Source organism: Erythrolamprus reginae, chromosome 1 (assembly GCF_031021105.1).
Source record: "Erythrolamprus reginae isolate rEryReg1 chromosome 1, rEryReg1.hap1, whole genome shotgun sequence".
In the NCBI taxonomy this organism is placed as follows: Eukaryota; Metazoa; Chordata; class Lepidosauria; order Squamata; family Dipsadidae; genus Erythrolamprus; species Erythrolamprus reginae.
The window spans coordinates 233,477,447-233,593,409 of NC_091950.1; the positions used below are offsets into that span (position 1 = coordinate 233,477,447).

A 115,963-nucleotide genomic window follows, 5' to 3' on the forward strand; every position below is an offset into this window, starting at 1 on the left:
ATAGAATATAATAATTGAATCAGTAATTAATCAGTACATTGTAGCTAAATAAGTTTACAATAACAGGATACGCTTGCCCAAACTGCTTGCATCTGGGAAAATGTTATTGACTTCAAGTTTTAAAATTAAAGTGCATATAAAATGCCTAGCTATAAATGGAAAGTGTCAAATATAAAGCCAAACATTATTCAGTCACGAGTGCTCTTCTGAAGATCACTCACATGCTATTTTTTTTAATCTCTAATAAATCCTAAAGGATTCACATTGGTTTTTGTAGCCTCAGCTGTCACTGACTTTCAAAAACCAGTCTTGCAGGAAGTGCGTACAAATCCAGCTATCAAGTTAACAAAAGAATCTCTGCTTTAATTCTCTGGCTTCAAGTTTCGTATTGCAATTTTTTCCAAACATGTCTTTAAACTCTTTTCCTTCTAGATCTACTAACCTCAACTAAAGTAAGCGGTGCTCTGTGTTAAAAGTTAAAGCTCCCACTTCTATCCCTTGGAATTCTTTAAGTTGATTTTTATGCATTAGATTAATGCTTGTTTAAATCCAAATTACTATCAGATGATTGACAGACATGTTCTTCAAAGGCTATCTGAGGTGACCTAAGATCACATTGTGAAGATGAGTGCTTTAAGATTCCAAAACTAAGTTTAGGCACTTGGCTTTAACTATGAACTGGAGCCAACCCAAGTTTCTCAGCTTTCAGTTTGAAAGACAAATGCACAAGGAGATAAAAATCTTATTAAACAGAGTACAAAAGTGACAGACACTTAGTCAGAAATTTTGTGAGTTAATTGCAAGATAGCAGCAAGCGATTGGTAGAAATGAAACTGGACTAATGGGTGAAAATTGTCAAAACAAAGCAATCGTAATGAACATTGTGAATGAGTCAAGTGTAAAATGTATGTAGACTACCCCCACCTTATTGGCCTTCCGAAAAGCTGTGTAAAAAGACTTGGTTTTTCCGGCAGGCCTAGGATCGTTGATCAGATGGCACACCATCGGGATCTGGCCACTAGAGATATGCATGATTTTTTCTCAACTATTTTAATTGTTGATTTTAAATTTATTTATTCATTCATTCATTCATTCAATTTTTATGCCGCCCTTCTCCTTAGACTCAGAGTGGCTTACAACATGTTAGCAATAGCACTTTTTCACAGAGCCAGCTTATTGCCCCCACAATCCGGATCCTCATTTTACCCACCGCGTAAGGATGGAAGGCTGAGTCAACCTTGAGCCGGTGATGAGATTTGAACCGCTGACCTACAGATCTACAGTCAGCTTCAGTGGCCTGCAGTACAGCACTCTACCTGCTGCGCCACTCTTTGTTCTGAATTGTTTTTAGTGGTTTTATACTGCATTTTATTTGTATTTGGCAAAGAGTCCTTTGGGAGTTGGGCAACATATAAGTCCAAATAAGTAGGTAGGTAGGTAGGTAGGTAGGTAGGTAGGTAGGTAGGTAGGTAAGTGAGTAAGTGAATAAAAAAATGAATGAATGAACGAACAAATGAATAAATGAATGAATGAGAGGAAAAATTGAGTAAGAAAACAGCCTATTAATAGGAGTAATGATCTTTAAGCATTTGAGTCTACTTAACTGGAGTCCCTCTTTTGGTGCTTGTTAGACTATTTCATATATTGAGCTACTTTTTAATGATGTATGATTACTTTTTTTGTTGATTTCTTTATTATTGTTTTATGCTGTTCATTGTTTCAGTTGAATGGCCTTATAAATGCTACAAACATATAAACAAACAAACAAACAAACAATCAAACAAACAAACAAACAAACAGGGGTTGCATTGTATATTGTTGATTTTGCACTTATATTCCATCTAAAAGCTAAACTACTTCAAGGTAATTTTAACAATAAGTCTTACAAATAGAGAAAAAGAGATTTAATCAGAAACAGACACTGGATGTAGCTACAAATTGATATTTCTTCATCTAACATAGTTTGAAATAACTTCTCAATTGATTAGTGGAAGGCACGAGGTAAAACATTTATCATTAGAAATTGATGCAAAGTTTGGATAGCATTTAAAAGCTCTCACAGTGGATGGAACGTGGGAACAATATATTTCAATGGTGTAAATAATTATATTGTAGAAACTTGCATTGTTCTACATGATTTTATGTTTTTAAGATAACTGTTGGATTTCTTTCATAGAAAAAGTCCCTGTTGAATTAGGCCAAATAGAGGCCTCAGGAATGGTATATAATCTCCACAATGGCCAATGAAAGGCCCTTAGGAAGCAGGTCATGAAATTAAAACGTCGCCCTTCACACATTTAGTACCTATAAGCTATTTATTTTAATTCTTGTAATCATAAATATTTATGGAGCATTGTTATTCTACAATCAGAATTAATTCAGTGAATAAGCAATAATAATTTCTAGCACAACATAAAAGCCAGATAAAGATTTTAAAATATAAACAAATGAATGGAAAATTTTAGAAGAGGCAGACAAATGGGCAGAAGTGAGAGGTCAAAAAGAATAGAGAAATTGATTCTCTATTTTATTTTCAACCGGAAAATTAAAGAACAACACTAACAGAAAGCATCTGCTGAAAAAGAGATAACCACACTAAAATTCTAAAGAGAATTTGTGGTTTGTAAATTAAATAAATTGTGGAAAATTACAAATGATTTATGATATTAAAATAACTGAACGATAACTTTGCAGATTCTCTGTATAAACAATATGAATACGGAAATGTAATCTTTGAAATGGTTTTTCTATTGTAAGTAAATGTACCTGTTGTAATGCTAACTACATAATATAACATGTTGAAAATTTATTGTGTCATTATTTAAATTTTGCTTATGTTTCTTCTCTCTTAAAATGAGAATGCATTTATGTATATAACCTCAAGTGCAGGAATAAAAGAATGGAATCAGTAAGTCTGTTTAGCTTTTCCAGAGGAAAAACATGTTTTGTTTTATCAATGCAGGTATTGTACCAGGTTACCCTTATTTCCTGAAAAATATCTCCTGGTTGTTTCCTGTGCAGAGTTGACTTTTCAACAGCATTTATTAAATTGCTGAGCTAAAGTTGTTATGCAGTAAAATATCAACATGAAAACAATGAATTTCTCCAGCTGCAGACAGGACAAAGTAATTCAAAACAAGGGCAGTGAAGGAGCATAAATGCTAATTCACTTGTAAATGCACATGTCATTGAATGAACTTGAAAACTGTAATTGAATATGGATCCTGAAAAACAATCCTTGATGAATTTGTTGATAATTTTGGAAGTAATGAGATCTCTTTTTTTTTTTTTAAAGATATGTTCATAAGACTTAATTATAATAACTTCATGGGTGCATGTTGTTGGATCGTGTTACTTCCAACCAATCTAACTTGTCCTAGAAAAAGTGACAAGTCACAAGTATTTAACAGAATAACAGAGTTGGAAAGCACCTTAGTGTTCTTCTAGTCATCCTTCTGCACAAGCAGGAGATAACATTATACCCAGTGAAGGGCTGAATTATTTTTACTACAACACTGTGGCTTATTTTGTGGGTGTGGCTTACTGGCCATATGACCAGGTGGGAGTGGCTTGGCGATCATGTGACTGGGGCATGGCTTAAAGGTCATGTGACTGGCTTAAACTTGACGTCACTCAGGTCAAGGGTTTGGGATAGGGTTAGGGTGCCTGGCCTCTCCTTGCCTCAAAGAGACACAATTTCCCTATCTATTTACTATTACTGAACATCCAAAATATACTACTTAATGTTGTAAGCCGCCCTGAGTCTAAGGAGAAGGGCAGCATTAAAAAAATAAAATAAATAGAATAAAATAAATAATAATTCTATGTATATATGCCATATGTGTACATACATATTACACACAGGCACACAAAAATATACGTTATCTACTATATAAACTGTATGTATATAAACACACACACACGCACATCTCTTCTAACATTCAACCTAATTTACTGTAATAGGAAAAACCTACCTAGAGCCCAGAAGGGAAAAAAAGAAAAACAAAATCAAAATTTTTCTACCGGTTCTGCGTACCTGACCATACCTGTAGGAGCCCATCACTGATTATACCATTTCAGACAAATGGCTGTCCAATCTTTTCTTAAAAGCCTCCAGTGTTGGAGCACCCACAACTTCTGAAAGCAAGCTGATCCACTGATTAATTGCTCTCAACTGTTAGGAAATTTCTCAGTTCTCAAAGTTGCTTCTCTCCTTGATTATTCCTTCTGCTATCCTCCAGCAAACTATGCATTCTGCACAAAAATGATTCCAAGACTCATGGTTTTTGCTAGGTTCAATACATTAATCTGCTTGGGTTAGGGGAGGGGGGGTTGGATAGATGACCTACAAGTTCCTTTCCAACTCTGTTAGTCTGAGATAATCAGTAGCAGAATTGTTACTAAGTGAAATAAAACTGAAACAGTGATTATGAATTTTGTTGCTCGCCTTCTTTAATTTCTTGTTCTTTACAGTTTCATTTTGTTCCCAAAGTGCTTAAACTTCACAATGAAGAAAAAGCTTAACCAAACATTATTTTTTTTATTTTTAAAAAAGCATTTAAATGTTATTTAAATTAGCAAAGTAAAAACAGAGAAAGGAATCACTAGGGTTTAAAAAAGAACTCTTTTCGTTCAAGAGATGAATGAGTAGTCTGATAAAGTAGTCAAATTTAACTTTTTGTAGTTTAGAAGCTTGATAAAGATAAAAAGGGACCACTTTATTACATGGACTGTTATAAAAGATCAACAAAGTGTCGCACGTGCTTTAATTATTTCCTTCCATAAATAAATAACATGTCTCCATGTTTTATTATGTAGAATAATGAATCAAATCCATCTCTCTCACACACAATAGAATTTCAATAGGTATGTGAAGCAATGACAAGGGGGAATATTATTATTTGTTTATCTATTTAAATTTATGATAGTTCAACTCCAAGTTTTATACACTCTGAAAACTACCACAAAAGTGCGAGAAAAACCAGGTAGAATTACATTATAAAAATACAAAGGGACTTTATAGGATATTCAATATAAGTTCACTACTAGTTACTAATTAACATATTATTTGCCAATGATGTCCCAGAAGAGGTACTTTTTACCTTACTTGTGCCTAAGATCACACACACACACACACACACACACACACAACCACACATAAATCTGTTTAGGAGAATAATTATATACTAACCTTTCCCATGGCTTTTTTCCTTCATAATTTATATTCAACAAGGAAAGGATTGGTATTTGTACCTATTATATTACCATTTCTGCTGTTGACTGTAATTTATTCTCAATATTTTTCAGATTCATGAGATACACTGCCTTATTCAGTACAGTTTAAGTACAAGCAGGAATTACAAGCTAGTAAAAAACATTTCCCTGAAATGTGTATTAAATTTCATGTGTACTGCAGTTTCATTAAGAGGACTTCCTCCTGTCATTTCTGCTATATGGGTTTCCAAAGAAAAACATCACTTTTGTGGTGAAGTTTCTACCTCATTTTATTTGCATTACAAAAAGAAAAAGAAAAAAGAAGCACTTACCAGTGGCAAGTAGCCTTGACATCAGGTTAATTTCCTCTCCTGCATTTATAAAGGGCCCAATGATTATCATGTTGATAATAAGCATTCCATTGGGGGTCTCTGGCATTCTCATTTTGAGAAATCCAATCATGACACATCTGGAAAATATCAAGTTGCAGAAAGCTGATGAGCAGAATGCTTTCAGATTGGTTTTTGATGTGCCTGAGGCCATTTTAGCTGGATGGAATTTTAAATATCTCTGTAGTTAGGAGTTCCCTCAACAGTGCTTAGTCCTAAATGATGAGTGCAGTTTTTGTTCTGTTTTGCATATTGTGACCCACAACCTATTGCAGTTTGTAAATCAAAGATTACAGGTAATCCTCCACTTACAGCCAAAGTTACACCGTACCTGCATAAGAGTTCTTACAACCGGAATTGAAACTTACAATGGTCAACCTTCCCTCTTCTTTGGTGGCATCACTGCACTCCAAGGCCTCGGCATTTGGGCCACATTTATCACCATTTTCAGCATGTGTTTTACAAATTTTTTACTGAAAGCATTTATTTCTAGTTTTGGGCAAAAAACAGCCTATACCAAACCGTTAGTTTGATTAACAACTGTGATATTCGCTTAATGATCACTTAAAGTCATAATATTGAATCGGACCTAATTTACGACAGTGATGGGCAGGCTCCATTGTGGTTGTAACTTGAGGACTACCTGTATTCATTTATAAATATTAACAACTGATATGTCAAATGTTTCAGAATGGGCCTGCCCTAATTTCTTGAACTGATCAGGTATGGGGAAGAGAAGTATTTTCATGCTAACTGCAAGACAGATATAATGTAAGCCAACAGTAAAGTTAGAAGGAGCATTTCTGGGGTATATATTTCTTGTCTGGATTATCTCTCAAGACTGCCAGTAGGAGGAGAATTGCAGCTACATGGACAATTTCTATACAGCCATTGTGACACAGTATAGCTGTACATTTCTGCAAGAAAGGGTGAGGAGTGGGGGTGGGGGAACAGATTACAAGATCAGACGAGATAAATTACAAGGTGTAATATTCATCTCAGTTTGGAGGCAAAAATAAAGCATCAATGAGGTTTCTATTCACATTTTTGCTCATATTGACTTTTCTCAAAAATTGCAAACATATAAATAAAATCTGCAAATGAAACTTTGACTACAGACTTGCAGGACAACAGAGGACTTTTCATGGAATATTGGCTATGTTTCCAAGGCAAACAAGCAAAAGACAGCAATTTCTCCTGTCTATATGGCACAAAAATATTTGCCAGCCGAGTCATAATTTATTACTATTTCTTAAAAATAGTTTCCTGAACATAAGGTCCAAATTTGAATACACACACACACTGTATATTACTGTATATTACTGAAGAAGCCAAATGCAAGATTCAAGTTACAAAGATGGGCATCTGGCACTAATCAACTGTTAAACAGGGTGGGTTCTACTCAGTGAAGGGCTACCAAACGTTTTACTACCAGACTGTGGCCGTGGCTGATACAGGACGCCCTCCATTTTCTTTGCACATCTTACAGTGCAAATTGGGTGCTCTGGGTGGAGCTCCATTTTCGCTACCCCACTCGTTCCACCTCTTCCAGGCAGTAGCCCACCCCAGATTCTACTTATCTTCCCTACCGGTTCGCATCCAAACAAACAGAGATTAATAGCACATGTGACCCTTGTAGTATTTTGAGAACTATGTATAGTTCACTTAAAAGCAAGATAAAAAACATCACCTTCATTGATACATTTTCTACAAATCATTCATTTAGGAGCCTATACACCAGGGCTCCATGAAGTCTTAGCAAGTTCACAAATCTCTTCACTCTTCCCAGCAGTTCCCTGATAATTAAATGAATACAGGTAGTCCTCGCTTAATGGTTCACAGTTACATTGTATCACTCAAAGCTACCTATAACCCAGTTCTGGAGTTCCGACGATTATATCACCACCATCCCTGCAAATTCCATGAACCCATCTTGGGTGCCTGGCAACCAGTTCACCTTTATGGCCAGTTGCAGCATTCTACAGTCATGCTGTGACCACAATTTAGAAGGATTTCTGTCAGTCTCCAGTCTTTTCAGCTGGTTTCCCACAAAAAAAACCCCCACCCATGGGAATAGACCAATATTGATTCACTTAATGATTGTGATGTTTGTATAAGGATTGCCACAAAAACCTGTTAAATCAGGTCTGGTCATGACTTAGCATCATCATGACTTACGATGGAAATTCTGGACTCTGTGATGGTTATAAGAATTACCTGTAGCTAAACGGGCACAAAGCTATTTATTTATTATTGATTGATTGATTGATTGATTGATTTTGTCCAATACACAATGAGGGTTTTAGTGGGTATACACATAGTAAAATACATGATGAAGGTTATAGAGGAGATACTCATAGTAAAATATATCTAAGAAAGAATAGAAGTTATAGGAATAGAACATATCAATGAAAGAATAGAAGAAGAGATATAGGAATAGAAGAAAGGTATAGGAGATATAGGAGAGCAATAGGACAGGGGACGGAAGGCACTCTAGTACACTTGTACTCGCCCCTTACTGACCTCTTAGGAATCTGGAGAGGTCAACCGTGGATAATCTAAGGCTAAAGTGTTGGGGGTTTGGGAATGACACTATGGAGTCCGGTAATGAGTTCCACCCTTCGACAACTCGGTTACTGAAGTCATAAATTCTTTTTAGTCATGTTAATTGGATTTTTAGATATGTATATGTTATATTGTTTCTGATATGTTGTGAGCCGCCCCGAGTCCTTGGAGAGGGGAAGCATACAAATCCAATAAATAAATAAATAAACTATATTGAAATTTATACAATTATTATTATATAGTAGATAGTGTTGAAAGTACTACAGTAAAACAAATAGACATTAACGGTGATGAAGGATCTACCATCTTTATGGCTATGTGTTTTGCACAGGCGTGTGTGTGTGTGTTGCCGCTTCTGTTACTACTGGTGCACTGCGCATGCAGCTCCATGTCTCCAGCCTGCATGCGTGTGCGTCCGAGCAAGATTTCACTTCAGCACATGCGCAGGAAGCAATAACTGGGTACGAGAAGGGTTTTCAGCAATTTTTTTGCTTCCTGCACACCGGAGACGCGGAGCTGCGCACGCAGCTCAATTTTCACTACTGGTACAATGGTGTCGACTGTATCAGTAGGAACCTGCTACTAGTTTTACATAAATACCATATTTTTGCACTATTTTTTTTAATTTTTTTTATTTTCCCTTTTTTTAATTATTTATTGGATTTCTAGGCCGCCCTTCTCCAAGCGGACTCATGGCGGCTTACAAATACAATATAACATTGAAAATCCAACCATAAAACTAATTCTAAAAACTCAACCTCTAAAACAAATCAATCACTTTCATCTAAACCACCGTCGTACTATCGCCCAGAGCAGAATGTCATGCTCAACCATAAGACGCACCTGACCATAAGACACACTTAGGTTTAGAGGAGGAAAACAAGAAAAAAAATCAGGCAGAGTTTAATATAGATGTCCTCTCCTATGACTTACCATCATCATGACTTAGGATGAAAATTCTGGACTCTATGATGGTTGCAAGCTCTGCCTATTGAACTCCTGCACTGGGGAAAAGAGACAGAAGAGGTGGGCAATGTCAAAGACAGAGAGGCAGGGTTCAGCACTGTAAAAAGATTGCACCGGCGCAGCTTGGCTGCTATTCACCAAAGGACTGGCACCATTTCCACCCACTTTGGGGGAGAAAAAAGTGTGTCTTATGGAGCAAAAAATACAGTATATATTTAAAAAGCCACAATTAGCTGGCATCAGACATTATGTTAACCCATAGAACATACTAGGCAAACAAATGGTATAATCATAAAAAGTAAAATGCCTATTTTAACTTCTACTACAGTATAATCCCAAACAATTATCCAGCTCCTGGACAATTTTTATCAATCAATTTTTATTATGGTGATAGACCAGAATAAGGAGGATAGAATACAAACAATTTTAAAAGCTAAAAAGTATAGAATACGTAATTTAAAAAACTTTCCCACTGGTCTCCTGGGAATCTGACTACCAGCAGAAACAGTTTCCCTTACCCCCATTTACACCAGAGAAGCTAAAGGATGCTTCCATGTTAACAGTTGGAATCTCTGCTCAACAATAATCCACATTTTGCCACCTATGCTGCACTGATTCTTCAGATGACGACACAGAGGGAAGAAAAGGATGAGCAGATATCACATCTCCCCTCCCCCAGGAGATACAACTCCAACTGCCCGAACCATCAATGAATATGAACCTAGCACCACCCTTGCAAAAATCACCCACCCAGTCCCAGGTATGTATTGCAGATAGTTTAAACCCACCAGGGATCTCTGCTTTACTAACTTCCTCTCCCATCATGACATTATACTGCTCTAGAAAACAGGTACAACAGATATTAATCATATTTTATTCAGTTTCAACCAAGGTGAAACCAGGAATAAAGCATGGAACAGCCAGTTTGGAAATCTTAGTCATCGGAGTGAGTCTACTGTATTCTAAGCAGACTGTTCTGCATATTAACAACTCTTACTATCAAGCAAATTCTTGCCAGATGCCCAATTCAGCCTGAATTTCCTTATTTTAGTTTCACCCAGTGGAACCTTCTTCTGCTCTTGGCTTCAACAGAGGACAGATCAGATCCCTCTTGCCTCCGAACAACATTTTGGATATTTATAGCTGCTATCTTTGTAAACCATTTCTCAAAGGGCTTGGTTGCCTTTTTAAAAGTATATTTTATTAAAGGTTTTTAAAAGAAGATTAAAAACTAACAAAGATCAATACTATACAAAGTTCAATGGGCTTGGTTTCTCAGGCCCCTTATCATTCTAGTTCTCCAGCTCACCTGCTCCAACTTTTTCATATCTGCTTTACAAACAGAACTGAACACACTTTGAAGCAGCACAAAGTACAATTAAATTACTATCTCCTGGGAGTTGAACACAGAAATGCACAAGAAATCTAGATTGGTGCTCCAATCTTGTTACTTGCTCAAATTGTATTGATGGTCAGTTAGTATTCCTATGTTCTTCTTACATGTACTTCTGCTAAGCCAGGAATAATGAGTAATATCGCATACATTAGCTGCCCCGAGTCTGCGGAGAGGGGCAGCATACAAATCTAATAAATAAATAATAAATAAATTACTTTTTCCTATATGTATGCAGGAATTTATATTTTTCACATTCAGACACTATCTTCTTGGATTTGGCTCAGTGTTGACTCTTTTGGAAGCTATTTTGAATCATGATTTTCTTTTGTTCTTTTGTGGCATTAGCTAATCCTCCAACCGTGAGGTTATTTGCAAATAAGTATCCTTCCCATTCCAACATTTGTGTCATTTAAAAAGATGTTGAAGAGTACTAGACAAGGTTGGAGCCCTGAAAAATGCTACTCAATATTTTACTCCAGAATAATGCTGAACTAGTTATCAACATTGTTTGATTGTACTTTTTCAAACTGTTGCAAATCTCCTAGGTTTCCATACTATTTATCCCTATTTCTCACAAAACACATCTTACCATGTTGTTCAAGTGGTAAGTATGTAGCACCCACAACATTTGCCCGATTTGCTAATGCAATCTAATCCAATCCAATTCAGTCCAACCAAATCACATTATAATGCATGAATCTAGCACACAGTAACAATGTTTTCTTGAAAATTTCATTTGTAGCCATATTATAAAAATACTAGTAAAATTTTATCTAGAAATGCAAACATTAAAAAAATCTTTGTAGATGTTATACCGTCTTCTAGGTCCGTGTTTTTCAACCAGTGTGCCGCGGCACACTAGTGTGCCGTGAGACATGGTCAGGTGTGCCGTGAAGCTCAAAGAGAGAAAGAAAATAAGAGAGAGAGAAAGAGAGAGAGAGAAAGCAAGCAAGAAAGCAAGAGAGAGAGAAAGAAAGAGGGAGAGAGAGAAAGAAAGCAAGAGAGAGAAAGAGAGAGAGAGAAAAAAAGAAAGCAAGAGAGAAAAAGAAAACAAGAGAGAGAGAAAGAAAGAGAGAGAGAGAAAGAAAGAGAGAAAGAAAGCAAGAGAGAGAGGGAGGGAGGGATGGTGGGAGAGAGAAAGACATAGAGGGAGGGAGGGAGAAAGAGAGCAAAAAAGAGAGGAAGGAAGGAAGAAAGAAAGAGGGATGGAGAGAGAGAAAAAAAGAAGAAGGGAGAGAAAAAAAGAAGAAGGGAGAGAAAGAAGGAGGGAGGGAGGGAGAGAGAAATAGAGCAAAAGGAAGGGAGAAAAAAAAATTGTCCAAACTTTTTTTAGCGCCCCCCCCCACACACTCAATGTGCCCTAGGGTTTTGTAAATGTAAAAAATGTGCCATGGCTCAAAAAAGGTTGAAAATCACTGTTCTAGGTTACACTTTTTATATCTAAACACAAAAATTAATTCAACTGACTTCGAGGAAGTTGGATCATATTCCACATAGAGAACATTAGACAACTTCTTTTTAAAAGGTTTGTTTTTTTCCATCTTACATATTTAAATATACAATCCTCAATATCTTAGACCTGCATTCAATTATTCATTATTGTACTTTATATTAATGGTAATAGACCCCGAATCACTCATATAATCTGTATATAAGTATATGCCCCTTTGCTGCTGAAAGATCCTGCTATTTTTAGTTTCCAAGAACATCATGTAAGAAATGTCTTAAGTAACATAAGAAATATAAAATATAGTTTACATACTGAGCAGGGTTCAAGGACACTAAATGTCACAGCATTGATACAATTTCTTAATGCAAGTAGCATCATATCCCTGGCAACTTCAGTGCATTAGATTAAGGAAGACAGTTCTCAAATTTCTTTCTTCCCTTTTGAGATTTCCACTTAAATGTTACACTACATTCATATATTACACTGAATCATAGTCTGGTTTGAGGGTTTTACTTTCGTGTGTTGCACAAATCATGTTATTTTTTCAATAAACCACAGTTAAGCAGTGTGTCCAAGCATGGTAGGCTAACCCAATCTCTTTCTCTCTCCCCCCCCCTCTCTCTCTTCAAATAGACTTAATTAACAGAGGTCCCATGTAGCATGGTCTAAATAATATAGCTCTTGTTAATAAATGATTTTTGGGGCAAAAAAATAATAATTATAGTCCTAGCATTATTTCTTCAAAGCTCGTAAATATGTCAGAACCTAATACACTAGAACTGTGAGGAATGATGCATCAAATGTATTTATTTTTTAAAAAAATGTTTCACATACACGTTAAAATATAAATAACTACAAAGTTTTTATTTAGCTTTGTATGTATCACTGCAGTCTCCTGACTACTGAAATGGGTGGAAATTATATTTTTAAAAACAAAGCGTTTACTCATTCTCAGCTAGTTTTAGGAGATAATTTATATCGTAACTAATAGTGCTTTGTATTTGTTAATACCCAATTTGTGTGCATGAAAGCTTTCTCTCTCTCTACCAATCAATTTAATAATTAATAATAATAATAATTATTATTATTATTTATTAGATTTGTATGCTGCCCCTCTCCAAGCACTCGGGGTGGCTCACAACAACATAAACAGTGTACAAATCCAATTTTTAAAAAATACAATTTAAAACCCTTATAATAAAATAATCACACAATCCAATCAAAGCACACACCAATCTTGACAATAGGGGCATGTGTTAATTTCCCCATGCCTGGCGGCAAAGATGAGTATAGATACAATTCTAAAATCAGCCATTTTTCTATTCCCCATTTTTTTCCTAATCAATTTGCCTGAATTTAGAAAAGATCTGGCTACATTAACAGTACCGGTAATTATAATAAAAAACAGTCACGGGCATTACCAATTTTGAAACAAATCCTTTTAAGGCAGTGATAATGAACCTCTGTTGGCTCAGGTGCCAAAAGGGTAGGCACCCACAGGTGCCCACACCCATAATGCAATGCCCTCCCCCCATGCATGTTTATAACCCCTGTGCTGCCCCCGCCCAGTGCATGTGCATAGGCCACACTGAAACTATGGAGCTGCCCTACATCTTACCTTCAATGGAGCTGCTCTACCACTTCCCTTCAGATAATTGCAGCCAGGCCTCGCACACCTTGGCCCATTCCTTCTGCAGCCTGCAAGGCTTTCCTGAAGGCCTCTCTAGTTGATAACAGAGCTCCAGATCAATCTGGAGCTCTGTTATCAGCTGCAAAGGCCTTTGGGAAAGCCTTGCAGGCTGCGGAAGGAAAGGGCCAAGGTGTGCGAGGCCTGGCTGCAATTGTCCAAAGCTGAACAAGTTCCTGAAGACCTGTGACAGCGAAAAGGAGGCTGGGGGTGATGCACACAAGTGAACTTCCAGTTGGGCTATTTTTCGCTGTCCCCAGGATTCGGGAGGCTTTCCTGAAGCCTGGGAAGTGTGAAAATGGCCAAAAAGAGGGTTGAAAATCAGCTGGCCATTGCACACATGCGTGATGAAGCTGACATAGGGAAATAGGCCGCCCCGAGTCTTCGGAGATACAAATCTAATAAAAATAAATAAAATAAAAAATAAAATACAAATATGAGTCCACGTGCCACAGGCGGCATAAGTGCCGTAGGTTTCCCATCACTGTTCCAAGGATTCATCCTCAAAACATTGCATTACATAACTCACTGAAGATAGCCTTCCTAAACCAGGGATTCTCCAGATCTTTGACCTCCCAGTCAGTATGGTTTATGGTTTGTTAAGGATGATAGTTGTATAGTCCCTCTATATTTCTTTAATGGGTAGAAACCCATAGTAATCATATATAACAGGTTGGAAATGAAAGAACTCCCTACCTTAGTGAAGGCAGAGAAACTTTTACCAACTTTTACCAACTTTTTCAATGAGGCAGACAAGAATAGATGTATCAGTAATAAGTTCTATTTTTTATTTTTACTATTGATAGGAATATTGCTTTTATTTTGTTCTTTGATCTGGAGAACAAAAAGGAAGGCAATTAAAATTAAGTCTTACTTTTCCTGATAAGGAATACCTTTGGCTATATTTTAACAGACATTTGTCATAAATGTAATTTATTGCTCTTCAGTAACAAAAATAAAATATATGAGATTACAGCAAAAAGTTAAACCAGTGTATACACAGCGGGCAGGTCTTTGTGAAGCATTATACATACAGCATTAATGGCTAAGTAAACATTATAATATTCCACTCTTCTCTAAATGGAACTTCCTCCCCCCCATCAGATTTGGATACCGCAATTTTATTGCTGAATCAAATGGACAAAATAATTGACATTTTCCCCTCATCCATCAATCCTCTGGGCAGCTGCAATGTTTTCTCCGACAGAATAAGAACCTATTTTCACAACTCCAATTTAGAATATCAGTATAATGGTGCATATACTGTTGGCACTGATCCATATGCCTATGAGGGCGATATGGGTTTCCAAATAAAGCAGAGCTTAAAGCTTAAAGAAATGGACTAATGATCATAGTGCTACCATAAGTGAAATGGACACTTATACATTTTAAAGTAGTGCAACTTCAGGAATAGCAGCTTTAAGAATAGATAAAACGTTTGGATTAAACATCTACCATTCTCTTTGACCTCCCTCTGTCTTTTCCGACTACTTATTTTTAATCTATAAATAAAATATGATCAGGAAAATTACCGTATCTTTATCAAAGATGGCTAAAGACACCGGCGCATCTATTTTGCTGAAATGAATAATGAATTTCATGAGAAACAATTAAGGAATTGCCAAGCTTAAATGCAGGTGACCTATTAGCTAACTTACCATTATTGATTAAATTTCCCCGAGTCTTTGGGGGTGGCTATGTATGTCTATAATTGATACTTATTTTTTTCTATGGTAATTTTATTGATGCTACTGTTGAATCCAATGCCTTTGATTTTTTTAAAAAAAAAAATATTTTTATTGATTTTTTAACAAAGTTAATATACACACAACATAAAACAGTGCATAGTGGGGGGGAAATTGCCCACCACTCCGACACACACACATACCCACCACCATATTGTGGGTGTTTCTTATATAAACCACTATAAGCCAATGCCTTTAATGTTTTTAATAATAGGGAAAGGTTTCACAGAAAAAAGGGAAAAGGGAAAATGCTCAGAAGATCTCAAGAGTGCCCACTGACCAGATTAAGGCCCTATACACAGTCCAACAATGATGCCTCTCCGCTCTTCTGGTACTTAACTCAGGGGTCTCCACAGATTGGTGGCAGTCCGTGGCCTGTTAGGAACTGGTCTGCACAGTTGGTGGTGTATAGACAAGCTGGGCACAGCTGACATGACAGGTGGGCAAATGAAACCAAAACAATCTCCCCCCCCTCCCCCGTGAACAAATTGTCTTCTACAAAACCAGTCCCTGGTGCCAAACAAAGTTGGGGATCGTTGGCTTAACTGACCAGACGTTATGCTTAATAGATACTGAGAACTAATATTGTGAGTGGCAGTGAAAGAGTCAAGGGTAGGACACCCGGGGGGGGGGAACTCTACTGCTCCCCTCTCCTTGGTGCTCTAAGCACATGGTCATTTTGTTTAATGGTTAATCCAGAGCTGAGTAAAGAAAAAGAAAATAAAACCAGTGTGGGTAGAACATAATGCTGCGCCTGTGCTCCTGTATGATGATTTGGGGCCTGTATTTACTTTTCCCAAGCCAGGCACAGGAAGACTTCATTTTGAAAACAAGGAATTGGCCTTCCTATCACCCCACAAATATGGTATTACTAACTGTTAATGCAAAGTCTATTGAGATACAGCCCCAAATAGGGGTGGATAAATGAACCATGGTGATTGGATTGTCTAGGCCTAGGACAGCGATGGCGAACCTTTTTCCACTCGGGTGCTGAAAGAGCATGGGCGTGTGCTATCGCGTATGTGCGAGTGCACACACCCATAATTCAATGTCTGAGGAGGGAGAAAACAGTTTCCCCCACCCCTCTGGAGGCTGGAAATGGCCTGTTTCTCAACTTCTGGTGGGGCCAGTAGACTTGTGTTTCACCCTCCTCAGGCTCCAAACACTTCCCTGGAGCCGGGGAAAGGTAAAAACTCCCTCCCTCATGCCCCCTGGAGGCTCTCTGGAAGCCAAAAACGCCCTCCCAGAGCCTCTGTGCAAGCCAAAAACCATCTGGCTGGTGCACACATGCACATTGGAGCTGAGCTAGGGCAACAGCTTGCGTGCCAGCAGATATGGCTCTGTGTGCCACCTGTGGCACCTGTGCCATAGGTTCGCCATCACTGGCCTAGGGCATTCCTTGTTATAATTAAGCACTATGCACCTGTGTTGTAAGTGGGAGCTTAATCTATGAGGTCATTCATGATGTTCACCTATATCTTATTTAATAAACTGCATGTATCAGAGAGCACCAGAAATAAAGTTCTCTTTTAAGGAGCAGTATCAGTATTGGCCCCGATCCTTTGGAACCAGTTCCTGCCGGAGATTATGATTGCCCCCGCCCTCCTTGCCTTTCGTAAACTTCTTAAAACCCACCTCTGCCGCCAGGCATGGGGGAACTGAGACATCTCCCCCGGGCCTATACAGTTTATGCATGGTATGCTTGTGTTATGTTTTCTTTTTAATAAGGGTTTTTTAAAGTGACTTTTAATTATTAGATTTGTTTTATATTGTGTTATTATTGTTGTGAGCCGCCCCGAGTTTACGGAGAGGGGCGGCATACAAATCTAATAAATTGAATTGAATTGAATCAGAAAACGATAAAATTTTAGAATCTTTATATTGCCATTGCTGAGTGGTGCAGCAGGTAGAGTGCATTACTGCAGGCCACTGAAGGTGATTGTGGATCTGCAGGTCAGCGGTTCAAATCTCATCACCGTCTCAAGGTTGACTCAGCCTTCCATCCTTCCGAGGTGGGTAAAATGAGGACCCGGATTGGGGGGCAATAGGCTGGCTCTGTTAAAAAGTGCTGTTGCTAACATATTGTAAGCCGCCCTGAGTCTAAGGAGAAGGGCGGCATAAAAATTGAATAAATAAATAAATAAATAAATAAATAAATAGTCTCAAAATACTGTGTTTCTTACTGTCTATAATAAAAGTGGCTGTTGCTGTTACTGCAATTATATAAATGCTATTTGAGAGCATGAATTGTTTTTATACTTATTTATTTATAATTCCACTAAATAAATAAAAATATTGTGGAGAACAATGTAGGATATAGTGCCAAAGACAAAATGCAGGGAAATAATTATTGATGCATAAATAGGTGGAATCTAAAGTCCCTAGGAGTTGGGTGGCATAAACATTGAATAAATAAATAAATTCTCCCTCCCTTTTTCATATTGTTGCTGTTGCTTTTATCACACTTTTTTAAAATAAAAAAACACATGGGCTAGGTTATAAAGTTCAGGTGGTTTATGAAGATGGACTTCATAGTGGGAGCAAGGGGAACACTGTGATTTGGACTGCATTAATTTGTTCTCCAAACAAGCTCATTTTGTTGCCTGTTCCAGATTGCCATCTGCTATGCACCTAACCAAGTTGTTTGTTAAACACATTTACAGACTACATGGAGTCCCAAGGAGAGTTGTCTCTGATTGAGGAGTACAGCTCACAGCAAAGTTCTGGAGGGAGTTCCTTTGTGCCACACAAGGACTTAGCTCAGCTTACCATCCTTCCACTAATGGAGCATTAGAGAAAGCCAACACTATAGTGGAACAGTACCTCAGATGCTATGTGGACTACCAACAGGACAACTGGGTGGACTTGCTGCCTTTTGCAGAAGTAGCATATAATAACTCTATCCATAGAGGTATGGGACTCACCCCTTTTCAGGTCACCAATGGCCAAGATTTCGTTGCTATGCCTGAATTACCTACAGAACCTCTCTCTTCGACTTCCCTAACAGAGTGGATGGAGAAGCTAAAAAAGGGGTGGGAAGATACCAAGAAAGCACTTGATGAAGCAGTGGAAGCCTACAAGAAACAAGGCGAGAAACATTGGTTGCTCCAACCTCCTTTTATAGTGGGGGACAAAGTCTTTTTGACGACCGAATACATTTGATTGAGAATGCCTATCAAAAAGCTAGGACCCAAGTTTTTAGGCCCTTTCCCAATAGTGAAAGTGAAAAACCCAGAATTTCCCTAGAAATTCTAGAATTCTAGGGAAAACTTACCCTGTATTTGATTGCAGTTTGCTGAAACCAGTGATTGGGTCAAATATAAGACCTCATACCCAACCACCACGTCCCCCAATAATAATACAGGAGGAGACCACACTATTTCAGGCAAAAAATCTTAGACTCCTATATATTTAGAAAATTACAGTATTTAATTCATTGGAAAGGGTACCCTTTGTCTAAAGCCACTTGGGTAAAAAGTTGGCATGTAAAAGTGGACAAACTAATTAAACAGTTCCATGAAAAATACCCAACAAAACCAGAGTCGAGGGGGGGGGGGCGAGGGGGTTGAAGATAGTGTTAACCCCTTCTGTTCTTTTGTTCTCTCCTTTTGCAGGACACACTTTTGTCTTGAGAAGGTGGGGGGGGGGGTGTCAGACTGAAGTCTTCATTTTGAGTTAGAGACTTTGGCCTGTCACAAGTAGATAGAAAAGTATTCTGGGAATTGGGGAGGGGTGGTTGCATGAGAGGGATAGATACTAGCCACAACAAATTCTTTCCAGAGATTCAAGATCATTCTTTGTTCAGCACCAGCTGGAAGTACAGGGGAATGTTGTGGACGCTGAGAGAACTGGAGTAGTCCACGTGATGGACTTGTGGGTGTGGGGACGATGGATGAACCTTAACCTGGGTGGAGAACTGTAGGAAAAGTTAGTATCAGGTTGAATACAGTTTGTAATTAACATGGCTCTGCTAATAAATTGGAACTTGGAAGATGACCAAGATTTGGACTACGATTTATTTCTCAGATGCTAATTGGAACGCTGACAGAAGTATTTTACTTTTAAACTTTAATATTTGTTTCATTAGTCATTCTGGAAAAGCTTTTTTTAATATTAACTATTTCCTTTTCAGATTCACAATTCATACTTTTCAAATTCTGTTTGGTACCTTAAATATTTCTTGTATACTTTGAATATTTGATGTATAGACATTTTAAATTTCTGTTGATTCTGGAAGACATATAGATAAAATTATTGTTAGGTACTTTATATTGTTTTGGTTATTACATTTGAAAATCAGCACCTAGTTTCTTTTAAAGCACAGATAAATATTAGGCAATTACAATTCTCAAAATACTGCTGGGGGAAAACACTTACTGATCTTTAAAAGAGAAGGTCAACTTTCCACATCAGAAAAGATGAGTGTACTGATAACTCTTGGATCCTGTTCAAAATCTTGACTTTTAAACAGTCATGATTTGTAGAGGCTCTTGACTTTCAAAGTCCTTTATCAGTTTGTCACAAAGCCAACCAGTTACTGTACCTTGTAGTGGAGATGGGTAGTATAGAAAGTTAATAAACAAATAAAATACCCTATTGACTGCAAACCTTGACACATAGATCCTTAACCAAAAGCTTTCATATCTCTATTGGCGCCTGAGATTATGCTAATTATTAGAGAAGGGTGTTGTTCTTTTTAAAGTAAGGAACTTTTTAAAGTAAGGAACTTACTTTACATGTTCTATGCTGTATTCACATGTTTTTCATGTAAGGAAGAAAGCTTTTTCTTAAAACAAAAAATCCTAAACTTTTCAAGTTTTAACTCAGCTTTCTCTTACCACTGTCCTCAGACAGAACGGCAGAAGGTTATTTAGCTCACATCTGAAAGTAATTTTCAACATTTTATTATAAATGATCTCATGGCTGCATTCCACTTCTATGATGTATATTGGACAAGGCCCAGAAATATCCCAGATTTAGTCTACCTTCAACCACTGCAAATACAGTGAGTTTGGGTCAGCTACTCTCTCTGCTACCTTATTTCATGGAGTTGTGAAAAAAAAGGGTGAGTGCCATGAATTCCTGAACAAGAGATTGAATTTAAATCAATCACATATTTTATATTTTACTCATTATTTTACAGCCACAATAAACTATATTATAGATATAGAGACAATTCCTTGTGTCTCATCACACTTGGACAATAAATTCTATTCTATTCTATTCTAAAGCTTGCCAAACCCCACTATAATTTAGTATTTCTCTCAGTCATATTTATTTATGTACAGTGTTCCCTCGATTTCCACGGGGGATGCGTTCTGAGACCGCCCGCAAAAGTCGAATTTCCGCGAAGTAGAGATGCGGAAGTAAATACACCATTTTTGGATATGGACAGTATCACAAGCCATCCCTTAACACTTTAAACACCAAAACTACCATTTCCCATTCCCTTAACAACCATTTACTCACCATTATTACTGGTACTCACCATTGAATAAGACACTTAATGATCCTGATATTTATAAACATAATTATTTATTAACAATAATTATTTTTTTTGTTATTTATTTACAAAAATTATTAGTTTGGCGATGACGTATGACGGCATCGGGCGGGAAAAACCGTGGTATAGAAAAAAACCCATGAAGTATTTTTTAATTAATATTTTTTGAAAAACCGTGGTATAGGCTATTCGCGAAGTTCGAACCCGCGAAAATCGAGGGAACACTGTATTTATTTCATCAAGTATGTATTAGATAACAGATAGAAGTACAAGCATGATTTTGAATAGATGAAACAGATACTGTACAAATAAAGGATTAGGGCAGGGATGGTCGGCATGCTGGTGCGCTTATGCCATCCCCCTCCAAGACCTAATAGGAATGGATGGTTAAGAAATCATAGTTTAAAACAGGGCTTAAGTTCTAAACCATGATTATGTTACAGTTTAGCATGTTGGGTGAACACAGCCAATGTAACATAAATAAAACCCGATGTTCACAAGGGGACACGTGAACCTTTATTGCATTCATTGCGTACATATCAGTGTCTCCGGTTCAGAGTTAAAAGATCAAAGTGATCCAAAACCATAATGAGACATCCCGTCCCCCCCACACTCACAGAGTTATTGTCGCTTTTCGGGTTGTATATAAATATTATATCTTTGTATACATATATATAATATATAGTGGTACCTCTACCTAAGAACATCTCTTACTTACAAACGTTTCTAGATAAGAACCGGGTGTTCAAGATTTTTTTGCCTCTTCTCAAGAACCATTTTCCACTTACAAACCTGCACCTCTGAAACTGTAACCTGAAAAGGCAGGGAGAAGCCTCCATGGGGCCTCTGTAGGAATCTCCTGGGAGGAAACAGGGATGGAAAAGGCAGGGAGAAGCCTCAATGGGGCCTCTCTAGGAATCTCCTGGGAGGAAAGAGGACGGAAAAAGGCGGGGAGAAGCCTCCGTGGGGCCTCTGTAGGAATCTCCTGGGAGGAAACAGGGCTGGAAAAGGCGAGAAGCTTCCATGGGGCCTCTAGGAATCTCCTGGGAGGAAACAGGGCTGGAAAAGGCAGGGAGAAGCCTCTATGGGGCCTCTCTAAGAAAATCCTGGGAGGAAACAGGGCTGGAAAAGACAGGGAGAAGCCTCTGTGGGGCCTCTCTAGGAATCTCCTGGGAGGAAAGAGGGCTGAAAAAGGCAGGGAGAAGCCTCCGTGGGGCCTCTCTAGGAATCTCCTGGGATGAAATAGGTTCTCATTGAATACTTTGTTCTGAACAAAGTTGAACTGCGCAACAGCATGTGAAATTGATGACCAATCAGTGTTGCTGCACAGTTTCATTTCACAGAAGTTTGATTGACTTGGAGTTATATTGTGTTAAGTGTTCCCTTTATTTTTTTGAACAGTATATAGCTCTATCCTAGTCTCCCTTAATTTTCAAATTCAGCAAAAACATGTGACATATATGTGTCTGTGTAAATATATATATTCATGTATATAAAATTATATCTTTGTATACCACCAATACGTACGCGACAAAATAAAAATAAAAAAAATTCTCGTCCTGGAGTCACTTCAGCGGGAGATCCCAGAAACGAATGCGCAGCCCACACTTCGGAGCCTGAAACACAATCGAGTCCCCAGTTCTTTTTGCCGAACTCGCGGCTGCAAGCACCAAGATCGCCGTTTTTGGTAAACCAAAATCCTGGGCCCCAAAACGCAGCCAATTACCAAGCGGCCCTCCTCCGGCATCTTCCGTGCGATTGGCGGCTGCGCTGTTAAGGGCAAACAACGACGGCCTGTGTGTTTCATGCGGCACTTCCGTGCGAGTTCCCTCCGCCCTGAAGCTGGCAGGTTAAAAAGAGTGGTTTTAAGTTGCTGCTGCAGCCGCTGACGCCGATCCTCCTCCTCCTCCCGGAGGCCCTGCTGGAGCCCTGACGTGAGTGGGAGGAGAGGCCCGAGCATAAGACTCTTGTGCAATGTACACCATTTTTTTTAAATCTAAAAAACAACAACAACCCACCACTTTTTAACTGCCAGAATTGAGCTCCCCAACCCTTCCCCACTCCTCGGCCCAACCCCACCGCCCGAGGAAATAGGTGGGTAATCTCTGCTGGCTTGGAAAAGGGGGGGAGGGTGCTCTACACGCCGCCCTCTCGCCTGGCTTTGTCTCCTAAAATAGGAGGCCTCTGCTGCCTCCCCCCCCCCTTTTGCCGGGGAACTGGGGAATGGGGCGCGCGAAGGCGGCGGCCACGCGCGCGCGCCCCCCTGTGTTTCCGAGGCAGCTGGTGTGCTGGGTGGTGAGGGTGTCGAAAGCGGCCTGAGGCGAACGTGGTGTCAGTCACGTCCTTCTCTGAAATGCTATTCTTGGTTTTCCCCCCTTCCATTCCTCGTGTTTTTTCATGTAGTGCTTTTGCTTGGATGGAGGCCGTGTTTTAGGCCTCGGCTTCCAGTTGCTTTTGTCAACTTTTCCTCCCGGCGCCGCACCCCAGCCTCCTTCCCGTTTCCTTCCCCATTCGGGCCTTGCTAATGCTTCCTTGGGCGAGGTAAATGGAAAAATCGGGAACTCTACTGATAGAGGCGTTGGATATGCAAACGCGCTAAAAAAAATAAAGAGGAAAGCGTATACCCACCCCGCCCCGATTCATTCCAGCTTATGGAAAGAGTAGCTGTAGCACTACGTACCACTGGACTTGTATTCCTTTCCCCCCCTTGCCATTCTGAAAGCATTGCAACGCCAAAGAAATAAACAGGCCAGTTCTGATTGGTACTTGAACTGGAGACCTTCAGGAAATACTAAGCCTTAGACCACTGTTTCCCAACCTTGGCAACTTGAAGATATATGGACTTCAACTCTCAGAATTCCCCAGCCAGCGAATGCTGGCTGGGGAATTCTGGCTGTTGAAGTCCAGATATCTTCAAGTAGTCAAGGTTTGGAAACACTGCCTTAGACTAAGCCAGTGGTTCTCAACCTTTCTAATGCCGCGATTCCTTAATACGGTTCCTCATGTTGTGGTGACCCCCAACCATAAGTCAAGTGCCAATTCTCCCAACAGAGCTTTACGCTGATTGGCAGGAAGGTCAGAAGGACACCCCCACTGTAAATGCCTGGTTAGTCGGATTGTAAAAATATGTTCCAAGGTGCCAGAATAGAAACTTTAATTCCTAACACCATGGGAAATTTGTCTTTTCCCATGATCTTGGGCGACCTCTGTGAAATGGTCTTTTGATCCCCAAAGGGGTCCCAACCCCCAGGTTGAGAACCACTGGACTAAACTGAGTTGAAGGTACATAGATCTAGGAGAAGCATTGGAAAACTCCTGTTTTTTATGACATTGGATGTGGAATTTCATTGGAAGAGCCCCTTCTGCTCACTGTCATTGCTTTAGGAAGGTCCCTTTTTGTTCTGGGAGCTGAAGAATGCATAATAGCGTGCTTGCAGGGTAGATTGATCTATATTTTATAAAGTTGCAAAATGCATTTTAGCTTAGCGTGGTGTGTAAATGGAGCCAACGTAGTTTGTTCATGGGGCTATCTATCTCACAAAGCCCAAGAACAGGGTTGACTTTGCAGGGGGTAAGTAGATCCTGCAAAATTAGTGTTACGTGGACATCTTTTTGTTATAACAGAGAAAACAAAGTGTTTATTATGCACTCATAAAAAATTGTGAAAGAACAGTTATGGGAACATTAGACTTGCTATTTCTGTGGGGTGAATCACATACAGTCTGGAGTCTGGTGGTACCTACATTGAAAAAACAAAACTATACTTTTATACTGTGGAAGCTAATAGGTTTACTTTTATCCCAGCAATCCACTTGTGTGTTGATTTCATGAGTCTGTTTTATAGATCCCACAGCAACTGTAGGCCATGGAGAAAATCAATATGCAGCTCCACAGATTGATCACAGAAGTGATCCCTTATGATTTGTTCTCATTCCATTCCTGTAGAATTATCTTTCAAAATGCATCTTCTGTCTCTCTAATTTTTACCTATTTACTTATACAGTATTTCAAGAGCCCTTGATTAAAAAAAATAAAGGCTAAAAAATGAAAACTGTTATGCTGCAAAGCACTAATTATAATCCCAGACAAAACCCATTAATTTGATTGGTGGCTACAGTTCATTGTTTATAAGTATGTTATCTGCCCCCCAAAACTGAGTGGGGATAAAAAAAAAAAATCCAGTAAACCATCTTCAGTGGCTATTTTGTAATGCTCTGTCATTTTGCAAGATCATCTATAAACATGTTCCCGCAGTTCCAGTTATTGGCCATCAGATTGAAAACATTTTTTCTGATGTTACTTCTTGAAATAAAATTATGGATTTGATATACTTTTTAGACTAATATACAATACTGTGCATTTTGTGGATCAATCAAATGAAAATACATTTGAGCCATAAAAGCTTATAATAAAAGTGAGTGTTCTGTAGAGTGCCCCAGATCTGTCCTCTACAGTAACTCTCTGTTTCAAAACTTTGAAAGAAATCCTTAAGCACTACAACAAAATTAACGTTTAAATGTTTTTTATAAATTCATATGATCTTACCTGGCTTTTGCACAGCACATTGTTAAGCTTATCTAGCAGAAATTACACCCACTAAATCCAAGGAAGCAATGATGAGGAATAGCATTGCAGCCCTAACATGCAAAAACAGCCGAAGCATGGCAGAAAAAAGAACAAAACACAAAAACGAGCCAGTTTCTCATTGATTTATAGTTCAAATGTAGAAATTGCCAGTATAGCTCACAGAGCCAATCCCAACCTTTATTTAAAGCCAAGAGCAAGAAAGAAGAAAAAGGGGGTCCAAGTCTGACCCCTCCCTCCCACCCAGAGGGGGATGGGAACTGAAGTTGTAAAATCAAAGGAGCCTCTTCTTCACATAGAAAGAGGAAATGGCTTGAGCAAAGTAGCCAGCAGCTCTGGGAGAGGGAGAGAAAGCAGGAGCAGTATTTATTGTAGGTGATCCTAAGGAATCCTGCTTTTTAAAAGGAAACCAGTCAATTCTCAGAAAAGGAGGAGCTGGGGATGGAGAGGGGTGGGGGAGATGGTGTGAGCCATTCTTATCTCTGCAGCAGCCAGACGTTTCTGAGGTGGAGAAGGGGGAGGAGAAAAGGGTGGTGGCGAGGCACAGTTTTTGACCCTCCTCTTTCATTGATGAAATTTAAATCTTTAGGTTTTTACCTTGAAGACAGTTTCTCGGAGTCATTTATTTCTGAAGATAGGTATAGGAAGAGAGCAGGGAACAATCGGTGATAAAATCCCGATGCAGATCATTTTTTGACGGGGTGGATGGCTGAGACGATTATGATTAGGGCTTCTATATTTTTTTTTTGCAAGAGTATTCTGTTGACGGTATATAAATGTTGAATAACTGAGCAAAATATTTGCTACATCAGGAGAGAAGTCACTTAAAGCTCTTTTTTTTCTGAGCTTTTGCGGCATATTCTGAAGGAGTCAGTGTCTTAATTTTTCTATATTTATACAAGAAGAGTATTTATTTTCATAAAGATACAAAATGTCATCGTTTGCAAAAGGTAAGTGTAAGCCTGTTAAGTTTTGTAGTGCCAGAAGCTGCATGATGCGTTGTGTGTATGTGTGCGTTTTTAAAGAGCTGTGCTGTGGCTCACAGGCAGCTACTGGGATCGGGTGGTAATGATCAGAGGCTGTTCAAAAGTGGTATCAGTTGGATTAAGTCAGCAATTCCCTTGTTTTGAGGGTTGCTTAGGTGATAGCAAAGAACTGCCAGTCTCCACCAGTGTGTCTGTCTGTCTGTGTATGAGAGAGAGAAAGAGAGAATGTGTGTGTGTGGGGGGGAAGGGGGAATATGTGGGCAGGATTCCTTTTCTTTCTCCAAATGTTAAAAAAAGAAACACCTAAAGCTAGATTGAGGCAGTTGAAGCAGCTTGCCCTCAGTCTGGTAAATTAAAGAAGGGTCTGTACTGAGTAGCTTATCAGCTGGCCTTCCATTAGCATACTGGTGACCTAAGTGGTTAATAAAGCTCCATTTCTTCTGGGTATTTTATGACCGGGCATATCAGTAGAAAGTGGCTTGGGAACACTGTATTGTGAAATTGCCCACAAGCAAACATTTTTGCTTGATGACTGATGCACTTCTGTGACAGGGAAATAATTATTCAGGGTACTTGTTTCACCAAAATCTTTGTCACGACTGAGCAAAAAGCTGAGCACTACTGACATGACTGACTCTTAAAATAGACTTCTTGAAAGTGATCTTATGAACTCTCTACACAGCAAAACAAAAACATCCCCCCCCCAACCAATAAATGTTATTTTAACATTTGGTGTTGCTATTTTTCAAGTCCAATACTGGAGGAGGCCATTTTGTATAAAAATGGATTTCATTATGTTTCCTAAATGTGTCTGTTTTATAATACAACATGCCTCACTTAAAAGGTAGTCTTGGATGTAGATGGTCTTTTTGATATTTCTCCTACATTCATTAGATTATGTTGTTGTAAACAGAGATTTAGTATTAGTAATTACTAATATAATCTTAAACTTTTGTGGCCAGAATATAACAAGGCACTTTTCTGTACTATCCAGCATTTTTAGTGGAAGGTCAGTAGATCTTACCTTTCTTTTTAATGCATTTAAATGTATGCAATATCTTAAATGCTCCCCCCCATTTTGTTACTGTGAAATAAAATGGTGCTTTTTTTTTGCCCCCAAATCTTGGCATACAATTTTAGGAAGAATTGGGGTCATGGAAAGGGATTTAGCAGAGTACAGCTTTCTATCTTTCACTAAGCTTTTCACACTATGAAAGATAAGCTTTGCCATAAAATCATATTACAGTATTACTTAGCAAATCTAGGCCACTCTAATTAAAACTAAAAAGTGTTGTCTATGTGAAATAATTTTATTATATACACTGCATAAAATGATAAATCTAAAATACTTAAAGCCAGTACAATCAGGCTGGATTTCCCCCCAGATGAATTCATTCAGGTTTGATGTTTAAATGTTTAGGTAGTGGGTCTGAAAGTACATGGTCCATGTATTTCTATTATTAGCAGGAAAGTGGCAGAATTGAAGAGGTCGTGCTGCACAGAAATAATATTGAACATCTTTCAGCAATACATAATCCAGTCATAATTTCTTATAAATTTCTAAAGCAAATTATGTAGATACATGTAGAATTTCTAAATCCATATACTGTAGATTATAACTATATATTTAAAACGGATTAAATAAAACTGTTTAAAATGGAATTAAATTAAAATGGAATGGAGTATATTGTTGACACTACCCACCTGTCCAAGAGAACTTGGACTCTGTCCTAGAGCAATTGTCCACATGCTGTTTATTAAGTAAAACCAAAAAGGGAAAAGGATAGTACTACCCACTACCCAGTAAAGTAGCTTACTGGATTCCAGTTTCAGATTCTATACCATTAGATATACTGTACTGTAAATACAGCTATGGTCCTTGTTATCCTTTTCTAGATACTTTTCTACCTACTTTTCTTTTCTCATCCTTAGATATCCTTCAGTACCAGAAAGATTCTGTACTTTTAATATGGCAAGATATGATCTACTTACTTAATTTTGATACATTTGAATAAAATTTACAGCAGTGATACAGAACTTTGTGTGACCAAATTTCAGGTACCATCTGTACCAATTAGAATGCATCATGGCAAAAAAAATTGATAATTGAAGCCCAGCATACATATTTAATCCTGTTTTGGGTTATCTGTCCCTAGTCTGATCAAACAATTCTAGAGTGTAACTAGGTGTATGCTTTCCTTTCTCTAGCCCTCACCATTGTTTTCCTTCACCCTCCCATCCACCCCCATGTCATGTAATTCAATATCCTTCCTTTGAGGTCCACTTAAAATCACCATAGAGTCAGAAATATCACCCTGTGGCTGTGGTTTTTTGAACAAGCTAGGACTATAAACCAGGCTGATTAGCATAGTACTGCAGTACTTTTAGTTCTTTCATACCTGTTTCATTTCCTTCTCTTACATGTGTGAATGTAAAAAAAAAAATACCTTGTCTCATGCAACATTTATCAAAGTGCAGTTTTGTTTAGTGGGAAAACAATGTTTAAAATGGACTTTGATATAGGCAGAGTTTATAATAAATAGTTTCTTTGTTCACAATTTAGTTGCATTTGAAAGCAGTAGAAAGGAGTCATATTACTTTCCTTTAACTAAAAAGTCAAGGGAGTGTAATTCACTCTTGTCCAATTTTGTACTGGTATTCTAATGCCTCCTTTCACTAAGGTAATGGCACTAAAAGTATGAAAATATCTTGAACGTTTGATTAGACCTATACTGCTTGGCTATCCAGGTGACTCCATTAGAAATACCTTCAGAATCTCAGCTGCAGTGTGATCTGGAAATAGATAAAGCAGTTTCAGTGTGGGATCTTTAAAAGTGACAGAAATCTTTATCTTTCTGTGTTTCCCAATTTATTTAGTTCTTCAAGATGGTCCTTTTCCTTTTGTTTTATTCTCAAGACCTTGTAGGATGGTTGGAGAGTTCTTACTTTGTTTGCACCTGAGCTCCACTGTCTGGGTGTAATATTTTTTTAAATGTGTATTTTCTTAAGTACAATGTTAACTTTTGCAATAGCTGTGATGAAGCAAGTCTTTCTTTCCAGATTTGTTCAAACATTTTTACTTGCCTACGTCACTACATTTGCTAATCCTACTGGGCAACGAGGGCGTCATCGTTTTATTGCCACTTTGGAAATGAGACATGCAGTTGGCAAAAGCAGTAGGAAAGGCAAACAGTTGGAATAAATCTTGTTCAGGGGGGTTGTAACTTTCAGCGTTATTTTTGTGAGACAGGGACATACATCTGTTGTGTAGCTACTAAGAAAGAAAGCTGGTTCTACTTAGAATGAAATTAAAATGCATTTCGTTATCCAAAACAGAACTAAATATATGCACTGTGACATCTGCAGTTGAATTTAAATGTTTCTTCTCTAAATTGGGGTAGATTTACATAATAATCTTTATAGGTGTTACCCCTAACAATTTTCAAGTATGACTATAGCAAACCTGCTTCCAAACCTAACAAATGTACTCTTTTAAACCTAAGAGATCAGCCTTTTGCAGCCCGGAAGCAGGAAAAGGTATTCAGCTCCCATCATGTCTCGCTATCTTGAGAGCCAACAAATCTTGAAGGCATTATCTTGAGGAAGAAATCTTTATAATGAGGAACATGATTCATTAGTTCGTGACACATGAACTCAGTGCAGTAAAAAATATTAAGTAATTATATTTTTGCAATCTGAAAACAATCATCATTCCAGCTCTGATGTTTATTATTAAGTTTCAATAGTTGCAGCTATGATTAGTTTTAATATCTGCTTTAAGTGGCAAAATATTGTAAGTAGAGGTCTTGCATAGCATTTATTATTCCTAGCTGATGCACTTGCAGTGTTAATTGGCACACAAAGAGTTACATACAGAGAACTAATAGAATGCCTTTTGTTTGTGAAGATGTTGAATGAAAGTGCTGCTTTGATAACAAGGTGCTCTACCTCTGTTGTTACATGAGTGGAGCTTTTGTGAAAGGTACTTCTTGATCCCCTCTTTCTGTATTTTTTATAACTTTTCATCTACTCTTGATGGTTCATCAAACCTCTGGAGCAGATTTTAAAGACTGGAAAATATGACTTTAGTCCATTAGTGAAAGTACTGCTCGTATTAGTTAGTGTAAGAACTGAAGAAGCTGCTTGGATGAGAAGCGAAACCTTTTGAAGGAAAATAAAAGTCCAGTTGCCTTTTGAAAAGGCCCTTTTGGGACAACCGTGACTTGGATGACTGAGAATCTCCATAGAAATGAGTGTAATTTCTTTCTCAGCAGAATCATTGACTGTAAGCCATGGTGTTTATATTATCACTATCAACCAATTTCCAAAAAATGTTTAACTTGGATATCTGTTAGTTGAAGAAACATAAGAAATTATATTTGTGTGAAGGAACAGGATTTTTAATATAGACCTTTAGGTGAAGAACTTTTTAGATACTACCATTCTTTAGTCTTTAACAAAACCACAACAGGTTGATGTTAGTATTGTATTGTAGAAGTCTGATCACTCCTTTTTAGGCTAATAAATTTTATTGTCTTCAAATGCATTGGAGTATAATGAAATAAGTCGCAGCAGGTCATGAAAGCTAATGTATTTTGATTAAATTTATTGAACTGAAAAGGTGTCATCAGATTCCTAAATTTTGGATACTTTTCTTAACAGTGTTTAAATATCAAGTATTTAGCTATAATATAACAGCCACTTCTTGCAACAAATTATTCTCACTTTAATCAGATATAGTGGAAAACCAGATCTATACAAAATCCATAGATTTGTGTCTAGTTTTCTGTTTCCCTCATCCCAAACTTGAAGTTTCTTTATAAATGGCAGTCCACTCATGTTACTTTGATTTTTTTTTAATGTCCCTTCTCTTCTTTCCTAGTGCAAGTAGGAGGTTCATCTTAAAACTACATAACTACAAAGTTATAATACTGATTGTGTCAGGTATATGCTTGGGTCTAAAACATAGCAAAAGAAAAACAACACAATTAGACAATATGCAAACAAACTGGGAATTGATTATTGCAGGAAAAACCTCTTCAATAGGAATATAATCTCTCACCCCCTACACACACACACACACACACACACACACACACACACAAACAAACAAATACAAATGCATGTATAGTATCCTGAATTCATTATTCCTGCTTGCTTTCAAGACGTAAAATTCAGTACTGTAGCTTTCTGTTTTGTTATAATCAATGTATTATGGTATCTTGCAAGAGAGAATTTAATTTTTTAGTAGAAAAATAGCTAGTACAAGCTGTATGACAGAATTGAAATAGAAAAATATAATATGTGTTCTAACATAGGGAACCTTGTTAAGCAAGTTAAAACTACTTACAAATAAATTTAAAATGCTTTAGGTCACTATCACCAAACCTGGAAATGCTTTTAAGACTGGGATAGTCTTAAAATTAAGAAAAGCAGACTTGTATGTAGAAAATGAATCAGTTCTCTGTGAATAATAATGTACTGTACTTCCTTGTGAGTTTCCTTTTTTTATTACAGATAATGTTGGGTAGTTGAAATAACATATCCAACTCTCTAGTTTTTATAGAGTTTTAATGCAAAAATAACCATGTTTTTTTTAAATTTATTTATTTATGTATTATTTATTTATTTATGCCACCCAATAGGGCTCAGGATGTTATCATTTTCTGATACTATCAATGATTTAAGTGATTTTAAAGTATTCTGCTGATTCAGTCTGACTCAGTCTGTTATAAAAAAACTAGAAAAGTAAAATATAGTGCTTCATTAAAAGGAATAGCATAGGAAGAAATAAAAAGTAATGTGTACATTGGGAACTTTTCAGATTTTGAAAAATAAGTATGTTATTATACAATCCTGAAAAATGTATATTCTCGAACCAACAGTAATAGTGTGGGGCCTGACAAATATCAGTTAATTTAATATTGTACTGTAAGTAGCATAATTTTGAATTATAATATGTGCATTTTTCAACAGTCTGACGTGAATAGGTAAAATAATAACCTAAAATACATAACTACTGTACCGTTATTTTATATAGTTACTTTAGGGTTGATACCTGCTCTTGTCCTGTTAGCTAAGAGATACTGTTTCTTAATTCCCACAGTGACTGGCCATGTTTTTAGAGTCATCTTAGAATTTGATTGGGATATTTATTGTGGATTGTACAGTTCTTTTTATATAACCATTTAACCAGGCAGAACCAACTGCATTTGAAAATAATTTTTCCATGTAGATTGGATGGAGGTGAGCAGGGAGACAGATAATTTCAACTGAATGGGTTGAAAGTGAATAGTTCTGGAAGGTTTATTTATTTATTTTATTTTCACTATGAAGAGTTAGTTACAGTGGTGGATTGCTTCTGGTTTGGATCAGTTCTTAGAACTTGTCGCAGCGGCAGAAAGGTTCCTCCCACCCACCTGGGATGCTCCCCCCACCTGCCCAGGACACTTCTGTGCATGCAGAAGCGTCACACACACATGCGAGCCAGTAGCAAACTAATTCAGAACCCACTGCTGGTTAGTTACCTAAAAGTTTGTAGTGTAGTTCTGAGTTGATGTGTTACAGTTTAGGGAAAAGCAAATCACTGTGTTTTGTTTTTTTAACATACATTTTTTTTAAAAAAATGAAGAAAATGCTTCTGCTGATTTAGGATGATTTATGTTTTGGATTGTTTCTGACTGTACTGTACTGTTTTGACTAATTTTCTGTTTAATGGTGAAGGATTATCAGAGTGTCCCCCCCCCCCCCAAAAAAATCTGGAATCTTGTACTTAAAAGTATAACCTCCTAATAATGGATACTTCTGTTATTTTTGCATGTGTAAAATAAGTGCCTTAAAACCAAAGTTCTGCAAATGCAGATAAGAAATATGTAGCAATTCACTTCATGTTACTTAGTAGTAACTGAACCCTTGAATCAGAAAATACAAAGGGAGAGAGCTGAGGAATACAAAAAAAATTACTAGAGTTTATCACCAAGTTTCTACATTTTTTGTACTACTGTACATAATTTTGTGAAAGAAAGATTGTATTGCTTGGCAAATCAGTAATGCTCAGCTATTCAACTGCAGAACACCCTGACAATTTAGAAAAAGAATAGCTATTATTTGGGGATATCCCCCCCCCCCCATGACTAGCTAACTAATAGCAAACACAAAAATGGAATGCATCCTTATTTGGCCCATTGGTTGACTAGCAAAATGCAAGAAAACAAGTTTGCCTCCAGAAGTTGTGAATGCTCCAACACTGGAAGTTTTTAAGATGTTGAGTAACCATTTGTCTGAAGTAGTGTAGTCTTTCCTCCCGAAGCAGGGGGATGGACTAGAAGACCTCCAAGGTCCTTTCCAAGTCATTGTTATTATTATAAGAATATGTTGCATCTGTAAAAATATTGTACAAAATAAATTTATATAATACATGCTGCTTTTAAGTACAGTACATCTTAACATTATATTTGATCGTTAAGCATTCTGTTTTCTCTAAGATGCCTATGAAAATTGTCTCTCTTTCTTTTTTAAGACTTTAGCAAAGCGATGTCTCAGGCTGGTACCTCCCCATTCCAGGAAGCTATTAAGCAAGAATTGGAATATACAATGAAAACAGAACTAGATAAAATTCTTGGAACTGCACCACAGAATGAGCTACAGGTTAGGACTAAAACAAAATTACAATATGTTCTTGAGAAGATCCTATTTTTGTGGTGATCAGAAGTTTGGGATCTATCTATCTATCTATGGGATAAATAGAGTATGTAGGCAAACGTTCTAGAATTGTCAGAGAAACAAAGGAATTTTAAGTACAGCCACTTCAAGAGCTTTGTTCTTAAACATGATGTCCCCTTTAGGACTACCTGTAATAATATTAAACAATATAATGTTAGAAAGCAGTTTTCTTTCCATTCTTTCCATTTTGGGATAGTTTCACTTAGTGATTGGTTCGCTTAATATCAAGTTGACAGTTCCACTTGTGGTTGCTAAAGAAGAAATTTATAATTATTGCCTAAATAAACTACACTTTTCAGCTTTATTCACTCCAGATAGTGAGATAGGTGTAGATAAATTTAATAAATATAAATTTATTTATTTAATAAACAATACATTAATAAATAATAAATGTATTTCTCTGAACCAATCAAGTAAGTTATGGTATATGTTGCACTGTGCTAAAATGTGCGTTACATGTGCGCTAAAATAAATATTGATATATTTTAATTTTATGCAACATTTCCAATTTTTCCTTTCAAAAATGAAAGAGAAATGGCTCTGTTTCTGTTGCCTCACATTTTACAATAATTATATATCTCAGTTTTGCATAAGGTTTAGCAGAACTTAAAAACAACATGCTTCAATTGCCTTTTTCAGCACACTGAAAAGGACCTGGAAGGATTTCGAAAGCTCTTTCACAGATTCTTACAAGAAAAAGGACCATCAGTAGACTGGGGAAAGATTCAAAGACCTCCAGAAGATTCTGTAAGTTGCAGCCTGATGTGAATTACCAATTTATTATGATTCTCATTGCTTTTTAAATATCATATTCTGATTTACCCAGGGATTTTGAAGAAGTTCACATTAAGCAATACGATAGAATTGTGTTTTGATTTGAAGGAATAAATAGCCGTGATGTATCAGGATAGTATTTTGCCTAAAGATAAAATGTCACTATCATCAACAATATCTGTCACTTAGCTTTGAGCCATTAAAGGACTTTCTAAAAAAATAAATGCAAGATTTGGAGTAACAAATATGCATTATCTTTTCTGGCATTCAATGTATATTTGCAATAAGGTTTATTGAATCAGTTTTGGTTACCCAGTTTTACTTCTGCAACCACACAGTACTTACCGTATTTTTTGGACTATAAGACACACCAGTATATAAGACATCAAGATTTCAAAGAGGTAAGAAAAAAAAAGTTTTTATCCATCTCAGCTCCCAAGCAGGCCTCCCAAAACTTCTGCATGCCCTGTTTTTCACAAAAATGGGCCCATTTTTCACCAGTTTTTGGAAAAAAATGGTGTGCACAGTGGGTTTGGGAGGCCTGCTTCTCGGGGCTGGGAGGAGGTAAAAATGCCCTTGTTTTGTGCATTTTGCCTTCCCCCAGTCCCCAGGAGCACTCTGCAGGCCTCCCAAACCCTCTGTGTACCCCGTTTTTGCAAAGAATTGCCAATTTTCACAAAAATGGGATGGGAGGTGGGGTTTCGGGAGGCCAAAGTGGCTGTATTCTCTGTATAAGATGCACCAACATTTCCACCCTCTTTTAAGGGGGAATGGCTTGTCTTACACGCTGAAAAATACGGTAATTTAAATGGGGAGAGAATATTTCAAGACAGTAACCAAACCCAGAAGTTGGGAAGAACAAAAATCAGTCTTTGGATTGCTTTCATCAATATAGACTATTTATTTATTTAATTTGACTTCTATGCCGCCCAATCCCGAAGGACTCAGGGCGACAATTCTGCAATGCTGTCCGGATGAAATGTTTGTCTTGTGTAAGCAAACACAAAATTTAAATCTTTACTCCATGTTTTATTTTTCAATTCTTTTTTTACAATAAAATACTATAAACAGTATAGAGTTATTCTGATATGCTTATCGCCATTGCTTTCCTTTCAGATACAACCTTACGAGAAGATAAAAGCAAGAGGCATACCTGATAGCATTGCTTCAGTTTTGAACAAGTTAGTTGTGGTGAAACTTAATGGTGGCTTGGGCACCAGTATGGGATGTAAAGGCCCCAAAAGTCTCATTAGTGTACGGAATGAGAATACATTCCTGGATTTAACAGTTCAACAGATTGAGGTGGGTAGCATATATATGAGTTCTCCTTGTTAAATAATTATCATAAAGTCTGTGGATGTCATTCACAGAGAGCCCATGCAAAGCACTAAAAACCCAATGGGAAAGTCAATTTGCATTATGCTGAAATGTTTTGTGTCTGTTTCAAGAATCTTACAATCACTCCAGATATCTCACATTGACCCATCATTAATTTTTTACTACCTGTAAAAGATCACCTGAGAGCAAATTGGAATAAAACATTAAAGAATACTGTTAAAAAAGTTTGCCATTACCATTCCAAAATATTTTCTATGAACATAAGAACATAAGCAATGTTCTGCTGAATTGGACCCCTGGCTCATCTGAAGCAGCTGTCTGTTCTCACAAATTGCCAACCAGCTGCACAAGGAAGTCCACTAATCTCCCAGAAGATAGCTTTCAGAGGCAATCGCTCTGCTATCAATACCAATAGCCATTGGTCCTCACAGGTCCCCATGAAATATTAATTGGTGTTTGAGGCAGGTAATAAAGTTTTACACTAGTGCTTATTAATTCATTTGGTAGAAGGTCATTAAAACATCCATACCATATGCTTCCTTCAAGAAGTTTATGGTAGACACTAGATGACTTTTCATGCCAGAATGAACTTGAGGTGGTTGTTGCTTATGTCAAAGATAGCATTGATCCAAGAGTTTTTGGAAAAGATGTATGTTCTGGCTGTTGTTTCTCAGGTTGTATTAAAAAAAATAGAACTTGAAAATATTGTTGCTCCTGCTATCCATTCCATGCCGTGTCCAATTTGATTGTATGAAATTTTCTGTTTTGTTTATTTATTTATTTATTTATTACTTAGATTTGTATGCCGCCCCTCTCCGGAGACTCGGGGCGGCTCACAACATGTAGAAACAAATCGTAGGTAATCAACAAGTTTAAAATGTTTAAATATTTAAAAAAAACCCATATGCTAACAGACACACACACAGACATACCATGCATAAATTAAACGTGCCCAGGGGGAGATGTTTCAGTTCCCCCATGCCTGACGGCAAAGGTGGGTTTTAAGGAGTTTACGGAAGGCAGGAAGAGCAGGGGCAGTCCTAATCTCCGGGGGGAGTTGGTTCCAGAGGGCCGGTGCCGCCACAGAGAAGGCTCTTCCCCTGGGGCCCGCCAACCGACATTGTTTAGTTGACGGGACCCAGAGAAGGCCCACTCTGTGGGACCTAATCGGTCGCTGGGATTCGTGCGGCAGGAGGCGGTCTCGGAGATATTCTGGTCCAATGCCATGAAGGGCTTTAAAGGTCATAACCAACACTTTGAATTGTGACCGGAAATTGATCGGCAGCCAATGCAGACTGCGGAGTGATGGTGAAACATGGGCATACCTAGGTAGGCCCATGACTGCTCTCGCAGCTGCATTTTGCACGATCTGAAGTTTCCGAACACTTTTCAAAGGTAGCCCCATGTAGAGAGCATTACAGTAGTCGAATCTCGAGGTGATGAGGGCATGAGTGACTGTGAGCAATGAGTCCCGGTCCAGATAGGGCCGCAACTGGTGCACCAGGCGAACCTGGGCAAACGCCCCCCTCGCCACAGCTGAAAGATGTTGTTCTAATGTGAGCTGTGGATCGAGGAGGACGCCCAAGTTGCGGACCCTCTCTGAGGGGGTCAATGATTCCCCCCCCAGGGTAATGGACGGACAGATGGAGTTGTCCTTGGGAGGCAAAACCCACAGCCACTCCGTCTTATCCGGGTTGAGCTTGAGTCTGTTGACACCCATCCAGGCCCCGACAGCCTCCAGGCACCGGCACATCACTTCCACCGCTTCGTTGACTGGGCATGGGGTGGAGATGTAAAGCTGGGTATCATCCGCATATTGATGATACCTCACCCCATGTCCTTGGATGATCTCGCCCAGCGGTTTCATGTAGATGTTAAATAGCAGGGGGGAGAGGACCGACCCCTGAGGCACCCCACAAGGGAGAGACCTAGGAGTCGACCTCTGACCCCCCACTAACACCGACTGCGACCGGCCAGAGAGGTAGGAGGAGAACCACTGCAGAACAGTGCCTCCCACCCCCAGCCCCTCCAGCCGGTGCAGAAGGATACCATGGTCGATGGTATCGAAAGCCGCTGAGAGGTCAAGGAGCACCAGGACAGAGGATAAACCCCTGTCCCGGGCCCGCCAGAGATCATCCATCAACGCGACCAAAGCGGTTTCCGTGCTGTAACCGGGCCTGAAACCCGACTGCCGGGGACCTAGATAATCGGCTTCTTCCAAGGACCGCTGGAGTTGGAGCGCCACCACCTTCTCAACAACCTTCCCCATAAAGGGAAGGTTGGAGACTGGACGATAGTTATTAAGGACAGCTGGGTCCAGGGAGGGCTTCTTGAGGAGGGGGCGCACAAGCGCTTCTTTATAGAGTGATGGAAAAACTCCCCTCCCCAAGGAAGCGTTGGTAATCTCCTGGGCCCAGCTCCGTGTCACCTCCCTGCTGGCCGAAACCAACCAGGAGGGACACGGATCCAGTAAACAGGTGGCGGAACTCACAGCTCCAATGGCCTTGTCCACTTCATCAGGTGTCACCAGATCAAACTCTTCCCAGACAGGTGGACAAGTACGTGCCCCAGTCATCTCGACTGACTCGTTGTCAGTCGACTCTGTTATACAATTGGAGTCGAGGTCGGCCCGAATCCGAGCGACTTTATCAGTGAAAAACATGTTAAAATCCTCGGCACTACTCTGCAAGGGCTCCCCAACTCCCCCCTGATTAAGAAGGGAGCGGGTCACCCTAAACAGAGCGGCCGGGCGGGATTCCGCTGATGCAATCAAGGCGGCATGGTACGCGCATCTTGCCGCCTTGAGCGCCACTTTGTAAGTCTTAATAAAAGCTCTTACAAGTGTTCGGTCGGATTCAGACCTACTCTTCCTCCATCGCTTCTCTAGACGTCTCTTTTGGCGTTTCAACTCCCGGAGCTCCTCGTTGAACCATGGGGCTCTACGGGGTCTAACGCCTCGGAGAGGTCGCAAAGGCGCAATCCGGTCAAGAGCCCCCGCTGCAGCCGTGTTCCAGGCCTCCGCGAGAGACTCCGCCGAACTGTGGACGAGTGCCTCTGGAATAACCCCAAGCGCCGTCTGAAAGCCCTCTGGGTCCATCAGGCGTCTGGGGCGGAACATCTTCATTGGTTCCGCCTCCCTGCGGGGGAGGATTGGAGCCAGAAAGTCAAGCCGTAGTAGAAAATAGTCTGACCATGACAAAGGCAATACTTCTAAGCCCCTTAGTCTCAGACCATTACTCAATTGCTCGGAAAGGAATACCATGTCAGGTGCGTGCCCTCCCTCGTGAGTCGGACCCTGTATTACTTGAGTCAGGTCCACGGCTGTCATGGTGGCCATGAACTCCTGTGCCAACCCAGAGGTTTCGCCGAGTGACGGCAGGTTGAAGTCCCCCAGGACGATAAGTCCGGGGAACTCCACCGCCAACCCGGCTACCTCCTCGAGTAGCACAGGCAGGGCTTTTGACACGCAGCTGGGAGGCAGGTACGTGAGAAATAAGCCCACCTGAACCCCTAAGTCCAACTTCATCAAGAGAGACTCGCAACCCGCAATTTCCGGAGCAATGAGTCTACGCAGGCAAAGGCTCTCCCTGGCTACAATAGCCACTCCTCCCCCCCTTCCCTGGGGTCGAGGTTGATGCCATATCTGAAACCCGGCTGGGCAAATTTCAGAGAGAGGAACACCTCCCTCCGGGCCCAGCCAGGTTTCAGTAATACATGCCAGGTCGGCCTCCTCATCCAGGATCAAATCCCGGATGAGGAGAGCTTTATTTACTACCGACCTGGCATTCAGCAGCAGCAACCTGAGCCCGGGGCCAGAGTTACACTCACCACCAGTACCCAAGATTGGGCTCACAGAGCCAGAACAAGGGACCGTTATTAGGCAACGATCCCTCGTTCCCCTGGAACGGCTAACTCTGTGGCCCCCGCCATATCTGCCTCTCCCCAGCAACACAGGGATATTCCGACCCTCTGGCCCCCCAGAGATCGACGACCCCCCCTCTCCTGCCTCCCGAGCGTCAGGTGGGCCTGCAATCAGCATGAAATTTTGTAGATTGGATCTTCAAAGCACAAACAAACTTGCAGAATCACATTCCAATGATTGCATTTTAAAGTGGATTGTGTATTGAGTGGTAATTCAAGTATATACTCTGTAGACAAGGACCAATGAGAAGTTTGAAAATGGAATAGATTGACAGTCAATTGTATTTGTGGATATTCTTTCACTCAAACCAGGGTTAAAATGCTCCCAGTTTGCTTGTGCCTGTCAGTCGTCAAGATAGCCCATCACGAAGAGAGCGCGAGGCTCCTGCCACTTGCCCGGATGCCGCCATTTGAGTTCTTTTACCCTCTCTGCATACGCAAAGAACCTAAATGATGGCGTCCGGGTGAGTGGGCGGAGCCTCGCATTCCCTTTGTGACCAGCTCTCTGTTGATTGATAGGTATGAGTGAACAGAGAGAATTTCACCCCTGACTTGAACAGAATGATCATATTGACCAGTACCTTTCTGAACTCCATTCATTGTATAGATTTGGGTGGAGCATGGAGCATGGAGGGGGAAGTATCATTGAAAGGACCTCATAGTCACATGAGCCTTTAAGGGAACATGTAAAAAGTGCTGGGGTCCATTTCATATGTTAGTTCCACTTGTAATTATTATTTGAAAGGCAGTTATTGCTGACTACATTGTTTCAAATACAGCATAAGTTTTTCAAGAGTGTAGTACTCCAAATGGCGGGAAAAAGAAAAAGGAAAAAAAAAGAGTGATTTATGAGGAAAGTATGATGTCCAGGCTTGATTGTTACAAGGATGCAATAATAAAGCTGAACTAGTTCAAAGAACCGAAGCATGACAGTTACTGGCACCAATACACTAGTGTAGGTGAGCCATTTTGTCAGTTTTCAATCAACTTCAATGTGTTGAACTAAAAAAAAATTTTTTTGTGATAGGGGAGGGATAAATGATGATTTACACTTTTTTGCATGATGTATCTCTTTTGTATATACAGTAATCCCTCGCTACTTCGCGATTAATCTTTCGCAGATTCGCTACTTCACGGGTTTTTTCAAAGGGAAAAGAATGCCGGGGCAGGGACGGTTTTTGTGTGTGTGGGGTGTGTGTATGTGGAACTGCAGCGGCGGCTTCCTTCAGCCTGCGCAGTAGCTGAGAGAAGCCGGTCTCTCAGCGGTCAGCAGCGGTGGGTTGTTAACAATACAGGGAGGGTTTTAAAAGTCCAAATACTCATTAAATACGTACAAATCTTTCCTCTACTTTGCGGAAATTCATTTTGCACGGGTGGCCTTGGAACGCATCCCCGTAAAAATCGAGGGATCACTGTACATCATAACATTGCATACACATTAGAAAGTGGCACAGCTTGTATTGTGACAGCATGTGACAGCATCTTTGGCATTTTTAAGAAAGCCTTCAATCTTCCTGGCCTCTTTAGAATTATGGTAAATAAAGTTTTATATATATATATATATATATATATATATATATATATATATATATATATATATTTCAAATTCAGCCAAAAAAACCCACAAAACCCCCATGTGATTGATATATATATATATATGTCACATTTTTCCCCCTGAATTTGAAAATTAAGGGAGACTAGGATAGATCTATTTCGGCCTTATTTTGGCCTCATCAGCTAGCCATACCCACTGGGACTTGAACCTGCAACCTTTGCCTTGTAAGGCAGAGAATTATCCTCTAGGCTACAGTATCCAATCCCTTCAGCTCTGCACCAGGGAAAGGTTACATATTTTTGTGTCGAATCACCCTGGTGTATATATGTATCAAATGTTTTTAGCTGAAATTTTAAAATTAAGGGAGAGTAGGATGGTACCATTTCGGCCTTGTTCTGGCCTCATCAGCTAGCCACACCCTTCCTTACTGGGATTCGATCTGGCAGCTTCTGCCTTGTAAGGCAGAGAATTAACAGTTGAGCTACCAGACCTGATCCCTCCAGCCCTGTACCAGGGAGGGGCTATAGGTTTCTTTTTATATATAAGAAATTATATATATATAATTTCTCTTAGAAATCAGGTTGATGGCAAAGTCTTAGTAAAGGCTTCAGTCGCTGTTTATTTCCCATTACCGATACTTTCTTGGTATCTTCTTTGATAGTTTTCAAATACCAAATAAATGCTGTCAAATTTTTAAACAGAAACTAGGGTTTATTAGACATTTTATTTTTGAACTTGCTGTTTAAACTTTTGATGCCTAAATGTTGCTTTTGTATGCTTTGTGTTGCTTTCGAATCAATCTCTGCTGTTTTCTTGGCAAGTTTCAAAATTGGCTGGCCCTTGCCTCCTTCCTGGGCTGAGATAGAGGGATTGGCCAAGGTCATCCAATTGGCTTTAGACCTAATGTTGGACTAAAACTCACAGTCTCTCTGTTTCTAGCCTTAACAACCACATTGGACTGAATTTATATCCTGACCTCTGTACTGAAGAATAATTGAGCCAGCTTACAAATACATAATAGAGGAATAGACAACAACTATGTTGCTGCAACTATGTTGAAGGCTGTAGGCTGGAAATATTCCAGTTATACAGATAAAAGTATTTTAAAAACAGGAAACATAACTTTAGATAATGTACATATATTGCCTCATGCATCAAGTTAGGAAAGACATTCTTTACAAGGGAGAAAGGAAATTCCTCTTCAAATACAGTAGTTGCTCACTGCAGTTTCCATAAACACTTGGGTTATATTTGCCATTCTTCCTAATTAGGGATGGCTATTTATGCAGTGAAAGGTTTTACTCAAACAATTCTAATTTTATAACTAAGAACATGAACTTGGTTTTTCATTCTACTACTCCCCATCCCCAGTTCCTTTTTGCATTATCAATAGTTTTTTTTAAAGCTATGGGTTGAAGCATGGGGTAAAATACTTCAGGTATGTGTTCCTCTATTTCCTGAATTTCTTGAAACTCAGAAACATAAGAAGTAATAAGAGATAGTGTTTATAATTGGTAGATGATTAAGAACTGTAGTGTCAAACTCAAGGCCCATGGGTTGGATCCAGCATGGAGTGCTTAAATCGGGACCATGGGGCTGTTGTGGAAATATCCAAGGACTGGCCCACAGAACCTCTTCTGGCCAAAATGTGCCCTCTGTGGTCCATTTTTTGGCTTCCAGAGCTTGCAGTACTCTGCCAGCCAAAAATGGGCTATGTGGGGGCTCGCAGGGCCTCCATTTGGCCCGTTTTTGGTCAGCAGATTGCTGCTGGAGGCTGTTCAGGCCAAAAATGGGCCTCACAGGGCTTCTTTATCCTGTTTTGGCCGGTAAGCTGCAGCAAGAGGCATCCGTCTCTCCTCTCGCTCCCCCCCCCCCGACCTACAGAGAACTAGGATAATGATCCATCTGTCGAAGAAATCCAATTTGACACTCCTATTTGAGAACATTTCTGAATCAGGAAGCTACCATAGAAAAAGCCACATCTTCCAACCTGACTGATATATTTTGGACCAATTAATAGTAGCAGGTCCCAACGAATGCATTTTTGCAGTATTGTAATTGAATTTGGATGTGACTAAAATATGAATGAAACCAGGCAGTTTACATTTATTACGAACATTGAAGACAAAATTGGTAAAGACCTATTGATGAAGACAAACTTGGTAAAAGGCTACCCTAGACAATGCCACCAATTACCGTAGCTATCTAGGAGAAATTACGCCTAATGAACAGCAAAGTTTCATTCTCTCTGTGGACAAAAATGGATGAGGCGGTATTATACGATACAACTTATTATTTTTTATTTGTTAAATTTATATGCTGCCCATCTCACAATTATGCAGCTCTGAGCAGTTTTGTTCTACAAAATGTTCTTGCCCAGTTTGTACCCCCTTACTAGGAGAGCTGTTCCCCATATGATTTTTCCAATATTACATCTTTGCATGACAAAGCCCAACAATTATTTGCCGTTGATGAAAATGATGGAGTTATATTTTCCTTGTAAGCAGCTAATGGCAATTAAGTGACATGCAGTTACATTATTTATATATACATTTAAACAAATTTACATAGCCACCTAACTGATACATAGGTGACTTTGGGTGGCTTACAAAATTTTAAAATTCCATTATAAATAAAAAACATACTTTGACCTTCCTCCACTCCCCCCCCCCCGACAACAACAGTACAATTAAATCAGCCACTTGATCCATTCATGGTCACCAGGTCCACTGACCAGGCCCATGAAAAGCAACAATTTGTGTGTGTGTGTGTGTGTGTGTTCAACCATATCTCTGGCTGGGGGAGAAGTTCTGTAAAAAGGGGGCACCACCAAGAGGGCCCTTTTTTGAGGTCCTACCACACGAGAATCTAATCAATGGAATCTGTATCTATACCCTGTCTTCCCTTCTTGGTGGCCCAGATAGATAACATTTTCCATCATTTTTGCCTGTTGCAGTCTTCAGAAACAAGTGATGCTCTCCATACCAATCAATCCCAGTTAAGCTGATATGCGTGCCTACGTGTCTGTGAATGTGAATTGGTAGCTAATTACCCATCTTCCCATATCACAAATATTTTTAAATGGTTGCAGATCTTCCGAAGAAAAATTGCTACTGTATAAAAACTAGCTTGTTTGCTACATAACAACTGCATCACAAAATAATTCCATCTCTGATTTATGTGGTGAAGTTGTATACTCCCTACATTGGTAATGTGAAAAGCACTTGGCGTGTAAAAATGGTAACACACTAAGTGCTAATTTAGAGTCATTTGTCTCTTGCAAGATCTGTCATTTTAATTTTCATGAGACAGATTTTTCAAAGAACCTTGCAGTTAGTATATTTAGTAAGAAATATATTTAGTGATTATTCAAACTGAATTTTTGGCATAAGGGATTCATTTATTTTTACAGTGTTAAACATCACCATTAGTATTCAAAGCCCTTGACTGATTGAATTAGATGATTAAGTTTTGTGACTGTATTTTAATTGTATCTAATTGCTTTGATCCAAATATAAAGCTGGAATATGGGGGTTATATTTAGCACATATTTTATAGGAATTGCTTTAACATCTTAGCTGTTGTTTAAATTAGAAGCCTATGTGTTTGTTTTTTCTATTGATTGTTGACTGAAAACACACGTTTAATATCTCTTGAACATTAGATATCTTTAATGTTAGCAAAATGTTTAAAATAATCAATACTTTATTTTTGTAGCATTTAAATAAGACTTACAATACGGATGTTCCTCTAGTTCTGATGAATTCCTTCAACACTGATGAAGATACAAAAAAAATCTTGCAGAAATATAGCCACAGTGGTGTGAAAATCTACACTTTTAATCAAAGCAGGTATTTATACTTCAATTTTAATAATAGCAATAGCTTAGCAATAGCTTTTAGACTTATACTTCACAGTGCTTTATAGCCCTCTCTAAGCAATTTACAGAGTCAGCGTATTGCCCTCCAAAATATGGGTCTTCATTTTACTGACCTTGGATGGATGAAAGTCTGGGTCAATCTTGAGCGTGGTGTGATTCGAACTGCCAAATTGCAGGCAGCAGAAGTAGCCTTCAGGATTGCATTCTGACCACTGCAGAAGTTATGTAATTGCAGAAGAAATAGCATTTAAGGAGGCAGTCAATTGTTATGTAAATAGTAGCAATGAAAATCTTCAATGTGTTATATAGGCTTTAAGCATTAATTTTTAAATTACAAAGAAGACTGTTACATAACTACAATGAATAGAATTGGAAATGAGATGTAGGTGAGAGAATGAGTGTTTTGAGACAATTCTTCTCTTTATGTTTATGGATTCTATTTTCTAATATACTGAAAATGTGAAAAGCTGCATTTGGTCAGAGAATAATAATAATGCTGTGTATTCATTGCATTTTGCTGTTACAGTTTTCTTGTTTCAACTAAATTGAATAGCTGAGATCATTCTTTCTGACATAATTTCCCTTAGTTTTCTGTGATATTTAAAGAGCTTGGTTACAATTCTCCCATGGAAAACCAGCTTTAGTTAGATACGTTTTTAGTAACTTTTGACCTATATATATTTAAATTTGTTTTAAAAATTACAGTTCTTAATTATCAACTACATAGGAGCTTTTTCCCTTTCATCAACATGCTTTAATAAGTAATTAATGATTGGTATTCTCTCCAGATATTGAATTGATCTAGTGGTGCCTCACCTAATGTTTCAGCTGCTACCCTAAGGGCTTGCTTTTCTTTCCAGGTATCCTCGAATTAATAAGGAGTCTTTACTTCCAGTAGCAAAAGATGTATCTTACTCAGGAGAGAACACAGAAGCTTGGTATCCCCCTGGCCATGGAGACATCTATGCAAGTTTCTATAATTCTGGATTGCTAGATACTTTTATTGACGATGGGAGGGAATATATTTTTGTGTCCAACATAGATAATCTTGGCGCTACTGTTGATCTCTATATTCTCAATCATCTAATGAATTCGCCAAATGGAAAAAGATGTGAATTTGTTATGGAAGTCACCAATAAGACAAGGGCAGATGTGAAGGTAAAAATACTTAATTTCAGTTGATTTAATTGTACGTAAAATCTGTATGTTTCAGTTTAATGACAAGGATTGCTAAAATATTCCCCATTTGCAACACGCTGGTCCTCTAGAAATGTAATTAAATAAATAAACAAATCTAATAAATAAATAAATAAATAAATTTCTCCCACACCGTCCTTGGTCTCTGAACCATATCTGCAGATCATTTCTTATGGCAGGAAGCAAGACACATTCTTACTGATAAAAGATATTCATTAGTTACACAATCCACTCTGGAAATGCTAATTCCTTTTCTACCTTTCTCCATGTTGTTAGTGTTTCTGTACATTATGTGTTTCTGTACATAATTTGAGAGGATACTAACTGGGCAAATATCTAATAAAAATGTTTACATTTTTCATTGCTTTTCAGGCCACTTCCAAAGTAGATATGACTTTTTAAAAAGTGTTATTTTTAAAAACAAAAATATGTATGTATGCATGCAGTTATAGTGCTTCTTAAGATGTAGTCTCTTGCTTCTGAATACTGTATTGCATAATAGTTTATTTATTATTATTAGATTTGTATGCCGCCCCTCTCTGAAGACTCGGGGCGGATAATACAGTGCATAAAGAAAAACATAGGAAATGAATCTCCTGGACTTAATACAATAAGGACATTTATAAATAATTAATTATATCGCTGTGAGAAAAATAAAATGAAAGCAACTTTTTGTCCAAGATTAAATCTACTAACCAGTGGACTAAATTATGCCATGGCAAAATATGTGTTGGTTTCAGTAATTGCAACTAGATCCCACTTAAACCAGTGGTATCAAATAATTGTTGTGACCAAAGCCATACATTTCTTTAGACATTTGTTTAGGCACTGTTTCTACCTTTACTTTTGCAGGGTGGTACACTTACACAATATGAAAACAAGCTGAGGCTAGTTGAAATAGCTCAGGTGCCAAAAGCACATGTGGATGAATTCAAGTCTGTTTCAAAATTCAAAATATTCAATACAAACAACCTGTGGGTTTCACTAACTGCAATTAAAAGGCTGCAGGAACAGAATGCTATTGATATGGAAATTATTGTAAATCCAAAGGTAAGCCTGTACATAATTGAAGTCTTGAATTGTGGCATGTGTGCGTGTGAATAACATTATGAATCATCTTGAGCTTATGAACTAGAGAGGCATTTCAAACTTTATTTACATTTATGAATCTGTCTTCAAAATAGTAATTGTAGGAATTTATAAGTGTATCAATCTGGAAAAGTATTTCGAGCACATTAATAATGTTTATTGTTTCTGTAATTTTAGTCTATTATTCTTGGAGGAATGCTTATCTTTTATTTAAAATTCACATTTAATATTTTTTTCAGATAAACTTATTTTTAAAATGTACCATTTTCATTTTATAGATCACAAAATGATCTTTAGGGAACATTTTCATCTCTTTAGGATAACATAATGGGAAATTATGCTCATTTTCATGTTCCTGTCAACACTTAAATCATGAAACAATAACATCTAACTTATGTTCTTTGTTTGTTTGGAGAACTATGGCAGGCAGGGAGGTAAAATAAAACTTGGCTTCCTATTTCCCAAATAGATAGTGGCTGAAGAAAATGCCTTGTATATGCACTGATTTAAATCCCCTGTAATTGGAATAACAGGTTTTGGGAGACATTTTGTTTTCAGGCTTAGCAACCTAAAGTTTCTAAGCTCACTTGAATTGAACTGAGTCTGTAAAACTCAGCTAGCTAACATATCCCATGATCTTGAATATTTTCTCTTCCAGACGTTAGATGGTGGTCTAAATGTTATTCAACTGGAGACTGCGGTTGGTGCTGCTATTAAAAGTTTTGAGAACTCTTTGGGAATAAATGTTCCCCGTAGCCGTTTCTTGCCAGTCAAGACCACGTCTGATCTTCTACTTGTGATGTCTAATCTGTACAGCCTTAATGCTGGATCTCTAACAATGAGTGAGAAACGGGAATTTCCTTCTGTGCCATTGGTCAAGCTGGGGAGCTCTTTCACCAAGGTACATATAACTATTGAATTTTTAAAAATATAGGTGGAAACAGATGTTCAATCTATAAGCTAATAAAAACAGCTCTTGCTAATTACTCTTAAGTGAATAGGAGTGAAATTGATAGTATCCTAAAATGTTCTTTACATGTGATCATCCAGCAATTGCTACTTATTTTTATCAAATCATTCTGGTACTAGCAGTACAAAACTAGTGCTTGAGGTCAGTGCATTATCTAATTTATTGCATGTAACATGTTTTAATTCATTATTCAGATATATCTTGACATTCTTGAGTGACTAACGGTTCTCTAATTGAGTAGATTAAAATACAATAGTAAAATTAAAAATTGTGATTAATCTGATAGGAAAAGTTTTGTGACAATGTAATTCTCATAAAGAACTAATTCTGCAATCTACAGATATAAATCGGTACAATCGGCCATGTAGGACATTACTGTTCATAACAGTGTTATTGCTTCTTTGTTGTTTTATGTGTGAATTGTTATTTAATTGGTTAATTTATAGGCCACTCAGATGACTCTGGCTTCATAAAAGAGCCTCGGTGGTGCAGTGGTTAGAGTGCAGTACTGCAAGCTACTTCTGCTGATCACCAGCTGCCAGCAGTTTTAAAATTAGGATTATAATTCTAATAAATTCTTAAAAGATTATAAAGATAGTAGAGTATTCCCTTTCCTCTTTACCTGTTCATTAAAGTTTTGCCTTCCTTAAATCACTCAATTTTCCCATTCAGGCAAAAGCCAAATTGGTCTAGTGGTTTAAGGCACTAGACTTGAAACTGGGAGATAGTGAGTTCTAGTCCTGCCTTAGCCATGAAAGCCAGCTGGATGACTTTGGGCCGGTCACTCTCTCTCAGCCCAAAATACATCATAGGATTGTTATTGTGGGGAAAACACTCAAATAACACATCCTAGATCTGAATGAATGAAATATTCTCATTGAATACTTTGTTCTATACAAAGTTGAATGTGCTCAACATTGTCAATCAGTGTTGCTTCCTAAGTGGACAGTTTGATTTCACAGAAGTTTGATTTACTTGGAGTTATATTGTGTTGTTTAAGTATTCCCTTTATTTTTTTGAGCAGTGCCTTGAGTTATTTGTAAAAACAATAAAGGTGAGATACAAATAAAGAGGGACAAGAGAGCCATATGAAATACTAAAAAAATAACTTAAAATTACAGATATAGTAGTGAACCCTCAATGAACTGCAGATCAAGCTGTGTTCCAGATTCAAAAGTTGCAACATTTCCTTAAGGCTTGTGCTTTCCAAATTAAGAACTTTGCACTATGGTTTGCAGTATAATTCTTTTGACTACACCTTACGAATTTCATAAATATTGAATCAGAACCTTTGCATTCTCTGTCTTTTTTTAAGGTTCAAGATTTTCTGAGGAGGTTTGAAAGTATCCCAGATATGCTTGAACTGGATCATCTAACTGTTTCAGGGGATGTCACTTTTGGGAAACATGTTGCATTAAAGGTTGGTCAATATGATTAATATTTTAGAAGAATCCCACATTTTTATATACTTGAAATGCTACATTCTCAAGCATCACTGTTTGAAAATAGTGCTAATCTTTAGAAGTCATTGATGCATATTTGCAATATCTGTTTGATATTGGGCATCCAGTAGATTCCTTAAAATTAGTTAATCATATATCTTCAATTACTTAAATAGTGTACAAAACAATCAGAAGCACTCCTGTGCAAATGGCTAGTTTCATGGTTTGAGAGTTTGCACAGCTGATTCAAAAGCTGTTTTGTGCTGTCTCTGCATATGTATGCAAGCAAAGAAATAGTTTCATTTATGAGATGGTTGAAATGTAAGTAGATTTTTTATTTCTAGATCTCATCATATTACCTCTGAAATTTTAAGCTGTTTTTATGTAAATCTATTTCTGCTTGTTCCCATTTAGCAGCCAATTTGTTTAGGTGCCTGAAGACTTCTAAACTCAGTTGCAGATGTCTTCTTTAATTTCTTTATCCTGGCTATCTACTTGGGTTGTTAAGTTATTAACAACTGTCATTAATGTCAGACTAAAATTTTGTTTTCAAATCTTATTGAATTAATTAAGAACAATTATCTTCCATTGTATGCAGCAGAGGAATGAGGCTGGGCTTCTCAGTTTGGACTGTTCTCTGTTATATATTCTGAGAAACGTAAAATATCTTATGCTAGAATTTTTCTTCATTAAAACCAATCAGAGCTAATTAAAATATTAAAAGAAAGAAATAATAAAAAATAAAATTCAATATAATTAAGAGATATATAAACAGATAATATAGCATGAAGGAAATGGGCATAAACAGAGCTTTTAAATATATCGAACTATACAGATACTAAATGGTGGATTCACAAATTAAGAACTGAATTCCATTCATTATGTTCATACCATTTCAACTAAATGTTTCCTTAAAATAAACATTCCTCATTCTTGTAGTTAAAAGAAAAAATGTAAAGAAGTTGGTGAATGTAAAAATGGAATCAGATCAAATTAATTCACTTGAGTAGCACGTATCTGGCTGAAGCAAACAAAATAAATACAGTGATCCCTTGTTTTTCGCGGGGGATGCGTTCCAAGACCACCCATGAAAAACGAATTTCCGTGAATGTTCTGTCTGGGTTTTCCCAGACCTCCACACCCACTGAAAAAATAGCCAGACACTCTGGTAAAATCCAAAAGTAATTTATAGCAGGAAAAAATAAGCACAAAGGAAAACCTGTCTTCACAGCAGACAGGTTACAATACTTTACAACAGGGTCCTGATGTCCAGTCAATTCCAAAAACTTCTTGCTGGCACACCCCCCCAAGGTTTCAAGAGTCCAAGGCACAAACCAGGATTGTAGCCACCAAAGTTCACAGACAGGTCTCACGAATCTCCAAGATAAAACTCCACAAGCCAGGAAGGGTGGGGCCGCCTTTTATCCTTTCCCAAGAGCACCACACCCAAACCCAGCTGTGGCCTCTAATGCTGGAAATATCTAGCCAATTGCGTTCTTCTCTCGTTAGCTCTCCTCTGTCGCATATCTATGAAGTCACTAGCATCTTCCCCCAGGGAATCCAGGCTGCTTGCTGGGGAGAGCTCCCCCTGGTGGAACTCTGGCTGTCCTTCATCTTCAGCCTGGGATTCAGCTTCGTCGTCAGTCTGCCCCTCCTGGTCCTCAGCCTCTGAGCTGGACACCGACAGCAAATCAGCCATTCCCGGAGGGGTCCCAGGCTGAACCACAACAGTGAAGTAGAGGAAAGATATTTTTTAATGTATTTAACAAGTATTTGGACTTTTAAAACTCACCCTTTGCATTAAACAATCATTCTATAATGTTTCTCAGCTGGAACTACATGTGATATCCCACCAGTTTCTTTAATAGAGTACAGTAATACTGTAGAAGAATTTTATGAATTTTTAATGGATTTAAAATTTTCAATGGATTTAATAGATTTAAGCCCCCTTTGAAAACCCATGAAGTAGCAAATACGCGAAAGATGAACCACGAAGTAGCGAGGGATTACTGTAATCCAGAATCAGGTATCTCCAAATTAATAACATTCTTACTATATAATTGCACTAAAATAGTTTTAAAACTTCCTTGTTAATTTTATTATGGGTCAGACACGATTTTCAAAATACAACATATAATACAAATTACAGTGTTGCTCATATGCTAAAACTGCCTGAAGCCTTCTATACCTTGCTGTCAACAATGCAGATATTCTACAGGCTAAATAGGTCTTCCAAAAGTAAACGGCAAAAAAAGCTGCACATAGAATTCTTCTGGATGAAATGGACTAAGAAGTAGTGTTGGGCGAATGCGTTGAAGTTCAGGTTTGGCGGGTTCAGCCAGACTTGACGTCGGAGTTCAGGTTCGGGCCCCCGAACTCGGGCCGAACTTGAACCCCAACCTGAACCCCAACCCCTCTGGCCTGGCGGGAGGTGAAGCACTTGGGGGGAGGTCAGGCTCCGGGTCTGGAGTCGCCCTCCTGTCCCTCCCAAGCCGAGTCGGCGGCTTGAGCCTGAGAGCCCTCCCCACCTCCCCCTCCCGCTCACCGCCTGCTTGAAGCTGCCGGCCGGGATCCTGAATAGCCACCCGGCAGAACCTGCCTCCCCACTCCTCTGGCCCGGCATGAGGCGAAGTGCTCGACGGGAGGTCAGGCTCCTTTCCCCAGGGGCTCAGTGGGGAGAAAGTCCTGACGCCGTGCCTCTGTCTTTGCAGCTGGCTGGAGAGCCGCGGTGGAACAAGCGAGAGACTCCTTCCAGGATCAGGCGCGGCTCTTACCCACCCCTGGCGGGGGACCAAGCAAATGGGAAATGGGATTCCCCATGTCCTTTTGCTTGCACCCCCCCCTTTGTGTTCCAAAGGTTCGGATTCCCTCCACCCTTTTAAAGCCCTTCAGGGGCGGAGCCCTCTCCATCTCTCACTCCTGCCCACTGCCCGCCTGAAGCTGCCAGCCGGGATCCTGAATAGTCAGCATGTGCAGAACGCCTCGCCTCCCCCCCCCGCAGCTGCAATAGTATCGCGGTGTTCGAATGCCGAACCTGAACACAGACTTCTGGAAAAGTCCGGGATTGGGTTTGGTATACCGAACCCGGCCAAATTCGGCACGGACCCAAACTATGCAAGTTCGGCTCACTCAACACTACTAAGAAGAGGTGTTAATAACTCATTGTGTGCATTTAGGTAAAAATTGCAACATAGCAGCTTATGATCCTGTGATTTAGTGTTTCATCTTTTGGGTACAGAGCTTTTCCACCTAGAGAATTTTAGAGTTCTTACCCTCCATCACTGCTGTTGTCAAGATCTTAAAGATCTTCAGAGAAGGGTGGCATACAAGTCTAATAAATAATAATAATAATAATAATAATAATAATAATAATAATAATAATAATAATAATAGAAATACTATATAGGGCTTTCAAAAATTTGTCATTAGTAAATTGGGCCAAATACAACGGTGACTAAAATCAGAATTCGCTCTGCCCCAATTTTGCTCTAGAAGACATCTTGTTGTAATTCTTTTTAAAATTCTCTATCATGAACTGTTCAAAGTGCATCGGCATCTCATTCAATTGAGTGAGCTTTATATAATATTCCATGAAAATTAATTATCTGATTGGATAATTATTGGGGCTCTGAATGCAAGCTTTTAGCTACAATTTGAGAGCATATAGCCAATTTTCTATTTTGAGTTTTGTACATTCTGCATCTAAAGAGAGCAAAATGTATTTTGCTACCTGAAGTAGCAAAAGTAGGAAGCTAGTTTTGTTTCTTATAATTGACACCTACATTAGATTTAACTGCTTCATAGAGGAACTGTGCTGTGCTTCAGAAAGTTTCAAAGTAATTGGTACACACTGGTTCCCTCTAGAGAAAAAGAGAGGCTTGTTCATTTATTCAATGTATACAGCAACTCATTTCACATTGGCGAATCTGGGAAATTCATATACAGTACTTAAAAACAGAAAATGAAGGAAAAGTTAAAACTTAATGTGTGGGAGAGTGGAATCCATATAATGATTAACAATACAATTGGATCCCCAATTATCTGATCCCCAATACTGGATTCCCAGGCATGATGACAAAGCCATGTCTTGATAGGCTCCTGAAAGGCCAGCAGTGTCCAGGCCACTCTATGAGAGTGGATGCTATGGCTCTCCCCTCCTGTGTCCTTCAGATGACATTCCTTTGCAAATGGACTCATGCCTCTCCTGCCAACTCTGATAGGACAAGTAGATGGAGCTGGGGAGAGGGGCTGCCTCAAATAATCTGGCATCATGCCATGTAGAACTTGTTGCTGAACCCTTCTGAGTATTCAGAGCAATCTGAGAAGTAGGAGCATGTCACTTCCCTGAATCGTAGAGCATATAACCCAGGTACTCGTTCAAGTATGCACCTTTTAGGGTTCAAGGGAACTTTTTATATAGAATGGGACAACTGGCTAACACACTGCGGGCAACCCACCATGGCCAACTTGCTGCGGGACAATTTAACAATTCTATTTATTTAAAATAAAAAATGTTTTTGCAATTCACATTTCATTCTGAACCTCCTTTTGCATGCTTTTCAAAATCATTGTATTCCACTATTTCTTCGATATTAGTGTAAATCTTGTCCCACAGACTGTTGGTTGTGGTGAATTGTTATAGACCTCTTTTTATAGCCTTTGTTTCTTAGTTATATAACCTTTGTTTAGAACCTTTGTTTCTTAGTTAAAATGTAATGGACTAGTGCTCCTATGGTTCTGTTAAGACTTATTTATTTATTAAATTTGTATGCCACCCCTCTCCGTAGACTCGGGGCGGCTTGCCAGTGTCTGTGATAATAGAATGGCATTGTTTATAGTTTTTAAATTAAAAGAGTGCTCTATTTATCTTTTGAAGAAAGGATTTAACAAGGAAGGCACTTGCTGTATGGAATGTCCTTTTTCAAATTGGCTGTTCTAAATGAATTTTGCAGTTTTGAATTTTACTGGAAGAAATAGCAATTAAAGAGGAATACAAAAAGCAGTGTAATTAATTATGTTATTAGTCCTCTTAGATGTGGAAAAAAGTAATAAATCCCAGTTAGAGATATTTCAGAAAGAAAAAGTTCAGAAATTCAGAATACATGAAAATGTAATAAGATTAAAACCTGTTAAGTTCTGCATCAATGATTTTCATCATATTTGCCTGATGCAAGCTGCTTCAGACCAGGTGGTGGAACTCTTGAAGATGTGTAAGTTCATTTCTCAGGAACAGAGTAACAAGGGAAAACTGGCTGGGGAAATAAAATCTTTGCTGCTATAATGATTGATTCCAAGATTAATCTTGGATTCAGATATATACATTCAAAGCTATTCTGATCTAATTCTGCTAATTTTAGAAAACATCTTGGGACTGCAATTAAATACACATTTCTCAAATATAACTGAGAGTTCTGTAAAACCAGGACATTGGAATTTCTGTAATGAAACAGCATGTGTTTTGTTCATGTTATAGGATAAATTGTAAGGAGTTCAATATCAGTACTTCATGAAATGTGATTGCTTCAGAATTAATGAAATGTAAATTGAATTTAGAATTTAGGCAGCTCACCAGAACCTTCCTATTTTTTATATACACAGGGAACTGTCATAATTATTGCAAACCATGGTGACAGGATTGACATCCCCCCTGGAGCGGTTCTGGAGAACAAAATAGTCTCGGGCAATCTTCGGATCCTAGACCACTGAGCTGCTATGATCTTCATGAAACATAGTTTCACAAATGGAAGAATATATAGGCATTAAGATTTGTATACAATCACTCTTTGGTTCTTACAGTATTATTTCTGTAATCCCTTTTAATTGAGAAAACTAAGAAAGGCAAACATTTAAATAACTCAGTAATTCAATTAATATAATCTAAAGTGCAATATTGCTGATACTCAATGACTTTTGAACTGCTTTTAACAGAAAAAGCTGTGAAACAATATGCTGTTAACTATTAAACACAACTACATTATGAAGTACTTTTTGTTACTATAGCAGGTATATCTAGAATGTTATTTGCCTTTCTGTACTTCAAACTCTGCTATTCACAGTAACCTCACCCTCTTCACAGGATGGTTCAGTACCTCATGTGGACTGTTTTCTCCTGTTTACCCAAAGAAAAGGCACCTGAAACATTTGAATAATTGTTTCTCATCCTGCATCTATCCTGTTATTACTTAAAACATTAGTTTACTTTTAAATACTGAACAGATTGCCTTCTTCATTATACTCATATTAACAGAATAAAATGTGTTGAGGCAAAGGAGGAAATGAATTCCATATTTGTACAGCTACTGAAATAAAGAAAATCAAGTCCCCAGTTTGGATATCGTTTTTTGTTGGTAATAATGTTAGGAAATAAGTTAAACAGTTCATTTTAAGAGTTTTATTTTGATTGACAGTGATTTCTGCTAATGTTAACAGATAGGCATGCCTGTTTAAAAAAAAGCCATAGGCACACAAAACATGGTAGACTGTTGTTGTACATAATCATCACAAGAGTAGGCACTCACTGGATTTAGATAAAAATGCTGTGAGGTGAAATACACAGGCACTTTATTACTTTATAACAGGCAGGTACCAGCCTGAAAGCATTAAAAATGTTATAAATGAATACCCCTTAAACCGCTGCTTTTATGGGTATATTTATTTCTATGCACCCTTGAAATATTTTAATTGGGGTATGGGTGGGAAAGACTTGGAGGTAAATGTTACATGGAAACTGGTCAATTTACACTGTTGTAATCACCTTCCTTTGTTGTTTAAAACAAATACTCTTGAACTGCCTTTCCAGTTTACCCTTATAAGAACTGGGCAAACTTTAAAACTTCATTTTAAGATACAGGAAATATTTCAAACATTGTTTCCTGATGAGAATACGTAATTCAGTTGAAAAAAAAATACTTTGGAACGTGAACGCACCTTAACAAATCCAAAGTTATGTAGGTAATCAAGAATTTATAGAAACATCTGTAAAAAAATAATTTTAACAGTATACTTTTATAGTGAAAACATTTTCAAGGTTTCAACAGCAAAAAATTTCAAACTGTACCATCATTAAATAAGGTGAGACACCACATGAATTTCATTGCACTAGAGGAAGTGCAAAGCATCTTTTTAATATAAAGACTTACAGAGCACTCTCTAGACAACAGCTGTGTTACAGCTATGAATTCTTTTGGATTTGGTCCAAAGAAACCTGAGTCTGGTTCCAGATAGAATGAAGAAACTGCGCAAAGAACTGCTGTTGCTTTTCTTGCAAAAAGGGTTCATTCCTACAGCTACGTTCGAACACATTTCAAGAGTGTTTCTTCTTCAGTTTGCAAGAATCCATCTTCTGCAAAGAAGAAATCATTCCAATGGGAAGTGGCACGCTGTTAGTCACCTCTTCTGTTCCCAGATTTCAGCCATGTTTAAGTCAAGAGTCTGAAGCCCTTTCAGTGCTTGGAGGTTTCCAGTGTAAAAAGCTACATCAGCTGTAACCAATCTATGCAGAACAGAAATAAACATTCAGGAAATACATTTCCAATCCATGTAGAGGCTGATGCCATTTAAAATATATGTCGAAAACGAATCCATTTGTTATAAGACTAACATCATGTGTTTTATGCCGGTAACTATTAGAATATAAATCACTTAGTAAACAGCATCATCTTTTGTTGGACATGTTATTAGCAGAAAGTTTTAAAGGAAAATATTAAAAGAGTTGTGAGGCCATTCTATTTGGCTAATTTTTCTACCCAAATCCAATTTTTATCAATTAACTTTATCAATTGGATGATCCCAGCCTCAACTAATTAATTACACATCTGGTTTCAGTATGGGGGAACTCTCCAGAAAAAAAATGGAATGAGTTTTAGCGTTTTTTTGAAAGTATATATTTGTGCATTCAAATGTATAATTTTTTTAAAAAAATATTTCACTACAAAATTATAACTATTGAAATAGAGAAAATCTCCCCAAGCCCATGTTTTATTAATTGCAACTAAAGAAGAAATAAAACCAGTAAAATATAAATAGCAATAATAATCAGTGTTGAAAATTAACATAGATGTGAAACCTGTTACTTAAAAAAAAATTAATCGTGGAATCCTTAAGAGATGAATCTCTCAAGAGAAAATTGGGTTTGTGTGAGTGAGCTCCTGACCAACACACCAGTCTCTCACAAAACCCCATCAAGCACAGGATAAAAATGCCCACTGTAGATGGATGCTTCCAATCTCCAGCATTTTCAGATTGCATAACAGTGGAATATGGGAGATATAGGTGCTGAAAGTACCAGTAAGGCCCTTATTCTAGTCCAAAGAATATAGACTTTTATATACCACAAAGAATAGATTACTTCAGACAGCATAGCTGGGTTTGAAATTGGCAGGCTGCAATAGACTGAGAGATGGTACATAGGCTTACTCCATCAGCAGAGCTGATGACTGTAGAGCTGATGACCTATCCTAACTAATTGTTATAAAGACTTTTGTAATGTTAAGAAGTGATATCCAAATTGATTTTCAGTTTCCTTCCCATCCCTAGGATGGGGAGAAGGGAGAGCAATAAAATTAGGGCTGTAACTCAAATCAGTGGTGCAATTGAAGGATCAGATGATGGGATGTATGTACAAATGAGGCCCTGGGGATCAGAGGAAGGGTCACATGTGAAGATAAGACTGGAGTGTGGATGGAATGGACATGAGAGTGAGAAATATGAATTCTGGTCATTTTCTCTTGTCTTCATTTCTTTGTCTTACAACAAACAATTAAGGACTTTGTTCTCTCCTGTCTTCTCTCTCTGCAAAAGGAGGCGGGGATTGTAGGGGTGCTTCCTCAGACAAAGACTTAAAACTTCTTTTACTTTTCTCTGTGGGAGGGCGGGGGGGGGGTCATGGGTGTTGCCTTGAGCTGCTCTGCAATAGCACCTCACCTACCAGCCAGGATATTAGACACAATAATAGCTCACGTATAGGAACCCCCACCCCCCAAAACCACAGAGCTTTGCAAGATACCCCTGACCTGGGGTGAAAAACAGGTGACGTGACATTTCACTGTTTAGCATATCAAGCATAATGGTTTAGGGGGCCGAAATCCAAATAACCAATCAATATATGTTATGCATGTATTATTAGGAGAAGGGCAACAGGTTTAGGTTTAGGTTTATTGGATTTATATGCCGCCCCTCCGCAAACTTGGGGCGGCTCACAACAATAATAAAAAAACAATACAGTACATAATACCAAATCCAATGCCCACCCATCTAGTTACAATTTAAATTAATAATCTCCTAAAAACAGTATATATAAAAAATAGGCACACAGTCAATCAATCAACAAAACAACATGGGCAAGGGGGAGGTGTTTTAGTTCCCCCATGCCTGACGGCAAAGGTGGGTCTTAAGGAGTTTACGAAAGGCAGGGAGGGTGGGGGCAATCCTAATCTCAGGGGGGAGCTGGTTCCAGAGGGTCGGGGCCCCCACAGAGAAGGCTCTTCCCCTGGGTCCCGCCAGACGACATTGTTTAGTCGACGGGACCCGGAGAAGGCCAACTCTGTGGGACCTAACCGGTCGCTGGGATTGAATACAACCATTCCTTGATTATAAAAATTGCTGTAAGATCCTAATCTGGTACCTTGGTTAGCTTTCGAACCAGGGTCCTTATATTTTAGTACCAAAATAAACATATAATTCTGTATCACACCTTGTGTCAGGTGACTTGAGTTTGACACCAAGCAAGAGCCCAGTTTTGGGGACAAGCCAATCCTAAATTTATTAGTTTTCACATAGCCTAATAGAAATTAGGCGTTGCAACCCAAAAGCATAGGAGCTATACATGATATGAGTGGTAGCAAGGGAAAGGAAGGCAGTTGCCTCTTTGCCAGAGTGCTTGAAAATGCTGGTTTCATAGCATGTGAGGGAGAAGAGCCACTTTAATGTGGGAGCAAATATTTGAGAGTATCTTAGTCCCTCCTGCCCCTTTATAAGATGGAGCGGTGTTGGTAAACTTCTTCTGCATAACAGACATAGTCCTTTGTAGAGAGGTTTTTTCCCCTTTACTTCTGGAGAAAGCATTCAAATCCTCCCAGAACTCTGAACATCTGCATATCAACTTGAAAAGCCCTGCATTTGGAAATGAACAGTCATAGTTTGACTGATAAAATCAGGAAGCTCCTCCTGATTCAATAACCTCCTTCCTTAAACTTTAACCATAGGTATGCTCCTGTCCCTTGCGACAATGGAGAATAAGTCGACCTGCTCTTTTGTGCAACAACTTTTTATCTATTTCAAGGTTGACATCATATATTTTCTCTAAGATAAAAACATGGTGAAAGATGCTTTAGCCACCTCTCATAAGGGTTTAATTCATCACCTCAGCAACTCTCCTCAGAACTTGCTCCTGTTTTTCAATGTTCTTCTTGAACTATGAACTTCTTGAACACTAAATTTCTTCAACTATTGAATCAAAGTTGGACACAATATTGCAAATGGGATCTCAGGAGCAGATAGGTGTGTGGTTAAGTAAATTAAGTCTAGTGCAAAAGTGAAGGAGGGGAGAGAAATACAATTAAGATATTCTTTTTATGCTGTAACAAAATATGTACCCCAAAACTAAGTAATAATTTTATTGTAACATACCCATTTTGAGGTCCTCCATCATTGACTACATTTAAGTGGGCCAACTGTCTCTTTAAGTAAAATTTGTAACTTGCATTAATTCTTAAAAATAACATCTACAAGATAATACAAAAATTAAGAGTAAGAAATTATTCTGAAAAATCAATAACTAGCAATAAAACCAAGTCACTATATAAATTTGCAGTTTAAGCAGCAAGCATTCTTGTTTCTAAAGGAGAGTCTACTGCCATGGAAACAGTGTGAGAAACAAGCACATTTATGTTCTTAGGAAAAAGAAAATACCAATGAAATTACAGAGCAATAATCAGATGTGCAAATATTCTGACACTGAACAAGTGATTAAAACATGTACAGTAATTTGATAAAAAGATGGGGGGTTTGGTCAAAATTAACTCTATTTGTTATAGAAAAATGTGAATTTCAGTTTGCCTGTCAGGGTTATTTTTGAGGTGAAATAATGTTCTCAGGAGGTAAGATATTTACAATCTAAATATCTAAATGTCTATCTCTTATCTCTACAGTAATTTTATAATTCTGACTTTCTGCTCACTGACTTTTACTCCCCTTTTTCTTATCCTCTCAACAATTGGTTATCCTAAATGTTCCTCCCTCAACACAAGACCAGACATACCTGATAAAGTGAACACATCTGATCAAGTGATCCTGAAATGTTTAATATTAATAGTAGCACAAGATGTTTAGTTTTTGTTCTTACAAAGAGGATAATGGAACTGCATTAGAATTGTGCAGTGTACTGTATCTGCTGTCTATAAATTTAGGAAAAGATGTAATTGTATTAAAGAACTGCAAGTCCTATATTCATATTCTTGCTTGTTCACAATCTCCTATTTTTGAAATCAAATCTGAAACATTGCATCTCTCAATTTCTAATAATCTACTCTTTCAACTTAGACAAGCAAGTATGCCAAAAATTAGATAAAGCAGCATAAGAATATGTTTAAATACTTTATGTGCTACCAGAAGAAATGTTTTGTCAATATTCACACATGAGCTATAGCAATAGCACTTAGATTTATATACTGCTTCACTGTGCTTTACAGCCCTCTCTAAGTGGTTTACAGAGTCAGCGTATTTCCCCCAACAATCTGGATCCTCATTTTGCCAACTTCGGAAGAATGGAAGGTTGAGTCAACCTTGTGCCTGGTGAGATTCAAACTGCCAAACTTCAAGCAGCTGGAGGTAAGCAGAAATAGCCTGCAGTACTGCATTCTAACCACTGCGCCATCATAGCTAAATTAAACTTAACTAATTATTAATTTACTTATTTTATGATATGAATGGATCATCTACCAACATGCAGAGAGTAATAAAATATATGTTTTAAAGTAAGGGAACCCCAAAATACTATATTTGGAAAAAGTCGAGAAAAGAGATCAACCCCATTTTTCTTCCCATCACATAGTTTCTTAACTGAAGATATTCTTGCTTGGTTCAGATTAGACAAAGCACTTTTTATTTTGATTTCCTCTTTTAGTGTTACATGAATTATGGATCATCCAACAGTCAAACACAATATTTAAAAGGTCATTAATATTGTGTACCATGACCCCATTCAGTTTCTTAAACATTTGGAAGAACATTTATGACAGTTTCTCAGCAACTGATCAACCATCCCAAATGGCTCACCTGTGTTTGTTCCTCAGGAAGCAGGTCATATATTGCTTCATGCATCTTTGCCATCTGCTTACAAATATTCCTGAAGCACACAGAAGGTACTGGGGCTTTCACTTCATACTGAAAATACAAACGGGGGGCGTCACTTAATTTCTCTTCTGGATTTTGATTACCAACTTATTTATAAGAGGAAAAGATGGGAATAGAGTCATTGTAGTAATTTTTCCATTCACCTCACTCTATGAATCTGTTTTCTTTTGTGCAGGCCTCTTATGCAAAAATAGTGCTACATGCCTGTTCTCTGAAGTTTGGGCCACATGAACTCTTACTATGAGTTAGAGGTGTTGTGCCACTCCCTGTTCGGGGAGTGGCACAACCCCCTATAGTGGGTTTAGTAGTGGGTATTTCCCCCACTCACTGAACCAGGAGCAAAGGCCGTCTGGCCACACCCCGAAACCGGCTCTCTCGGCAGCGCTATAGGCACCACCATCTTGTTTTTGGCTTCTAGGCACACGCAGCTTTTTTTGGCTTCTGTGCACGCACAGAAGTTTGATTTTCGGCACTGTGCATGGGTGCCCAGATGGCAAGGCCATGCGACATGCAATGCACAGACACCCATGCGGCACAGGAGGAAGCAAACTGCTGGCGAAGTAAGTTAGAACACCCCCCCGAGTTATGGGTATGAGCAATGCTCCAGGGAAGCTGGTGTTGTGGCTGCCATTATTCCACAAATATTGAAAGAACTGGTTTACCTTTTCTGTTTTAGGTGGGAAATATATAGATTATGTTTATAAAAAGAAAGTTGGCCTTCTTCGGGTCCCGTCGACTAAACAATGTCGTCTGGCGGGACCCAGGGGAAGAGCCTTCTCTGTGGTGGCTCCGACCCTCTGGAACCAGCTCCCCCTTGAGATTAGGATTGCCCCCACCCTCCTTGCCTTTCGCAAACTCCTTAAAACCCACCTCTGCCGTCAGGCATGGGGGAACTGAATCATCTCCCCTTGCCCATGTTGTTTTGGTGTTGGATTGATTGTGTGCTTGTTTTTTAATATTCTGGGGTTGTTTTTATGAATTTCTTTTAGCTTAAATTGTAATTGGATTGGTGGGTATTGGATTTGTTACTATGTACTGTTTTGTCATTGTTGTGAGCCGCACCGAGTCTGCGGAGAGGGGCGGCATATAAATCCAATAAATCTAATCTAATCTAATCTAATCTAATCTAATAACTATCTTACTGGCATGAAGCAATAGTACAAGGATAATTAATTTTTAAGATAGTATTAAGATCGTTTTTAAAATAGCATCTCCTGGCACATATCATTAAGAATGCTAAAAGAAAAGGGGAGGGAAAATACAACTCAAGTATCAAGTTTAAGTAATAAGCAAAATGAAGAACAAATTAAGCAATATCATTCCACCCTCAGATTATTATTACCTTGGAAAGCAATTTGTCAAACAAGGTATCCATTATGGCTACAAGTTTAGTGGAAATTTCTGCTATGTGGTCATGGTAATCCTGGAATAAAAGCATGATTATTATTCATATTAGGTCAGACTTTGTCCTTGTGATAAATATCTATAAAACTTAAAGTAAAACTAAAGACGATTTCTTTCTGCCCTCCCCCCCCAAATTTATTTACACTCGGTTTTTTTGTTGTTTTAACGGCAGTTTGGAAAAAAGCAAAAAACAATTCTTAAGCTGTTATAGAAGGTACAGTATATGAAACTGCCTTTTCCTTAAATATTTGGCTGTTTCTTTTTCACATTTTAAACAAATGAGATAAATGATTGCTCTCTTCCAAGCACTCCTTCCAAGGATTGTAACATCTGGGAATCTTTTCTCACTTCCCAAGAAATCTGGATGGAAATGAACAAGCCTGTTTCTTATTAAATCCTTGAATGGATAGAGAAATCCACCCAAGGAGGACAGCATATTGTTTCACTTACAACAGAGTATAATGTGTAAGTTTTGGGTGTTCAAAAGAACATCTCCGACCTGGAAGCTCTTCTGCCTGACAGGCCAGTCACACAGGGAGGCAAGACAAAAACACACACAGAGTGACTGGAAACACAAAATATATTGCTGTACAAATTGGCTAAGAACTGCAATGATGGCAGAAGAATGTTTGTTTATGACCCAAAGGTCAGGGTTAAAGGCCAAGCCAGCAATGAATGTCTCAAAACCCCCCAAGGTTTGTCAAGAATGCCTCCAAAATGGGCTGCGGTGACTCTGTTGTTTCCAGAGCTACAGTTTTCCAAACATAAGTGTCCAAAAACTGGGTTTGTTTGTCCAAAGATGCAAAATGTCAGTTTAGGGAACACTCCTATGAAGAGTTCGCCCACAAGACCTCCCCTTTTAAGCCTGCTGCAAGATTCCCTAACTGCACTCACCTGTGATTTAAGATCCTCTGCGTCTGCGCAGTTGCTTCTGGCGTCCCATCATCCTGTGCACCCGGACATTGAGAATGGGGTCATTAATCACCCCCTCCTCATCTGACCCAGATGAGGCTTTAATCGGGGGGGGGGGGGTTCCACAGGCACTGCAGGGGCCTCCACCTCTCCTGCACCTTCAGCTTCCATCTCTCCTTCCCCCTCACTGTCTGAACCCTCCGAGAGCCACACAGGTCTCCAGTGCTCCGACGAACCCGATGCTCTGACGAACCCTGCTCCTCTGGTTCAAAGTCTGCCACCAGAGGAGCTGGCCGTGAGCCAACCACAACAGAAGCATTGACATTGCGGTCTTTTTTTTTTTTAAGGAAGCACATAACATACTTTGAGAAGCCAAATGCTCCTTTTTTTTGGTTGGTTTTAAGAACATTCAGTCAGAAAGTAATTAGAAAAATACCTTGGTAATATGGTCAAAATGCCTAAGCATGCTGAACTGTTTAGGCTGCAGGCGAACTTCAAAGTGAGCCCTGATAACAGGAATGTAGTAGACTATAAGCTGTAGGCAGCGTGACGAAAGAGCTAAAAATTGAAGAAACAAAAGGAAAATCACAAGAGAAGAGTTTCACTTTATACTAATAGACATTTTTCAAAGCCAGATGTACAACCACTAATTCAGCAGCTGTTCAAATCTAACCAGTGCTGAACAAGTAGTACTTCAACCGATCCTCCAAGGCACCCCTGTTGTCACATGATCATGATCTAAGCACTCGGTGTCAACTGACCTGGATTTGCAACCATCAAAATATCCTGCAGCCATGGGATCATGATTTGCAACCTTCCCTGCCAGCTTCCCACAAGCCAAGTCAATGGGGAAGTCGGAAATCATGGTCATGTGTCATCCTGACTCACCAATGTGTGCTGATTCACTTAATGACATTAACCAGGGACTGCCAGAATTTCTGTCACTAAACAGCATGATTACAACAAGTCTCACTTTATCACCATTTAGTGATAGAAATTCTGATCTCAATTAGTGTTGCTAAGTATGGACTACCTATAGGACTTGTCCACTGTCTGCATTAAACAATATCATTTCAATTATAGAAAAAGCATTGATGGAAAAGATTTAGACAGAAGGAACCACATTTTATGAACTGGATCTTACAATTACTTTTCTAAAGCCAAATTATAATATTCAAACACTTATGGCAAAAAAATTGCCAGAAACAAATTCATAAGAAAACATTATATTAAGTCAAAATTTAAACTGAGGTTCTTTTTTCTTCAAACAAACAAACAATCCTAAGGATTGTTTTACAGCAACCACAGCCATACCTAAATTCTTGGTAGTTATTGTTTTCAAGCCAACCACTTGTAAAGCACCTGCTCCAAGTACTAACTGACAACTTCTTGAGTTGAAATACTGTATGAGAAAGAGAGAGGAATAAACAATTACTTAAGAATTACATGCACTGTACTTAAAATTCAAGAATCCAATAGCACTTCCTTTCATGGATATATGTTGTTAAAAAGCAATAGCATTTAGACTTACATACCACTTCACAGTGCTTTACGGCCCTCTCTAAGCAGTTTATAGAGAGTCAGCATATTGCCCCTAACAATCTGGGTCCTCATTTTATCGACTTTGGAAGGCTGGAAGGCTGAGTTAATCTTGAGCCTGGTGAGATTCAATCTGCCAAACTGCTGGTAGCTGGTGACCAGCAGAAGTAACATGCAACACTGCACTCTAACCACTGCACCACCGAGGCTTGGATTTTCATGCACTGTATTTCACCTCATCAGATGCCCAATAGCATTCTTTATTTAAAAGTATAAGCTGCAGCACATGAAAGTTAATTTTTTTCAGTACAATTACCGTATTTTGGAGTATAAGACGCACCTTAGTTTTGGGGGAGGAAAACAAGGAGAAAAAAAATCTACCTCTGCCTCCCAGCAATTTGCTTCCCAGCAAAGTACAGATGATATACACTGCTTGCTGTCTATTTCTGATCATGTGTGTCTGACCCATAGAAAAAGCAAAGAATTGGAAAAATGTACATTATGGCAGTATAGTAAGGTCAGAAAGTTTTCTTAAATATAGTCACACTAACTCCTCCCAATTATTTAAATAGATCTACTCCAAACATGACTAAGTCAGAGTTTAACTCAGCTGCCTTATCTAAATACTAAAATAGGACACTGTTACCTTTCAGACTATACTTATATGGATTCTGTTAAAATTGATGTGGCTTTATTTTAACTTCTTCATTTTGATGTCTACAACAATAATAAAGCAGTCTTTAAAAAATAAGTCTAATAATTTGAACATTCTACGAACATTTATAGTTCTTGACTTACCTCCTTGTATCCAGTTTAGCAGAAAATAAAAATCTGCTTCTTCCTCCCAGCAATTTGCCTACTTGCAGCTAGTTTCAGTTTCAGTTTAGCATGTGGCTGGCCAGCCTGCAGCTTCAAGTCCCAACTCTCAGCTGATAATGAGTTGCTTGGCTTAATAGGCTCTGTCCTGTTTGTTGCAAGGAGGTAAATTGCTGGAAGTCAGAGGCCAAAGGGGGGGTTGCTGATGTGTTGGTGGCTATATTCAGTGTATAAGACACACCTCTTTTGGGAGGGAAAAAGATATGTCTTATACTCCAAAAAATATAGTAATCAGAAAAAGACGCTTCCAGGCTCCTTCTGATTTTCTGTTACCAAAGGGAAAACTTATTACCGGTACATGATGAAATACTGTTTCTTCCAGGAATCTTACTATTTACCAATAAACAATTGTATAAAAGCAATGTTAAAAACAACCCTATGATTACAGTCCATGCATTGAAAACAGACTGGAAGCAGTTGTACCTTCAGTAAATCAGACAAACGAGTGAGCATATCAGTCACAATGGAGGGAATATTATCCACACATTGACAGTATTCAAGGATGATTCTAATTAATAGCAACACTGTCCTGCAAGGTAAAGAATTGAAGATGTCATTACAAATCATAACACGTACTGGAATAATATGAACATTTAACAACTTTGTCAGTGAAAAAATTAGTTGCCAAAAACAACACGTTGCAAAGAGTGTTAACATAGACAAAGTGTTAAGAATGAAAAGAACTGCATCTTTTGGAAAGCTTACACAAGTGCTTCAAAGACAGTCGACTTTAATGCAGCTGCTTTAATGCTGTAAGTAGGGATGTTTTGCCAGTTTACTTTTCCATTATGAAGGATCCTTAAAGGATTTTACATCAATACCAATTAATGTAATATAGATACTTTTTCTGTTAATGTTTTCTTTTGTCATATTTGGTTTATTTTAATGTTCATTATATATCTAGGGCCTTTTAAAAACTCTATAGTCACTAATTATCATCCCTCCCAATACAATTTTTAAATATTTTGCTATTGGAAAAAATTGGAAAGGATGTGGATTTGTTTTTAATAAACAAAGATCAATGAATAAGTAAATAAATTTTATTTTGCCACTTTCAAATTTGAAGTGCCACTGGAAACAATTATTTATCACTGATGGAGAAGTATACTTCAGTGATCATTGGAAATATTAATTATTTTAATAACAGAAAAGTTGTGATTTTCTGCTTCAGAAAAGCTAAATACATATTTAGAGGAAGGCAGATCCAATAACCATACTGTTATAATCACTAAAGTACATGCTGCATCACAATATGTCTGCAGTCTGCATTGGTTGCTGATCAGTTTCCGGTCACAATTCAAAGTGTTGGTTATGACCTATAAAGCCCTTCATGGCACCGGACCAGATTACCTCAGGGACCGCCTTCTGCTGCACGAATCCCAGTGACCAGTTAGGTCCCACAGAGTGGATCTTCTCCGGGTCCGGTCAACTAAGCAATGTCGCCTGGCGGGACCCAGGGGAAGAGCCTTCTCTGTGGCGGCCCTGGCCCTCTGGAACCAACTCCCCCCAGAGATTAGAACTGCCCCCACCCTCCTTGCCTTTCGTAAACAACTTAAAACCCACCTCTGCCGGCAGGCATGGGGGAATTGAGATCCTCTTTCCCACTAGGCCTTTACAATTCTATGCATGGTATGTAGGTATGTATGTTTGGTTTTTATATTAATGGATTTTTAATCATTTCTAATACCAAATTACTATTGTACACTGTTTTATTGTTGCTGTTAGCCGCCCCGAGTCTCCGGAGAGGGGCGGCATACAAATCAAACAAATAAATAAATAAATAATAAATAAATATGAAGATTGTGTCTATTAATTAACAAATATGTAAAAAGGGTGACATATTTAATAAAAGCATAAAATTGCTAATTATACATTTTAATACTCATAGGTATTAAGTAATTATTTACTTAAATATTTACCTGCTGTCATATTTATGTAAGACAAAGATGAAATTTATTTCAGAAACCATTTTAAATGTGCTCTGTCAAATTAAGTACTGTATAATAAATGCTGAGAGAGAAAAGCTTTTCAACAAATGGTGCCTCAACTCTGTAATAACTCCCTTCTATAGACATTGTTAACATCAAGTGAGAAATTGCTTATTTTTCCAAATAGATAAAAACAGTTTTAAGTTTTGCTTAAGATCTTTCTTGTTTTTGCTTTGTTATTTTAAGTTTTCGCCCAAAGATTATCCAAGTGAGTACTGTTTCTATCCCAAACCTTGACTGAAAATGATCCAGATAATTCATTTCTTCTACTGTATAATTTACCTACTACCATATCTCTACAACATTCCCCAAGAATTGGAGATTGGAGTTCAGGCATTCATATCCCACCCAACCCCTCCCCCATAGACATACCACTTTCTATTCAAGCCAGAAGATATTGTTTTCCAACCAGAACAAAACAGAGACAGTGATATAATTGTTACTGAAAATAACGTGGCAGAAGATAACTGAGACAGCACCCTTCTATTTCCTTGTAGAACAGATATCGAAATAAGTCCCCTGTGCCAATTACTACCAAAGACTCTGTCCAATAGCAGCCAAGACTATAGAAAATCCAAATAACTTGGCAGAATGCTACATAAATCAGTGACAATGTCCCAGAAGAGGATCACAAAAAAGATCTCTTGCCCAGAATAGAATTCACCATCCTGTACGAGGCCACTGGATGACAGCCAACCATGCAGTAAAATAGAAGCGAATGCTTTGCCTATCTTATAGTCACAGCGTAGGCCTGAACATGGTACCTACCCATCCTTCTAGATTTTCTCCACAAGCATCTAGGCATTGTTATACTACATCTCCAAAGGGTCTCTGTAAACAAATATCCCACAAAGGATCAAAGAGGCCACTCAAGATGAATAATATCCAGGCCTCAGTAAGTAGATGCTTACCAGCCATTGAACAGAATAACCCACCAGAGAGCTATGAAATTTTCAAACATCTTTTGGAATTCAACTTCACTTATTAGGTGACTAGGGAAGACTATATTAATCTGTGCTACACCTATTAAATTTTTAATATTTTTATATTACTTTGTATTAAAAATAGATCATATTTAGATGTTTTGAATAAAAATAATTCAAAATAATGAAGTTATGAAGGAAAGGGAAAGTTTCTCTTACCCAACTACAGCATATTTTTGTCCATCAACAATAAGAACATCAGTGGGCTTTCTTTCTTCAGGTGCTATAAACAAAAAGGGGGAAAAACTAATGGTAAAACATAGAATGCTCTAAATTTATTTATTTATTTATTTATTTATTTATTTATTGGATTTGTATGCTGCCCCTCTCCAGAGACTCGGGGCGGCTAACAGCAACAATAAAGCAGTGTACAATAGTAGTCTGATGTTAGAAACAATTAAAAACCCATTAATATAAAAAACCAAACATACATACATACATACCATGCATAGAATTGTAAAGGCCTAGGGGGAAGAGGGTCTCAATTCCCCCATGCCTGATGGCAGAGGTGGGTTTTAAGCAGCTTACGAAAGGCAAGGAGGGTGGGGGCAATTCTAATATTTGGGGGGAATTGGTTCCAGATGTTAAATTGACCTCATTAAACTACAAATAGTCCTCAACCTATGACTACAACTGAGTCTGGAACTCCCCCCCCCCATTTTTGAATCTCAAAACATAAGCACTGATTAAGGATTTTGTTTCTTGATGTCATACATTAGATAACTGAAGCCATAGTAAATTTTCTTTTACAACTGATTAATAATTCAATTTCCAGATACCTGAAGAACCACCTTTTACTTTCAAATGATTCCATTTTTGAATCACAAAATATTCAGAAAATATAAATGGCCCACACCTTCAATAACTGAAGGGAGGCTCAAACTGCTATTTGCTCAAAAATCACTCCCCCTGCCCCAAACTCCAAAATGTATCCCCCCAAATAAAATAAAGTATTATTTGAGGGATAATCTCACAGAAGGGCAGAGTCTCCCGGTGTCATTGCCCTCACAAATCATGATTATGGACATATCGTTAGCCCCATGCTTTATACCAACAATAGTAAAGAGTAGTTATACTCTACAAATAACTGAAGGACAAATAAAATGATCTGTTTACTTATGTTCTGGAGTCACTATATAGGTAACTTGGATATTCTAAGAAAATGCAAGTTTTTCGCAGAATCTAAAATACAAAAAGACTTACGGTAATTTTACTAATCCAAGGAAATATAAAGAATTACATTTGTTTTAACCTTTCTCTGGATTAGGAGCAAGCCACATCCAAGGAGTACAGCTTGCAGGTTACATGAAGATATTACAGATGTACTTTTAATTTCATTTCTCAGTAAATGTACACTGCTTTAGACCAAGTTCAGAAGAGGCATTTCTGAACCTGTGGATGTGCAAATTTAACCCCTCTGTGACTCATTAAAACAGCTGTCTTTACTTCTAACCTTTAATGAGTCTCTTATCAAATTCGTCTTTCTCTTTGGGAACTGAAAAGTTTGGGTATAATTCATAATGATTTTACTTGTCAAAGGTTTGCAAAGTACATTCACATGCAACAGTAGAATAATCTAATGTCTACTGAGAGAAGACTCACCTCCTGCTTTTTTCTCTGGTAAAGTAATTTTGCCATCTGATATAGAATCGACAAGATCCTGAAACTCTGCAGGAACATCAGCTTGCTTCCAGCGTTCATTATCTAGCAGAAGACTATTTACATACAAAAAGAAAATGGGGGTTTGAAGGGAAAAAAACCTGTTTCTTGTCTCTTGTATCCATTTTCATTTGAAATTCAATATTAGGATTGTTCTAATAAAGGGACAAGCTGCAATATCAATTTCTGTAGATTTTTTAAAAAGCCTTCTGGTGTTCATATTATTATTATTTCTGACCCTATGGTGTGTACAAATGAATATACCATTTGGAAAATAAGTTTACAGTTTATATATATATATATATGTATGTATGTATGTATGTATGTATGTATGTATGTATGTATGTATGTATGTATTTGGATTTACTGTCCCTCTATTAAATTTGAAGCCAAAGTTTAGCTAAACAATCATGGTAACCTCATATAAAACAGTGACCCATAGATGAGCTGTTGAGAAATGGAAGCCATTTACTCATTTGTTGGCTCAAGTCAAGGCTTTTCTATCACTGCAATTTAGCCACTGCAGGCTTCATTCTCCCATTTATCAATTTTCTCATGGCATCTGATGCTAAGATGTTGACTTATCTTAAAATCTCTAGATGTACACGGATAACCTCAAATATTTTGTCCACTTTCTTTACAAGTGTTTGGCCACAAGAAATATGTGTCAGGAAAATGGAGGGAAACGATTAAGGGTAGAAAGGTAATATAGGCAAAGAGGTTAGAGTGAAACTAAGGGAGAGTGTACATAGTTATAAGGGTAGAAAATTAAAAGGGATCATGCTGGAAACTGAGTTGAACTTTGGATGACATTTATTTCTCCAATCCCAAGATAACCTGGAATGTTAGTGTATGTAAGAGAAGTAGAAAGGAAGGTATAATGACTTGTTAAGATACTTTTGATCATTTCTGGTCTATCATATTCCTTTTGAAATCCATGACATAGAAACATAGAAGTCTGACGGCAGAAAAAGACCTCATGGTCCATCTAGTCTGCCCTTATACTATTTTCTGTATTTTATCTTAGGATGGATATATGTTTATCCCAGGCATGTTTAAATTCAGTTACTGTGGATTTATCTACCACGTCTGCTGGAAGTTTGTTCCAGCAGACGTGTGCATGACGGTGCTCTACTTACATAAACCCAAAAGTGACATCAAATTAATTATCATTTTATTGATTTGAATCAATCAATATGGATTCAATTTGCTTCTTAGGCTCATTAGTAAATAATTCAGGTGGAATACAGTGGATTTCAACTCCATTTTTTACTCCATTGTTTAGAATGCAATAAGGGCTATATAACAAGCATACAAATACCTCAGCTTAGTCTTTCTTTCCTCATGGAATCTATTTACAAATCTATTAGCTTGGCTTTGAAGTGCGCCCCGCAATGACATACTCTTTCTACCACATATCTGTTCTGTATCCAAGATGAACGTTTCCATTAATCGTGAAAGAGCAACAAACTCTGTAGAATTCAGTTTCTCCAGGAATCCATCCTAAAGGGAGAAGAAAAGCTGATGCAATAGCACTCTACTTATTTTCATTTTTCCAACCCTGTACAGGTAAGTCCTTGACTTATAACAGTTCATTTAATGACTGTTCAAAGTTATGACAAAGCTGAAAAAAGTAATGTATAAACCATTTTTCACACTTTGACCATTGCAGCATCCACACAGTCACCAGAAGGTCGCAAAGGGCAAACACATGACTTTGGAACACAGCAATGGTCACAAGTTTGAACCAGTTGCCAAACTTCTGAATTTTGATTACATGATCATGGGGATGCTACAAAGATCATAAGTGTAAATTATGGTAATAAGTCACTTTTTTCAGTGTTGTTATCACTTTGAACTGTCACTAAATGCACATAGAAACATAGAAGTCTGACGGCAGAAAAAGACCTCCTGGTCCATCTAGTCTGCCCCTATACTATTTTCTGTATTTTATCTTAGGATGGATATATGTTTATCCCAGGCATGTTTAAATTCAGTTACTGTGGATTTATCTACCACGTCTGCTGGAAGTTTGTTCCAAGGATCTACTACTCTTTCAGTAAAATAATATTTTCTCATGTTGCTTTTGATCTTTCCCCCAACTAACTTCAGATTGTGTCCCCTTGTTCTTGTGTTCACTTTCCTTTTAAAAACACTTCCCTCCTGGACCTTATTTAACCCTTTAATATATTTAAATGTTTCGATCATGTCCCCCCTTTTCCTTCTGTCCTCCAGACTATACAGATTGAGTTCATTAAGTCTTTCCTGATACGTTTTATGCTTAAGACCTTCCACCATTCTTGTAGCCCATCTTTAGACCCGTTCAATTTTGTCAATATCTTTTTGTAGGTGAGGTCTCCAGAACTGAACACAGTATTCCAAATGTGGTCTCACCAGCATTCTATATAGTGGGATCATAATCTCCCTCTTCCTGCTTGTTATACTTCTAGCTATGCAGCCAAGCATCCTACTTGCTTTCCCTACCGCCTGACTGCACTGTTCACCCATTTTGAGACTGTCAGAAATCACTACCCCTAAATCCTTTTCTTCTGTAGTATTTGTTGTTAAGATCAGGATTTCCTGTACTTCTATTGGGGAATTATCCCAGAGAGATCTGGTTTAAAATTGAAAGAAGGAAAAAAACACAATTATTTGACAATTTCTTCCTGGGTACATACAGGGACCTGCATCAAACTTACTTTTGCTCTAGCCATAAGAAACTTGACAGAGCGATCATGGCAAATATCAGAGGCACTGTAAATTAGCTCCTGGATGTTATTTGCTAATCTGCCCAGTTCCAGATCTGACAATTTTATATCTTCACTAATCCTGAAAGTAATAAGAATTCATTACAAAAATATGTAGCTCATATAATCCAGTGACTACTAATTTGTTTAGAAAAAAACTGCTATATATATGCTGACTAAACTACATCTTTGAACTTAATTTAATGATATATTTGTACTCATTGAAATGTTTAACTTATATTTACATTTATTTTGCCATAACCAGAACTAAGAACTTGTTAACTAGGGAGAAAAAGTATAATAGAAGTATTGTCTCTAAAAATGTTTACCACATCAGTTCTCCAAAAGCAAGAAGAATAATTCAGTGCAAGAAGTTCTTATATAACATGATAGGGATAATCTGTTTTAAAGTAAATACTTATATTGTAGTTATTTTCAAGTAAAGATAACTTCATTAGCATATTATAGGCACCAATGAAGATGAAATAGGAAAGGGAATTAGAAATCTCATAGAAGGTCTGGAAGATGGACATGGAATAAATATATCAGAGCAAAGTTCCTCAACTTAGAACAAGATAAAAAATATCAATACGACTCTTCTATTACAATCAAAACACATGGAAGCAATATTTGTTCTTTTATCACAGACAACAAGGCAATAAAAGCATAGCTGGCAGCAAAAGTCATACAGAATTTAAAATTTTTAATGCACAAACACAGGCAGGATGGGCAAGCTATTTATTTTAATCAATTCTACACTACATTTGAAAATAATAGTGGAAAATGTGACAATTGCTATTATTTTATGCAGAGTTACCAAGTTAAAAACTTAAAATTTTCTAAAACTAACAATTGGTGTTCAAAATCAGGGCTAGGAATTCTCAAGTTGTTTCTTTCTTCAGGGATTGCATAAAATAGAATCAAACCTGACATTTAAGTTCATCAGTCAAACCTGACTTTTGAGTTCATATGGCTTAGGACCAGATTATTTACGTTTTTGGAAATGTTTTCTAAATTCAACTTTTTAGAACTTTTATGAATGTTCACATTTGTATAGCTGGAATCAATCATGCCTGCCGTTTGGATCAGGTTCTAAGTTAAAGATTTTTGCTACATACATGATCTCAATTCCACCTAGTGTTACACTGGACGAAGTCTGTTCCCTGCTAGATGAGGAATCAGTCGTACATTCAGCTTCAGACACAGAATTGCTACTGCTGGGCTGACTGTCTGGGTAAAGGTTTCTCTGGGCAACAGAATCAGGTACTGTGGATGGAAGGTCTCCTTCACTGAAGGCATCACTTATGAACATGCCTTCATGAGTCAGATACGCCACTTCTGTGTCTATGGAATTCTCCTTTGCAGAATTGGTCTGCACAGAAATATCGCCCACTTCCTTGCTCCTTTGGTTCTTATCAAGAACCAAGAGAACCACGCTTCTGATGACACTGAGTGTTCCCTAAAGAAAATACAGTACTCGTTAAAATGCTACATTCCTTGAAAAATACATTCTTTAGCAAAATATGCTAGCTTGATAACACATTAAATTCTACTCAAACAATAAATTCATTAAAAGTATTCAAAATTCACAATTACCTAACATATATTATGTCTCAAAAGTTTCTTTATGCAACATTTGTGGTTTTATATATATAAACTGCACTAAAAACAAGTGCCAGCATTTTGGCAAATAACAATAGCTTCCTCCCCCATCCCCAATGGTCTTAAAAATTTCAACTGGACTCCAGTGAAATCTTTTAGATCTGAATGAGAAGTCAGCGAAGATTTTGTTTCATAACTCCAATTACACAAACATTTCTTCACATGCTGCTCTTTATAAACTTTTATACTCAAAATTGGATAGAATGTTGGTGAGTGCTGGAATGTATGTCTATCTTTTCTTTTCTAACCATGTCTGTATGTCATAAAGAAAACTTTTCCCCTACCAGTTGTGTCTGACTCTAGGAGGCAGTGCTCATCTCCTATTAATAGCTGAAGGACCAGCATTGCCCAAAGACGCTTCTGTGGTCATGTGACCCACATGACTATATGCAGAAGGTACATGGAATGCCTTCTCACCAAAATGGCAACCTATTTATCTACTTGCATGTATGTGCTTTCAAACCACTAGGTTGGCAGAAGCTGGGGCAAGTAATGGAAGTTCACTTTGTCATGCAGTATTTAGATCTCAAACTACCTGCTGGTCGATGAGTCCAGTGCCTTAATTGCTTGGCCAGCGCTCCCCTTTCTAGAGCATAGGTGGAGGTAAATCAGGAATATTATCATTAAGAATTGTAAATGTATTTTTTAATAAATTCCCCAAGTGAGAGGACTACTACTACTAATAATAATAATAATTATCAACAACAATATTTAGTCTTAAGAAGTCTTTTCTGCTGCTTGTTCTTAGAACTGGATGTTTTTCTTATCATTTCATTTCACCTATTTCATCTGAAATGGGCAGACTTAGTTTCATTTTAAAATATGAGCTTGTTAACTGATATTAAAGGAAGACTTTCTTAACTCAGTCAGGATGGAAAATATTGGTTCATACAAACGAGAAACAAAGTACTAAAGGAAGAATTAGGTACTTAGGAATAACATTCAACCCTCATGCTCATTCCATTCATAAAGCCTGGGATTTTCTTGCAAACAAGATCGTGTTAATCATATAGGCAAATACTGCCTGCAGAGTCTAATTCCAGTTCTATGTTCTAATTTGCTGGTTAAATTAAGCTCTATGGTTAAACTTGTCAGTTTTTTACACATCAAAATCTTAGACATGTTTTGTTTCTCCTCTAATCCAGTGGATTAAAATTTATGTTTCAACCTGAGCAAATAGTATTTAACCATTGCCTTTTAAAATAAATCATTTTCATTTCAGTTTTAAAGTTGATTTGTTATTATAGACCAAATTAAATAAAAAAATATAATTTCTAATTTTGAGGTAAGTCATTGGAGGAAGGGAATGTAAAATTCAGGCTCTCCTAGACTTACTATAGACCAGAGTCTATTACAATAATATGGGCAGAACTAAATATAAACATCCCAGATTACTATATAGAGAGTATACTACCTGAAACTTCTCAGGAAACAACAACTGATGAAAAACTGCTGGTTGCCTTCTACCACTATACCACATAAAGTATTTTAACTTATTGCATCTGTGTATGGTTTGCCAACCGCATAGTGGCAGATAGGCCAGCACAGCACTCCAGAGGGTAAACATCATTGCCCAGAGGGTCATTGGTTGCCCTCTCCCCACTTTGGAATAGCTTTATAGTTCCTGCTGCCTTAAGAAAGTTCAAAACATTGTTAAAGATCCATATCATTCTGGGCACCCTTTTTTTGGACCTATTACCACCTGTCAGACAATATAGGATAACAAATACAAGGATAAATAGGCTATTTGTGTTTTTATTTTTATAGTCATAATGTACACTGAAGAATGTACACTTTAATTTAGTTGCATCATATGCAACGACAATAAAGTAAAAGTTATCTAAACTAGAAGTGGCCCTCATCACCTGCAGTTCTAATAGCCATTGTTTTATGGATCTATATTTGGTATGTTTGGTAAATATACACTGCTCAAAAAAATAAATGGAACACTTAAACAACAGTATATAACTCCAAGTAAATCAAACTTCTGTGAAATCAAACTGTCCACTTAGGAAGCAATACTGATTGACAATCAATTTCACATGCTGTTGTGCAAATGGAATATTCAATGAGAATATTTCATTCATTCAGATCTATTTATTATTTAGATTTGTATGCCGCTAGGATGTGTTATTTGAATGTTCCCTTTATTTTTTGGAGCAGTATATTTTGTTGTCCATAGAAAAGAACTTCTTGTAGTTGTGGTTTTTTGTACATGATTCTTTTTGAGAGAGGACTTTTGCTATCTACAATTTAATTATTCATAGCTGTCAAGTCTGGAATGGCACCCCTCCAAATAACCATGGCTACTTATATTTGAAGTTTGACCCCATGTACTTAGAATCTTATTATCTTGAAAGAATTATTGCTGACAATCAGCTTTCCCAAATACTTCCTTAATTTACAGCTGTACAGTCTTATTTGATCAACAGCAGACCAAAGTCCAGTATTTTATTATAAACTACATTATATTATAGAACTAGAACATTTTTGTATTATGTATGTTACATTGTAAAATCTTTATTGAAAATGCAGTACTTTACCTTAATTCTTTTGAGAAAGACAATGAAATTAGAAAAAATACTTTTCAGAAGATCAAACCACTGCGGAAAATTTAACATTCTCATTTGATCTGCAAGTCTATAAACAATAACAAAATATTATGACTTAAACTTTCATTTAACGTCTTGATTTACAATGAAAACAAAATCTTTACAATGTTGTTTTGATGATGAATAAAGCTGCATCTTTTTCTTGGTTCACACAATAGTTGTGTGATCTAATTGGAGTTAAAGCACATTTGACAAGCATATCCATCTGCTATAAAGCAGCAATCGCCAACCTTTTCAGCTTAGCAGCCCAAGACGGCTCATGGAGGGTTCTTTCACTTGTGAAACTCCACCTGCGCGATCGGAGAGTGCAAAACTTCATTTGTGGAAATGGAGTTTTGTGTGTGGGTGCAAGAAACCTCCACTCACATGAGGGGAGCTTCATGCACGTGTGCTTGCCTATTTCTCCCAGAGTCTGGTTTTGAATAGGCCAGGACCTGGTAGTGAGCCATGGCTTGGGGGTTGGGGACCCCTGCTCTAAAGCATCATGTTGTACTTAGATACTTTCTTAAGCTCAAAACCTATTTTTCCTAGAATCAAGAAGCTAAATAATCTCCTTAAGGAGATGTTAACAGATCTGGCACCTACATTTATGGACTTGAATGCACCTTCCTAGTTTATTCACTGAAGCACAGCACAATATATTTGCTGATCAAGCCTAAGCCTATTTTGCTTCTGATCTGTGCCAGATGTTCTAAAACTCAGAAATCTCATTTTTCTTTATTGATATATTTTATTATTCTGTGTGAAAATGAGCAGTCACTCCTTTTATTATTATAATCAATAATTTACCATTATTTCTGAACAAAGACCACAGAATATGCTAGGATTATTGAGGTCACTTACATTGAGATCATTTATTTACGGGACCATCTCCTGCCTCACACTTGCCAGCGACAGATTAGAACCCACAGAGTTGGCCTCCTCTGGGTCCTGTCAGCCAAGCAATGCCGACTGACAGGACGATGGGGAAGGGCCTTCTCTGTGGCGGCTCTAGCTCTCTGGAACCAACTCCCCCCAGAGATTCGCCCCACCCCCATCCTCCGAGCCTTCAGAAAGGCATTAAAAACATGGCTTTGCCAGCAGGCCTGGGGCCATTGAGCAACAGCACTCTGCTCTGGCCAGTAGTGATGAATGATAGATGGTTGAATGCTTTTTAATATTGGGGTTTTTAATTATTGCATGCTGTTTTATTGCTATACGTCACCCTGAGTCAGTCAGAAGATGGGCAGCTTATAAATTGAATAACATAAATAAATAAATAAAATAAACTTCTAGCATTACCATTTTTATCTAATATCAGAATGTTCCCAAAATTAAACAATTCATTTGACAGAATGATACAAAAGCACAATTGCTAAAAAGCAAAGATATATGCATACAAGTGTAAATTATTCAGATATTGAAAAGAATTTAAAGCAATTTAATTTTATACTTACTTTACAACGACATCTGTGTCAATTTCTTCTGTTTCTGATACAACGTTAACAATACACTGCATAGGACAAAACAAAAGTCTTAGCTTTCGCACAGATTCAATGCTTCCCAACCTTAACCAATTAGAAATATTTATTTATCTAATGCTAGGTTCAGATAAAATGAAACACAGAAAAAATTTAAATTCTGCTTTAATAGTAGCAATAAGTAAAATTTCCTTATTTAGTAAGGAACATTGTTCTGAGAATCTTAACTCAGTCCTGTTTCTGGTTTCTCAATACATTTTGTGGCAATGGTAACAAATTTTAATTGCAAAAATTATCCTCAATAAGGCACCACAATCCCAGCTCTCATATATAAAATTTATATCATATTTATTTTTTTAAAAAACTTAATAGATAAATTTAAATTGAGCCCAATCTATGGGTTACGAGCTGATTGGAAATGTTTAAGTAGGGCCAGACTTGACTGGCACTTGGATGGGATATCATCAGTGAATTATGGGGCTGACAGCTAGACTGGGAAGCCAGAAGAAAATCCCAGGAGAAGCCAGTGACAAACCACTTCAACATTATTGCAAAGGAAGCAAAATGGATTAAAGTCAGCAGGAGCATGAATGCAGCTTTATAAGCCCAAATAAACAAGAAAGAAAGTTTATCAAGTCCTATTGTATGAATAACTAACTGGATGCTCTAACTATTACACAAGTTAATCAACCCACACAAGGGCAAGTCACCACATCAATTCCCCCTCAAAATATATTGTACCACTTTGTAATAAAGGCTGACAAAATATAGAACATGATCATAGTTTTTTATAGCAGGAGCTGAGTGATAATTTGAAACTCATAATTTTAAAATTAAAATGTTGCTATTCCCTACACTTTCTCTAAACTCTAGCTGCTGCTAAATGATATTATCCGATATCACTTGTTAGAGCCAAGATGTACTATTAAATAAATTTAAAGCAATAGATTATGAAACACAGTGTTCCTTGTTTTCTACATCATTTAGTGAGGAATTATGAAACTTCCCAACAGCCCATATTTTAAAATCTTATTTATTTATTGGATTTCTATGCCGCCCCTCTCCAAGGACTCTCTCCAAGAACTAATTAGTTTACTTCTCCAAATAGAAATATTAAATTCTATTCATAGGTGTGAGAAAGTCGTGGGTTGTGGCACATTTTTGTAACTCAATTATTAGAAAAGAGAAAGCTATTAAGTTACTTTGAAATATAAAATTGCCTGCAGATTACATACTTTCAATATATAAGATAGGTAAAAATATTTGAAACATGTCACCTGCTTTATTATATTCTTTGCTGTGATAATAATTTCATCTCCATATATTTCAAAAAAATTCAGCTTTCTTTGCTTTAGAAGTCCAAACACTAATGATATAAGCCTTTCCTAGGTAAAGGAAAAAAAACCAAAACAAAATAAACTATAAAAAAATTAAAACATACTATGCTAAAACACGAAGTAGTAAATTGAATGGAAACTGACTCTGTAATATGGTTTTAGGTTTTAGGTGCAGAAGTTACAGGATCCTGATGTGATTTTGTCTAATCTGTTATGCTCCAGTTCCTTTGACCTCATGACTTTTGGTCTGCTACATTATGCATTGTCAGCTGTGAGCCTTTTCAAATCTTGTCCAATCAATTTAATTTACCACAGGTCAACTCTAATCAAGGTGCAGGAACATGTCAGCAAAGATCAAAAGAAAGGGGAGGCACCTGAGGTAAATTTCACGTGTTGTTACAAAGGGTCTGAATACTTATGCCAATGTAATATTTCAGGGTTTTCTTTTTAAAAGATGTACAAACAATTCTAACATTCTGTGTCAGTTTGTCACTATAGGGTACTGAGTGTACATTAATGAGGAAAAAATGAATTTCAACAACTGCAGAATCAGGCCACAGCATTAACAAAATGGACAAAGATGAAGTGGGTCTGAATACTTTCTGATTGCACTGTAATAAGTTATAATTAATAATAATAATAATTTATTAGATTTGTATGCTGCTCCTCTCTGAAAACTTGGAGCGGTTCACAACAGTGACAAACAACGTAACAAATCCAATACTTAAAAACATCTAAAAACTCTGTGTTATGACACAGTTATTACCATGACTGTGAACCCAAACCAAAGAAAGGACAAACATATATTTTGATGTAATGAAGAAAATATTTTTGGAGATTATAAAAGTTTTTCATTTTTAGATTTGAGGTACTAATAGGCAATATATGTAATTAGCAGAAAATGAATTATTCTAATAAAAAAGCATCCCACATATGAAATAAATGAAAAGCTTCTTCTTGATTCTGCTATCTTTGTCTTAATATTTATACAGATTATATCATCTCCCTCCCTCCCCCTCTCTCTCAATAAAAATGTTAGATTTATAAGTTATAGCATTGTAAAACCTCCTCACTGGATAGTATCAGTAAGTGCAGAGGATGACAGAATAAGGAATTCATGCATCTTTCATACAATGCTTTTTCTGATGTAGCCAAGAAGAGCATAAGCTCATACTGCTGGTTCATGTTCAACTTGATAATGCTCATGTCCTTCCCAAATGTATTACAGAAAAAAATATACAAATGCAAATTGGGGTCAGAATTAATGCTTATAAATCACTGGATATAATTCAAGTTATATTGGTGTGTATTACTTTAATGAAAGGAAAAAATAAATAGCATTTCTGACTATGCATTTCCGATTGTGTCCTGAAGGCTACTGTAAATTTATTCAATATTGAACATTGTACCTCTTCTAGAATTTGACATTCTTCCTCCAAATGTCGACTTAAATCATTGTGAGAATAAGAAGAGAACTCTGCAATCATCATTTTATCTATCAGTTTTTCTAATTCACAAAGCTGTGATCCAAGATGCCTATTTAGGTTTAGAAGAAATCAAGTTAACATTGAGAAACATGGAAGTGCATTACTCTCATTAATAATTTCTGTTCAGAGTTCTCCTTCCCGCCGCCGGCTTCCCTTCGAGTAGCAACAGCGCCGGGAACGTCACGTGATGAAGGGAAGCCACCGGAGCCATCTCAGCAGTTGCCGCCGCTCCAGCAGCTTCCCTTCCTTACGTGACGTTCCCGGCGCTGTTGCTCCTCGAAGAGAAGCCGTTGCAGCCGCTGGTAGGGAGAAAGTTTTTGCAGCTGCTTACAGGTAATAACAGGAAGCATTGAGGAAAGGAGCCTCCCGAAGCTGCCGGGATTGCAACAGCCCCCACCCTTCCTGCAGCTTGGAGCTCTTATAGAGCTCCTCAGCCCCCTGAAGCTGCTGGCATTGCAGCAGCCCCCACCCTTCCTGCAGCTTGCAGTACCAAATTTATTTATCCCATTGGAAATAAAGAAAATAGATTTAATTGGTTCCCAGCAAGTTAACAGGGGCTGGGAACCAATTAAATCCATTTCCATTATTTCCTATGGGATAAATAAATTCGGTACTCGACCAAATCGGTTCTCAACCACACTTCTGGAACGAATTGTGGTCGAGTACCGAGGTACCACTGTACTTTCCACATGCTGCCCATCTCATATATGTGACTCCAAGCAGCATGTAAAGTTTAAAAAACAAAACAATACAACAAAATAACAACAAAAAAGTAACAGAATAATGTAAAAGTATTAAAACAAAATAACCCTTAAAACTAATTTAAAACTCATTTTTTTTTCATATTTCTTATGTACAAATCTCCACTTTTTGGCTTCTCCAGCATTAAAAAGTACAAGCCACTGCTCTGCAGGTGGCAAATTCACAACTGAATGTTAAAGAAGTTTTATCTGGTTATCATATGCTGCCAGTTCACTGCCCAGGTGAGATGGGTCGCTATATACATTTGATAAATAAATTTCCCACTAGCCTCAAAAACAGTTAAATGATTAAGAATAAAAATGACTTAGCTCTCTACATACAAAATAAGTTAATGATATATCATTATGCATATTTAATGAAATCTCAAACATTACCTACCGGAAACTGTGTATGCCCTGAAGTTCTTGTTGTAGCACTTCCTGCGTGGTTGCAATTAAGTCTAATGCTCCAACAAATTCAGACGTGGACAACAATAACTGTACTGTAGGTTGTGTTTGGTGTACAGTTGCCATCAATTTCAGCTTATTATAAGCTTTTATACAGTTATTTTTACTCAGTGATAAACTTAATACTTTAAGAGATCCTTCACACATGACTCTGTCTATTTGGCCTATCTTATCTCGAAGCATTTTTACAGCCTGGGAAGTTTTCTTGAGGTAGTCTTGCAGCTCATGCTGAGAGGTCATTGCATGAAAAAAAGCTTCTGATCGGAGAGAGATCTGATGAGCAATATTTACTTCCACAATATCCAGATAGTGACTAAGCTTCAGAAATAAAAAGAAATCATGTTGGAGTTGATCTATTTATCTACAAAAGTCATTATCAAAATGCCAGCAAATTCATACAGGGAGCTTCATTCATGAAAGTGCATTCTAAAATACAGTACTTCATACATTTTTAAAAAACAAATTACGACCTGTAAAACAAATCCCTTATTTAGTATTAAATTTTAGCAAAAACAAGTATGTGGTCAAAACCCAAAGGTTTCCAGTATAAAACTGAGAAATGGTTCAGTATTTATGAATTTCTAAATTCTTCAGAGAAAATATTTATTCCTTCTTTTTTGGAAGTCTGTGATCTAGTTGAAGTTACTCTGTGAAAATTTTCCCCAAATTTTCTGACCCACAAATCCTGTGTCCCTGTAATCTATCTTAAAGGCTGGAAAGATACTAAAACAAGGTAGAAACTGGCAGAGTAGTAGTTAATTGCAAGCACACAAACCTGACTCTATTTCTGACTGAGTTCTTCCAAAACATATTTAGAATTTGCATAGGAAGGGCTGCTATTAGAATGAAGGCTAGCTGGAAAATGAGATGACCAAACATATCTTACCCTTCATTTGTTTTTAAAGAAAACAAAACATGGCATTTCAAGAAAATACTTCAATTATTTTTAATCACTGTGGAGAAAAATATGCATATTGTTTACCTTTTCTTGGAGTAGCTTGGAGGAAGCTGTATCACGATTTCCTTTCCCAGAAGCAGTATTAAAATGAGACCAAGGTAATACTGCATTAAATGTTAAGGGATCATCCAAGGCAAAATCTGGTTTCATAAAAATCTGGGGGGAAAACCTACATCTCACATAAATATAATTGATGGATTCATTGCATACTATAATTTGGACATTACATTTATATTATTTACTTATCAGTTTTCTTCAGGAGTATCACAGTTCAAGCTGGGCATAAAATATTTAGAATTTAAGTCAACCAATTAATTATACCGTACTGTATTTATTTCTATTCTGCTAGAATCATCTGACTCTCGGTGGCGGGAACTTTATAAAACCAATTTAAAACATCCAATGTGACCTGAATATTATTTTGGTTTTGTTTGTAAAAAAATTCTGAATGGTAAAATAAAAATTAAAAAACAAAAAACAAAATGAGGGATCCAGGTTAAAGGTTTGTTCTCCGAGCTTGTGGGTTGGTTTCTGAATGTTTCATTACTGGCTAGGTAACACATTCAGCGGAATTTAGGGGATGTCAGTATCACAAGTCTTCTGTTTATAAGGGCTTTGTGTGGTTAGTGGGTCTTGTTATGGATCAAGTATGAGTCATCAATGAGTCTCTTACAATGGGGAGGTTGTTATTGGAGGAGAGTCACTGGGAGGTGAACTGGTGGTGGTGGGGATGGTGTGGATTGGTTGAGGGTTGGTTGGCTGTGTGACTGATTTCGATTCTGAGTAGTTCAGAGGCAGGTTGTAGGAAAGCACGCCTGCATTCTTTTAAGCCTCTCTGCAGACCACATTACTTGCGGGACTGCCTCCTGCCGCACGAGTCCTAGCGGTTAGGTCCCACAGAGTTGGTCTTCTCCAGGTCCCGTCAACTAAACAATGTTGCTTGGTGAGGCCTAGGGGAAGAGCCTTCTCTGTGGGGGCTCCAGCCCTCTGGAATCAGCTCCCCCCAGAGATTTGTACTGCCCCCACTCTCCTTGCCTTCCGTAAGAACCTGAAAACCCATCTTTGCCACCAGGCATGGGGTCACTAGACTCTAGCCTGTGGCCGACAAGTGTGATATATACTTGTTGTTCGAATGACTTTTAATGTTCCACGTTTTTTAGAATAGTAAGTTATATGAATTGGATCTTATATATTTATATTGTATGCTGTTTTTTGATATGTCGTGAGCCGCCCCAAGTCCTTGGAGAGGGGTGGCATACAAATAGTGACGAGAAAAGTAATTACCGCTTTTTTTGGAGTATAAGACACACATTTTTACCCCCAAAAAGAGCGTGAACACCTGGGTGTGTCTTATACACCGAATTAGAGCTGGGGTGAAATATTCAACTGCAGGCTCGGTGAACTTGATAGAGGTGAGAAAAGAAAAGAAGATGACCAGACAGACTCATTTACAGGGGTGATGGGTTCACTGTTGGGAGACTTGAAATAACAGCTCAGGATAGATTGTCATGGAGAAAATCTATCTTTGTGATCACTAGTCAAAAACCACTTGATGGCACATCATCCTTATTTTTAATTAATATTTAATAATATTAATATTTAATATTAATGTTCAATATTTAATATTTTTTATTAATCATGTCCTATAAATAATATTTATTTTCAATGCACATAGAGACACTCAGTCTGTTTCCTCAGTCAGCAACTTAGGGTGCCTCACAAAATTACATTACATTTATCCAGGAAAAAAGATAAAATATTATTTAATAAACAGGGAAACAAACATACACCATGCACTAATCTACATAGTTCAATACAGATGGACATTTGTGGGCATCCTACCTAGAGAATGGATATGATGACAGGAATCAGGATACAAAATGGCATTGTTTGAGAAATGAGTTATGATGCAAAAAAGAAGAAGGCTGAAATCACATTCATACCCAGTTATCTCAATCCAACTTCAAAATAGTATCTACAACCTTTTTTTTAAGCATATCACACCAATCGTTCTAAATTTACTCTTATTGTTTTGCCCATTTTTAAAATAAAAATTTACTTGAAATTTGCAATAAATAAAGTTAAAATGCACAATATTGTTAACATTTTGAGGTAAGTTTTTCATAAACTAAATCAGGAAATTTTAAATTTTAATGTCACAACTTATGAGCATACAATGAAAAAAAGGGAAAAGAAGTCTGGAATTTCTTTTGCCACATTCTGAATGTTAATCTAATACAGGTAAATAAAATAAAATCTTACAAAAAAAGAAAAACATGGAGACAGCAGAGAACTATGCTAAGCTTTCTAAACTGCCTACTTCTTTGTATAAAAGAGTACGTCTATTTGTCTTCAGGATATTTTTGACTCCTGTTGACTGCTTGGACAAGTCCCTGCAGTTTTCTTAGCAACGTTTTCAGAAATGATTTACCATAGGAGGACATAGAGCTGATTGGCCCACATAACTCTTCATGTCTAAGGCAAGGCTAGAACTTACCATTTTCCAGTTTCTAGTCTAGTGCCTTAACTACATCCTCCTCCACTCCTCCCCCAAACCCCAAATTATTAAAGAATGTATTACCAAACAAACACATGGAAAATTATTAGGCCAAACACTTGAATATTGCACTTTTTTCTTAGTACAGGTAGCCCTCAACTTATTTGAGCCTACATTTTCTGTTACTAAGTGAGAAATTTGTTGAGTTTTGCCCCATTTTACAACTTTTATTCCCCCATTTGTTAAGTGAAGCCCTATAGTTGCAAAATTAGTCCCATGGTTGTTAAGTGAATGTGGCTTCCCCATTGACTTTGCTCATCAGAAGATTGCAAAAGGAAATCATGTTACCCCCAAATACTGCAAATGTCATAAATGTGAATCAGTTTTCAAACATTTGAATGTAAATCATGTGACCATGAGGATGCTGCATGGTCGTAGGTGTGAAAAATGGTCATAAGTCACTTTTTTCACTGCTATTCAACTTCAAACTAAGTGAACTGTTATATGTCTAGGACTTCCAGTATTGCCTATAAAATATTTTATTCATACCTTAGGTACTTGTTCCAGATCTGTCCTGGATTTATCTAGGAATAAATTCAAATAAAACAAAATAAAAATTAATTTACCTGACAGATAAAAATAATTACACCAGAGATGGTGAACCTATGGCACTCGGAGCAATATTTGAGGTCATGCAAGGTATTGTCTTATGTCAGCTCCAGTGCATATGCGCACGCTGGGCAGCTAATTATTGATCTTCCTTTCAGCCATTTTTGCTCTCCCAGGCTTCAGGTTTTCCTGAACCCTGCGAATGGCAAAAAAACAGTCCAACGGGCCTACCAGAAATCCAGAGGCTTCAGTGAGGGCTGTGTGCATGTAGGGGGGGGGGGATCTTGTGCAGGGCAGTTGTACCCGGGTGTAGGGGGGCAGCACGAGGGGTTATGCGTAGGTGTGGGGAAGGCAGCAAGGGGGTTGTGCACATGCACGGAAGGAGGGCATTCCATTATGGGCGTGGGAATGCGCATCCGAACCAATAAAGGTTTACCATTACAGATTACCCCTACAGGAAATTCTGTTCATTCACTGATTCACTAGTTTTAAATTAATTGGATTAGGATGTTGCATTGTTTTTTATATGCTGTAAGCCGCCCCGAGTCCTCGGAGAGGGGAGGCATATAAATCCAATTAATAATTTTTTTTTGGTTACAAAATGATAACAAGCAATAATAGCAGGCTTTATTAATTTTTAGAATTTTTTAATTTTACCATTTAATGTAGAATATATTAAATATTATTCTAAATAAGCATGACATATGAAAGATACTGATTAAAAATTAGAAGAAAAAATAAAAACAGAACCCTACCATGAGTATGTAACAACGTTCTGTCAAAAGTATCTTTAGGAGGACAAATACTCTTACATTTCTCATGAATCTTCTCTTTCTGTAAAAGAAATCAGGTAAAGAAAATGTTTGTTTTGAAAAATATGATGAACAACATTTTTCTAACATGGAGAAACCTGTCAAAAAGCCACTGGTAAAATGGAGTGTAAGTGACGTAGTAGTATGGTATCTACAGTATAATTAAGAATTAATGTTGTATTAATTATTATAAAATAATTTTTAAATTCTCTAGATACTATTCATTCTAATTTTATCATTTACAAAGCAATAGAGCCAACTCATTCAATGAATAAGGTGCAATTCAATCTGGCTTGGTTATGTGGGAGGAGTTTGATTCTGTGTGTCCTAAGGTAGTGGGCAGGGTGTTTGTGACTGTCAGGTTTGCCATCACTGTTTTAGATGCATATCCCTCTGGTTAGCTAAGGCAATGTGTTAGAGGCAATGTGTGGTTGGGCACTGGAAAGTTCCTCTTTGAGAAAGGGGGTGGTGCTACTGGTTCCCAAGGAAGCAATGGTCACTCCTTGCTCAAGAAGTCATTGCTTGACCTAACTATTTTGGACAATTTTTTTCAGTGTCTAACCTTCCTATTTTGGAGATGATTGTAGAGAAGGTGACAACTCCAGCAACTCCACTTAACTTTGGGATATTATCTGGACCCCTTTCAATCAGGATTCAGACGTGGGAATTGACCTAAGATAGCATTGATCACACATGATCTCTGGTGGGAGTAGGATGGAGGTATGCTCTTTTGATATTTCAGCAATATTGATCATAGTAATATTTTTGAACCTCTTGAGAAGTTGGAGTGGGAGACACTGTATCCTGTCCTGATTTCTGGAGCTGGTTCTTTTCAGTGCTGATACAGCGGGAGAGATCCAGCTTCAATTTAATTTTAGCCAGATTAAGTGGCTCTGGCTTTTAAGATCCTGTGGTTTGGGGGAAGTTCTATCTTTTGCTCTGGATGTGACTGCACTACCCAGATGTTGTACAACTACAATGTGTGCAAGTTGCACCCATTTCTAGACTGCGTCAGCAGTTATTGATACTTTTGGTATCTATATATCATATTATAAATTTATTATCATTTGAAGATTCATCTTTGCAAGTTGGTTCCTTCATGGTTCTATATTATTTGGACTAAATAATTTAAAGATACAGTACAAGGAAATCCATTTTAAGTTTAGTAATAATTAAATTTAACTAGCAAATATAGATGAGTTTAGTATACATACATACAATTTATTTTTACCTGAACAACTTCTTGTTGGTATGTTACAAAATGTTCCTTGTTGATTTGTGGGAGGTAGAGTGAAGGCACGATTTCAATGTCCACAAAATCCTGTCCCCATGTCTTTGTAAAGAAATCAGATTCCCTTTTTGTTAATCGAGGATCATTTAGTGCTGCTGGGAGATTTACTTTGGAATGATAAATAGTCCATCGATGTTGATCAACAACTAATGATGGGCTGTCACATAAGCTACTAGGATCACCTGCCAGAGAAAAAAAAGATGTATTTAATCATGGAATACAATCTAGCTAAACAAAATTTTGCATACATTTATAATTAATCTAAAGGCTGATTGTACAATCCAGTATTTAAAGAATTATTGTAGAGCAAGATAATGTATTAATTGGACTTATAGATATCTGAATTTAGTTCACTACATTCTTCAAACAAGAGCAGTAAGCAGATTCTTCTTGGTGTTATGAATGCTATTAGTATTCATGGAAGAACAGAATATCATGAACGCTTCAATACTCTCCATGATGCAGCAAATAAGTTTGTATCCAGAAGGTAACCTGAGATATCATTTAAAACATACTTTGTGAATCCTAAGAATAGAAAACTGCACCCGTTACAATATTTTACAATAGCAAAGCCATTATAGTTTGCTGCTTTCCCATACCAAATAGTAGGATAATTCATTGACATGGAAGAAAGAAATATTTGTTTCTTTTCCAGCCATTACCCAGATAGCACAGAATCAAGTTGGACTTATTCCTGCCAAAACCTTGTTTAAATAATAGCATAAAAATTATGTTCATTAATTTCTAAGTCCTGATTTATTGACTTGATTGCAAGTTGTATTTCTGCCAATACTTTAGAAACTTATTTTTCTAATAACAGTTATGTTTCTAAGAATTTGGAACTAAAGCCAAAAAGTAAGAAATAAATAAGCAAGATTTAGAAAGGTCAGGTCTTTATTAATTTAGTCTTTCAAGTACAGTGGTACTTCTACCTAAAAACGCCTCTACTTATGAACTTTTCTAGATAAGAACTGGGTGTTCAAGATTTTTTAGTCTCTTCTCAAGAACCATTTTCCACTTACAAACCCGAAACTCTGAAACTGTAACCGGAAAAGTCAGGGAAAAGCCTCCTTGGGACCTCTCTAGGAATCTCCTGGGAGGAAACAGGGCCAGAGAAGGTGGAGAGAAGCCTCTGTGAGGCCTCTCTAGGAATCTCCTAGGAAGAAACAGGGCCTCCACCCTCCCTGTGGTTTCCCCAATCACACACATTATTTGCTTTTACATTGATTCCTATGGGAAAAATAGCTTCTTCTTACAAACTTTTCTACTTAAGAACCTGGTCATGGAACAAATTAAGTTCATAAGTAGAGGTACAAATTAAGTTCATAAGTACCACTGTACTCTTAATTAATTTACTCATGAAATAAGAGAGTATTTTGAACATGGCCTATATACCGTCATAAACATTTAAAAACTGCCTTCATTTTAATTTCAATAAAGATTAGCAAATGATTCTTTCTACTGGTAAAAATTGCTATTGTTAATTACCACCTCAACCAGACCAAATTATATGCAGATAGGACAGCGATTTGTCTACTCTCCGTTTCTTCCCAATAAAAATGACTTTTAGGGTTGTCCACATTCTCTGGTTGTTTAATTCATATTTAAACTACTTGTGACTTACTTGTCTTCCAATTTCCATTCATTTCAAACTGGCTGAATCTAGAATATTCTTAGTATTATATACAAATGATATACCATTATGTCAATAAAGCAGATACATTTACGTATAATTCTGAGTAAATTATTGTGAAATACTAAACAAGCCATACATTTTCAATATTTCACTATTATTTGCATTCTTCCAGTTCTTGGGTAACTTGGAAACTTCTGTAATTTAATCTTTATCAAATAGTTCTAAAGCTATAATTTTTATTTTATTAAAAATGTTTTATTTTCTCACTCACCAGATATTGAATATAAATACACTGACAAATCTGGATTTGAGTTTTAATCTTTGAGTCAGTGTATTCTGTATTTTTATACAGAAAAGTGCTCTGCCAGATATCCTACCAGTTTCTAAAAAAAGGATCCCTTTTGGCTGAATGCAGAATTTTGATACCAAGCATCCAATTTGGAGTATTACGTATTCTAATTTTTTCCCAGGTTATTTATAAATTCTCCAAAAGAATAGACTTTTATTATCCTTTGATAATGAATAACTTGTATTCTCTGTATACTCCATCCTACTCAGAGCTATTGTCTGGCAAAATCTATTCTTGAAAGTTAATTCACAACATTTTAGTAGAATTGTTCTGAAAACTTACTTTTCAACAGATCTTTGTTTGATTTTTAATTTTATCACTGACAATGATCTGGATAATTTGACTGTTCTCCAGTATCCATTATTCTGAAGAATATATTTTGCTTCCCCCCCCCCCCTCTCTCATTTATCTTTAATATGCTAGTCCTTAAGGTACTACCACTTGATTTGATAAATGAAAAAATAATCCAACTATCCCTTTGAAAGACAAACAAAGGAACAAACAACCAGAACAAACCAGAACAATGTTTCTACCTGTGGGTTCCTTGGGGCACACATCTGGTAGTGTGCATACTGCTCGAAAACATTTGGAAGAATCCATTTCCTTTTTAAAGAAAGCATCATTGTTCTTTGACTGAGGCACTGGGGAAGACCGGTGGCTTGAGGCCATTGCATAAAATCACTACTGGATAAATACTGGATTAAAATATAGGTAGATTTATTTATACATGTCCAAACACTATAGGAGAATAATGAAGTATATAGCAGTTATAAGTGGAAAATATTTACATCAAGAATAACTAAAAATAATTCTGTGTTACCCATAACTACATGAAATGATACATTATTTTATCAACACCTCACCCAAAATTAAACCAAACATAAATTAACAAATTATTACTTCAAACAAAGTGCTAAAAGATATATACAGATATTCTTTGACTTACAACCATTTATTCAGAGACTGAAAAAAGTAACTTATGATTGTTTTCCACACTTATGACCATTTATGAATTTATGACAATTGCAGTTTCCAGGAGTCATGTGATCAATAGGAAAGTCAGGTTCACTTAACAACTGTATTACTAACTGAAAAATGATTCACTTAACACCTGTGGCAAGAAAGGTCAAAACATGGGGCAACATGTTTGGACACTGCCCTTGAACAGATACTGTAATGATGACTGCCTTTAGTCCACAATGGGTTGCTCCTGGTTTGGCCCAATAGTAAGAACCGGTAGCATTAGTGGGGTCCACCCAAGTGCCCGGGACGTTTCTGCGCAGAAGCTTTTGTGCATGTCCAGAAGTATCACGCACGTGCGCTGTCACAAGTATCCCACTACTGCTTTAGTCAGCTTCTAGTTCTGCCAACCAACCAGTAGTGTAAGCAGCTGTGGCTCAGTTCTATGCAAATCAAAATACAAGGGGAAAAACAGGTAGAATACAGTCTCAGAAGGAATTCTGGTAAAATAAAATTCTTCTAATGCAACCTTTTCATTTTCTTTCCTCATTTTTTTCTTTACCAAAGGTCCAACAACAAGGGAAATACAAAAGGGAAGAATAAATATAAATCCTTGGACATCATCTTACTGCCTTCAAGAGAAAAGGTCCTCTGAAATGAACTGCAAAATGAAGCTACACTAAATTATTCATTGCTAACAGCTATTTGTGTTCAGCCATAATTTTGAATCTTATGGATAATTAACTTCAATAAGCCACTGCATCTGTCAAGATAATGGCTGGTTCACATATTAGGAAAACAATCATCAAAAGAAAAAAGAAAGAAAGAATGCAAAAATTATGTATAAATGAAGCAGTTATTTAGGAAGTATGTAACACGATAATATCAGTGTTTGTTATGTTTCTCAGATGTCATTAAGTAGTGATAAGCATCCTGATATATTATGCCCTCTGCTACTTATACAATTCAATCATTTGCAATATCTTAGTTCTTTGGACTAATATTATTTCTGGACAGATACTAAATGTTAAAAAATAAAATCTATCCTGCTATTCTTTCAAAAGCACCAGTTTTTAAAAATAAAATTACATCAAGAGATGCAATATCCATGTTTTCTAAAACTTAGGCCTGAAAGGTAGAAAAAACCCAAATCCATCATGCCAAATCAATAGGAAAAAAAACCCTTGCACAGGTACTCCTTGATTTATGACCACAACTGAGCGCAACATTTTTGTTGCTAAGCAATACAATTGTTTAAGTGAGTTTGCCCATTGTAAAACCTTTCTTGCCACAGTTTTAAGAAAATCGCATACATGTGTTAAGTTAGTAGCATGATTTACCAATAAAGTAGAATATTTGTAGCTCAGAGTTTAAATGAGGGATCCTTGGTGCTCTCTGTAGACGTTTCACTACGCCTAAGTAAGTAACATCAGTGCTAGTAAGGAATGCTATTTGCTGTCAGGTTATATTCTGGTGACTTGCTTGTCTGTGTGTATGTTGTGGTGTCTTGGAGATTCTTTGATTGGGCTGTTTACTGATGGCTCTTCGGCAGTTTCTTGATTGGGGTATTGTTTACTTGATTATTGTTCTGAACCTAACCTTGGAATTAATCTATACTGATCTGGTTGCTTAAGTGAATCTGACTTCTTCATTGACTCTGCTTGTCAGAAAGTGATCACATGACCCAAGGACACTGCAACTGTCATAAATGCATTCCAATTGATAAACGTCCGAATTTTGATCACATGACTATGAGGATGCTGCAACAGTTGTATGAAAAATGGTCACAAGTCACGTATTTCAGTGCCATTGTAACTTTGAATGATCATTAAACAAATGGCTGTTAAGTTGAAAACTACCTGTAATTGTTATTCTTTACCAGAAAAGTACTAGCTTCAGAATAATACGCACTTTAAGGGACAGAATAATTTCACAATACACCACATACATATGCTGTGTCCTTTCTGTTGCTCATCTGCTTCTTTGGAAATGTTCATTGCAGGCAGCACTGCTCTTGCTGGCACAGAGGAAAGCTATCAAAACCTATCTAGGGTCTGTTGCTAGGATAATTTTTCGCGGTGTGGACTAGGAAGTAAACGTGCATTGAATGTTTGCTTTAATTTTTTTCCTCCACTTAATTATTTTAATTTTATTTTTTTGCAATCAGTTCAGGGCCTTTCTCGAATTTAGTAGCATATATTGAATAGCATTGAAGAAATATATGCATGCATACTACTTGCAGGTAATTACTGAATTAGATTAATAACCATAGCTTTCTTTACAGGCCAGATACATTTAGAAGGAATAAAGAGACTTTTAAATAACTTTGATCAAAAGCTAAACAACTCACAACCCAAACTATTAATTATGTTCCAAATAACTCACAGCGAAGCCTAGGCATGCATTGTCCATCTGGATTTCACAAAATCAATTGTTAATGATATCTAATTCTACTGTTCCTTGCAATCTAAATTAAAAGTTCCAACTTCAATTATCAGATGGTTTAGATAAGAGCAAACAAGAGCTATGTTGATCTAGAGAAAGCAAAGCTATCATCAACCAGCCAAAGGGCAGATTACAGGGCAGGTGCTGGTCTATTGGTCAAAGAACATGACTCTTTGGCTACAATAATTTCACTGGCAGTTGGTCCTTTTTCAGTCAATTCAAAGTGCTATTTATGATTTATAAAATGTGATAATTCTTTGAAATAGGCTACTGAAAAACACTTCATTTATGACCCTGTGGAAATTTTAAAATCCTTAATAGATACATTTCTTTCCCATCCCTATTGGGAGATCTGAACTATCTACTAGCAAGCAAAAGAAAAACACAATTGAAACAGGAATTTGGCTTTTAAGGAATTCATTTGAAAAGATTTTAAATGGTGAATATTTGTTTCCTATTTATTTTACTTTTTATGTTCATTCATAATTTTAGTTTGAATTTTAATATACTGAAAGATACCTTCAACATCGTTATATAAAGATAAGCTCTATGTTTAATAATAAACCAATTATTACAAGATTAAAAATATCTGAAAGTACTTAGTATTTTGTGCACTTAATTACTTTGAGGATGGGTTACTTTGAGCCAGTAATCATATTTTAATCCAACCTATTACATAGGATAAATAAGTAGCATTTGGCTTATGACTGTTCATTTAAAGATGGTTCAAAGTTACAATGGCTTCAGAAAAAGTGACTTATGACCCATCCTCAAAATTACAATTATCACAACACACCTATTCACATGATTGCAACTGACCCATATTTATGAGATAACTTTCAGTACCATTAATCAAGACATCTTTCTTTAGGAATCATATCTCTCTGTCTTTTAACTCTCTGCAGATGAAATGGAGGAAGAGTTTGCTTCCTAGACTGAAAAGGTTGATCATCCTACCTTAACTAAACTCCCTCCAATGAATTTAGTTTACATATACAGGTAGTCCTCGACTTACAACAGTTCATTAAGTGACCATTTGAAGTTATAATGGCACTGAAAAAAGCAATAACAATTTTTCACACTTTTGATCATTGCAGCACCCCCATGGCATGTGATTTACATTCAGATACTTGACAACTGGTTCATATTTATGATGATTGCATTGTCTTGGAGTCATGTGATCATTTAAAAAAATGTTTGGCAAACAAAGTCAATGGGGAAGCCAGATTCATCTAACCAGGTTACAATTTTAATACTGGCAATGTTTCATTTAACATATGTGACAGGAAAAAATTAATTTAATACATTTCTCACTTAGCAGCACATATTCTGGGCTCAATTGTGGTCATAATTCGAGGACTACCTGTATTGAGGCAAGAGGATTTTATAAATTCTGAATTGTTCAGTTCTGATATTTGGCCATTTCTTCCCAGTTTTGGTCCTGTACCTATTTGATGCACCTCATAACCTAGTATGTAAATTACAATGGCAACTAATGACAATCATTAAGTGTTGTACCTCATGATACTTGACAAATGTATCTTTTTCTTTTATATACACTGAGAGCATATGCACCAAGACAAATTCCTTGTGCGTCCAATCACACTTAGCCAATAAAGAATTCTATTCCATAAAGAATGCTATTCTAATCTTTTATTTCCTATTGCAAGCCTCTATTTCACTTTGGAAAGATCTAATGTTTTTACTGTAGTGCATTTTTAGTGACCTTCTGATCTTGCAAAAAATATAATGCACAATAAAAAGTGCTGATAGTGTGTATTTGTTTAATTCTTTCTGAAGAATTTTACTTGATCTGTTCCCAGATGTATTGCAATTTTATTTTGACTGTTGGATAGCCAGCCATATGCTAATAAATCTGTATCTCTCATTCCTGTCTCTCTTTATCTATATATTCTTGACTACTAATTCCCTGAAGATGCCCACTGCATGTATGCCTCTTTTACAAATTAATATAGGACCACATTGTTTGCTATATAGAGAGCTTTGCACTTTTTTCTAGTAGTCTAAAAATAAATCTGTTGAATAAAGGCTTGTCATTTCTGCAGCTTCATTCATTAATTAACATTAATTACTGCACCCAACAGTTTTTTTCTGCAAGTTGAGCTGCATCCGCATGCATGCCAGCCCGCTGCTTATATGAGTAGAGCTCCTGTGTGCACTGGCCCATTACTCATGCCACCCGCAAATAGGTGACAGCCTGGTAGTAGGCCATGGTCTGGAGGTTGGGAACCTGTTTTAGATTATATTTACCTATTGGTTATTTGTATGGTAATTTACAATGCTTTAAATTTAAATTAATTTTAAATATCAGGTACTTTCTCTATGGTTATATGTGATAAAGGTTTTGATTGTTTTCATTTTCAGTTAAGCAACCCCTGGGACTAATTTTAAGTTATATGATTGAATTTTTTAAAAAACCCAGTAAGTGTAATTCATTTTGTATTGTATTAGATTTTGAATTTATTTTGTAAAACAAAACTTGGTTTTTGGGAATCAATTAATTAATTAATTTATTTAATTGGATTTGTATCCTGCCCCTCTCCGAGGACTCGGGCGGCTCACAATAAATACAAAGATACAATAGCATAGTAATCCAATTAATACCCATAAAAATAATCTTTAAAAATTCTAACTTTAAAAACTTTCATTAGCATTCATTCAATAAAATCATACTAAAAACGTTAGTTGGTCAGGGGAAGATCTAGTAGCCATTGACTGCATTTGCTTTTCAAATTTCAAGCAAGTCATGGCTTACTGATTTAATCTTATTTTTTTAGAATTTAGAACTACTTAATTCAATCCTCTTCTATTATCAGTTGTTTTATCATAACAATTAGGCTAAAGTCAGTGTTTGTCACATACATATCTTCCACTTTACTAAAAATAATAAGCCAGGGGTCGACAAACCCAGGCGCCTGGTCGCCAGTGGCGCCTAGAAAATGTTGTCTGGCGCCTAGAAAATGTTGCCTGGTGCTTGAGGAGTTGAGAAAGGGTCGGACCACATGGCCACATCCCGCCCTTCTCCTCCCGGACCTGACGGAGCTGCTCTCTCTCCATTCTACCCCCCTCCACCTCCCCGAAGCCATTTCAAGAGGACGCCCCGCCGCTCCCTCAGCCGTCGGGGGAGAGCGGCTCTGCGGGGGCCGTCCACGACCTCCCCAATCGGGGCTCTCTCACACCCCGGGGCCCTTGTAGCCTCCCCGGGAGTCGCGGATTGGCTGGGCGTCCTCCCCGTCCCAGAATGCCTTGCATGGCGCCATTGAAGAGAGACCATGATGGCGGCGGCCGCGGCGGCGGCGGGGGGAGCCTCCGAGGTGATCGCCCAGCTGGAGAGCGCGGCCAAAGTGCTGATGGTGAGGGAGCCGCGCGAGGCCGGCAGCTCGGCCGGGGGGAGGCGGAGCGGGTGACGGGGCGGGAGGAGCCGGGCTCCGTCCTTTCACAGGGAAGCCCCGGGAGTTGCCCTCTTCCCCCGGGGGATGGCTTCTCTTTGGACTCCTCTAGGGAAGCATCCTCGCATAACCCCGGGAGGTTGCCCATCGCCCTTTCATGGCCCTAAGAAACTTTTTTTGCAACCGGGACGGGTCTTTACTCTCCCGTTCCGTCCGGTCGGAAGCTGCAAAACCCCGTGCAATCTTTTCTTCAGCTTTTACGAGCCTCTCCAGACCCCGAGGCGGGCAAAACCCGGGCAGAATCACGTTGTTGGCCACCCTTCGCTTTTCTCCCTGTGCGCTTTCCATTAACCTCTTGGGTGAAGCTTGGATTCCACTTCATTGATACCATCCTATCCCGGCGTAATTCTTTCCTTCTCACTTCCACAATCCACGTGTTCGAATTTATAATCAGGAGTGGTTCCCCCCTCCCAACACACACTTCTCTTCTTCCTCCCCTTTTAATACCATTTTATCCTCCCTCATCTATCTATCTATCCATCCATCCATCCATCCATCCATCTATCTATCTATCTTCTATGCCGCCCAATCCATTCATCATCTAACATTTATTTATCTATCTGTCTATTTATCTATCATCTATAAATCCATCCATCTTCTGTCTTTCTGTCTATCTGTCTTTGACTATCTGCCTGACTGTCTATTTATATCTACCTACCTACGTCTGTCTGTCTGTCTGTCTGTCTATCTATCATATACCCACCCTACCTATCTACCTACCTATCTATCATATATCTACCTACCTATCTATTTATCTATCTATCTATCTATCATATATCTACCTATCTATCTATCTATTTATCTTCTATGCTGCCCAATCCATTCATCATCTGTCTCTCTGTCTATCTCTCTTTGACTATCACTGTCTGTCTATTTATACCTATCTATCTATCTATCTATCTATCTATCTATCTATCTATCTATCTATCTATCTATCTATCTATCATATATCTACCTATCTATCTATCTTCTAATCCCCAGCACTTCTCCTAGGAACACAGGGAGGCGAAGGGGCGAGGGGGGGGAGAGAAAACGGGAGGCTCAGGAAGGGAGCTCGGGAAGGAGCCCACGGTCAGTCGGCTGCGGGCGGGAGGAAGGCGATTGTTCCGCTGCCGCCAGCATGGCCTGGCTGGCAGCGGAAGATGTAACGGAGCCCACGGGGGATTCGCCTTCCTCCCACCCGCAGCCGAGACTGATCGTGGGCTCCTTCGCAACCTCGGAGAGCTTCCAGGGCATGAAAGCTCACGAAAACCAGGAAGCTCTCCGAGGTTGCGAAGGAGCCCACGATCAGTCGGCTGCGGGCGGGAGGAAAGCGAATGCCACGGGGCTGGGCTCGGCTCCCCCCTCGGCTCCCCCCCTTACCAGCCCCGCCGCGGAAGGCTCCATTCTGTTCCCTGCCGGCCCGATTTTTTTTGTTAAATTAAAAACCAAGTTTGCTTAAAAAAAATTCTGGCTCCTAAATTTTTTGGCTGGCTCCTAGATTCTGAACAACTTTGTCGACCCCTGTAATAAGCTACTAAAAAAGGTAAACTCTTAAGAATTTATATCTAACTGTATGGAATACTTTGAAATTTGTGACATTTATGGCTGTTAACTTCAAGAGATACTATTTATGATGATAGAGGAAAGCCAAAAGTAAAGATTATATCAGGAAGATATTTATACTTGTATTTGTACATTTTATTTTAAATATACACACTTTTAGCGTCAGGACATATTAATACTATTGACTGTGAGAAAATACTAACAGCAATCTGAAAGTACTTGACAAATGAAAAGACATAATAACCACTTAATTTGCATACCTTAACAACAGTCTTCCAAGAAGATTCCAGTAAACAGACCTCATATCTCTTCCAGTTTCATTTGTTAAAAAATCACGAGACTATAACATTCATTACCATTTTTCAAGTTCTAAACAAAAGAAACATAGATAGAAAAAAAGTATTAAATTATTAATTCCAAATTTAAAATATTAATTTAAAAAGCAAAAGTATAAGTTAAAAACTAGTAACTTGTTAAAATAAACTTCTCCCTTTTGATAAGGCAGGATAGTTACTTCAAGGTCTATGTAATGTATGCAGTTCCATTGTACCTATAGGTATCTCACTGCTTCCTAAAATATAATTAATAGTTTTATTGTAAAACCATGAATACGTGATACATATGATGGATGCAAACATTTAATAATTTTTTAAAAGTAAGTTTGATACTGCCATTGAAAATGCAGCATTTTACAAACAACTAGAAGGAATACCGGTAAATATATTAACCATACACAAAAAGTAAAATAAAAAATAAAGGTGCAAAATAAATTATATGTTGAAAATCTGTGTTAAATATTTCCCTTACAATATTTGACTGTTTTTCAGACAAGGAATCCAAAGTATTTAATACTGAAAAATAAATTATTTTACTGGTCATTTAAATTTCTCCATGGCAGTTTTTACCGTACTTCTCTAAAGAGGGATAAAACATGGGCACCTGTCGCATAACTTGCATTTAAAGCACAGTGCAGGAACATACTGCATGTTTACATCTAAGATATTACTAAAGGATGCCTGTTTCCTTTTCAAGACCATCTACAAATATTACTATTCCAATCCCCATGACTTTGACTTATATCATAAAATAAGTCCATTAGAAAATACCTGTGATGTTATTCGACAACTAAGAAAAATTCTGCATGTAATGTCACTCAGTATAACTTAATTTTGCCACTGATTCAGAAGCAACACTAAAAGCTTTTTGAAGAGTTAAACAAATTTATGAAAGTCAATGTGTCTATCAGTATTGTTTTATTAATTAGTCATGTATGTAATACAGGTGAAACTCGAAAAATTAGAATATTGTTCAAAAGTTCATTTATTTCAGTAATACAACTTAAAAGGTGAAACATAATATATGGAGAGACTCATTACATGCAAAGCAAGATACAGTAATACCTCATGATACGAACTTAATTGGTGCAAGGAGGAGGTTCGTAAGGTGAAAAGTTCGTAAGATGAAACAATGTTTCCCATAGGAATCAATGGAAAAGCCAATAATGCGTGCAAGCCGATTAGGAAAATCCAAAACATTAAGGCTTTAAAAAAAAAAAGCTGCCGGCAGACGAAGCTGAGGCGAACGGAGTGGGGGGAGGGAAACCCATGGAGATGCAGAGGGGAGAATGGGGCAGGAAAGAGTGGAGAAAAACGGAGGAAACCCATGGAGATCCAGAGGGGAGAATGGGGCAGGAAAGAGTGGAGAAAAACGGAGGAAACCCATGGAGATCCAGAGGGGAGAATGGGGCAGGACAGAGTGGAGAAAAACGGAGGAAACCCATGGAGATCCAGAGGGGAGAATGGGGCAGGAAAGAGTGGAGAAAAACGGAGGAAACCCATGGAGATCCAGAGGGGAGAATGGGGCAGGACAGAGTGGAGAAAAACGGAGGAAACCCATGGAGATCCAGAGGGGAGAATGGGGCAGGAAAGAGTGGAGAAAAACGGAGGAAACCCATGGAGATCCAGAGGGGAGAATGGGGCAGGAAAGAGTGGAGAAAAACGGAGGAAACCCATGGAGATCCAGAGGGGAGAATGGGGCAGGACAGAGTGGAGAAAAACGGAGGAAACCCATGGAGATCCAGAGGGGAGAATGGGGCAGGAAAGAGTGGAGAAAAACGGAGGAAACCCATGGAGATCCAGAGGGGAGAATGGGGCAGGAAAGACTGGAGAAAAACGGAGGAAACCCATGGAGATCCAGAGGGGAGAATGGGGCAGGACAGGGTGGGAAAAAACGGGAGGAACTCAAGTCTGGAGGTGGGGCATCCCAGCGGCCGGCGTCAGGTTCGTAAGGTGAAAAAAGTTCGTAAGAAGAGGCAAAAAAATTCCGAACCCTGGGTTCGTATCTTGAAAAGTTCGTATGACGAGGGGTTCGTATCATGAGGTACCACTGTAGTTCAAGCCATGATTTGTTATAATTGTGATGATTAAGGGGTACAGCTCATGAAAACCCCAAATCCACCATCTCAGAAAATTGGAACGTTACATGCGATCAATAAAACAAGAATTGAACGGTTGAACCTAGAACAATATTGGACCTCTAAAAAGTATAAGCATGCATAAATTTATTCAGAACTTGGTTTGGCCCAAAGTTGGTTTGGAAACTTTTGCATCTCATTTGGAAACCAAGGACCCAGAGTATGGAAGAAAAATGGATAGACACACACTGCAAGATGCTTGAAGACTAGTCTGAAGTTTCCACAGTCTGTGTTGATTTGAGGAGCCATGTCATCTGCTGGTATTTGTCCACTGTGCTTCATTAAGTTCAGGATCAACGTCTACTGGGAGATTTTGGAGCACTTCACGCTTACTTCCACAGACGAGCTTTATAGGGATGCTGACTTCAATTTTCCAGAAGGACTTGGCACATGCTCACTGCCAAAAGCACCAAAACCTGGTTCAATGACTTTGAGATTACTGTGCTTGATTGGCCAGCAAACTTGCCTGGCTGAACCCCACAGAGGTTCATATGGGGCACTGCCAAGAGAAGAGACATGAGACTGAACAATGCAGAAGAGCTGAAGGCCGCTATTGAAGCATCCTGGTTTTCCATAATACCTCAATAGTGCCACAGGCTGATAGCTTCCATGCCACGCTGCATTGAGGCAGTAATTGCTGCAAAAAGGGGCCCAAATGAAGTACTAAGTACATATGCACGCTTATACTTTTCAGAGGTCCGATATTGTTCTTGGTACAATCCTTGTTTTATTGATCGCGTGTAATATTCTAATTTTCTGAGATGGTGGATTTGGGGTTTTCATGAGCTGTACTCCATAATCATCACAATTATGACAAATCACAGCTTGAACTATCTTGCCTTGCATGTTATGAGTGTCTCTCATATATTACATCTCATCTTTTAAGTTGCATTACTGAAAATGAACTTTTCCATGATATTCTAATTTTTCGAGTTTCACCTGTATAGCTCTAATTAATTCCCACCTATTTAAATCAATATAATTATCGGTCTTTCTATTTTGCATTTTTCTTCCAACCACACTCCGTGCAGTAAAGGACATTCTTTACCTTCTTGCCAAATGTAGAACAGCAATCCATACCTCCGACTAAGTGGACCCTAAATTGGGGTAATTCATTTTATGAACATATACTGCCAGGTTTACACCCCAAAGGAAAACATTTTAGAACACGAAGATTAAGTAATTCTTTGATAAATATCTTGATTTAAGAGGGATTCTGAACAGGTAGCTAAGGGGCTAATGTGGAGTGAAGCCATTTTTACAAGTGTGTTCCCTAGCAAACTTTGTTATAGAATAGAATTCTTTATTGGCCAAGTGCGATTGGACACAAAAGGAATTTGTCTTTGGTGTGTATGCTTATCAGTGTACATAAAAGAAAAAGATATACTGTATTTGTCAAGAATCATGAGGTACAACACTTGATGATTGTCATAGGGGTCAAATAACAATCAAGAAACAATCAATATTAATATAAATCTTAAGGATACAAGCAACAAGATACAGTCATAAGTGGGAGGAACTGAGTGATAGGAATGAGAAAAAAACTAATAGTAATAGTATAAAAAGTAGTTATAGTATAGAAACCATTCTCTAGGTATTGTGAAGTGAAAATATATTACTTTTCCTTAAAAAAAATTAGCTGGGCAAAGGGGTGCGGGACAAAGAAGCTATAGCACAGACTTGACTTTCCCTGGCCTGAAAGTATCTTCTATCTTTTTAGACAGAGGATCCTAATTGGGTTTATCAATAATTTCCGCGAAATTTAAGAACAATAGCACATTCCTTTTGCTCCAATAAAATTACAGTATTTTCCTGAAATTGGCAGGGCATAGCCTTCAATAGCCGCTCTGGATCCTCGGAGAGGGGCGGCATACAAATCTAAATAATAATGATGATGATGATGATGATGATAATAATAATAATAATAATAATAATAGAGGGGGGAGGGGAGATAAACTGGGGCAGGTGTAGACGGAAAAAGATACCCCCCAAACATACCGTTGGTACTTGAAAAGACACTTAATTGAAAAATAAAACTGAAGGAGAGGTGAGAGAAGTTTCTTTATAAATTAAGGAAGGGTTCCAGTAGACTCAGCCTGATACCTGGGAATGAATGCCTTCTCTCTCCTCTGCAAACCGCACGAAGCAAATGCGGGAAAAGCGCGCGCGGGGGGGGGGATTTACCATCCTCTGCCTGTAAGGGGGGGCGTCCGAGCCCGGCCTACCTTAGCGAGGTTTTGCTACTCTCCTTCGCCTCTTTCCGGCATTGGCGGTGGGGGGGGGGGATCAGCACGGAGAAGTGGCAGCCGCCGGCGCTTTTCGCCCTTCTCGGCCTGGAATTCCCCGGGGGACCGGCGGAGTTTCCGCCCCGCAGCAGCGCGCCGGGGTTGCAGCTGTCGCGGTCGGAGCGACGGAAAAGGCCGAGGAAGCGGCGACGCGGCCTAGCGCGGCATTCCCGGCGCCTCCAAAGCGACACGTCGCGACCATGGGGTACTCTGGGCCGAGCCACTCGGCCGGCGGCAGCGCAACGACTTCACCGGCCGCAGGCAGAGCGCCGCCTCTCGTCGCAGCCGTGACTGAGAGAAAGAGGAGGAGCTGTGAAGACTCTCCCGTAGCCGCTGCCGCCGCCCCCGAGCTCTGGATGCGGCTCCGCGCTCTTTTCTCTTCAGTGGAGACCCGCCGTAACCACGGAGGAAGCGAAGCTGTGGCGATCAAGAAACGGAAAGCTCTCCAAAGGCTGGCCGCAGCCGCGCTGACTTTTCTGCCTCATCCAAGGCTCTCTTGAGCTAGGAATGAGCCCTCCACGGTTTAGCCTAATTTTGTTTGAAATCGCTTGGCGCAGTTACTTCGGGGTCCGGCCTGAGGAAATGATGTCCTCCCTACCTCTCTTAAGTGGAAAAGCCTTATTTGCTTTCTAGGGAAAGACTGGCCTCACATAAGCCCTCTTGGAGCCACCTTAGTTTTCTTCGGTTTGTGAGGGGAAGGAAGTCTTTCTATCCAAATCGCAGATTTTCCTAACTGCCTCGCCTCACTCTTTGAATTGTGCTCAGAACATATTGGTTTCTATTGGCAATATAATAGCTCAAGAATTAAAGGAACGTTGCTCCGTGTGCCCAACTTTAATGTAACCAGGGATTGCCCTGTGGACTAACTAACTTTCAAAGGCAACAGGAGCGGTAATCCTCCATTTACAAACCGAGTGTTACTGGTGCGCACAGCTTCGGTTGTTTTGTGCGTGCATGCACTCTGTGCATGTGTCCCCTGTGTGCTTTTGCTTCTGCGCATGCACAGAAAATAAAAATGCTGACATTTCGTGAGGGGACACGTGTGTGATATTTCGGCAGTTTTTTGCTTCCATGCATGTGTGGAAGCAAAAAAGTAACCAAAATCTTGCACATGTGCATCCTTGCATGAGATTTTGCTTCTGTGCATGCACACGAAGCAAAAAAAGTGAAAAAGATGGTGCCGCCCATCGGGCTGCCACTAAAGTGGTCGTACGCAAGTTGTGCAATCTGGTGGCTGCTACCAGTGCACAGTCCACTGCAGCATTGGTAGCAAACCACCACTCTTACAACCATTTGTTTACTGAGCATTCGAAGATAAAAAAATACTAAAAGAAGTGAATTATGACTGGTTTTTACACTTATGACCAGCCCCATGATGATAAAACTCTGGACACTTGGGATATTTACAGAGCATTCAGAAAGTATTCAGACTCCCCCTTCACTTTTTATCGGTTTTGTTATGCTGCAGCCTGATTTCTACAGAGGTTGAAAGTCCTTTTTTTTCTTATTAATCTATACTCAGCACCCCATTGACAAAAAAACCAGAATTTTAGAAATGTATGCGAATTCATTAAAAAGGAAAAAACTGAAATATCAAATTGACATTAGTATTCGTAGCCTACACTCAGTACTTTGTTGAAGGAATTATAACTTGTCATTGGGTATGACCTAAGCTTTCCACACCTGGATAGGGGGATTTGCTGCCATTTTTCCTTGCAAATCCTCTTAAGCTCAGGCAGGTTGGATGGTGGCCTTTAGTGGACAGTCATTTTCAGATCCATTTTCAGAGATGTTCAATAGGGTTCAAGTCAAGGCTCTGGTTGGGCTACTCTAGGACTTTCACAGAGTTGTCCCTAAGCCTGTGTTGTATTGGCAGTGTGTTTAGGATTGCCATCATGTTTGAAAGTGGACCTTGAACCCAATCAGGTCCAGAATACTGTGGAACAGGTTTTCATTGAGGATATCCCTGTACTTTGCTCCATTCAGCTTTCCTTCAACTCTGGCCAGTCTCTGCTGCTGAAAAACTACCACCACAGCATGATGCTGCCACCACCATGATTCACTGTTGAAATGATATTGGGCAGGTGATGAGTGGTATTTGGTTTCCTCTAGGTATAATGTTTAGAATTGAGGCCAAATACTGTAGTTCAATCTTGGTTTCATCAGACCAGAGTATGTTGTACCCCACAGTCTGAAAGTCCCTTCAGGTGCTTTATTGCAAATTCCTAAGTGGGCTGTCATGTGTTTTGCAATGAGGAAAGGCTTTCATCAAGCTGCCATAAAGCCCAGATCAGTGGAGGGCTGCAGTGCTTGGAGCACAACCATTGTGACCATCAGGTTCTTGGTCACCTCTTTTACTGAGGCCCTTCTCCCCTGATTGCTCAGTTTTACCAAGCAACCAGCTCTTGGAAGAATCCTGATTGTGCCCAATGTCTTCTATTTGAAAATTATGGAGGCCACTGTGCTCTTAGGAACCTTCAGTGTAGCAAAACTTTTATTGTAGCCTTCCCCAGATCTGTACCTTGCAATAATTCTGTCTGTGAATTCTAAAGACAATTCCTTTGACCTAATGGCTTTTGCCCTGGTATAGTATATATCAGTGATGGCAAACCTTTTTTCCCTTGGGTGCTGAAAGAGGATATGCATGCGTTATCATGCATGCACGAGTGCCCACACTCATAATTCAGTGTCTGGGGAGGGCGAAAACAACGTTCCCCACCCCACAGAAGCCCTCTAGAGGCAGGAAATGGCCTGTTTCCCAACTTCTGGTGGGCCCAGTAGGCTCGTGTTTTGCCCTCCTCGAGCTCCAAAGATTTCCCTAGAGCTGGGAGAGGGTAAAAATGCTCTTTCCCTATTCCCAAGGAGGCTCTCTGGAAGCCAAAATCACCCTCCTAGAGCCTCTGTGTGAGCCAAAAATCACCTGGCTGGCACGCATATGCACTTTGGAGCTGAGCTAGGGCAACGGCTTGCGTGCCAACAGATATGGCTCTGTGTGCCACCTGTGGCACCCGTGCCATAGGTTCGCTACCACTGGTATATATGTCATTTGGCGGGACCCAGGAGAAGAGCCTTCTCTGTGGCGGCCCCGACCCTCTGGAACCAGCTCCCCCCAGATATCAGAGTTGCCCCCACCCTCCTTGCCTTTCGCAAGCTCCTTAAAACCCACCTCTGTCCTCAGGCATGGGGGAATTTAAATTTTTTTCCCTTCCCCCTAGGCTTATAGAATTTATACATGGTATGCTTGTTTGTATGATTGGTCTCTTAAATTGGGGTTTTTTAGATTATTTTTTAATATTAGATTTGTTACATTGTCTTTTTTATTATTGTTAGCTGCCCCAAGTCTTCGGAGAGGGGCGGCATACAAATCTATCTAATTAATAAATAAATAAAATATTGTTAGCTGTGATTCCTTCTATAGAGAGGAGTGTTCCTTTCCAAATCATGTCCAGTCAATTTAATTTACCACAGGTCAATTCCAATCAAGGTGTAGAAATCTGTCAGCAACAAGAAATGGGAGGCACCTGAGCTAAATTTCAAGTGATGTTGCAGAGAGCCTAAATACTTAGGTCAATGTGATATTTCAGGGGTTTTTTTTCAATCAATTTACAGACATTTCCAAGATTCTGTTGTAACTTTGTCATTATTAGGTACTGAGTATAGATTAATGAGAAAAAACCGAATTTCAACAACTATAGAATCAGGCTGCAGGAGCATAATAAAATTGACAAAAGTAAAGGGGAGTGGGTGGTCTGAATAATCTCTGAATGCACTGTATGACAGTCGCAGAGTCCCAGAGTCATGTGATCGCCTTTTGTGACCTGACAGGGAAGAATTTTATTCAAATCAATCTTGTTTGGGGGGGGGGAGTAGATTGGGTTGTTTATTTCTACTCCCCACTCTGTTTCCTCCTTGTAATTCACCCTTCCTCCTTTATCAGTTCCATCTTTCCCAAAATATAGTTATACTCCATTTCTGTTTGAGCATAATTTCAAATACTGTACTATAGTTTCAAATATATTAAAATACTTAAAAATGGAAACATAATAAATTGCTACTACTTATGTAACTCAGAAATGGCTAATGTATTTGAAAAAAAACATTTTATTAAATATACAATAAATATAAAATTACGATTCTACATTGTATCTATGTGTATATGATAGTAATAAAATAAAGCATTTAAGATTCCAGAAACAACAGTATATACATACTAAAATAGTGTTGCCAATTTTACATTCTTTTCAGACACAAAACACAGATTAAAAGGTCTGTTTACCACCGAGCAGTGATTTCATTTTACCAAAATGCCATCTTCTGCAGTTAGCAAATATACTTGGCGCTGTGTTTTAGAATGGTGTTCCATGTTTTTTCTTTTATTAGTTCAAACGACATACCAGAAAGTCTTTTTAACTCTAAACGGTAAAATACTTTTAAGTCAATTTAAATGTTCTTGTTGTGATTATAATCTTCTGAATTTGTTTGTTACTACCCAAAGAAAAAACACTTTTATCCAATTTTGAGTAATTTACCCAGGTTTGGAATGCACTGTTTTAGAAGATAAACAAGCAATATCAAATTGTTTTAAGGTTGCTTGAATTAGAATTCTGAAATGATAACTTAAAATGTATAAATTCATACTTTTCTAGCAAAGTAAGTACCAAGTCTTTTCAGATGCTTAGTATTGCAAGCTTGGCTCTATCCTTCACTGATTATGAAATATTGGTTAATGTTGTGAATTGTTACTGAATGTGCTTAGATTGACTACATTGGTTATGTTCTCACCATCTGGCATGCTGCAAACAAATTCTTTGATTAACCAGATGGCAACAGAAACGCATGGAGAGCTAATCAGCAAAGAACTCATTTGAGTACTACCAGTATGTAGCAGAAATCAGAATATTGGCTTGAAAAAATGGATAGTTGGTTTCTACTCATATTCCCCTGGTTGAACCTTAAATCATATTTTATGTTGCAATTTCAAAGTTAGTATATTAGAGGTATAATCAAAGATTATTAGAAATATATATACTATTTGTTACTCAAGGATTGCAATGCTGCACATATGAAAGAAATTTCAGTGAAATACATTAGATTTCATTCATTCAACCAAATATATTGAACCAATTTATAAATAAGGGACTACAGGAGGATTACCTTCAAGTTAGGTAGTTAGGTAACCTTGTGATGGTAGGCGACTATTTTACATTTATTAGAGACTGCTGTGGTGCAGAAGTGATATAACTGTAGATGTGATTAGGAAGAGTTGTTTTTGATGAAAGATTTGGTTTAATACTAAGTAACCCTAAACCACTGGATCTGTGTAGTGAGGGTTTTTTGGTCAAATTTGGTTATATATGCGATTTGTGATTGCCTAACTCGAACAAGGGAAAATCTTTATTATCAGTGGTATTCATAAATCAATAATTTGATTTTAATTATGATTTAAACTCAGTTAATGATGGCAATTGGGACCAGAATAGTCACTATTAAGGTTACAAAGCACAATGTCACATGAACATGTGGCAATTCTGGGACTCCCAGTTGTGATAAATGAGCAAATCTCTAGATTGGTAAGCAAAGATGTCACAGGTCACTATTTGTAATCTTCTGCCAGCTTTCCCATTGTATTTGCTTGTTGGAAGTCTGAAAATGTCACAGAAGGGCAGTCATGTGATCACATGTCACTGATGGCGAGAATTCTGATGATTGCTTGTTGATTCCACTTGCTAAGCTCTATTACAAATTTGAACAGTTGTTGAATCATTAACTGAAGACTACTTCAGAAAAAACATTTAAAGTCCAAATAGTTATTTTCTGTTGTTCAGTATATTTCCATTTTTAAACACATTTAATGGGTTTCATAGTCATCAGAAAACACATGCAATTTATTAGTTTAATTATTAGTTTAATTGCATTGGCATCCTTCAGTCTCAAAAAACCATGGTATCATGCTCTGGATTCCTCAGAGCACTCCAGAGCACTCCCCAGTTTAATATTAATATAATAATTGTGCACTCTGGTATTTTGAACAGCAAATGAAAGAGAAAAACAGCTGATATTGCTTAGGATCAAGAGAAAGTGTGCTGTTCTACTGTTAATCAATGGCATAAAAGTCTTTCTCATCAAGTGTAGCATTAATGATATTTCAATTGATTATAAATGGCAAGCTGAATACAACTTGTACTGTTCAATAAGATAGATATTAATGTCCCATTTAAAGGATAAACTGATGTGCCGACTCTGTAAACCACTTGGAGGGATGTAAAGCACTGTGAAGCAGTATTGAAGTCTAACTGCTATTGCTGTTAAGCATTTAGTTTGAGAATTGTGACAAATATTTTGTACTTATTGGTTTGAGAGCAATTTGGTAGAAAATAAATACTTATAGATTTACTTTTATTTAAGCTTTTATAAGACATCTTGTTTTTACATTTTCTGACTGTGGCTGTGAAATACACCAACAGAATTAATTAGAGTTTATATACCTTACAGTGGATTAATAAATTCTCAGCAGTTTTCAGTTAAATTATTTGTTTAAAATAGCAGATTTGTAGAATTAAGCTAGATTTTAAAATATAGTTATGAGAAGGTATAATCCGCTGATTTCAACTGAACCGGTGTGCAAATGGTAATATCGTATTTCCTACATGTATTTCAGAGTAATTTATTTTATCTACATGAGGCTTTTTGTTCTGGTTTTTAAATTGTCTTATTTTCCCCTTTGTGTAAGTGAGGTAACTGAAACCTGCTCCATTAAGAGGAGAGGTAATGTCTCTGTCTCAATGCTATTCCTTTTACGATAATTACATACACGTGTAGCCATCATACTATTTCCTTTCAATGTTGTGCGGAGTACAGAAAATGAGTAAGAAATAATAAGCCAAAGATATTGAAGGTATGAAATAAGGAAAAGGAAACATAATTTAGTCCAAGATCATTTGCTATGGGTTTCACTGTGTTTCTGCTTTAAGTTGCTTGAATTCTCTGTGTAAATTACGGTAGATGAAAATGGAGGCAGTTTAAGAGATCACTTTACTTCCACTTTGTGGCCTTGTGTTCTATCCAGACCACTCTTACCAGAATCTCTGATTGAATTCTCTTGCCTCTTTATCCTTCCCACTCATGTTGGGAAAGCACATACAAATCACTTTCGTATTGGTGAGTCTTTGGGGACATGTGGTTTCACTGATAGACCTTTTATCTGATCTCATCTTTGTTGACTCCTCCTTGTATTTGATGCCTTCCTGTCTGATGCTCCACCAATGGACCAATAAATGAAAATGAAAACACCTCATTTTTTAAAATAATTTAATTTAGTCAGGAAAGGAAGACTGGCAGAACATTAGTCAATTTCACCAGATTAATTCCCTTCATTAATGTAAACAATTAAAACCAACTCCCAATTTTTAATTGTTCTAAATGATTTACTAGTTTAATCTGGATGACATGACCATATAGGATGAAACAAACAAAATGTTAGTTATATTTATGTAGTTACTTATCAAGCACATTCACATGTGGGGGTGGGTGGGGGGGTGGCGCCCCCTGTGGCCTGTTTTTTGATTCTAGGAGCCTACAGGGAGGCCTACTAGGCCCAAAACGGGGAGGGATGGGTCACAAATGCATGTATGTGTGTGTGGGAGCATGGGTGTGTGTCGCACATGCATGCGGGGCTATAGGGGGTCACACGCACATCAGTGGGGGGTTGCTACTAGTTCACCCCAGTTCTGGTGTAGTGTTGGCGGTGGGAGGCTCTGCCCCAATGTCATCACGCATGATCTACATATGCACAGAAGCTTCTGCACATGCACATCTCTGAACCAGTAGGAAAGATAAGTGAAACCTGTTACTGATACGCATGCACGGGGGAGCACAGCAGATGTCATGTGCACATGTGGGGGGAGTCATGTCTATGGGGGGGTAATGCGTGCACATTGAATTATGGGTACTGGTATGCCGCACACTTTCAGCATGCAATAAGAAAAAGATTAGCCATCACTGCCCTAAATAGTAACCCATAACCAGAAGAGAAAAATAATTTTTGCCCATAACATACCTTAATTGCTGCAGACGGGAGTTCCTACAATAAAATGAGGCACTACAGGCAAAGAGAAGAGGGCCACTTTAGCAATCACAAATCACAAAACATTACTGCTGACTCATGGCAGAAAAAGGTCTAGAGATGAGTAGAGGATGATATTGTATAGGCGCGTCTTTGAGAAATTATTATTATTATTATTATTATTATTATTATTATTATTATTATTATTATTAATTAGATTTGTATGCCGCCCCTCTCCGTAGACTCGGAGTGGCTCACAACAGCAATATAACAATTCATGGCAAATCTAGTAATTTAAAAACATTTAAAAAACCCCGTTATTTAGCAGACATACACACAGACATACCATACATAAATTGTATAGGCCCGGGGGAGATATCTCAATTCCCCCATGCCTGGCAGCAAAGGTGGGTTTTAAGGAGTTTACAAAAGGCAAGGAGGGTGGGGGCAGTTCTAATATCTGGGGGGGAGCTGGTTCCAGAGAGTCGGGGCCGCCACAGAGAAGGCTCTTCCCCTGGGACCCGCCAAACGACATTGTTTAGTCAACGGGACCTGGAGAAGGCCAACTCTGTGCGACCTAATCGGTTGCTGGGATTCGTGCAGCAGAAGGCAGTCCCAGATATATTCTGGTCCGGTGCCATGAAGGGCTTTATAGGTCATAACCAACACTTTGAATTGTGACCGGAAATTGATCGGCAACCAATGCAGACTGCGGAGTGTTGGTGTACAGCTGCATTCTGCACGATCTGAAGTTTCCGAACACTGATTAATGGATTGTACCATTATGTACAGTCATGGATATAATGGAAGCACAAGGGCAAGCTTGTGCTTCCATCACATCCATGTGTGTTTATTTCCCTTGTTCTTTGCATAACCTGTCTTCTCTTTTCCAGGATATCATCAATTCCATCCAACTTACTTTCTCTTCCCCTCAACCCATTCATCTCTTGTTATATCATCAAGCCACCTCACCTTTCCTACTGGTCGTTCACTTTTGTATTCAGCTCATGTTATCTAGCACACTTTCATTTTAACTGTATACAGTATCTTCTCATTTCACACCCACAATTCTTAAGTAACCCATTCCTGTAGCATTCAACTTTTATTTAAGTTTCTCTGATGTACCCTACCATATGTATCATTTTCATAAAACAAGGTGAGCAGAAGCATGCTTTTATACACTTCTATTTTTGCTTTTTTTAAAAAAGATTCTTCCTTGCAAGATACTTCATATTACCCTGTGTTTCCACCTTTATTTGCACATCTTAAATATTCTCCATTTATGGTCATTCCCCAAAAAAACATTCGTCCAGGGTACACACATCAGTTTACTTTTTCTCTTTTTTAACTGTCTGTCTATATTGTAATTATTCATTCAATTTACCCTGTTAAATACAGCTATCTTGGTATTCAATACATTCATTTCCCTAATTTTCAATTACATCTTATTTGTTTGTTTATTTATTTATTTGTTTGATTGATTTTTATGCCGCCCTTCTCCTTAGACTCAGGGTGGTTTACAATATGTTAGCAATAGCACTTTTTAACAGAGGTAGCCTATTGCCCCCACAATCCGGGTCCTCATTCTACCCACCTTGGAAGGATGGAAGGCTGAGTCAACCTTGAGCCGGTGATGAGATCTGAACCGCTGATCTTATAGTCTTTCAGATGTTCCCTGCAAATCATTTGGGCTCTTAGCCAATAACATGATATCATCTGCATGCAAACATAGACATTCATTCTTGCCCCCAAGCAATACACTTCTATTATCATCACAAATGTTCTCTACACATTAATCCATAAATATCTTATGCAACCAAGTGGACATCATATATTTTTATTTTTATTTCTGCTTCATTGTTAAGCCATTTGCTAAATATTCCATTTATTCTCATATATGCTTTAATTTAATCATATACTACTCTTAACCAGATATAGCAATCAAATTTCAACTCCATATTTGTGTAAAACAT

At 38.0% G+C, this 115,963-nt stretch overlaps 2 protein-coding genes and 1 long non-coding RNA gene across 6 annotated transcripts; 1 reads left to right on the forward strand and 2 right to left on the reverse strand.

The window, feature by feature from the left end:
• Positions 1 to 18,391: 18,391 nt before the first annotated feature.
• On the reverse strand, positions 18,392 to 22,806 carry LOC139156670 (uncharacterized). Its single transcript, XR_011557362.1, has 3 exons — positions 22,443 to 22,806; positions 19,581 to 19,955; positions 18,392 to 19,328 (listed from the first exon to the last, which is right to left on the reverse strand). It is a non-coding gene; the product is annotated as an uncharacterized lncRNA (long non-coding RNA).
• UGP2 (UDP-glucose pyrophosphorylase 2) lies at positions 22,672 to 56,698 on the forward strand. Of its 3 annotated transcripts, none has more exons than XM_070732573.1 (10): positions 22,672 to 22,849; positions 34,005 to 34,132; positions 34,847 to 34,954; positions 36,098 to 36,283; positions 45,513 to 45,646; positions 46,536 to 46,833; positions 47,725 to 47,922; positions 48,620 to 48,862; positions 50,247 to 50,351; positions 55,972 to 56,698. In XM_070732573.1, exons 2-10 carry the CDS (start codon positions 34,019 to 34,021, stop codon positions 56,077 to 56,079), a joined length of 1,494 nt encoding a protein of 497 aa, XP_070588674.1. In that variant the 5' UTR covers positions 22,672 to 22,849; positions 34,005 to 34,018; the 3' UTR covers positions 56,080 to 56,698. The 3 variants fall into 3 exon arrangements, with proteins under 3 accessions (XP_070588674.1, XP_070588673.1, XP_070588672.1); XM_070732572.1 differs by having other exon boundaries at positions 22,714 to 23,009; XM_070732571.1 differs by lacking the exon at positions 22,672 to 22,849 and adding an exon at positions 25,809 to 26,449.
• Positions 56,699 to 56,749: 51 nt separating this feature from the next.
• On the reverse strand, positions 56,750 to 106,979 carry VPS54 (VPS54 subunit of GARP complex). 2 transcript variants are annotated; one of them, XM_070732569.1, is made up of 24 exons: positions 105,869 to 106,979; positions 101,431 to 101,539; positions 93,284 to 93,445; positions 90,706 to 90,947; positions 89,418 to 89,496; positions 88,603 to 88,637; positions 85,581 to 85,712; positions 84,531 to 84,916; positions 83,313 to 83,439; positions 81,844 to 81,951; positions 80,543 to 80,598; positions 79,038 to 79,134; positions 75,951 to 76,291; positions 74,785 to 74,914; positions 73,407 to 73,588; positions 72,029 to 72,141; positions 70,586 to 70,649; positions 67,879 to 67,984; positions 66,355 to 66,442; positions 65,477 to 65,598; positions 64,067 to 64,147; positions 62,647 to 62,754; positions 61,000 to 61,094; positions 56,750 to 57,865 (listed from the first exon to the last, which is right to left on the reverse strand). In XM_070732569.1, the coding sequence occupies exons 3-24, from the start codon at positions 93,417 to 93,419 to the stop codon at positions 57,760 to 57,762; spliced, it is 2,934 nt and encodes a 977-aa protein (XP_070588670.1). In that variant the 5' UTR covers positions 93,420 to 93,445; positions 101,431 to 101,539; positions 105,869 to 106,979; the 3' UTR covers positions 56,750 to 57,759. The 2 variants fall into 2 exon arrangements, with proteins under 2 accessions (XP_070588670.1, XP_070588671.1); XM_070732570.1 differs by lacking the exons at positions 101,431 to 101,539; positions 105,869 to 106,979 and having other exon boundaries at positions 85,581 to 85,725.
• Positions 106,980 to 115,963: the final 8,984 nt, after the last annotated feature.

Bases quoted from the DNA above. Each gene is read 5' to 3' on its own strand.
- UGP2 (XM_070732571.1), top strand. The intron at 34,955-36,097 runs GTAAGTTGCAGC...CTTTCCTTTCAG, and splicing joins AAAGACCTCCAGAAGATTCT to ATACAACCTTACGAGAAGAT. The intron at 45,647-46,535 runs GTATTTATACTT...TTTTCTTTCCAG, and splicing joins TACACTTTTAATCAAAGCAG to GTATCCTCGAATTAATAAGG.
- VPS54 (XM_070732569.1), bottom strand. From the start codon at position 93,419: ATGGCCTCAAGCCACCGGTCTTCCCCAGTGCCTCAGTCAAAGAACAAT. The intron at 79,135-80,542 runs GTAAGTATAAAA...TATTGTTTATAG, and splicing joins GACACAGATGTCGTTGTAAA to ACTTGCAGATCAAATGAGAA. The intron at 72,142-73,406 runs GTATTTGTATGC...GTATGTAAATAG, and splicing joins GAAAGAAAGACTAAGCTGAG to TCTTCTGCTAGATAATGAAC.